The following is a 143,052-nucleotide window of genomic DNA, read 5'->3' as shown; positions in this document are numbered from 1 at the left end:
AAAATGAAAAAGAAAGAAGAGGAAAAAAATATAAGAGAGAAAATCCTACTTCAAAAATGATTCCTTATTCAAATGTCAAAACAGACCAACATCACTTGCGCCTGTTCATGTATAATAATAGCTTTTCACAGAAAAGATATAATAATATAATACTATTATGTGATCAAACATTTCGAGCATACGTGTACAAGTTTTCTACCATCAACTATTTCGTTATGCAATACCAGGCTAGTAATTAGTTGACAATTCAAAATAAAGAACACGATTCTTTGAAAAAGAAACAAAGATCCGCCATCCAGAGAAATCGACAACTCTAAATATACATAGAAAGATCTGTCATTAACCCAAATGAAAATAGTTGGCAATTTACTGTATTCAACAAGATTCGCAGAGGTCGCTTTTAACGTTTCGTTAAAGTACTCTTCATGTTATGCGGGATGTCATTTTTAATACTGCATTAATTCTTAATAAAAACGCTATCGTTTCGTTTTGTTCTAAAAATAAGTACATATTCTCTTCAATGCTCCTCCTGCATGAAGAGGTGGAAGTACAAATTTACTCTTAAAGGACTAGATTGACTAATTCCTACTAATTTAAGTGGTTAAACAACATTTTATTCTTGTTTAATAAAAGGGTAGTATTAACGAGACCAAATTTATAAATCAAATTTTATAAACTAAATGATATAGATATTGATAATTAATGATTCGTTCGGATGTGCTTTTAAAATAATTGAAAACGCTTTTAGAGAAAATGATTTTGGATCCAAAATCACTTTTAAGTGTTTTTTTTTACAAGAAGCACCAGTTATGTACTTCTTCTAGGAAACACTTTAAGTGTTTTTCTACCGTTTACTAGCATTTTTACTAAGGATTGTTTCCAAAAATATTTTCAGTTATTTTAAAAGTATATCCAAATGAGATTGTTACTTACATGTTGATTAGTGTGCTTATTTCTTGTCGATGAAATATCATTTGAATTTGTACATTTAGTACAAAAATTTAATCTCCTTACATTATCATTAATAAAAAGAGAGGACGCTTAGCCAAAAAAAAAACAAAAAACAAAAAAAAAAACTCCTCTTCTAAGCAAAAATAAATAAATAAATGAAATCCACTCGTTTTCCATTTCAAACATGTTTTTCATTTTAAGTATACTATTATTTTCCACCACTCTTTTTCCTTTCAAGCATGGTGAATTGAATTCAACATTCTTTTTCCTTTCTAAATAGGCTTCTAGCCACCGGCATTTTCCTATTCTTGTGGTAACGTGTACAAGCTTGAATCGTCGGTCGGTTGTGAGTCCGAAAGATAGTACGCTTTTTAAACATAAGTAATGATAGAAAAATTAAATTTGTAAATAATGACATTGAAGTTGATGATTGAATTATTATTTAAGCGTTAACAAACGTATTCATTTATATTGGTGACATATCATTGAGTTTACAAATTTTATCTATAAATTTAATCTCTCTAAAATTATCCTTTAAACATTACTCTAACATCTTAACTAAATTTGCGAAAAAAATAATTTCTACGATTTTGTAGTCACTTAACTAAACCAAAATCTACCCACAAAAATAAATGTTCAACAAATTGATGTGTATTTAATTAAATGAAATCATTAATATCGCGACCTGCCTGTAAAATAAGTACGAGTCACGGAAATTAACAACTTGCATGTGGTGAGCAAGTTCTGGGTACTGTCCATCCACGTCATCCCTCTCGCAAGCGTTACCGCGGGCTCAACCAAACGCTCCTCGACCCAGAGAACACGTTCAAATAAGACCGCACAGACATAATCTTAATAACGTTATTCTTATCATATTTTTATATTATAATTGTATATCATCTTATGTGATATATGATGTAGACAGCCACATCATCTAAATTAATTAACATTTAATTTCAAAATATTAATCAATAATGAATAAAAATATTATTAATTAAATGATGATTGTGGTATACGAAATGTTTTCTTCTGCCACGTAAGATTATACAAGTGTTTTAATTAATAAAAATATTGAAATTAAATGATGTAGTATGTACAACTTATCTGCTATCTAAGATGGTAAAAAAATATGATATAAAATTGTAGTAAATATATCATTACCAGTATGTTATCAGCTATATAATACGCGCTCATTGCATGAAGCTAACAGCATAATAATCTCTGGCCTTCACCAATTTACTAAAACATGGCGGTAAACGTTAGCGTGAGGGAGTCAACAATCGTCAAGCCGACGGAGGAGACGCCGAAGCAGGTTCTGTGGATGTCCAACTTGGACTTGGTAATTCTGGGCAAGCACACCCCCAGTGTATATTTCTACCGGCGAAGCCAAACCGGCAGCCATCATGGCAACTCGTTCTTCGACCCGGCGGTGCTCAAGCGCGCCCTCGCCAAGGCCCTCGTGCCCTTCTACCCATTGGCGGGGCGCCTCCAGCAGAACGAAACCGGCCGTTCCGAAATCAACTGCAATGGGGAGGGGGTGCTGTTTGTTGTGGCGGAGACCGCTTCCGTCCTTGAGGATTTTGGCGATTTTGCGCCGACTCCTGAGTTCCGGAAGCTCATCCCCGTCGTTGATTATTCTGCTGGGATTTCCACATATCCCCTCTTGGTGGTGCAGGTATGTATATGTTGATCTAGTGCATCTTTGCTTCCGCGTCAGGTGGTGATAATACTAACCTGTATTTATTATAATTGGATTACTTTAAATTTTGAGATTTGTGTTTATTTATTGTACAGATCTTAAAATTTAAATTCATCCAACAATAAAAAATAAGATGATGAACATCATCGTTACTTGAGGTAGTGAACAATCCCATAACTTAAGAGTTAATTGTAGCAATAATTATTGAACTTTACTCATAGTTTTACTTTAGTTAATAAACTCTCATATATATTAATTATTGAACTTTACTTGTAGTTTTACTTTAGTTAATAAACTCTCATGTGTGTCTGTGTGTTAGTTTCTTGAGTTTTCAGACTTAACAATATGTTGTATCTTGATCATTTTCACTAACGGTGTCTAATTTTTCATTAAAATTAAGGTATATTAGGAATTTCATTACACATCAATCAAAATAAATTTAAAAATGAGAGTAGCTAATATTTACAAGTTTCTAAAGTTCAATCATTTTTATTTAGTATTTTTATACTTCAGATTTCTTTTGTTTTAAGTTATAGATTTTATTAATATTTTTTTTTTTTAAGTTTTTTTTTTTTTTTTTTTTGAAGTTTTAAGTTGAAAGTTCTAATATACCTCTGTATTTTTATGCCTTTAATTTTTTTTTTTTTTTTGAACTCGTTCAACCCGTTGGTGTTCATCCACATAACAACACATCAATCGAATTACAAATTACGCACTAATTTAATGAAGATGTGAATAATCTGTTGGACAAAATGTACGAATTAAAAATAATTTTCTAGAACTTAAAAGTCCAGTGCGAAAAGTTTAAAACCTCGTAATCCAATTTGAGAATCGCTCTAAATGTTCAACTGTGCACCAGAGCATGTGATGTACAATGTTTAAAGTAGTCTAATTAGACGGACCAGTCGTTAACCAGAGTAAAATTAAAAGTAAAAAAAGAACAGAAAAAATCTTGGCCTTGCATTAACTTGTTTTTAAGAAGTTTAATTTGATAGACTCGTTAACCAAAATTAAAAACAAAAGTAAAAAAAACAGAAAAGTCTTTTGGTCGCCAACATAGAATGTCGGTAGGAAAATTGCCTACCTACTTGTCCACTTGTCATTGATGAGAATATAGTTGGTCATCAATTGAGGCGGCAGCATGTGTGGGTCTGCATTCTTTTCAGGTTTTCAATGTAAAAATGCAGGTGGCCGTGAGAGCACGTCATTAGATACCACGAGCGCTTTTTAAGATTAAAACCACACGAGAAACGCTACAGAGACTCTGCCTCTCTCTCACTTTTATCTAATCGTGTTTTTAGTATAATGTTTCAATATTAATACGGAAATGAATTTTAAATTATAAGATGATAGAGAGTTTTATTTTAAACTAGTCTTCTTAGCATTTCTTAAATGGGGTTCTTTTATGCACAATACTATTGTTTATATTGAAAGTATATTTCTCTATGATATATTTATTGAGTACAATTTTTGTATGAAAATTATCTTTGTAATATAATATCATCTAATAATAGATATAGAAGAATTTAAAGGAAGATATGTGTCAAAGAAATAACAATTTTACCCAAGAAAAATGTAAGCATATAAAAAATACTGTACTATACAAAGCGAAAAATATCTTGGATATTTTTTTAATTTGTACTTAATCAGTTATGCATATATTAGAAATATTTTTTTTTTGGAAATATATGTAACGGAAAGTTGTGGGCTCCTTGAAGATTGGCCATTTCACATGCTATTCTGGAAGGACGCTCTTGTTTTTTACTCGAAGTCAAAATAATAATGTTCCGTACTATGATGAGCTGGAGCGTGAATGTCGGTGATCAGTTAGACAGTCTCAGACTTTCACGCTCAAATGTAATTTCTGCAAGAGTCTGAGGGCCTTCAACTAAGTTTCCTAAAGTAAAAGTAAATCGACTGATAACTTCATACCATTAATGCGTACATAATTGTGCGAGATTAGTTTGAAACAAATTCATCACTAAATTTTACATGTAAAACCAACTTTTGCCTAACTTTCTTTTGAACATGGGTTACTCTTACAATATATTTCTCTCCATTTACACTGTTTGCAGGTCACATACTTCAAATGCGGTGGAGTGTCACTTGGCGTCGGCCTGGAACATCGGGTGGCAGATGGGTGCTCAGGTCTCCATTTTGTAAATACATGGTCTGATATCGCTCGCGGACTTGACCTTACAATCCCACCTTTCATCGACCGGACATTACTTCGTGCCCGAGACCCACCTCAGACAACATTCGACCACGTTGAATACCAACCTGATCCGCCCTTAAATACTCCTCCGCCGAGCACAAAAGATGGTGATGCTGAGAGCACAACAGTCTCCATTTTCAGATTGACGCGGAAGCAACTAAGCGTCTTGAAAGCCAAGTCTAAGGAAGAAGGGAACTCAATCAACTACAGCACATATGAGATGTTGGCAGGCCATGTTTGGAGATGTGCAACCAAGGCACGTAATCTCCCCGATGATCAAGTGACCAAACTGCATGTTGCGGTTGATGGACGGTCCAGACTGCAACCCCCACTCCCACCTGGTTTCTTTGGCAATGTGGTTTTCGCAGGCGCACCATTTGCTACAGCGGGGGATCTCAAATCGAAACCAACATGGTATGCTGCAGGCCGTATACATGATGTTGTGGTGCGCATGAACCACGATTACCTTAGATCAGCTCTTGATTATCTTGAGGTTCAACCTGATCTGTCGGCCCTTGTTCGCGGAGCTCATACTTTTCGGTGCCCGAGACTTGGGATAACTAGTTGGGCTAGGCTGCCGATCTACGATGCAGATTTTGGTTGGGGTCGACCTATTTTCATGGGTCCTGGTGGAATTGGATACGAGGGGTTGGCTTTTGTGTTACCAAGTCCAACAAATGATGGGAGTTTATCAGTGGCCATCTCCCTGCAGTCTGACCATATGAAATCATTTGCCAAGTTGTTGTATGACTTATGAGGAAATCAAATGCGTGAAGAATTCGTTCATCAGCCTGAAAAAATGACGTGTTTGTGTCTTCATTGGTAATGTACTCTTGTGGTGAACTTCTTGTCTGAGTTGCCTCCATGTTTTCTTGAAATAAAAGATAAAAGAGTTTTTTTAATCGGTTTGAATCCCATGAGCGACGGGCTAGAGCAAAATTATTTTATTTTTTGTGGCTTAGCTTAAATCAGCTCACCCTTATAGGTAATTTGGTTTTAAAACATGTGTGAGTGAGAAATGTAAAAAAAAAAAAAAAAAAACCACGGTTGGAAAAAGAAAAAAACCAACATCGGCAACAATAACTGAAAAAGAAGGGAAATCAGAGAGCAATAACAAGGGAAAAAGAGAAATAATTCTGAGTAAAGGAGGGATTCGCGTCTTCGTCTTCGGGTACATGAGCAAAAGGGGGAATTACACAACTTAACCGAAAAAAAAAAAAAAAAAAACTTAGTCACTAGAACTAAAGAAATCCTATTACTATAAATAAAGGCACCTCTCTTTCTTCTCTTTTTTGCCGCCTGCCCTCTCCCTCTCTAATCCTAAATGTTAACTACATTGTAAAATATTAAGAATTGGTACAGAGGAAGAGGAAGAGGAAGATGATAGAGAGAAACAAAAGAGATTATAAAGAGAGAAATATGATTTGTATTAACTGACTAAATGAAGATTACACACACTGTTTTTATAAAAAAATCCTAACAACCTTACTAACTATATTACTAATTGTATTACTCTTTTACCCTTAATACTCCCCCTCAATCTCAACTGGGGAAACCCAGTTGAGATTGGACGAACATCTACAATCACTATTATGAAACCCAGAAAAACAGAACAGCTTGAACCAACTGCAACCTTGATTCTGCAAATACGGAAATTCTCTCGAACCTTTTCTGAATAAAGAGTTTGTTATAGCTGCAGAGCAAAGGCACGAGTGTTATTTCAACAAGAACCTTTTATGACAGATACAAGCTGCAAAGCAGCAGTGAACATCAATCTACCCCAAATATATTCACTGACTCACTACAACAAACTCATTCTACCCCAAACTCAATCTGCAAGCTCAATAGGAAGCACATCCAAAAGTCTAATATTCCTTTGCCTTGTGCAGGAGCTTCAATTAAATGACAGCCTCTTGTAAAGTTGTAACACACCCTCATGCCGGTTATAACAATTTCTTGCGGGTTTACCCTTCGCGGGATTTACCATCAACAACCTCATTCAACTTGACTTCGGCCTTTAATATTTACAAAAACAAAAAATCAACAAACTATAATGTGGCATTGGCCTTAATTATAGCACCACAGGATCACCCATTGTGGATTTTACAAAAAAAAACACCTTCTTTGAACAATGGCATCGGCCTTCACAATTTCAACAACTGAAAATCAACATCTATGTAGGATTACCCTTCGTGGGATTTACCTACTCAAAACACGAGATTACCCTTCGTGGGATTTACAGTTAACAACTTCTTCTACCCTTCGTGGGATTTACCTATTCACATCACAAAATTATCCTTCGTGGGATTTACCGTTTACAACTTATTCAAACTTCATTGTATAACCGGACTTACTGTAGATTCATGCTAACAACTGAGTTGGTTAGACTCTGAAATTATAGGCTGAGATAAGAAAAGATACAGCACAAGGAATGCATGAACAACAACAAGAAGAACTTGGTCTAGGTTGGTCTTATGGAAATTATGTACCTCTTGATCACCTGTCACCAGTCCTGAGCCTCCGAGACTCCACTCAGTTTCAAGAACCTGCTGCTGCCCTATATGCCCAAGAAGCCACTGCAGCACGACAAGGCATGCCCCAACAGACACGAGAACGAGGCATAGGTTCATACTATGGAATTCATAACTCTGTCACTTGTAATATCCCAAATATCACAAACACTGATCTTGAAATGAAGAATCTTGAAAGCAAATATCACAACCAACTGGAAGAACCCAGAAAATGAATGACTCCATATCAACTGAATAACTCCACATATCAACAATTTTCATAGGCAAGAAACATATATGGCTTTGTGCCTCAACAATTTTCCAAACAATTCAACACTTTTCAACAACTACAAAGACTGGAAGTGGCTTTGTGCCCAAATTTTAACCTCAAGAACTGATCAATTTTACTGAGAATCGAAAAGAAATGACCTGATTTCACGATTGTCTGCAGTTTCCAAACGCATAGCCATTGCTTCAAGAAATAACATCTTAAGGGAAAGAAAGGAGACCTCTGAACCAGATTTTTTTCAAATACCCACCTTGAAAGAAAAAAATTGCAGAGCCCCAAGAAACCAGCAAAGAAGAAAGAATCTCCAGCATCGACAAACACCACCATTTTGAACAACTCCGATTTGAAACAAACTTTGCACCGATCTTCACATGAAAATTATGAGCTGGACATTTCCTCAAACACTTGGGCTGCACATAGGTCTAAACGTTTTTCCATACCAGAGAACAGAGCACGGATCAAAATTGCAGAAATAGAATTTAGAAATCCAAGATCTCAATCAATAGTGCAAAGAATTAGTCTTGCATCGACCTATTTCCCAGAAATCCAAACAACCCATTTCTCCAAGAAATAACTGAAAGGAGCTTACTTCCCGCCATACATTCACCATCTCCGCTAGCACGGCTCGCTCACCAAGCTCAAGTTCTGGTCCTTCGTCTTCTTCGGCATGATCTTAAACTTCTTCATCCGCTTGTCGTCCTTCAATTCTTTGCCGTTCTGTATTCATTATGCTTAGACACCGATAGCAACTGCCTAGTACTCGTTGGACTCCGCTGTATACGAACCATGGCCAACGCTGGTCCGGGAACCAACATATCTCAATTTTTTTATGGCAAGTCTGTCATCAACAAGGCTGCTACCTGGTTTCCCCAATAATGATCAACCCAACGAGAACAATCAACCAGAAAACATCGAAAAATCAACCCACAAACAATCGCAGAAGCACCAAAAATCTATTGGAAATTGAAAAGAAACTACACTAAGAAAAAAAAAAATGTAAACTACTACAAAGAGAGACCACCAGAACCCATAGCATGAGTCTGGTTCTGATACCATGTTAACTACATTGTAAAAGATAAAGAATTGGTACAGAGGAATAGGAAGATGATAGAGAGAAACAAAAGAGATTATAGAGAAAGAGTTTATAGAGAGAAATAGGATTTGTATTAACTCACTAAATGAAGATTGCACACACTATTTTTATAAGAGAAATCCTAACAACCTTACTAATACAGTTCAATAAATTAGGTCTACAACATATATATATATATATATATTATTGGAAGATACAAGTCAACTTGGTTGGGCTACTTCTTGTAGGTTGGCTGTTTACATCAGCTAAGAAGTGTAATCTCCATTAGCTGTCTTGTGTCCCTAATTCAAGGAACATCTAACTTGTGTCCTTAATTCAAGGGATTTGTCTTAGCTGTAAAGTAGTTTTAGGTGTGTGTTATGGGAGGTCAGAAGGTTGTGTCTTCTACCTTGCCTATATAGTGTAACCAAGTCTCTTATGCAATATATAATGTATAACATACAAAAACCTTCAAATTACAACATGGTATCATAGTAGTGACCCTAACAGGCCTGTCTCTATATATCCTCGTGTGTTAAACTCTTTCTCAACCTTCTACATTGGCTGAAGAGAGCTCAGTTAATCTGGAAGCAGAAAGCTCCCATGCTTCTCATTATTCCATCTTGTCTGATGCTGATGTAAACCCAAACCAACGTTTGAGTTCAGTGTTATTAAATGAATTTAATTATCTTCCATGGGAAAGAGCTGTGACATTTGCTCTGGGAGGACAATCGAAACTCGGCTATATCAATGGAGCCATTCCTATTCCTGAAATTAAGTCACCAACATATGAGGTATAGCTCTGCAAAGATCAACTTGTCATGTCATGGTTGCTCAACTCTATGGAATGAAAGATTGCTGAGATCTTCAGCTACGTCGAATCTTCCATGCATCTTTGGAAAAGTCTTAAAGAGATGTATGGAAATGAGAATAATGATGCTCGAGTTTTTCAACTCAAGAAAGACATTGCTGGGTTGCAACAGGAAGGGAAATAATTTGTACAGCACCTTGGAATGCTGACAACGATGTAGAATGAACTCAATGTCTATCGCCCTTACACCTTCGACACTAAAGTGCTGCTGAAACGAGCTGAAGAAGACAAAATATTCCAACTATTGGCAACCTTAAGTTCAGACTTTAAAGACCTTCGAAGTCACATTCTCATGAACGCTGACCGTCCTTCTTTTTCAAACATCTGTGCTACTATTCAAAGGGAGGAAGATTGTAGAAAAGTGATGAACATGGAGGTGAAAGCCAACCTACCTGAAACTAGGGCTTATGCTTCCAATTATAAGTCTATTAAGGAAAGAAGTTACAAAGGAAAGCGAGGGGATCTAAAGTGCAGCTACTGTAATAATGGTGGCCACTCAAAGGATAGGTGGTGGATTCTTCATCCAGAATTAAAGCCTAAATTCTTGAGAGATCACAAGGCTCCCTCAAAGGCTACTTATGGCTCACCTCACAAAGAAAATCTCACAGCTTCTGCCACCTCAGATGAGCTGTCCAAATTCATTGCCAATCCTGTAACTTTGATCAATGACTTTGTAGCCTTCATTCACAAGAAACAAAGGGTCAGAGATGGTGAAGAAGGTTCCTCAAATCAGACAGCTCTACTTGGGCATTTTGCAGGTTTTCTAGCTGAGAATAAGAACATTGCTTCCAAAGATATCCCAAGTATTCTGAAATCCTTTTCAACTGCTCTTTCAGTTAGTAGTGCACATGATTATTAGATTGTAGATTCAGGTGCTTCTGATCACATGACGAATAAGGTTACAAACCTACATAATTTTGAAACAATATCCGCACCTTTTCATGTGTCAGTTTCCAATGGCAAAGGGGCTTCAGTTCTAGGGAAAGGGAAAATAAACTTGATATCCAACAATGTTGAGTCAAATGTTCTCTATTTTCCGTCATTTCCTTTCTAGCTTTTATCTGTTGGACAACTCACAAACTCACTCAAATGTCTTGCTATTTTTCCTCCCTGCAATGTCCCGTTTCAGGATTTAGTGACCAAGAAGAAGATTGGTGAAGGTTTTCATTTAAATGGTCTCTATTATGTGTCCAGGGATATCCAAGTACCCAAAGCTCTTCAAGTTAGTACAAGCCAAGCTCAAGAACATTTTTTGTGGCACCAACGATTAGCACACCCCTCTAAGAAGGTCTTGACCTCATTGTTTCCTAACCTATGCAAAAATGTAAACCAATGTGATGTTTGTCACTTGTCTAAGTTTGCTAGGTTACCCTTTACTTCTTCTATGTCTAGGGGTAGTAATCCTTTTGAAATCGTGCATTCTGATATTTAGGGACCAGTTTTAAAGTCCTTTGATGGATACATATATTTTGTAACCTTTGTGGATGATTTCACAAGGATCACTTGGTTGTACCTTATGAAATTTAAGAGCAAAGTTATGGATGTTTCCCAAGATTTTCACAAACTTGTCACTACTCAATTTTCGTCAAAAATTCATATCTTAAGATCAGATAACGGCACTGAATATATGTCCAATAAGATGTCGCACTATTTGAGCACACAAGGTATACTACATCAAACAAGTTGTGTTGGAACACCCCAACAAAATGGGATTGCCAAAAGAAAAAATAGGGACCTTCTTGAGAAAACTAGGGCTCTTATGTTTCACATGAATTTGCCAAAGAAGTTTTGGTCCCAATGAGTGCTTACTGCTGCCTATCTCATTAATAAGTTACCAAGTAGAGTTTTGAATTTCAAATCACCTCAAGAAATTTTGAAGGGAAAATCTCTAAATCTATCACACTTGAGAGTATTTGGTTGCACATGTTTTGTTCATGTCCAAACACCTCATCGAGACAAGTTGGATCCGAAGGCTACAAAGTATGTGTTTATGGGTTATTCATCCACTCAAAAGGGTTATAAATGTTACAATCCAACAACAAAAAAATTGGTGATCTAAAGAGATGTAAAGTTTGATGAAAACATGCCCTATTTTGCTTGTCCAATTAACTATTCTAGACAGGGGGAACACTTGATGGATCTTTTTCCCATGCCTCTTTTTCCCATGCCTCACTTGGGTACCATTAAGCATGACGTCTTAGAGCCCCTTCCAAGCCAAGTAGCTCCCATTGTTCAGGAGGAATTTGATGAGCAGGAAACATCTTTGGCACTTGAATAGATCTCCAGTCAAAATGATATCATCCCCTCAATGTTGGTTTTCAACGGAGCAATGCAGATTCATCTCTCTTTATTCGTATTGGTTCCACTGGAAAACTTGTTGTACTAATCTACATTGACAATCTTATCCTGATCGATGACAACCTATCTGAGATTCACTTCCTCAAGTATCTTCGCAACAAATTTGCTCTCAAAGATTTTGGTATTCTCAAGTATTTTCTGGGTATTGAAATGGCTCGTTCTAGCAAAGGTTTATTCCTAAACCAACGAAAGTATGTTCTTGATCTCCTTCAAGAAGCTGAAATGTCAACATGCAAACCAGCTCACACCCTACTGGACAACAACCTTAAACTAGACATTCAAGGAAAGCCACTCACAAATTTGACCTACTATCAACGAATGGTTGGCAAGCTCATTTATCTTACCATTACAAGACCTGACATCTCATATGTCATAAGCCTTATCAATCAATTCACGCATTCCCCAAATACAGCTCACTTGAAGATTGTACATTGCATTCTTCGTTATCTCAAAGGCTCAGTTGGTAGGGGCATCTTGATGAAGAAGAACAACCATACACAAATCATAGGCTACACTGATGCTGATTGGGCATGCAACTTTATTGATCTCAAATCAACCACAGGTTTTTGCACGTTTGTTGGTGCAATCTTGTCACTTAGAAAAGAAAGAAACAAAGTGTTGTGGCCCGATCTAGCGCAAAGGCTGAGTATCGTGCCATGGCATCCACTGCCTGTGAACTAATTTGGCTTAAAGGTCTTCTTGGTGATTTGGGTTTCTCTCATACTCAACCCATGTCTATGTTTTGTGATAATCAAGCTGCAATGCACATTGCATCTAACCCTGTGTTTCACAAACGTTTAAAGCATATCAAAGTTGATTGTCACTATGTTCGCACCTAGGTTCAGTCCAATATCATTGATACCCACTACACAAGAAGCCATGATCAGTTAGCAGATATTTTCACAAAAAGTCTTGCTTCTATTGGTTTTCAGCATATTTTGTTCAAGCTTGGATCACTCAACCCATTTGATCCAGCTTAAGGGGGAGTATTGGAAGATACAAGTCAACTAGGTTGGGCTACTTCTTGTAGGTTGGTTGTTTACATCAGCTAAGAAGTGTAATCTCCATCAGCTGTCTTGTGTCCTTAATTCAAGGGATATTTGTCTTGTGTCCTTAATTCAAGGGATTTGTCTTAGCTGTAAAGTAGTTTTAAGCGTGTGTTATGGGAGGTCAAAAGGTTGTGTCTTCTACCTTGCCTATAGAGTGTAACCAAGTCTCTTGTGCAATATATAATGTATAACATACAAAAACCTTCAAATTACAACATATATATATATATACACACACAAAAATGTTATTCTTACCATTTAGTTGTACCATCTTTGTAATAGAGATGCTCATGCATTGACTGACCTTACTTTAATGGAGTAGGATTATCTCTCCCTCTTTTTTCTCCCCCCCTTTCCTCCCCTCCTATTTGAACCGTCACAGTTAAGTCGCGTCAACATCCTGTATTAATTTTATATAGAAAGAGAAAGACAAAATAGAGAATGTAAGAGGAGGGGAGAGAAGGGGAGAGAATCCTAGTCAAAATTGGGTCTCCTCAGGTTTTCTTCTGGTTGCAGTAAAAGAGAAAAGTAGTTAGGCATCTCTATGATAAGCAAAAACTGAAAAAAGATGGCCGAGAAGGTGAAGGTGAGGGTGACGGAGTCGATAATGGTGAAGCCAGCCGAGGAGTCGACGCCTCGGAGCACACTATAACTCTCGAACTTGGACCTGGAATTGCCGTCTTTTCACACGTCAGTGTCTACTTCTACAGACCCAGTGATGCAGATAACTTCTTTGACCTGGGTTTGCTTAAGAAAGCACTCGGGAAGACCCTCGTGCCCTGCTACCCATTGGCAGGTCGCTTCAAGTTCAACGGCGAGAATGGTCGTATCGAGGTTGATTGCAACGCGGAGGGAGTGCTCTTTGTTGTGGCAGAGAGCAGGCTTCAAGCTCAATGGCGGGAATGGTCGTATCGAGGTTGATTGCAACGCGGAGGGAGTGCTCTTTGTTGTGGCAGAAAGCAGCTCCGTCCTGGATGATTTTGGCGATTTTACGCCCACTCCCGACTTCCTAAAGCTCATTCCTGCCGATGATTACTCTGCTGGGATACTCTGCTGGGATATCCTCGTATTCTATTTTGGTATTACAGGTATATATTAAAAAAGAAAACTGTTATTAACACTTTCAAAATTTATGCACTTTATATCAATTGTTTCAAGGAGAATTTGGATGCACTTCTTAGCTATCAATGTTATTTGACTGGAACCTTGTTGATTTTTAGTTTTTTATCGAATTCCCTAATATTAATGAAATAATGCATTTCTATGTAGTTATTATATTTTAAATTAAAAATTGAAATTTGTAGTTGATTATATTAATGAGATTTTAAATAAAAACCCGTAATTCATGAGATTAAAAATATTATTAATAAATTATACTCTCTAATATATTGTGGTTATATTCATCAAAATTGACTGAAAAATTATTGTACCAAAAAAATTGATATAGATATATTCTCAAATCAACGAAACAGAATGTACCCATATAAGTTTAAAAATGGATTAGAAAAAATTTGAATGGATTATATATATAAAAGGGTGCATTTTATATCACAAAAATGGTACATTTTACATATAACAAATTGGTATATTTAAGAATGAGTACATTTAAGATTAAAAAAAAATTGAAAAAGTATATGAACGGGTACATTTACACTATGTTTAGATGAAAAGATTTAAGATTACTAAAGAATTTTAAAATGACGGAAACTGAAATGATAGGATTTTATTTTCTATAATTTGTGAATTTTTTTGTCACATCCCGGCCCGGGGCGGATCACTTCCCGGGCCCGCTCCACCACCGTAACACGATATTGTCCGCTTTGGGCTTACCACTCCCTCACGGTTTTGTTTTTGGGAACTCACGAGCAACTTCCCAGTGGGTCACCCATCATGAGATTGCTCTTGCCCCTTTCTCGCGTAACTTCAGAGTTCCTACGAAACCCGAAGTCAGTGAGCTCCCAAAAGGCCTCGTACTAGGTAGAGATGAGAATATACATTTAAGGATCACTTCCCTGGGCGATGTGGGATGTCACATTTTTTGTTTGGCTAACTTAAAAGAACAAAGGAATTGAATACGGAATTTGTTATTTTTAAACTCTCAATTATAGAAATTAGGAAATGACACATATTCATATGGAATTTAAACTTGGGAATTGGAGGTCCTAAATTCCAAGTTCTTTTTCCATGTAGAAATTCTAAATTTCTATGTTTATGAATCCAAACAAGGGAATTGATGCATATCAATTTATAAATTCTGACTTTTATCTAAATTCCAAGTTTATTTTCCACATCCAAACATAGTGTTAAGATTAAAAAATTGAAAATCTTTTCTTTTCTTTTTTTAAATTAATGGTTACATATTATTCTTTTTTTTTTTTTAATTTTGGATGTTTTAAATTGAAAATTAATTAGGATAGTTGATGATTTATTACACTTTGATGATTATTGTGTACCTAACACTAAAGGATTTGTATTTGATCTGATTTTCCTCCATAAGAATATTTTGTGAAGGTAGTTGCTGGTGTACTGAACTCAAATATTATAATACTCATAAAAGTTTCATAATCAAAATTGTTTAATTTTGTTTTCACACTGAAGAATTAAGGGACTTGAATGCGATTATAAGGAATTAGACTACTTTTCTTATTGCTAAATGATTTTAGAGTGGAATTTCAGTTTCCTACATGATTCACGTGTTTGGTTTGAGTGTTGCCAAACATGATAGGGCTTCTGAAGATATGGAGTGTCGTCCCACATCAAATGTTATTCATGTTTTTGACTAGACTGTCTCCAAACAGAGGGGCATTTGAGAATGTGGAATGTTGTCCCACATCCAAACTTTTTGGAAACTTACATGTGCTTCTAAGAATTGAGATACTCTCTTAATGCCAATTGGTTTTTGAAGAAAGTAGCTATATCTTCACAATACCAAGTATTGACAGATTGTGGGGGTTGAAGAAAGGAAATCTGAATTGAGAAATAGATTTATCTTCATAAAAGAAAATCCATCAAAGCATGGGATGTGATATCCTCACAACAAGAAAGTAGCGATGGTTATTATGGTAAGGGAAGACAGAAAATCTGAAAAAGAAAATAGTGATCAAGGATGGATTACATAAAACAAAATTAATGGGTGCGCTATTCATATCAAGAGACTCAATTTTAGATTTCATGCATCGTAGAAATATGACTCTTTGAATTAATTAGATACAATGTTTATAATAATGTGTGTGTATATATATACACACACACACACATGCATACATATACTCTTGCCGATCGTTCGCGAGTTGAACTCGCTCTCTTGCCAGGCCTTTCACTCACTCGCTTGAGTTGGACTCAAATCATTTTTTTGTTTGGAGGATCATTTGTTCTTCACTCTCTTTATATTACCTACGGAGAGCACAGCAACCAAGGTGCATACTATCATATAGAAACAAGCGAAGCGTAGTGATTCGTACTACCGGAAAAGTTTCACTAACCGGCAGGCAATAGAGTCCATCGATATGTGCAAGCAAGCGTAGCGAATCACATAGATAAGCCCCTACCTACCAGCGTGCGGATAGATAGGGCGAGCAAAGCGCAAAGAGGATGGATGTTTGAGCGGTTGAAAGAGTCGGTCTTGAAAACCGAAGTATTGATAGGAATACCAGGGGTTCGAATCCCTCTCCATCCACGAAGTCATAAGTTAATATATATGTAGAGTTTGTTTGCACCTAAAATGTGCCATTCGGGGCTAAATGTGGCAAATATGGCTTATGGAGGATGATGGGACAAAAACATTGAACTTGAAAAGATATTTGGCTGCAAGTGGGATAGTTTGATATTATAATAATGTTTTTCCTTATTGTTTGGGTGGTGGAGGTTTGCCAAGAGTTTTGTTTAAACAACAATTGCATGTTTTCCTAATGCAAGTGGATGGGAAGACACATACATTCTGATAGATGTCATGTGAAAGAAGCCAGCTTGCTTCTTTTAATTATTAGTTTATTGCAAGTGGTGGAGACATGTGGTGGAAGTGCAAGTTCTCCTTTTAATATTATTTCACAATGCAAGCTGGCCAAGCTTCTTTAGGGCAAGATCATTGTTCTCAGCTTCCTTATAGACATTTAGCTTTAGCCAAGCGTCTATTGTTTCCTTGTTTATTAGCTCTACTGCTCACTAGTAGTATCGATCTCATTTATAGTTCATGTACAACCCCTTTTCAGTCATTTAAATTACAAGCAATTTACAATACCAATCATTTACTTTCCTCTGTCAGTTACATTTCCAGCAACCTTGCCATTTACATATTGTTCCATCACTCCATATAAGTAAAGTCCTTATCTTTAAGGCAAACAAAGAACCTTGATTTGAGCCACTCCCACTCAATGGCACAATCTCTTGGTTTGAAGTCAAATTCAGGCGCAACCTCAATCATTTAGATCTCGTCTACTAGCGGCATCTAGTAATGGCATGCTTGCACCCACCAATTTCATGTTTGAGTAAATTCCCGGCATGCCCGCGAGGCCCGTGGCGAATTTAGGGAGAAAACATTTTGGCACGCTTGATGGGACACTTATATGGAGTTAGATCATGAACAATCCATATGTTCATGATTTTTCTCAACAAGTTTTCGACCACTACATTCCGGAGTGGGAAGAGGATGATGGTGTTGAAGCATGCCCAAGCTATGGCTATGATGAAAATCACTTGGAGCCAACCTATGAATTGCCAACTTATGGGTACATGGATGAGGAGTACTCAAGTCCCATGGGATATGATTGTCGGCCAACTAATGGCTATCAACTAAAGAATAATAATCTTGAAGTAAAGAATAATAATCTTGAGGAATATTATTCTTTTGATAACAATCACATTCATGAATACTATGATAGGCCAACATATGGCTTTGAGTATCAAAATGCTTCCAATGAGTACATAGAGCCAATATATGAGATGCTAACTAATGATCATCTGGATGAAAAGCTCTGCAATGAGGATGTGGGCAAATTAGAGAAGGTGTCCAAAACTCATGTGGCAATCATCGAATATGGTGAAGAGGTGACCAAGTGTTTTAAAAGGATAGAGGAAAGCTATACAACTTTCGGAGAAACCATGAGAAAGTTGATAGATCAGACGTGTCAAAACCCCTCTACAAAACAAACTCACCCACTACAACCAAGGAAGAACAAATCATACACATTGATGAAGGCCAAACAATGGCCCCACCCAATGAAAAATCCATGAAAATGGATATGGTTGTAGGAGACCAAACCGACATATCAAAAGCGATAACGGCTCAGATGGAGCTTATGGCTATTGTAGGCCAAACACTAACGCTTGGGGGGCTCAAACCCATACCTCATGTGGAGCCCGAAGAAGAAGAAAATAGCTCCCACACTCTTCTCTGCCAACACAAGCATGTTGTCCATACCGAGATCTCAAGAAGGACAAAGCTTGGGATCAAACATGAATGGCCACCTCCTATGGTTCCCAAGCTACATAATATGGCCAATTTAAATAGTGAATCTGATTTCTCTACACTCAATTTTAAGAAACGAAAAACATTTGAGTGTTAAGAGAAAAATAATGCTTGAGCAGCCAAGGGGCTTCACCCAACTTGCCTGAATGGCTTTCTCTTGTGTTACCCTTTTGTGCATTTTCTCCCGGTACCTTTCTTCTCCTTTTCTCTCTCTTTCTTTTTCCCTTTTTATTATTCCTTTCTCTTTTTCCGTATATTTTTCTTTCACCTTGCCCGAATGGGCATTATATTATATTATAGTATATAAAAAAATTAAAAAAAAAGACAACAAAGAAAAAAAAAAAAAAAAAAAAACAATAAAAAGCAGAAAAGAAAGATATAAAAATCTGGATAACCTTTTTCAATTTGCCCGAGTGGGCATTTCTGTTGCCCGACAAAGGGCTTTCTTTTGTTGTTTTGGTTTTGCCCGAAAGGGCTTTGTTTTTTTGTGTTTCTTATTGCTGTTACAAAGAAAAAGATATAAAATTTAAAATTTCCAAAAACCACAAAAACACTTTTCTTTCTTGCTTTTGTTTCTTTTTCTTGCTTTCTTTGCCTTTTTGCTTTCTTGCTGGGGGGCTTTACAGAAAATATAAAGATCTGGGCAGTTTGCAAGTGGCATTTTCACTCTTCTTTTCACTTTTCTCTTATTCAATGAATGTATTTAGCCCGAACCCAAAAGTTATAAAAAGCCAAAACCAATGGCTAATCTTTCATAAATTTCACCGAGATTCATGGAATTGAAGGCTTTATAAAAGCCAAAAACATGGCTTTCCTGTGCAAAATTATATCAAAGAGCTTCTTAATGTCTATTGCAAGAAGAGCATGGGTTATCTTGCTCGATTGGTGATGCCTGATAGAACCATAACTAGGTCACCAACAAACTCTACATGCCTCCCCAACTCTCACCAGCACCTACGAACAAAGCTCGGGCTACTTCAGCAACTACCATCCGCGAAGTCATAAGTTAATATATATGTAGAGTTTGTTTGCACCTAAAATGTGTCATTCGGGCTAAATGTGGCAAATATGGCTTTTGGAGGATGATGGAACAAAAACATTGAACTTGGAAAGATATTTGGCTGCAAGTGGGATAGTTTAATATTATAATAATGTTTTTCCTTATTGTTTGGGTGGTGGAGGTTTGCCAAGAGTTTTGTTTAAACAACAATTGCATGTTTTCCTAATGCAAGTGGATGGGAAGACACAGACATTCTAACAGATGTCATGTGAAAGAAGCTAGCTTGCTTCTTTTAATTATTAGTTTATTGCAAGTGGTAGAGACATTTGGTGAAAACATGTGGTGGAAGTGCAAGTTCCCCTTTTTATATTATTTCACAATGCAAGCTGGCCAAGCTTGTTTAGGGCAAGATCATTGTTCTCAGCAATGGGTCTCTTTCAGATCTCTATATAAAGAAGCAGAGCAGAAGGATTATGGACACTCAAACAACCAATCAATCAACTCTGCTCAAATCAGCTCATCAGCTTCCTTGTAGACATTTACCTTTAGCCAAGCATCCATTGTTTCCTTGTTTATTAGCTCTACTGCTCACTAGTAGTATCGATCTCATTTATAGTTCATGTACAACCCCTTTTCAGTCATTTAAATTACAAGCAATCTACAATACCAATCATTTACTTTCCTCTGTCAGTTACAGTTCCAGCAACCTTGCCATTTACATATTGTTCCATCACTCTATATAAGTAAAGTCCTTATCTTTAAGGCAAACAAAGAACCTTGATTTGAGCCACTCTCACTCAATGGCACAATCTCTTGATTTGAAGTCAAATTCAAGCGCAACCTCAATCATTCAGATCCCGTCTAGTAGTGGCACGCTTGCACCCACCAATTTCATGTTTAAGTAAATTCCTGGCATGCCCGCGAGGCCCATGACGAATTTAGGGAGCAAACAGAGTTTGATAAAAATCATGTGAAAGGAATTCTAAATAATTATAATAGATAATTACATTCCTATACGGACTATATGGAGAAGATTCCGAATTAACCAAATCTATTCTAAAAAAAATAATACTAAACGTGTTACTAAATTTTGTCCCCAATTGGATTGCAAATTTACTCGAGGATCTACACACCTAATTAACACTATGAATTTGTGTTTGACCTAATATCTTCTACCACAATAATTTGAGAGCAACTCGTTGTGTACTGAGCGAGACCTTGTGTTTACAAAGTATGGTTCTGAAATTGAGTCTTTTGACATGCATGCAGGTCAAACATTTCAAATGCGGCGGAGTGTCGCTTGGTGTTGGCATGGAACAACTCATAAGAAATGGAGTTTCAGGTCTCTTCTTTATAAATACATGGCCTGATATGGCTCGTGGTCTGGATCTTACAGTTCAACCATTCATGGACAGGACATTACTTCGTTCCCGAGACCCACCTTAGCCTGCATTCCCTCATGTCGAATGCCAACCTTCTACCCAAATGAAAACCCCTCATCCACAGAGCATAAGTATTACTGATAATACAACCTCCATTTTCAGATTTACGCGGGAGCAGCTCAACATCTTGAAGGCCAAGTCTACAGAAGATGGCGGGAATACAATAAGGTATTGCTCATTTGAGATGTTGGGAGGTCATATTTGGAGATGTGAATGCAAGGCACGTCAACTTCCCGATGATCAAGACACCAAACTTCATATTACAACTGATGGAAGGGCTAGATTGCAACCCCCGCTCCCACCTGCTTACTTTGGCAATGCTGTTTTCAGAACCACACCAATTGCTGCAGCAGGGGATCTGCTATCAAAACCGACATGGTATGCTGCAAGCCGTATGCACGATGCTTTGGTGCACGTGGACAACGATTATCTTAGATCAATTATTAACTACCTTGAGCTTAATCGTCCTCGTCTTTGTGAACTTGTCACTGGGCCTTCGTCTATATGGTGCCCGAATCTTGATATAAACAGTTGGATTAGGCTGCCGATTCACGATGCTGATTTTTGGTTGGGGACGACCTATTTACATGGGACCTGAAACAATGCCATTTGAGGGAATTTCTTTCATACTACGAAGTGCAACAAATTATCAGAGTTTATCGCCGGTTATGACTCTGCAACCTGAGCACATGAAATCATTCTCCAAGATGTTGTATGACATATGAAGCAAATGAAACGCTGGAGATTGAATTCCTGCCATGCACTGTTGGCAGCCGAGGTCATCCTCAACAGCTGTTCAAATGTTTTGTGTTTTCACGGTACATGTGGACTTCTGTCCAACACGGACCACACCACTGGTTGTATCTTCTTGTCATTCTCAATGGATTCCCTATCTTTGAGCCTAAATTTGTCTAAAATTTACTCGTTATTGGTTGTTATCATCAAGATAATTTTTTGCTACTCAAGATATTAGTTAATATTATCTCATTCATAAACCCTAGAGTATGGCCGGTGGAACTGCATGGTTCAACATGTTCATTTCCTTAGGGTTTGATCCCTATATAAGAAAGGCAAAGGCTAAACGATAAGGATCTCTCAATCAAACAAATTGCTTAAAACCCCAGCCGAGTAAACATTTCCTTCATCAAACAAATTTGCATTCGTAGCTTAAATCGGGTTCCCTTTTTTTTCTCCTAAGTGGCATGCTTGCAATTTCTAAATTCATGTTCATGTAAATTCCCAGCCTTCCATGGAGAATTTTGTGGGGCAAACTCCCTTTCATGTGAAATAAAAGACATTGAGTTTACAACAAGTCTAATCTTTTGAAATCAAATTACTCTATACCATATATGCTTCCGGATTATTGACATTGTGATTACTATTCCCACATTTTCATGTGAGGGAAATCAAGAGCGCATAGAGATCCAACGATTTAGGGCTCATTTTGATGTGCTTTTAAAATAACTGAAAACGCTTTTTGAGAAAATCTTTTTGGGTTTCAAAAGCACTTGAAGTGCTTTCTACAAGAAACACTAGTTATGTGCTTCTTCTAGGAAGCATTTAAGTACTTTTCCAGGATTTACTTGCATTTTTACTAAGGATTGATTTTAAAAACATTTCCACCAAAAACCGTTCAATCATTTTAAAAGCATATTCAAACAAGCTCTTAATCATCTTCATCTTGCTCAACACCAACATAAAATTGAAACCTAAACATTGTGGGCTCAAATTTTTCATCGTTATGGAAGAGAGAACATCAACAGAAGAGACCAGAAAAAGGTTACTTCCTACATTGTTGGACCTCGTTTTGGGCCTACATGTTAAGCCCTTCGGCTTCTTGGGTTTTCTATGAATATTAATAAAAAGGTTATTGTGGAAATCATGAATTGTATAAAAATATAGAGTAGTGCTATCTACAAATTCATTTTTACTTTTCACACACACCTCTCAATTTTTGGTTGTCAGATCAAATAAATTAAAAATGATCAACAACCAAAAATTAACAAGGGTATGTGGGAGATATAAATAGGTGTGTGAATAGTACTATCCAAAATTTAATTAATAGTTGGATCCTAAAATGAATTGACTTAAAATACGTTTTATACGTTTTTTATTTATTTATAAAGATATTCTAAATATGAGTAAAGTTCTCCAATGCATCAAAAATTTAAAACTTATATATAAGTCTTCGGGAAGGTTGAGAACCAAATTTGAGTTTCAATATGAGACTTCAGCCCAAGGTGGAGCCCATATTATCTGGGAAAAATGTTATTCAACCAAGAAAGATGAGATTTGAGTTTTGAGTCTAATTAACTCCAGTATACATAACCAAATTGTTTAAACTCAATTATGGGTTTTTGAGTCCAATGTTTCTCCACCAATGCATTGACTCAAATCTTAAAACTCAAATGAGTCTTAGATTCCGTATTTGCATTGGAGAAGAAAATCAAAATACATAAATCCACCATCTTTTTTGGACCCAACTATAAGAATATAAGTCTAGAATTTGACTTTGCATTGAAGATGCTTTAAGATCATTTCAACCAATGTGGACTTCATTAGGAATATGTCATGCTCCAGTCTCAGGGTCTATAGAAAACCTGAATTCAAATGTGAGCTAAATTGAGTAAATAAAAAGGTTTTTATGACAAATGATCCTTAAAATTGAATATCAATCAATGTAATCCCTAGAAATAGGTGTTTCAAATCAATGTGGTATTTCTATCACAATTCTATAAAAAAAATTATGTTATATACTAATGCGACACATAAATGGACCCTGTAAGTCCTTTTTTTTTTTAATCACAAATGATCCCTGAAAATTGACCCAAACTATCAAGATTGTCCTTGAAATTGAAAATCGATCAATGCAGTCCTAGAAATAGGTGCCTCAAATCAATGTGATCTTTTTGTCACAATTCTGTCAAAAATTATGTTATATGTGATGTGACACATAAATGGGTCCTACAAGTCTAATCAAATAAAAAATAGAAACAAATTTAATAATTAATTTAAAAAGTTGTCAATCCAGAAACCCAGTCCCCCCAAATACCTTTAATGTCAACCCACACTCATCTACCTCTATCTGAGGTATCCTTTTCCGTCTCTTATTTGGAAACAAAAATTATCAAGATACCTATCTTTACACCCTTCACTGAATTAGACCAGAATTTAGACCACCTTTGATAACAGCTTGGATTGGTGATGACTTATGTGACATCAGCGTTAACATTTGGGTGATCGACATCCTCACAACCTTAATCATGGAAAGCTTGTTGGGTTCTCCCCTGATGATCTTGGTGATGCGAAAAGCGGGCAAGCTTTGCCTTGAGATAATCTCATTATGCAAAAAGGTAATTTGACAACTTTTTAAAGTAATTATTAAACCCATAGGAGCACATAACAAAATTTTTGACTGAATTGTGATGGAATGACCATATTAATGTGCTACACCTATTTTTAGAGATTATATTGATTGTTTTTCAATTTCAAGGATCATCTTGATAGTGTGTGTCAATTTTTGATACCATTTGTGATAAAAACATGTAAACCTTGTAGAACCCATTCATTCAAAGTATATTCTACCTAGTTTGCTTCATCACTCGCTCAAAAAATTTTAGTTTCGTCACAATGTGCATATGATCTTACTGAGCACTTATGGAATCGACAAGGATAATATGAAGAACACCAATGGTGATTCTTATGTCATGGGATAAAATGTATATTGATTTATGACTCGAAATAAAATAAAAGAAAACAAAAATTTTAAGTTTTGCGTTCAAACCATTTTCGGCACAAGAGTTTAAAGTTTAAAGTTTAAAGTCAAAATATACATTGAAGACCGATATAACTTTTGAAATCAAATGTGAGGTCAAATATAACTTTATAACTTAGACAAGTGCAAGGGAAAAAGGCCAAATAGGGGGCATGAAACCCAAATCTGAGATAAACTCAGAGAATAGTTGTTGAGACCCGACTAAAAGTAAATTGAGATAAACTCAGGGGAGAACCATGAATAAAAATGTAGGAAGAAGACTGGAAAGGGATCCAGGTTTGAGGAAGAAGAGGAGGATGCAGGGACGGGGATAGACGGAGGAGATGAGAGAGGACGAAAAAGATGGAAAAGGCAAAGGAGAGAGGAGGAAGGAGGGGGGAAGCAGGCTGCCGCCTACCTCGAACAATAAGAAAGGGCGATGGCTGAAGCTTGAAACTGAGGATAGAGCTCGTGGATCTGGAGAGAAAAACAGAGAGAGAGAGAGAGAGAGAGGGAGGGAACGCGTTGGTGGAATCCACATTGAATTACCAAAAAAAAAAAAAAAAAAAAAAACCTATTATTTAAGAGTTGCACTCCACACGTGTTCAATGACCATCATTTACATCTTGCTGAAAATTAGCAACGCTTTCAAAAATGTCCTATAAATACACACATTTCTTTTCATTCAAATTATATTCTACCTAGTTAGCACCACTCGCTCAGATTTTTTTAGTTTCGTCACAATATGAATATGATCTTATTGAGCACTTGTGGAATCGACAAGGATAACACAAAGAACACCAATGGTGATTTTTATGTCATTGAATAAAATAGATGTGTTATGGTGATTTATGATTCAAAATAAATTAAAAATAAAACAAAATTTTTGAGTTCAAACATCTTCAGCACAAATGTTTAAAGTCAAAATATACATTGAAGATCATATAACTTTTGAAATCAAATTTGAAGTCAAATATAATTTTATAAGTTTTAATTTTAAGTCGAAATTAACCACCAAGCACAAGAATGAAAGAACCTGAATTCTATTTCCCAACCCACCAACAAGAGGAGAGGCCTCACCAACTCCAGAAGCAGAAGCAGGGCAGCATCCACTTTCTGACTTTCCCAAACGTACATTATCAATAAAATAAATCGTAATTATTTAATAAATAAGTAATTAATCCCAATGCAAATCCAAAGCCCCTCATTACATTTTGTGATCCTTATCCAGAAATATTCAGTCACGCTGACGCTACCCCCAACTAACAGACCCACCTACCACCGTTATAACGTCGAAACCCCAACTGTTCCGTTTTCCTCATTTCTTCTACTCCCATCATACCACGTGTCCAAATGTGTCCTCTCCGTCCGCAATCCAACCCCCAACCTCCAATGGAAACCGGGGATATGCAAGTTCAAACATAGTGGGAGCCAATACTCTTAGCTTTGGGTCCCACCCACCAACACCCTCTTTCCTCTCTTTTCATCTTTTTCTTTCTATTGTCCTATGTCTAATACCCTCTTTCTTTTTCTTTTAGATTCGGCAAGGGTTTCAATGCTTGGTATGTCACGACTTATTTATGAAACATATTAATTTTGGAATTTTCAGTTGTGTGATTTGTGATTTTGGTTCTCACCCACCAACACCCTATTTCTTCTTTTCTTCTTTTTTCTATTGTCCTAAGTTCAACCCTTGAAGATTGTCTTATATGTCGAGGTACAAAACGAGTTGAAAAAATAGTAGCATAATAATAACGTAAAAGAAAAATTACAAACCAAGTGCAAAATTGACTGTAATTATCTGTCGAAGTGCAAACCAATATTTGGGAATTTGGTTTGAGAAATACCAAATATTAACTTGAATCTTCTTCTTAGTCGAAATACAAAATTGCTTGTGTTAAGATTTAGAGTTTTCTTTGATATCAACTTTACAGAGATGTTAAGAAGACTATTTCGAATATCACATGTTGTATAACATCATGTGAAGGAAATTATTATTATAGATTTGGATTAGTGGATCCTCTTGATCAGTATTAGTGGATCGTTGGATTTTTATCCAACGACTATAAATAGAAGGTCCTCTAAAAGTTATAATAATTGTTGATTAGGAGGATCCTGACCAGTTGCCTCGAAGAGAATCCAAATCCACTTGACATTTGTCAAATTTTCTATTAATTTGTTTATTAAATACAAATTAGACTTAAATGAGATCCACTCTCTAGCTTAACTGGATTAAAAAATTAATTAACTATTAAATTTTATTTTCATAAAAAAAAAAGAAAAAAAAAGGGGACCCATCCTACAAATCCATACCTTCACTCTTCTTCCCCAACCTCACCACCTGTTGCTCCCTCCACCTTAACTGCCTCCGCCACTCATTCGAATCCCCTTCCCTCCGTTGCTCTCCTCCCCTTCCTTCTACCTCCACCCAAGTCCTTTCTCTTCAGGAAGAAGCATGGCTCCATGAAGCTCTCCCCCAACATTCTCCTCTTCTGGGACCTCTTCGAAGCCCAGTTCGATTCCAGACCCGAACTCCAATCCGGTTTCTACATCCTTGTCGTCGTCGACAGCAAGATGGAGACGGGTCAGACCCGTTTTCCGTCGACAAGAAGGGAATACGGCATCGCTCGTGGATCGTAATCGGGTCGGGAAATAGACAGACGGCGGCGTGTATTTAATGAAGGGTTTGTTTTTGTTTACATAATGAAAATAGTTGAAAATTTTAAGTTTTAGCGATATGTGTAAAATAAATAGTAATAAAATTAATTTTTTAATATAAAAATAAATTTTTTTTGTTAAAATAAACAGTATTAGAATAACACTTTTTGTTTTTTTCTAGTTTGTTTAATGAAATGAAATCTGTATTGGAGGTATTAATTGGGAAGCTATACCAATATTTTATTTGAATTGGTCAAATAAGTAATGATCATATTTCTTGGTAGGTAATAGGTTCCACCTAAATCAGCCTATGTCATGTTGTGATAAATTTAGCAGTTAAAATGGTTTTCTTTTAGAGTACAATTTCTAAGTTTCGAGTACGTACAACTACAGGTGTGAGTGAGTGACTGTCAATTTTAAATTTTAGGTATCAATTTTACATGCGCTTTGGCAATTGGAATTAGCTTTATTTGATACTTGTTTGCATCACTTATATGAGGCTCGTTTTTTTTCTTTTAAACTTACATGAAAAGATCTACCTGAACAAGCGGGGTGCAAAAGTTTGGCTTTTGTAAAAATCGATATTTGAGTCAAAATCATTCTTGACATTAGCATAACTCTTTTGTTTAGATCCTGACAATGAAAATCTACATAGAGATGTTAAGAGGACTGTTTCGAATATCACATGTTGTACAACACCATGGGAAGGAAATTATTATTATTATTATTATTATTAGGATACTGCTTGTGTTCTTCTCATGGGAAAACTATTTGTTTCTCTACTTATAATTAACGTATGTTCACTTTGGGAACATTATAATAAGAACCGTTCATTCTCTTTATCTGCATCTAAATATCATATTTGCAAAAAAATAATTCAATTTCGAAATTGTTTAGTCATTCATACGTGTTAGACCATTGATGGTTTTGGCAACAAATAAATTCCTTTTGATGAACCGTCCATTTGTTTGATCAATAAGAATGATTAAAAGATATCCAAATTGATTTTTTGCAGATATGATCTTTAGATGATGGTAAAGATAATTAATTGCTCTGATTATAATGTTCTTAAAGTGAACATACATTAATGGTAAGTGGGGGAATAAGTGGGTTCTCCGTAGATGGAACACAAGCATTATCTTTATTATTAATATTTTGAAATGAAAGAAACTTGTCATGTTGTATTATTAACATGTCATATAATCTCAAAAAGAAAATTGTCCAAGTGCAGATTAGGAATTTCGTCATGTATAAGGAGATACGTGTGAATGCAGAAATGTCATATATCATAAGGTTGCAAAAAGAACCTTACAATCAAGGGCTTCAGGTCAGAATTGAACTTGTAAGCAGGAGTATAGATTAATTGAACGTTGTTTAAAGTCCTTTAATGCTTACCAGGTATTAGAAAGTTGGTGGACGGTAGGAGTTCAAGGAAAGCTAGAAGGAAGACCTCTCTCAGGTTTATTTATTTATTTTGTTTTGTTTTGTTTTGTTTTTCTTTCTTTTGCCTCTTGAAGTATTTTCAAAATATAAAGAAAAAAAAAAGAATATTATAGGTCACCATCTTACCAACTCTACTCTTGCATTACTTTCAACCTAGACAAACCGAAGGGTACAGTGTCACCCACCAACTCCAAGCATCACTTACGTTCGTCTTAAAGCAAATTTTTTTTTTTGTTTTTAAATAAAAAAAAACCATATTATTTATACGGGAGGATAAATGTAGTCTCATAATAAGCTAACAATAATATGGTTTAAATTCATCTTTAGCGAGAATTGAATTTAAAACTTTTTACTTACAAGTGGAGATAAATATCATTATACCAGAATGTGTTCTAAAGCAAATTAAACCCACATTTTTTTTTTTTCCTTTTGCAACAAAAATAGAGAAATGGGGAAAGGGCTGTGCCGGGGTGGGCAAGGATTGCAATTTGACGTGGCATGTTGTGAGTGGCCAAAGTTGGGTCACACGGTAGGTGAGTGACAGATGCTTCGCTCCTGCGCGCTCGCTCGAGATTATATCCACTTAGTTGGAAAGCGTCACCTACCCCCTCCCCTCTCTCTTCCTTACTTAATAACCACTCTTCCTCGCTATCCTTTCATTTTCTCTCCCAACTCCCAAATCTCAAATCACCCTTTCTTTGCGCCTCTTATTACATCTCTCTCTCTCTCTCTCTCTCTCTCTCTCTCTCTCAACTCTCTCTGCCTTCCCTCTGCTAAAGTACGTCGGTATCACAAACCCTACATTACAAGGTAATTACATCGTTCCTTGTTTTCTTTCATCTTTTAACGTTAGACGACGGCGCATGTTGGCCACGACGCCACTTTTTTGAAAACTACGGCGGACGTTAACGGAAAACGTGAGAAAGGTAAAAAATGGGCAAGCACGTTAGCCCTGACGGCTAGGTTCGTGTATCCCTGTATTATTTATAAAGAAAAATATATTCGAAAAAGGAATGCCTGAGAATGTTTTTTTTTTTTACTTTCAAAAAATTAAATTAAATACAACCAAGGACGGCGCACGTTAGCCGAGGAGGGAATATATTATTATAACAGTGTTTTGTTGGGGTGCAATGCAGGTGTGCCAGGCGGGGCCCAACGAAGCGCGAAGATGGTGGTCAACGTTACTGTGAGGGAGTCAACGTTGGTTAAGCCGGCGGAGGAGACGCCAAAGAAGGCGCTGTGGAACTCGAACGTGGACCTGGTGATTCCGAGCATCCACACGCCCAGCGTATATTTCTACAGGCCGAATCCAAACGGTGCGTCCAACTTCTTCGACCCGGCTGTGCTCAAGCACGCTCTGTCCAAGGCTCTTGTGCCGTTCTACCCTATGGCGGGGCGGCTTAAGCGCGACGACGACGGTCGTATTGAGATTGACTGCGGCGGCCAGGGTGTTCTGTTTGTTGAGGCGGAGACGGGCTCCGTCATCGATGATTTCGGGGATTTCGCTCCCACGCTGGAGCTCCGGAAGCTCATCCCCTCCGTTGATTACGCCGCCGGGATTTCGACTTATCCTCTCTTACTGTTACAGGTAATTTACTTATCGGTATTTTGATCCAGTTGCAAAAATTTGAGGAGTTGCTGAAATAGTCTAGTTTTTTAATTTAATTATTTTTATTCAATTTTTAATTTGAATATAAGAAAATTTATATGTCATCATATGATATCGATACTAAATGTGATAAATTGCGTTTAATATTTGATAGAGGTATCTATGAAAATAAATAAAAGTTAATATACCTATCATTCATGAAAATACAAAGAAATTGCCTGTTCCATGCATTTCTAAATTCATGCTATTATATATGCTGATATATATAGTACTACAACATAGATTAGTTAACACAATTAATCTGTAAAGGAAAAAAAAAATTTGAGATACAGAATAGGACTAAAAAAAAGTGCTTTAATATTTAATTTTAAAATTGAGTAAAAATAAATTTGTAAATAAGAGATGACACTTATCATAATTTAATAAAAAAATAATAAAAAGAAGGTGACGTATATAACCAATAAGACCATCTTTGATGTCAAATTTTAAACATAAAATTTAAATTTAAAAGCTTACGTGGCATTTTGGCATATTTTAAACTTTTAATCTCCAACCGATATGTCAAATTTTAAACATAAAATAATAATTCATATGTATTTTTTTTGCATTGGAAATGAAAAGAAACAAAGGATAATGGTTTAGACCAATAAAAAATTAATAAAAAGTATTTAATAATTAATTAAAAAAATATGAAGGTGCTGTCAAATTTGGCAGCAAGGGTGAGATATGTCACTTCATGTCATGCCACATCAAATTTGGCTTTTCAGTTGGAAAATATTAATGCAGTCTTTTGTTACCATTATTGTTAATTTGGACATTTTAACATCTCATTTGGAGATGCTCTAAATGTTCAACCCAACTAAATAAGTTAAACCCAATACTAACTTACAAAAGTAAAGATTACTCTTTACTCTTTACTTTTTAAGTGTGTTATTTTTTTATAGTGTTTCGGGTGGTCGTTTTCAGTGTTGTCGTGGACGTTAGAGCACTTTCTGGTTTGTTTAATGAAATGAAAACTGTATTGGAGGTATTAGTTGGTAAGCTATACCAACATTTATTTGAATTGGTCAAATAAGTAATGATCATATTTCTTGGTAGGTAATAGGTCCCACCTAAATCAGCATAACGAGTAAATTACAAAAAACGTACTTGAGATGGATTTGGATTCTCCCCCAACATGAAGCTCTACATCAATATTCTCCTCTTGAATACCGCATCGCTCGTGGATCGTAATCGGGTCACGAAAAGAGACAGACGGGGGCGTGTATTTATTGAAGTGTTTTTTTTTTTTTTGACGAAAACTAATGAAAATAATATGAAAGTTTTGAATTTTAATGATAATAATAAAATAAAAGATAAAATTAATACTATTAAAATTAATTTTTTAATATAAAAATATGATTTTTGATTAAAATAAATAGTATCAGACTACCACCTTTTCTTTTTGGTTTGTTTAATGAAATGAAATCTGTATTGGAGGTATTAATTGGGAAGCTACACCAACATTTTATTTGAATTGGTCAAATTAGTAATGATCATATTTCTTGGTAGGTAATAGGTCCCACCTAAATCAGCCTATGTCATGTTGCGATAAATTTAGCAGTTAAAATGGTTTTCTTTTAGAGTAAAATTTCTGAGTTTCGAATACGTGAGTGAGTGATGTCAATTTTAAATTTTAGGTAGCAACTTTACCTGCGCTTTGGCAATTGGAATTAGCTTTATTTGATACTTGTTTGCATCACATATATATATGAGTCCCGTTTTTATTGTTTTAAACTTACGTGAAAAGATCTACCTGGACAAGCGGGGTGCAAAAGTTTGGCTTTTGTGAAAAGAGATATTTGAGTCAAAATCATTCTTGACATTAGCATAACTCTTTAGTTTAGATCCTGATAATAAAAATCTATAGAAGTGGTTTTTAAATTTTTCCACTGTAAATCATTTTGATCGTTCCATAATAATCCGTTGTCCTCGTTAACTTGTCACGTGAACGACCACCGTGATCACCTTTTAAGGGTATTTTTGAAAAACCAACTCCTTCACTTAATGAGGATGTCTACAAATATTTTTAAAGAATGACTAAAATGATTTACAACGAACAAACTCAATGACCACTTCTATTAATTTCATTGTCAAAAAATAAAATGAGAAGTTATACTAATTTCAGATACCATTTTAACTGAAAAAGACGTAAAAAGATATTATCATTTCATTAAGTTTCATACGTTTAATGTGGTCAACTGGTGGATGTATAGTTTAGAGAATGTGGGTATAGTTGAGATCATTTGGTGAGATTTGGATTAGTGATGTTGTAGGAGACTTTTTGGCTTGAGGAAAAGTCAATCTAGCGATGGCTTGTGAACCATCTCTGTGTTGACATTTGGAGCAAACTGTGTTTAGATTATAATATGGTGTTGAAAAAACATACTAGTTGTGTTGCACGGATTAGGATTATTTTCCCTTCTCTTTTCATTTCTTTTCCTCTTTTTCTCTCATATTCTCTCTTTTGTATTTTTCTTTCTATATAAAATTAATATAATATGTTAACGTGGTTTAATCGTGACCGTTCAAATAAGAGAGGAGAGAATCCTATTCCGTTGTACACGTTGCTCCATTTTCCTTTGTTATAATTTCTTAAGGCTAAATTAAGGTTTCTTAATTATATTATTGATTTGAATTTGAATTTTTCCACATTTACGTAGAGGTCCTAATCTTTAATCAGACGTGTGCCATGTTGATGAAGGTTGATAGAAGAAGATACTTAATTATGAAAATAAGGGTATGTTATCAGTGCCGGATTCAAGATTCGAACTCTGGGTTCCAAGGTTTTTTTGTTTTTTTTTGTTTGAATACAACAATATATTTTACACTAAGGAGAGCGAGAGTTCGGTTTAGCCACACAATGGATAACCTAATTTGGTATCGAATTCCCCATCCATGAGATTCGAACCTAAGACCTCTCACTTATAAGTGAAAATGAATAGATTAAATATTATTCGTGTTGATTGTGACAAATATTATTGAATTTAATTATTTGTGGGAATTGTTATTAGCACTTCAAAAATCTCATTTGCTCCAAACTTTCTGTAATTACAAAGAAAAATACATTTGTGAGGATTGTAAAATGAGATTTTTTGGGTGCTAATAATAGTTCCGAACATATCAATAGTTTGAAGATGTCATCCACTTGACTTGGTTAAGGGTTAAAACTAATAGATTAAATTTAGAAGATTGTTTTGAAGATATCATCCATTTGACTTGGTTCATTGGTTCCTTGGGGATATTAGTATATGTTTAATACTATTTAATGTTTCAATCGTTTGACCAATTGGAGGCAGGCTATCTCTAATCTTGCTTAGAATCCTCAGCCTCGTCTTACATTTTACCTCAACTTACTGAAGTCGTGGAATTGTTCAACAGTTAAACTTACAAGGAATGGTTTGGGTTTTACTCTTTGCAGGTCACGTACTTCAAATGTGGAGGAGTGTCACTTGGTGTTGGAATGCAGCATCATGCAGCAGATGGATTTTCTGGTCTGCACTTTATTAACACATGGTCGGATATGGCTCGTGGTCTTGACCTTACACTTCCACCATTCATCGACAGGACATTGCTTCGTGCCCGAGACCCACCTCAGCCTGCATTCCACCACATTGAATACCAACCTGCTCCACAGATGAAGACCCCTCTGCAAAGCGCAAAACCTGGTGCTGCGGATAGCACCACAGTCTCCATTTTTAGATTAACACGGGATCAGCTCAACATCTTGAAATCCAAGTCTAAGGAAGCTGGGAATACAGTCAGCTATAGCTCATATGAGATGTTGTCAGGTCATGTTTGGAGATGTGCATGCAAGGCGCGTGAACTTCCCCATGATCAAGACACCAAACTATATATTGCCACTGACGGAAGGTCCAGACTGCAACCACCACTCCCACCTGGTTACTTTGGCAATGTGATTTTCACAACAACACCAATTGCTGTCGCGGGGGATATCCAATCAAAACCAACTTGGTATGCTGCCAGCCGTATCCATGATGGTTTGGTGCGTATGGATGATAGTTATCTTAGATCTGCCCTCGACTATCTTGAGCTTCAGCCTGATCTGTCTGCCCTTGTTCGTGGAGCTCATAGTTTTAGGTGTCCAAACCTGGGGATAACTAGTTGGGTTAGGCTGCCAATCCACGATGCCGACTTTGGATGGGGTCGGCCCATTTTCATGGGACCTGGTGGAATTGCATTCGAGGGGTTGTCGTTTATAATACCAAGTGCAACCAATGATGGGAGTTTGTCGGTGGCCATTTGTCTGCAAACCGAACACATGAAATCCTTTTCGAAGTTGTTGTATGACATGTAAGGAAACGATATGCGTGAGAAGTTTATCCTGGTTTGAGTTACTGCCAGCTCGGTCATCATCTGGTTTGCATAAATTTTCGAAAGTGGTCGTGTTTCTTTCCTAGTGCTTTTTTGCTCATACATGGTTAATGCCATTGGGTATACTTTTGTCGGTTGACTATTTGCTCGACCTGATATAGAACATAAGTTGTACGCATCTAAGGACTTTGACAACAATTGTATTACGCATTGATACTAAATTTACATAATGTTTAATTTTGTTATATCTCTTTGGTTGCGCGAAGGATAATTGTCTGTGTTGAAGCTATATAAGTTCTCGAAAATTCAGAATCATATATGCAGAACCTAATGATCTGTTTTTGTTTTACTTTTTACTGGTGTGATCTTGCTCTAGTCATATACATTTACCATGTTTCGTGCTATTGATCGTTGCATATCTTTTCGGTTCTTTGGTTCAGGATTAAGGAGCTCAATTTTTTTCCGAATTTGCGGAAGATGCAAAAATGTTGTTTGAAGTCCTGTTTCAGAGAGAGATTAAATGAATATATAGCACAACAATCCTGGTACAAGCTTACAAACAATTTCTGAGAACTTACCAATAAAAAATAACAGATATCAGCACACATCTACTTACAAGCTTAATTACAACAGATAGGATTAACAGGAAAACACCTAAGAAAATGTGAGAAAATTTCCCAATTAACAAAGCAAAGCTTATTGACCATACAAAAACACACCAAACCTGCATATTCAGTATATGTCTCCGACGGATCGGAACATGTCAAAGTAATTGAAGGGGAAGAACAAGAATCAAAGCAGAGGTTACTTGCAGTATGGTTTTAGTGAGGAGAAAGGGCTGCTGGGACCTTGCTAGCACCGGTGTTGCGCTACAATTGTCAGTTGGGTGCCGATGAACAAAATCCACACGGCCATTTCCCCTTTTACATCTTTGGTTCTTCCTCGAATCATCCGTTTCATGTTTTTCTCCATACAGATTGACTGAGCCACCCGCACCAGCACGCCTCACTACCACTGAACATTCAGTGCAACATTAGTTGGGGGTTCGAAATATCAATCAATTGAAATAATAAAGAAAGTTAAATTCTTATGAAATTCTAGTACTTGTACACCATGTTCGTGTTCTAACTTGAAGACGCTTGTGCAAGGCAAGGTTGAAAGGGCATAAGTGCATAAGATGAAGAAGAAGCATGTAAGTAATTTCATTCCCATTCCCTTCATTTTGTTTGACTGCCAAAAGCTAAAGGCTTAGGCCCTAGCCTTAGGGATGCTACATTATATATTCTCTACTTTGTAGCTAGATATTTAGAGAATCTAAAAAGGAACTCAGCAAATGGTAGCGTCAAAGAGGAGCAATACATATCTTGGATAGGAAGGCACATTCCGAAAACCCTACCATTTTTGCATTGGAGGAATATTTTTACACTACTGTTGTGTTTGTTAAGCTTAGCATAGGACCAACACCATGTAATTCATGTTGTCCCATCATCAAGTCTTCACTATATTCTATATATGCAATAACAACAAACTAAACTGATCAACGAGGAAAGGGGGTTCGAACTTGAGGCCTCTTCCAAGTTCCAACATTGGGATGAGAATTACTACTCATACAATAACACATTCATTTACTAGTTTATGTGACTGCTAGGAATATGATCGTCTGATCATCTGATTCTGAAGGGAAATGAACACGTACGTAATACACTGGTTTTGGATACCGCCTGGACTGTTACAATTTCTGTTTGATGTGAACACGTACAATATTTTTCCATTGATGGTGTCTTATTTTGCTGTTTATTGCAACCCCACTCTGCCTCATTGGTTCTTCTATTCCCTTATTTGATTAACTGACCATGCACGTTAATTCAGTCTTTTCTTTCATTTTGCAGAAGCATATGGATGCAAATGCAATTGTTGCAGAAACATGAGAAGACAGAAAGAACAAAAACAAGGAAAACGGATAAAAGATGATGAAAGAAAATCAACAATCCTGGCAAGCTTACAAACAAACTTGCCAATAAAAATAAAGATATCAACAAAAACTTGCCCTAAACCCTTAATAATAGTAACAAATAGAATGGGAGAAAAATTCTCAATAAACAAAGCAAATTGACCAAAAACAAAAACAATCCAACGCTTCATATCTGTTTCCGACAAACCAAAACATGTTTAGAGTAATTGAAAGGGAAGAATGAAAATCAAAGCAAAGGTTACTTGCAACATGGTTTTGGTCAACAGGAAGAAGGGCTGCTGGGACCTTCCAATCATCGGTGTTGCACTACTTTTTGGGCACTGATGAGCAATATTTGAACCAACCCCTTTCCCTCTTTGGATCTTCCTTGAATCATCCGTTTCATGTTTTTCGCAATATGGCTCGATTGAGCTACCAACACCAGCATGCCTCACTACTTCAGAATATTCACTGCAACATTATTCAGTGGTTCGAAAGATCAATCAGTTAAAATAATAAGTCGGTCAAATCTCTTACCACGAATTTCCCGTCCTTGTACATCTTCAAATTCTAACTCGAAGAAGCTCCGGAGAGCCGAGCTTGAAAGGGCATGAGTGCATAAGCTGAATAAAAAGCATGTTTGTAATTTCATTCCCTTCATTTTTTGTAACTTGGTTGGAGGGGGTAGGGAAATACCTAGGGAATTAGGGGTAGACTCTGCCAAAAGCTAAAGACTTGGGCCTTAAGCCTTTAGGGATGCCACGTTATATATTCTCTAGTTTGTAGCTAAATATCTAGAGAATCTAAATCTAGAGAATCTACATATCTAGGGATGCTAACCCATATATTGGATGGGCAGGCACATTCCAAAACCCTACCATTTTTGCTTTGGCGGAATATTTTTACACTACTGTTCTGTGCAGACCTGAGGTCAGTACATATACGTGTTAAGAATGAGTCCCCCATTGTTGGAAGGAAGGACTTTGCATAGACTTATAAGAGGTTAGGCTACTCCCCATATTACCAAATGGTTTTATGGTAGAACCCCAACTTTCTTCATGGTATTAGAGCAAGTTGTCCCACATGTGAAGCCAAGCGGCCACATGTGCTCTGACACTCTCAACCCTTATATCCTCCGATCACCAGGGTAGGCACGTGTTGGCCGACACCCGAAGGTGACGAAGCCATACTAATATGCATAAGAACCAATGAATATAAATAAAACTTATAAATTTAAATACAATGATTATGCAATTGAGGAACGTGTTCGGAGCATACAACTAATCTAGAACACCAGAAAGAAATCATATATAATTTAATGAACAAGGAATGGGTCCTGCACCGAGAGGACTTGAAGGTGCCGATGCGGGAGTGCCTTGACGCCGAGATTGTACATCTCTATTCTAAGTCCTGAGGGGGCGCAAAACAAAACATGAGTGGACCAAGTTGATATATAAGTAGTACAAACATAGTTATTCCATAACGTACTAACCCCCAAAGTTTATGAAAACTAATAACATAATATGTGATAGGTTTTCCGAAAGCCCTAGCATGCCATAAAACCTTTCATAAAACATATATCATATATAATGTGCTAAATAGTGGTATCATAATCGCCCGAAGGTAGAACATACGCCCGCAGGCTAAACATACGCCCCCTGTAGGCGGTTAATACGCCCGCCTGTAGGCAGAACAGTGACTACTAGATAAGCACAAAAACATTGAATATAATCTTTCCAACATAAGTACATATATCTCAACGGAGCTCTGTAGCTCAAACATCATATCTCAAAACATGTTCATAGTATATAGTCATCCATCATATATACTACCAAGAACATGAAATTGATAAAGCATGGTATTCCAAAATATTCTCAGTAAAGCATGATATCTCATAAAAAGTAAAATCTAATTTACTCATAAAATGATTCATAAAACGTAACCATTAAATCATGTTTTTCATTTATGCATTTCTAATAGTAAAATTATGCATTTTGGAAGGGGTCCACTTATTGATATTTCACTGTCGAAGAGCCATACAAATTAGCGAAGACGGAAATGCCACAATAAATGCACCTAGCACATAAAGGGTCCAATTGATAAAACTCTACTTAAACAGTTGAATTTCAAAAAACGGATGTCATAAACGGATTCAGGACATCGAAAAACATAAGGACCTCAGGTACTCCACACTCCGCCGTAAGGTGGCGGCCCCGATGGCCACACTCCAAGATGGGTCGTCGAAAAGTTCGCCAGAAAAGTTGTCATGGACGGCGGAGCATAGTGCCTTTGGTGGAGGTGTTGTGCTTTATGCGTTGACACAGGTGGGCACCCACGCGCAGGTTCATGTGTGGACCCACGCTCCGACTGGGTTTAGGCCTAGGCTTTTGGTTCCCAGTTGGGCTTGGGTTTAGTTTTGGGCAAGCCCAAGGGTTTTTGGGTTGGGTTAACAAATGGGTTTGGACCTGGGTTCCTTGGGCCGAAGGCTTGGGTTTGCACGACCCAAAGGCTTGAGTTATATTGGCTTTGGGCTTAACAACTGGGCTGGGTTCATTTGGGTTTGCCCTGGTAGCTTGGCCCAAGGATTTGGGCTGGGTAATAACTAGGTTTCCGGGTGTGGGTCATTTTGACCTGGTTTCGAAGAGGGAGAAGGCCGAAGCTTTTCGAGCTCCAATCGACTCCGATTCTCAACCATACTTGGCGATTAAACCAAGGAAATGAAACTACGAGTGATGGGAAGTGAAACATACCATTTTTAGGCCCAACCGTGGCATGGAAGTGGTTGGGAAATCCAAATGAACCGCGGTCTATTGCCAAAGAAAATTATTGGGTTCTCTGTGCTTCATAGAGGAGAGGGAGGGGGAGAGAGAGAGAGAGAGAGAGAGAGAGAGAGAGAGAAAGGGAGAGAGACCCATCACGGTGGAGGTGGTGTCGTCGTTTATTGTGGTTCCTTGGGTGTGTGGTGTTCGGGGGAAAGGGATGCAGCGAGGGAGAGAGATGGAGAAAGTAAGTTGTGAGAGAGAGCTCGGGGAAAACATAGAGAGAAAGAAAGAAAAGGGAGAGAAAGAGAGAGAGAGAGAGGGGGAAGTGTTTTGGACCGGGGGACAAAATCAAGGATGGATCCCTTGGGCACACCAAACAAGACCCAAAAGCAAACTCAAAATATCTCTTGGGCATGAAATGTCCAAAATACCCTCGTTCTAAAATTCATAAATAAAAATCAGGACGGGTTGTTACATACTCCACGTCATCCCGTTGTGCTGTCCATGTGTTAGGCTCGAAAATTAGTCACGCGTGAGAGGGCGTGTTGAGAATGGGTCCCACATTGATGGGAGGAGGGACTTTGCATGAACTTATAAGAGGTTGGGCTACTCTCCATATTGCCAATTGGTTTTATGGTGGAACCCCAACTTTCTTCACACGTTATGTTCCTTTATATTTGATAATGGCATACTAAACTAATAAGTTTTCTTTTATTAACAGGGAAAAGGGGTTCGAGCTTGAGACCTCGTCCAACATCAGGAAAGAAATATCACCTGGTAGGATATGGCTATTTGTGCAGGATAACATATTTGTTATTAAATTAAGTGGCTGTTAGTAAGAAGATCATTTCATTCCGAACAAAATGAATACACACAAAACTACACCTGTTTACCAGTACCACCTGGACGATTACAAGTTGTGCTTGATGTGAGAAATTGAGTAAAAAAATATGTCCTTTATGGTTTGATTTTGAAACTATAACGTCCATTACCTCGAATTTCTGGCTCATTTTTCAGAAACATTGCTTGAAATCAATCTCTAGAAGAAGTAACCATTATTTTTCAATTGATGGTGTCTTCTATTGCTCTTAGATGATTTAATCACCATTTATTTCGTTTTGCAGAAGAACATACCTGCAAATGCGATTATTGCAGAAACATGAAAGGAAAGAAAGAACATAAACAAGCTTTGGTTTAAATAAAAAACGATGAAAACAAATCATGTACTATGCTTTCAACTAATTCAACATTTATTTGAGTAATATGATCATAATTTTGGGTACAATGATCATTAAATGGACACTTCTACGGTTGTACTATTGATGTAATACAACATGAAAAGCTGGAATTTAAAGAATGAAAAATATGCTTATCATGAAACTATACATTGTAAAGGTCATCTTCACCAGCCCCAGAAGCAGCACCTCCACTAGAAGCATCGTCTGCAAACTTGAAATCTGTTCCAAACCCTTTTAACTGTTGCAGTGTCTGCGCAAATGCCTGGTACTTGTAGATATCAGCATCACTAACATTCCTACGAGATACTTCATCGATTCCTCAAAATGAGTTACCTTGATCTCTGCTACTTCATCAATAATGTCCTCCTCCATTGCCTCAGGATTCTGATTTCTCTTCATCTCCCTCTCAATATCATTCTCAATGTTCTCTCAGCACGCTAGCATATTTCCATTATATCCGCACCATTAAAACCAACAATGTACTTGGTAAAGGCTCTGCTGTCCACATCTTTAAAAAATTGGAGACTTCCTTAAGCAAGACTGGAATACTTGATAGCGAGATTCCTCATTAGGGAGAGGAATGTAAATATACTGATCCAAACGGCCTAGACGCCGAAGTGCAGGGTCTTTAACGTCCAGTCTTTTGGTGGCCCCGATAATGAAAACATATTTCCTTGCAAACATTCCATCCATTGAGCATAGATTGAGGCAAGAGACATGAGTTTTGGACAACCAATTCAGGTCCATGCCATGACGCTCAACCATGGAGGCAATCTATCTCTAACGAAGATTGATGGAAAGATATAGAGATAGGAAAAATGATTTACACATGGTCTTTATAGATTTGGAAAAAGCATATGATAAGGTCCCAAGAGACATTCTTTGGAGGATTTTAGAGAAGAAATGAGTACCAAGCTATAAAGTATCGTATGATGGAGCAAAGACTACCATAAAAACTCATGAAGGACAAACTGAAAGCTTCCCCATAACTGTAGGGTTACATCAAGGCTCATCCTTAAGTCCTTACCTTTTTGCATTGTTAATGGATGAGTTAACGGGACATATTCAAGATGATATTCTTTGGTGTATGCTTTTCACAGACGATATAGTGTTGATAGATGAAACTCAAGAAGGGGTAAATACGAAGCTTAACCTTTGGAAAGAAGTGTTGGAATTTAAAGGTATTCGCCTAAGCCGATCAAAGATAGAATATATGGAGTGCAAGTTCAGTGCAAATGGAGGCCAAAATGAGTTAAGGGTGAGGATCGGAGATCAGGAAGTACCAAAGAGCGACCGCTTTCGCTACCTAGGATCTATCTTGCAAAAGAACGGAGAATTAGATGCAGACCTCAACCATAAAATATAAGCTGGATAGATGAGATGGAAGAGTGCATCCAACATGTTGTGTGACTGCCGTATGCCACTGAAGCTCCAGGGAAAATTTTATAGGACGACAATAAGGCTGGCGATGCTGTATGGCACGTAATGCTGGGCAGTGAAGCATCAACACATACATAAAATGGGTGTAGCGGAGATGAGGATGCTTTATTGGATGTGTGGGCACACGAGAAATGATAAGATTAGGAATGAGAATATCCGAGGTAATGTAGGAGTAGCCGAAATTGAAGGAAATATGAAAGAAAATCGATTACGGTGGTTTGGACATGTGCAAAGAAGGTCTACTAATGCTCTGGTTAGAAGATGTGATTACGGGACAGAGGTCCAGGGCCAAAAGGGTAAAAGAAGACCCCAGAAAACATTGGAAAAGACTTTTAAAGACTTAGAGTACTTAGATCTAACAGAGGATATGACATATAACTGAGCACAATAGCGTTCTAGAATTCAAATAGCCGACCTCACTTAGTAGGAAAATACTTTGTTGTTGTTGTTTGTTTTGTCCATTTTCGTTCCGTGAAACCCTTTTGTTTTTTGGTTTGGGTTAACCTTTGTTTGTTGTTTAAAAAAAAAAAAAATGTTGAAGTTTGGAGCCGGAGTTGCACCAAGCCACCAGCTCGCCGCTGCCCCTGCTGTTATCCACTGTTATGCTTGTTCCGATTCCCTTCCCAACGATCTGATCACTGGCACTGTGATCAGGTGAATTCATCACCATCCACCCATGTTGTTGCTGCAATCAGGAACCCTGAACCTAACCCACTAATCTGTATTCATACCATTACCCAGATTCGATTGACCCAGGATTGCATGCCCGCTGCTCATCACGTCCTTGTTGCATTGCTGCACGGATGACCACTGCACAACCGCTATACCACAGACATTACTGCACGCATGGTCAGATGATCGCCTGATCAGAACCTCCTCCGCACCTGACTCGCTTGTGGCGTCTGCCTAACGGAACTTGCCTTGTCGTGTTTGCCTAACGGAGCTTGCATCCACATCTGCTTGTTGGCAAACTCATGACGTGTATCGCCATGAGTTTGACGGGGGTGTTGGGAAATTAGTTATTATTTTATTATTGTTTGTGGCTTTCTTGTGGGCCAAGGTTATTAGAGTTTCTTGCCCGTTAAAGATTAAGGTTTTGCTTTCACTATATATAGTAGTGATTGTATTAGTTTATTTTAATTAAGTCATTCGCAATGTGGTCTCTTGGGTTATCTAGCCGTCATGGCAATCGTTCGTTCAGTTAATAAAATTATATTAGTTTATAGTTAGTTTGTTCGTTTGTTAATCGTGCACTCTTATATTCAACTATAACTAGTTGGGTTAGGCTGCCAATCCATGATGCCGACTTTGGATGGGGTCGGCCCATTTTCATGGGACCTGGTGGAATTGCATTCGAGGGGTTGGCGTTTATAATACCAAGTGAAACCAATGATGGGAGTTCATCGCTGGCCATTTCTCTGCAAACCGAACACATGAAATCCTTTTCGAAGTTGTTGTATGACATATAAGGAAACGATATGCGTGAGAAGTTTAACCTGGTTTGAGTTACTGCCAGCTCGGTCATCTTCTGGTTTGCCTAAATTTTCGAAAGTGGTCGTGTTTCTTTCCTAGTGCTTTTTTGCTCATACATGGTTAATGCCATTGGGAATACTTATGTCGGTTGACTATTTGCTCGACCTAATATAGAACATAAGTTGTACGCATCTAAGGACTTTGACAACAATTGTATTACTCATTGATACTAAATTTACATAATGTTTAATTTTGTTTTATCTTTTTGGTTGTGCGAAGGATAATTGTCTCTGCTAAAGCTACAATCTGGTATAAGTTCTCGAAATTTCAGAATCATATGTGCAGAACCTAAAGATCTGTTTTTGTTTTATCGCTTACGGGTGTGATCTTGCTCTAGTCATATACATTTACCATGTTTCGTGGTATTGATCGTTGCATATCTTTTCGGTTCTTTGGTTTAGGATTAAGGAGCTCAATTGTTTTTCCTAATTTGCAGAAGATACAAAAATGTTGAAGTCCTGTTTCAGAGAGAGATTAAATGAATACATAGCATAACAATGCTGGTACAAGCTGACAAACAATTTCTGAAAACTTACCAACAAAAAAACAGATATCAGCACACATCCACTTACAAGCATAATTACAACAAATTGAGTTAACAGGTAAACACCAAGGAAAATGTGAAAAAAATTCCCAAATAACAAAGCAAAGCTTATTGGCCAAACAAAAACACACCAAACCTGCATATTCATGGATCGGAACATGTCAAAGTGATTGAAAGGTAAGAACAAGAAAGGGCTGCTGGGACCTTGCTAGCACCGGTGTTGCGCTACTATTGTCAGTTGGGCACCGATTAGCAACATCTACACCGCCATTTCCCCTTTTCCATCTTTGGTTCTTCCTCGAATCATCCCACACCAGCTCGCCTCACTACCACAGAAAGTTCAGTGCAACACTAGTCCGGGGTTCAAAAGATCAATATAGCTCGTCCTTGTACGCCATGTTCGTGTTCTAACTCGAAGACGCTCGTGTGAGCCAAGGTTGAAAGGGCATAAGTGCATAAAATGAATAAGAAGCAAGGAAGTAATTTCATTCCCATTCCCTTCATTTTGTTTTAGACTGCCAAAAGCTAAAGGCTTATTGCAACCTCTCTCTGCCTCATTGGTTATTCTATTCCCTTGCTAGATTTACGATTTGTGTTTGATGTGAACACGTACAATATTTTTCCATTGATGGTGTCTTGCTTTGCAGTTTATTGCAACCTCTCTGCCTCATTGGTTATTCTATTCCCTTGCTAGATTTACTGACCATGCACGTTAAATCGGTCTTTTCCTTCATTTTGCAGAAGCATATGGATGCAAATGCAATTGTTGCAGAAACATGAGAAGACAGAAAGAACAAAAACAAGGAAAACGGATAAAAGACGATGAAAGAAAATCAACAATTCTGGTACAAGCTTACAAACAAACTTGCCAACAAAAATAAAGATATCAACAAAAACTTGCCCTAAACCCTTTACCCTTATCAATTGAAACAAATAGAATGGGAGAAACATTCTCAATAAACAAAGCAAATTGACCAAAAACAAAAACAATCCAATGCTTCATATCTGTTTCCGACAAATTGAAACATGTTTAGAGTAATTGAAGGGGAAGAATGAAAATCAAAGCAAAGGTTACTTGCAACATGGTTTTGGTCAAGAGGAAGGGCTGCTGGGACCTTCTAATCATCGGTTTTGCACTACTTTTTAGGCGCTGATGAGCAATATTTGAACCAACTCCCCCTTTCCCTCTTCGGGCCTTCCTTGAATCGTCCGTTTCATGTTTTTCTCCATACGGCTCGACTGCGCCACCAACACCAGCATGCCTCACTACTACAGAATATTCATTGCACCATTATTCAGTGATTCTAAGATCATTCAGTTGAAATAATAAGTGGGTTAAATCTCTTACCATGAATTTCCCGTCCTCGTACATCTTCATGTTCTAACTCGAAGAAGCTCCGGAGAGCCGAGCTTGAAAGGGCATGAGTGCATAAGATGAATAAAAAGCATGTGTGTAATTTCATTCCCTTCATTTTTTGTAACTTGGTTGGAGGGGCCAGGGAGATAGCTAGGGAATTAGGGATAGACTCTGCCAAAAGCTAAAGGCTTAGGCCTTAAGCCTTTAGGGATGCCATATTATATATTCTCTAGTTTGTAGCTACATATTTAAAGAATTTAAAAAGGAATTCAGAAAATGGTAGCGTCAAAGAGGAGCAACCCATATATTTGATGGGCAGGCACATTCCGAAACCCCACCATTTTCACTTTGGAGGAATATTTTTACACTACTCTTCTGTGGAGACCTGAGGTCAGTACATATACACGTCATGTTCCTTTATATATTCGATAATGGCGTACTAAACTCACAAGCTTTCTTTTATCAACAGGGAAAGGGGGTTCGAGCTTGAGACCTCTTCCAACATCGGGAGAGAAATACCACCTCGTAGGATATGGCTATTTGTGCAAGATAACATATTCGTTATTAATCTGCGGCTGCAAGGAATAAGATCATTTCATTCTGAACAAAATGAATACACACATAAATACACTTTAAGGTTTTCAAAGGAATGTGAGTTAGAATAAAACCATGATATCAAATATGTTATGAGGACTAATTGGACTTGTATTAATAATGGACTTACAAGTATTTTAATCATGATAAAATACATAAGAGGGAAATTATTAGAATTAAAGATAATGGAATAAGAGTTGGTTACAAACTCTTAAAATTGCGGACACAACTGCTACCACTATAGGAGGAGCAGTTGTGATCTCACGAACAATATAACTGTAGTATGGTCTCTCTTCTCGGACATGAGATTTTATATGCACTAGCCCTATTGAGAGTGAAACCATTCTGAGTCCTAGAGAAGAGAAGATCACTACAAAGGTTTTATACAGCAACTTCACAATCCGTTCAAAAGAGTTTGCGTTGGTTGTCTGACCTCATGGCTAATCCTGCAAGTAAGTCTTACTTCCTTTAGTTGTATACTAATACTACATGTTGACAACGACATAATATATAAATGTAGTCTAGTGATCTGGTTGATCAAATTCTTTAAGTATCAAAATGCCTACATGTGGTATTAGAGCCAATCAATCTAGACATTAGACTCATTCAGTTGTCTACATGACTATCTATGTTTTGGTTTTCCGCTGCTGTGATGATATAATTCATTCTGATTCACCAACAATAAGGGTTAACGGATTGGTTGCTAAGTATGCATGATCAATTTTCTGCAAACTCTTGGTATTTATTTTATTCTACTTTTCCCAACCACTGAAATTATAACTTGTCATTCTATAAAAATCTTTTCTCATAGGGTACATTCTAAGTTTGTATCAGATGAGGGAGAAATGGAATGGTTCATTATGGTCATAAGAATATAATTTAGCGTCTTATATTGCAGACATATTTCATTGTTAAGTGGATCATCAGAATAACTTGTAAGGACCACCAAAGTGATTTAATTGCTCTCACAAATCTGTAAGATTCAATAATGTACAACAATGTGTGACTTATATGCTCTAACAAGTAGAAAACTTTCCAAAGAAACTATTTACTGGGATTGGCTATAAGTTATTGTATAGTAAGTTATGAAACTGGAAATACACACACACACACACACACACATTCATTCTTGCCCAAAGGCATTGAACTTATAGATATTCTAGTGTTTATAATTGGCTATGCAAGATTTGAGATTCGTACTCATGATTATATGGACAGTTTCTTGCTCAAAAGTGTCACTGGTTCCACAGTTTTGGGTAACAAAGGATAATAAGTTCCTTTTCTTTGTCACAAAATCGTGAATCTCAGAATCAAATGATGTTTTGGTTGTAGGTTTCAACATGCTCAATCTCATGAACATTGAAGTTGAATGGGACTAATTTTAAGACATGAAACAGCAAATTGAAATGCATCTTGGTATGTTGGAATTTAGCATTGCATTCACGCAACCTCAACCAACTGCTTTAACTGAGACAAGCACTGCTGCAGAGAAAGAAACATTTGCCAAATGGGAGGGCTAATCAGATGTCTTTGCTGGTCATGCAAAATTTGATGGAGGAACATATAAGATGTGGCATTCAAAATTGTGACTTGGAAAAGCAATATATTGCCAAGATTGAAGAAAAGTATAAGAGATCTAATAAGGCTGAAACTGGGGTATATCTTCAGATTTGATCAATGCCAAATTTGATGGTAATGGGAGTGTCCGAGAGCATTTGCTTAAACTTGTCAATCTGTCTAACAAGCTTAATGCAATGGATGTAGCTATTGCAGATCAATTCCTTGTTCATTTGGCTTTGTATTCTCTGCCAAATGAATATGAACAACTCAAAGTGAGCTATAACACTCAGAAACAAACATGGGATATCAATGAGTTGATCTCCATTTGTTGCCAAGAAGAGGAGAGAATGAAGAAGAGTAAGCATGACACTGTGAATCTGGTGCAATATGGGAAAGGAAAGGGGAAAGTTTTTGGACCAAGCAAACCTGCAGCACTCAAAATTGGCAAAGCTGCAACTAAGTCAGGTTCTCCTTACCTTGGTTCCAAGAAACATGCTTCCAATTCTGTTATACCTATTAAGTCTGATCTTGCCTCCACTAGCACTGGTCTTAGATTTAATAAAATCAATCTTAAAAAGTGTCATTTATGTGGTTCCACTGAGCATTTGAGAAACGATTGCGCTGGATTTAAAGCTTGGCTTATTAAGAAAGGTATTGCAGTCATAAATCTCTTTGTTACAACATAGTCAAATATGGTTTTTATACCTCAACACTCATGGTGGTTTGACACTGGTTGTTGTGTGCATATAACTAATTCAATGCAGGGATTTAAAAACCAAAAGGGCCAAAGTAAGGAGCATTACAATATCTATGTTGGAAATGGAAACAAAGTCCTTGTTAAGTCAGTTGGTCAAGTCATGTTAAAGCTTTCTTCTGGTTATGTTTTAGTATTGAACAATGTGCTTTATGTACCTTCTATGAGAAGGAATTTACTTTCTGCAACAAAGTTTGTACAAGATGGTTTTTCATTCATTGGTGATGACAATTATATTCGTTTTTATTTGAAGAATCAATATGATAATTTGCTTGGTTTTGCATCACTTAATTGAGATATTTGGTAAGTGCAATGCACCTATTTTTATGAGTGTCTCAATGTTGATACTTAAGCTCCTAAGAAATTGATAACTAATGATGGTTCTTATGCTATGGCATAGAAGATTAGGACACATCTCCAAAGAGAGGATGATGAGACTAATGAAAATATGTGTGTTGACAACCTTAAACTTCAATGCTTTTGAGACTCGTATTGATTGTTTCAAGGGCAAAACTACCATTTCAAATAAAAAGACCAGTTCAACTAGAAGTAATAACCTGTTAAAGATAATTCACACTGATGTTTGAGGTCCATTTCCAACAAGGACAACTTGTGGCAACTCTTACTTTGTATTCTTCATTGATGACTTTTCTAGGTACACTTATCTTTATTTGATTTCTGAAAAATCTCAAGTGCTCAATTGTTTTAAAGTTTATAAACTAGAAGTTAGGGAAACAAATTAAAGTGGTAAGATCAGATAGGGGAGGTGAGTATTTTGGAAGGTATACAGAAATGGGACAACAAAAGGGACCCCTTGCTTTATGATGCAGGGCGCAGCAGATAGAAATGAATTAAAATGATAGATAGAATGGATATATAGGGTCCACTATCTCCTAGTGCGAGAAGAGGCCTAAAAACCCTATAAGCTTTCGTTCTAGTACCAGCTTACAACGTAGACACTAGAAAGAACAAAGCAACAGATTCTTACAAAGAGAAAGGCATATAAAAACGAGTTTACAACTCAAATATCAATATGATAATTCAAACAACTTATCCCCTTTTCTTTAAAAATACATGAATTTATAGATGCTTAAGCCCCTTCTTAATAATTACTGATACATGTATCATAGTTCATGCATCATTACTAGAGTTAATGAACTCATTAATATTAACCCCACTTAATCTACCCCACTAACATATATTTAGGGATGTGCTATCCACACACCCCAAATTACTTCTCACACACCCCTTGTTAATTTTTGTCTGTTGATCTTCTTTAATTCATCCGATCCGACGGCCGAAAATTCGAAGGGTGTGTGAGAAGTAAAATAGGGTGTGTGGATATCACACCCCTATATTTATTACGTTAAATAAAGATTGAATTATTACATAAAATTCATTACTTCAGAACTCTTGTATTCTATGTATATCGGCTGAATTTCAAAAGCCAAATGTATTGAATCTTCCGATGATCTTATTTCATGTCCTGCATCATTCTCACCGGGTTGGAGAGAATTCGTCCTCAAATTTGAATCACCATCCGCTTTGGAGACAAAATATTGACATCTTCCACTCCAAACAAATAGATACTTTGAATGAATGGGAAACTTTGAATTGCATAAAATATGCTCCACTGCCAAGGTCTTGATCTGGACGTCTTCCCAATAAATCTTCATTTGATTAGTTGTATTTTCAAAGTTCCTTGTAGTACTTGAATTAAAATTGCCAACTCCAATCAAATCAATAAATTCATAACTATGCAACAAGTGAAACAAGCCATGGGACTCGACTTCCATATCCTCAAAGAAAAACTTGAAGTTGTAGCCTTCAACATTTCCAAGGTCCCATCCACTTGGAATTGCATCACAAATTTCACAACCCTCACAACAACGATCAAATATTGGAGGAAGATCTAGATTGAGACCTCCATCTATTAGTAGTCAAAGTTTTCTCTCCCAAGCCGGCAGGGAAGTTTTAATCAAAGCGGTCACTCAAGCCATTCCTTCCTACCCAATGAATATATTTTGTTTTCCTGACAATATCTACAATGATATTGACACTGCTGTTGCTAATTTCTGGTGGGGGCAAAAGGTGGGAGAAAGGAAGATCCACTGGGTAAGCCGTGAATCTCTGGGATTACCTAACCAAGAGGGGGCATGGCTTCAGGAACCTAAAAGAATTTAATCTAGCATTATTGGCTAAGCAATGTTGGCATCTTATTCACAATCCCGATTCACTTTGGGCCTAAGTTATCCAAGAGCGATATTTTCCCAATTGCTCTTTCTTTGAGGCTCGAAAAGGGGGTAGGTCCTCTTGGGCTTCGCAGGCAGGGATATTATCGCTAATGGAGCTCACTGGAAAAATATGAGTGGTGAGCATACTCAGCTTTGGGTTGATCGATGGATCTCATCCTTGGCTTCCGGGCACCCTGCCTTGATTCCGGGGGTCGACGTGGATCTCTCACACCGAGTCTCCTCTATTATTGATCATTCCTCTCAGGATTGGTAGTTGGATTCTATAGAAATGGAAATGGCGGAAGGAGATAAAAATGTGGTCTTAAATACGCCTGATCGGTGTGGTTAGGCATAATGATAGACTGGTTTGGCTGATTGATAGAAGGAGACAATACACAGTCACACCTGGGTATCATTGGGTCCATAGAATTAATCGCCGGTCTCAGAGTCTCCGTTTTTCCTTCTCAGCAGAAGTTGATTTGATTGTGTGGAAGTGTATATGGAATATTCCAATCCCTCCAAAAATTAAGAACTTCTTGTGGAGGACTCTTCGGGGGACTACTGCTACGAAGATGAATTTATTTCGACAAAGGTATGCCACTTCCCCTATTTGTCCTTTTTGTTATGAGCGGGAGAAATCTATTAAACATGTTTTACTTATATGCCCTTGTGTAGGCCTGGTTTGGTTTGGGGGTGCTTTGGGGCTTCAAATTGATAAAGATTCGGTGCCTACATTCCACTTATGGCTCCAATGTATTTGGAATGATCACACAAGACTAGCAGAGGATAGGAGGAGAACCATGTCATACGTTACGTTTACTTGTTGGTCTATTTGGAAGGTAAGGTGTGATGCGGTTTTTAACTCACGGCAACTCTCCCCATTGCGAACTGTGCTCACCATTTCCCTCGCTGTTTCATCCTTCCTGGAAGCTTGCTCGAGGGTTAGTAATGGGCGGGTTTCATTGAATCCACGCGTTCGTATCAATACCCTTTTGTCTCCTTCTGGGCAAGGTGTAATTAAGGTTAATGTGGATGCTAGTTGGAAACGGATGGATAGGTACTACCTTATTGGTGTCGTGATGCGGGATTCGACCTTTTGCTGCTTGGTGGTGCGTAGGAAAAGGATATGTGCATCAAGTGCTTTGGCTGTGGAGGTAAGAGGTGTTCTAGAGGGATGTGTGATGGCGAGACAGTGGGGCTTCCATAGTATTGTGGTGGAATCTGACTTCAAGGAGACATTATCATGGCCAAATGGATGCATTGACCATGAATCTTGGGAAGTCTTTTTGGTGTTATGTGATATTCGTGGGGTTGGCGAGGCCTTCAGTTCGTGTGTCTGGTCTTGGGTGCCAAGATCAGCCAATGAAGCGGTAGATTATGTAGCGTCACATGCTGGTGCGGAGAGGAAGGACTTAGTCTGGGTTCAACGACCCTCATCTTTGTTTGTCTGTATTCTGAACAAGGATAGGCTGCCATACTTTCCAAGCTAGTTTTTGTTTAAGTAGGTCTAAGGGTGACACGTGTGCTCCTCCGTGACGTGGATTATTTCATTTATTCTCTACTTTCATGTCTAATGCTGTTAGCCTTATGTAGCTTTATGTACTCTCTTTGGCTTTGGCCTTGGTTAATGATATTTCCAGTTTCCAAAAAAAAAAAAAAAAAAAAAAAAAAAAGATAAAACGACATAAAGAGTATAACGCACGACGTCGTCCTCTCCAGCAGCACAGCACGCGTTGGTTTTTCTTGAGGTCAGCTCGCCAACGCTTTTCTTCTTCTTCTTCCCCATATTGGCTGAAGGCTGAAGCTCTGGTTAGTTCTTCTCTCTTCGCTCATGTCAATTTAATTTGGATGTTTATTTGTTCGTGTTTGAAATTTATGCCATCGGATCTGACCGAGTTTTCCATTTCAATTGATTTGTGGATCCTCTCAACTTTGTAATTCCTAAATTTGAATAATTGGATTCACTGCGAGTAATTTTGCAATACCAAATATCATCAATCGAATCTTCAAACAAATCCCCCATAAATTTTTATTTTTATTTTATTTTAAAAATTATGGAAAACCCTAATTATATATGATAAGCAGAGACATAAAAAACCCCTAATCCCAGATGAAATTATCCATAACTAGTACAGAATACAGACTGAGCTTTGCAATTAGTCCTTTTTGTTCTACAAAATTCAACCCTTTTACTTGATTTTATTTTATTTTCTTATTAATTAGATTAATTTTAGTTTTATAGCTCTGTTTTAGCAGCTACGGATGAATCTTTTCACTTTAGGAAAGGTTGGTGCTTGGTTGTGCAGGATGAATCGTACAGGGACTCTAATTTCAAGTCTACCTATGATTTGAGCCTGTACTTGTCCTCAATTGTATTTTGATAGCCACGGCTTGGTATTGACGTCGAAACAGTAACTGCAGGGAATACCATCTCCAGGGGAAGACAACAAACCACTCCCTTCCCACCACTGAAATCAAATCTCGTATCTGTTTACGCCTTACGAGTTCAAAATATGGATGCGGAAACACCTGATCCCCAAACTGTAACTACCAACGTGGAAACCCCAAACCTCTTCACTGATCCATTGACGGACCAGTTTGGCTCCCTCAACGATGTGGCCCATGAGCTCGCTTCGCTCCAGGACCTTGCCACCCGTGGCTCATGGCGTTCCATCCTTGACAAGGTGGCCCGGGCCCGAGCCCAATCCCTCCTTAACAAACCCCATGACCACCTTGTTTATTTCACCTATAATGTCCTTGCCTTGACTAAACTACGTAGTTTCCCTGAAGCCTCTGCCGAGATCGATTCCTTAGAAGACCTCGACAGCTCTCGCTACCACTATGAAACCTATCCGAAAGTGTACCCAAACCGGGTTGGCTCCATGGTACCTTTCTCCCTGAGGTGGCTTTATGCCCTGTTGCCCATCAAGTTGGGCCAGCGACAAGAGGGACTGGATCGGCTGTACTGCTTGTTAGATTTCGTACGGAGCAAGATCAAAGGAAAAGAAAAAAATGTGAGTGTCTCTGTGTGGAAGAGAAGGGAGGTGTTTGTAATGAATGGTATTATAGGGGTCCATTTGATTCAGAAGGAGGTATCTGTGTGCTTGAGCTTGATCAACGACTTGCTTAACCGTGATTACACAGACCCTATTTTGGTGTCAAAGCTGGGTTACATTCAGATGCAAATGGGGGACTTGGAGGGAGCTAAGTGCTCCTTCAACGTGGTCCAAGGGTTGGTGGAGAAGCAGGGTGAAGCGAGCAACGAGTTTAAGAACCTGGTAAGCAGGAACAAGGCCTTGGTGTACGTGGTGGGGAAAGACTACGTCTCTGCAGTGAGGGAGTATGAGGAGTGCATTGAGAGGGAGCAAAACGACGTCGTGGCCATCAACAACAAGGCGCTTTGCTTGATGTACTTGCGTGACTTGTCCGATTCAATCAAGGTGTTGGAGAATGCCCTCGAAAGGGTGCCTACGGTGGCATTGAACGAGACCGTTGTGGTGAATTTGTGCAGTATGTACGAGTTGGCTTATGTTAATCATGCTGATATTAAGAGGACTCTCAATAGCTGGATTGCCAGGGTTGCTCCCGATGATTTTGATTCGTCATCTACGAGGATTTGATTCAATTTACCTTCTTTGTTACAGATTCCCGTATTATCTGATTGCTAATAGGTTCTGTTAAACAATCACTACTTGTTTACTTGTTTCAGTTTATAATGAACGATTCACATTTATGTAACTATTGGAGTGTAATTTTATTCGTTCATCGTTCTGTTCATTGTTCAAGTACATTCTTTGAAATTTGAGGAAACAAACTGGCTGCAAAAGTCGTCTGCTCGATTTGGAACATAAAATATGAAAGAGAATACGAAAACTTACAGAAAACGAAAGAGAATGCGAAAACTTGCAGAAAACGAAACAAGTTCTTATTTGATTTCAAAAGAAGCTGAAAGATACATTGGATATAATATTATGCAAACCCTCCCTAATTCCTACAGCTATGGCTATGCATTATTCCACACACACCAACTCAAGATAACTCATCATACAAAGAGTAGAGTTCAAGCTTAATCAACCTCTTCAATCGTAGGTCCGGCTCCTGATCCACCACCGGAGCTAGCGTTTCCAAATCCACCTCCAGGCATCTGAGCACCACCGCCCATCGGCACATCCCCACCAGCACCTTGATACATTTTGGCAATAATCGGGTTGCACAATCCCTCCAACTCCTTTTGCTTGTCCTCAAACTCCTCCACCTCGGCCAACTGGTTCCGGTCTAGCCACTCAATTGCCTCGTCAATGGCCTTCTCAACCTTCTGCTTGTCTGTAGGGTCTAATTTTCCTGCAACCTTCTCATCCTTGACAGTGTTCCGCATATTGTAGGCGTAGTTCTCGAGCGAGTTCTTGGCATCCACCTTCTTCTTCACCTCCTCATCTTCAGCCTTGTACTTCTCTGCCTCCTGCACCATTCTCTCAATCTCTTCCTTGCTCAATCTTCCCTTGTCGTTCGTAATAGTTATCTTGTTCTTCACTCCAGCTGTCTTGTCTTCCGCAGACACATTCAAGATACCATTTGCATCAATGTCAAAACAGACATTGATTTGAGGGACACCTCTTGGTGCCGGAGGAATGCCCGTGAGTTCAAATTTACCGAGGAGGTTGTTGTCCTTGGTTCTAGCCCTCTCTCCTTCGTACACCTGAATTAGCACTCCTGGCTGGTTGTCGGAGTAGGTAGAGAAGATCTGCTCCTTCTTGGTAGGAATGGTTGTGTTTCTCGGAATCAAAACCGTCATGACACCACCTGCAGTCTCAAGACCGAGGCTGAGAGGAGTGACATCAAGAAGCAACAGATCTTGGACCTTCTCATTTCCTTCGCCAGTTAAAATTGCAGCTTGAACAGCAGCACCATAAGCCACGGCTTCGTCAGGGTTTATGCTCTTGCACAATTCCTTGCCATTGAAGAAATCTTGCAAAAGCTGCTGAACTTTGGGAATTCTCGTCGACCCACCAACCAAAACAACCTCATCAACCCGACTCTTGTCGATTTTGGAATCCCTCAAACACTTCTCAACAGGTTCCATACACTTTCTAAACAAATCCATATTCATCTCTTCAAATCTCGCCCTAGTAATTGTGGAATAGAAATCAATACCTTCGTAGAGTGAATCGATCTCAATGGTGGTCTGAGCGGTGGAAGACAGAGTCCTTTTCGCCCTCTCGCATGCAGTCCTCAACCTCCTCAAGGCTCTGGCATTGCTACTAATATCCTTCTTGTGCTTTCTCTTAAACTCTTGCACAAAGTGATTAACAAGCCTGTTGTCAAAATCCTCACCACCAAGATGAGTATCGCCAGCAGTAGCCTTCACTTCGAAGATGCCTTCCTCAATTGTGAGCAAAGAAACATCGAAAGTCCCTCCACCAAGATCGAAAATAAGAACATTCTTTTCGCCACTCCGGGATCCCTTCTTGTCAAGACCGTAAGCAATGGCAGCAGCAGTAGGCTCGTTGATAATCCTCATCACATTGAGCCCGGCAATGGAGCCAGCATCCTTTGTGGCCTGCCGCTGCGAGTCATTGAAGTAAGCAGGTACAGTGACCACAGCGTTGTTGCAAGGGTGACCCAAATAAGCCTCGGCAATCTCCCTCATCTTAGTCAGCACCATTGAAGATATCTCTTCCGGCGCAAACTGCTTCTCTTCGCCTTTGTAATTTACCACAATCATGGGCTTGTCGCCAGGACCAGCAACGACCTTGAAAGGCCAGTGCTTCATGTCGCTCTGGACAGAAGGGTCGGAGAACCGCCTGCCGATGAGTCTCTTGGCGTCGAAAACGGTGTTTTGGGGGTTCATAGCGACCTGGTTCTTGGCTGCGTCGCCAATCAAACGCTCCGTGTCGGTGAAGGCGACATAGGAAGGGGTGGTTCTGTTGCCCTGGTCATTGGCTATGATCTCAACGCGGTCGTTCTGCCACACCCCGACGCAGCTGTAGGTGGTACCGAGGTCGATGCCGATGGCCTTACCTTGGGTCTTTGAAGCCATGAACAATAAATCAGTAAGAAACTATAGAATAATTGGTTTGAGAAAACAATGAAAAAGGAAGCAAAATCTGGATGCTCTGGAAATTTGAATATGTGGTTGGCTGAAATGCTTTTGGTTTGATGGTGAGGTGGGGTTTGGGGGTTCGGATATATATGGGTGAGTAGGGTTCGAGGAGGGCTTCATTGGAGGGGAAGAGAAGGTGGTGGAAGGGACTAGGAGGTTGTGAGAAAAAATCAGTCGGAGAATTCGAACGTCGAAGGTCACACCAGAGACTTCTGGAGAGTGGTTGAATTTTCATGGAGTAGCTGAGTTGGCTTGTTTGCTTTTTCTCTCGGTGGGTGATGGGCTTGGGCTCGTACGTATTCTTATTTACTCTTGGGGCAGTTGGGTTTCTAATTTTTCCCTCTCTTTTTCTTTTTGAAGGAAGAAAAGGAAGGGAATTTCCGGTGGTTTTTTTTTTTTTTATGAGAGATTCAATAATTTCAACGTTCCGAACATAAAAAGATATACTAGGTGTCATGATATAAGTGGTGGGATATTTGAAAAATATATCCTCAGGTGGTACGCATCAACTATTTTGTTAATTACTTACTTTGGGTGAAGTTAGTGAATACTCTTAATTGAAAGAGTTACAACTACTTAGAGCACTTCCAGTGTTGCTAGGCTCCCCTGGCATACAGACAACCAATCCCTTTAAATGAACCGTAATTGTCTAAGTGCAACCAATTCCTTTATTGTGGTAATTATATTTTTATATTTTTTTAATTAATTCTTTATTAATATTTTATAATTTTTTTATTAGTTGCTAACGTCAGCCTTGTGTCACATCCCTCAAGTGCTGTGCTCGTGGATTTCTACCTGGTGGAGAGCCCAAGCTTACCTGGAGCCCAAGCTATTGGAATGGGCTGGAGCCAATTGCTGGGGGCATTAGGTCATTTAATAGCCAATTCCCAAGGGAATTGCCGGGAATTGCTCTTACAACTCTCTTACAACGATGTTTTTTGTTTTTGGCAAGTACCGTGGTCTCTGTGTTCGAAAATATTAGTATTTTAGCTCTATTTAATTATTTGAGTTTTTTTTTAGTTTAGGATTTGGACCTAGTCTGCTGGAATTTGTGATTTGTTATGGAAATCTCATCCGTATAGAGACGGGAAGTATTCAAATGATATTTTTTATAAACCCTAACATCAATATATATGTTTTGTCTGTTCTGAATTTGTTTGCCTCTAAAATCTACATGGTTTTAGTATCCAAAATCTACAATCTTCAACGGCAATCTGCATCTGGATTCCTGTTGGCAAACTTGTGTATTTGTTCGATTATAAGGGTTAGTCTCTTACGAGGATAACAAATAATACAATGAGTTCTTTGTGGTCATACGGTACATGTTGTCTTACTGAAGAGACACCAGATTTGCTTGAAATCTTCCAAGCATACTTATTGCAAGGGCCAAATCTAGTCTTGGGCATCCATTAGACTCCTAACAATTGAAGCATAGGGTATGTTTGACATTCCTTGCATTTCTATCTCATTATCAGGACATTAAGACTTGTTTAACTTTTCTCCCTTGCTCATTGGAACCTCTCCTTTTCGAACAGCTATGCATGTTAAACCTTTTTGACACTTTCAATGTGAGTCTACTGAGAAGGACCCAAAAGACATCTCTTTCTAGAACAAAAATAGCCTCACCCATGCCCTTCATTTCGAAGGTTTTTTACAACAACTTCTTTGTCTTTAGTGACAGATTGAGATCATTACTTGCCAACAAAATGTCATTAACGTACAGTATTAAAAAAAATAAACCTTAAGCCCCATACCTTGAGGTACAAGTAATTGTCAATTTTGCTTTCCAAGAAACCAAAACTTGTCACTTTCTCATCAAATTTTAAAAATCATTGTCTTGAGGCTTGCTTCGACCCATAGATCAACTTTCTTAGTTTGCAAACCATTTGTTCTTCTAACAACCCATTTCGAATTTTACGGAGCGAAATGAGTATTTTCGTATTTTCACATTGGTTGGGTTTTATTTGTTTTAAACTTTGCTTTATGCCTTAAAATGGTGTGCCCAAGATGGGGCCCACCCCTGATTTTTGTCCCCCATCCCACTCTCATCTCTTTCTCCTCATTTTTGTGAGCTTTCACGCTCCCTCTCACAACTCTCTCTTCCTCTCAGCTCTCTCTGAAAATAGCCCTTCCAAGGGCCTTCCATAACAAACAACAACAACCCTCCACCACCATCCGCTCTCCTTTAGATGAACCCACGAACCTAGAATTGATGGAGGAACCCCTCCCTCAAGCTTCTCTTTCTCTTTAGTCATTGTGCAACCTTCCCCGACGTGTTCCGCCGTATACAGCCAAGGGTAAGACTCTAAAACCTTGTGGGGTGTTTTCTAAGGTTAGTTATGGTAGGTTTGATGTTTGTGTACATTGGTTGGACGTAGAACAACTCGGGGAGGTGTTTTCCCAGTTTTACCGGCAAATCTGATGGCTTTCGAGCCAATTTACGGTCAAACCACGGTGATTTTGCCAGCATGCAGGTATCAATCTCTTCGTCTCACTGAGTACTATAAATTTATTTTTTGTTTCACCCAATTTCGTTGAGTATTGAAGAAGTTATATGCATTTGAATCTTACCTAGTTTCTGGCGACCTCCGCGGCTTTCGAGACGTTTTTCGGCAAAAAATGATGATTTAGACGTCATGCAATGCACCACTCTCTTCTTCTCGTCAAGAACTATGATTTTCATTTTTGGATCACTCGATTTCGTTGAGTATTGACAAAGTTATGAACGTTTAAAGATTGTTCAATCTCTCGGCCGGAATCCGGCCTTCTCCTTCAATTGGTTCCGGCGACCCACATAACAAACGGGCCAAAGAACCGGCTCGAGGTAGCCCAGCCCAAACCAAAGCCGAGCCCAACCTAAACCCAATTCCCTAAACCCAAGCAAATGAAACCCAAACCCATTAGCCTAAAGCCTAAACCTATTAACCCTAAAACTTAGACCCAACCCAGCTGGCCAGGCCCAAGCCTAGCTACCCTCCAACCCAACCCATCAAAAAAACCCTTGGAACCCAGCCATTTTGGGTAGCCCAACCCCATAACCTCTTAAACCTAAAACCCTTTCTAGGCCTTGAGCCGTATACCCCCATGACCCAAATCCTTGTAACCCAAGTCCAAAATCCTAAACCTTAGCCGGCCCAACCCCTTTATGCGGAATATTCCGTTGGGGAATATTCCATGAGAGAATATTCCATCAAGGAATATTCTCTAAAATATTCTTATATTGACTTTACGAAATTTACCCGGTACACTTCTTAGGGTAATTCAACATCCTGAATCCGTTTTGATGTTCATTTTCCCAAATTCAATCGTCTTAATATAGTTTTATTAATTGGACCCTTTATGTGCTTAGGTACATATATTGTGACGATTCCGTCATCGCTAGTTTGCATGGCTCTTCGGCGGTGAATTATCTATGAGTGGACTCCTTCTAAAAATGCATGTTTTAATAGTAGAAATGCATACATGAAAAGCATGATTTAATGATTATATTTTATGAAACGTTTTATGAGATAACATGCTTATTGAGGCTAGTTTGATTTATTACTATTTTTCTTATAACATGTGTTCTTTATATTCTGATGGATGACGATATAATATTTAGAACATGTTTTGAACATCTCTTTATAGTATAAATGATGGATGACTTTATACTATGAAGTTGCTTTTCAAATATATGTATGTTTAATGGTTTTGTACTTACTTAGTGGTCCTTATTCCACTATGGGGCGAAGGATAGATTTCGTCACGGGCGAGGTTACGGTGTTGGCATAGGGTCTGAAGAAATAATCTCTAGCTACGGGCTGAGAGACACGGGAAACTGGCACGAGGCCTAAAGGCGATTTTCCTCTGGCAATTGGCACGGGGCCTGGAGTTAGATTGGACATTCACTAGCGATTACTATATATATGAGATATTTTTTGAGACATTGCACAGCATGCTAGGTTTCTAATAAAAACCCGATCCGAACTACAATAATAAATTTAAAGCTACTTAATAAATATAGATACTATTCAATTTCTTAAGTGTTATACGTACAAAATAAATAAATTTAAAGCTACTTAATATATATATACACACACACACATAGTGGCGAATGCAGGATTTCAACCTCGGGTAGTTTTAGTATAAAAGATTCAAAGATTTTGTAAACGGAAATAGTGTGTAGCGGGTAAAATTTTTTCTCTATTTTTTAAATGAACACTTTGTATGTACATTGGCATCCCTGTTTTGTCTTTTAGCGATTAAAAGCCCTATCACAATATTTAGTGTCAATTTTCTTGAGAACTAGTAAATTGAAAAGTTTTTTACTTTTTATTTTTCAAGAATACTAGTAAATTAAAAGGTTTTCTTTCATATGAGATATTAATAATTATGAGGTGAAGGCTATTAATTATGAGGTGAAGGTTTTCTCGCATAAAGCCTTCGACAAGCCTTCCCCAGAAAACCCCAGAAAACTTCTTAGTTAGGCAGAGCATGCAGAGGCAGATTTAAAACTTTTCTGTCTAACTAACTATTAACCCCTCTATAGCAAAACCTTCCCCAGAAAACTAAATCCCTAATTTCAGAAACCCTAACTTTTGGGATTTTGCTGACGGCGGGGCTTGGTTGATGGTGCTGAGGTGACGGTGGCGGGGTGATGGCGGCGTGGCAGCGTGGCGACCGAACCGGTGTTCTAAGCCTCTGGGCTTCTGGCATGCGGGAGAAGAAGAAACAACTAGGCAAAAGGCAAAAGGCAGAGGCAGAAAAATGGGATCGAATTCGAAGGTATGGTATGAAGACTGAAAATCCTTACTCAAAAGACGTCGTTTTGGGTTTGGATGGTTTAAAAAAAAAAAAAAAAAAAAAAAAAAAAGTCTAACAAGGCGTCCAGACGCCTTAGGCGCGCCTCCGCCGCCTTGGCGTCTCCGGCGAAGCATTTCGCCTACTCCAGCAAAACTGAGGCGTTTGCCTCTCCGCCCAGCCTCAAGGGCACCCTAGGCGCACCCCGAGGCGAGTTGTTTAAAACATTGTTCAACTGAAATACATGTACCTGAAGATACCATTGGAGTTGGGATGAATGCACAGGGAAACAGACGAGAGAGGCTTTCTACTCGCGCAGTGCCTTATACTCAATAATAGTGATAGGTGTAGGGATCAAGTGAATGCATAAGGTTGTGTGGGAGGCCTAGTGATCAAGTGACCGTATAAGCTTGTGAACAGGAACGTCCCTTTAGCATATTCCTAACTGAATTCCAGCTATCAGTTAGTGCCTTATTAATCTACACGACTAACAGGAAATCCGTTCTTCCACACGGTTCTTATCATGATCTAAGAGAGTCCGAATAGAAACCTAAAAAATCAGTACATTCTTTGAAATTTGAGGAAACGTGGTTTTAATTTGATTCCAGAAGACGCTGAAACATAAATCAGTAATAATATTATACAAACCCTCTCATAATTCCTATAGCTACAGCTCTGCATTATTCCGCATCTGCTAACTCAAGATAACTCAGCATAAAAAGAGCAGAGTTCACAAGCTGAACGTCGCTTAGAAACCTCTTCAAGCTTAATCAACCTCTTCAATCTTAGGTCCGGCTCCTGATCCACCACCAGAGCTAGCGTTTCCACCTCCAGGCATCTGAGCACCACCGCCCATCGGCACATCCCCACCAGCACCTTGATACATTTTGGCAATAATCGGGTTGCACAATCCCTCCAACTCCTTTTGCTTATCCTCAAATTCCTCCACCTCGGCCAACTGGTTCCGGTCTAGCCACTCGATTGCCTCGTCAATGGCCTTCTCAATCTTCTGCTTGTCTGCAGGATCTAATTTTCCAGCGATCTTCTCATCCTTGATGGTGTTCCGTATGTTGTATGCGAAATTCTCGAGGGAGTTCTTGGCATCTACCTTCTTCTTCACCTCCTCATCCTCAGCCTTGTACCTCTCTGCCTCCTGCACCATTCTCTCAATCTCTTCCTTGCTCAATCTTCCCTTATCGTTGGTAATGGTGATCTTGTTCTTCACTCCAGCAGTCTTGTCTTCCGCCGACACATTCAAGATACCATTTGCATCAATGTCAAAGCAGACATTGATCTGAGGGACACCTCTTGGCGCCGGAGGAATGCCCGTGAGTTCAAATTTACCGAGGAGGTTGTTGTCCTTGGTTCTAGCCCTCTCTCCTTCATACACCTGAATTAACACTCCTGGCTGGTTGTCGGAGTAGGTAGAGAAGATCTGCTCCTTCTTGGTAGGAATGGTGGTGTTTCTCGGAATCAAGACCGTCATGACACCACCTGCAGTCTCAAGACCGAGGCTGAGAGGAGTGACGTCAAGAAGCAACAAATCTTGGACCTTCTCATTCCCTTCGCCGGTTAGAATTGCAGCTTGAACAGCAGCACCATAAGCAACGGCCTCGTCAGGGTTTATGCTCTTGCACAATTCCTTGCCATTGAAGAAATCTTGCAAAAGCTGCTGAACTTTAGGAATTCTCGTTGACCCACCAACCAAAACAACCTCATCAACCCGACTCTTGTCGATTTTGGAATCCCTCAAACACTTTTCAACAGGTTCCATACACTTCCTAAACAAATCCATATTCATCTCTTCAAATCTCGCCCTAGTAATTGTAGAATAGAAATCAATACCTTCGTAGAGCGAATCGATCTCAATGGTGGTCTGAGCGGTGGAAGACAGAGTCCTTTTCGCCCTCTCGCATGCAGTCCTCAACCTCCTCAAGGCTCTGGCATTGCTACTAATATCCTTCTTGTGCTTTCTCTTAAACTCTGCCACAAAGTGATTGACAAGCCTGTTGTCAAAATCCTCACCACCAAGATGAGTATCACCAGCAGTAGCCTTCACTTCGAAGATTCCCTCCTCAATTGAAAGCAAAGAAACATCGAAAGTCCCGCCACCGAGATCGAAAATAAGAACATTCTTCTCGCCACTCCGAGATCCCTTCTTGTCAAGACCGTAAGCAATGGCAGCAGCAGTAGGCTCGTTGATAATCCTCATCACATTGAGCCCGGCAATGGAGCCCGCGTCCTTTGTGGCCTGCCTCTGCGAGTCATTGAAGTAAGCAGGTACAGTGACCACAGCATTGTTGCAAGGGTGACCCAAATAAGCCTCGGCAATCTCCCTCATCTTAGTCAGCACCATTGACGATATCTCTTCCGCCGCAAACTGCTTCTCTTCGCCTTTGTAATTTACCACAATCATGGGCTTGTCGCCAGGACCAGCAACGACCTTGAAAGGCCAGTGCTTCATGTCGCTCTGGACAGAAGGGTCGGAGAACCGCCTGCCGATGAGTCTCTTGGCGTCGAAAACGGTGTTTTGGGGGTTCATAGCGACTTGGTTCTTGGCTGCATCGCCGATCAAACGCTCCGTGTCGGTGAAGGCAACATAGGAAGGGGTGGTCCTGTTTCCCTGGTCATTGGCTATGATCTCAACGCGGTCGTTCTGCCACACCCCGACGCAGCTGTAGGTGGTGCCGAGGTCGATGCCGATGGCCTTGCCTTGCGTCTTTGCAGCCATGGACAACAAATCAGTGAGAAACTATTGAATAACTGGTTTATGAAAACAACGAAAAAGGAAGCAAAATCTGGTTGCTCTGGAAATTTGAATTTTGTGGTTGTCTGGTATGCTTTTGGTTTGACGGTGAGGCAGGGTTTGGGGGTTCAAATTTATATGGGTGAGTAGGGTTCGTGGAGGGCTTCATGGGAAAGGAAGAGAAGGTGGTGGAAGGGACTGGGAGGTTGTCGGAAAAATCAGTGGGAGATGTCGAACCGTCGAAGGTCACACCAGAGACTTCTGGAGAGCGGTTCGACTCTGAGTTGGCTTGTTTGCTTTTTCCACATATGTATGATCCAATTAAAATAAAACACGCAGCCGTTCTGTTTTGAATGGTAACTTTGGATTTTGTCTTCTTCTATATCTATATGATTTATTTGACAAAGAGTACCGTTATTTATATTATATTTTTATACTATTTAGGCGATGTAGACAGTTACATCATTTGAATTACTTAAATTTTTTTAATTTAATTTATTATTTAATAATTTAATAATTAAGAAAAAACTAGTTAATTAAATGATGATTATAGTATACGAAGAGTCTTTCTCTTTCATTTTCTTGACTTTCGTAAATTTTTCAAATGATATACTTAAAGAGTTGATTGTATATAGGTATATTTACATCCTCAAATAATGACCTCAAAAAATGCTCTCTGTCAGATGTCAATGTGCTCAGCTTCAAAACGAAAAAAAAAAAATTAAATTAATCACAAAATTAAATTGCTTTAAGGGACATAAACTTAAGAACATAAAAAATAAAAACATTTCGAAATCATATATTCTTAATCATATATCAGAATTAAATTCAACCATTTTTATCATTTTCGCCAAAGATCAAACCTTTTTTTTATCAACATTTCTTTCCCTTTTGATTATTATGGGACAATGAATCCTTTCTTTTGAATAAATAGAATCAAATGGATTCATATTGGTACGACATGACCTGTTAACAAAGGTTAATTTCAATCCACCCGAACATTCCTTTTCAGGATATAAGAAGTATGAGATTTCAGTAAGTTGATTATTTTGAAATCTTTAATCCGTTTTGATCCACGCCCACTTGTACTTTCTTTATTTCTTTACCTTTTGCAGAGATGTTTGTTTCGAATATTGGTGCAGCCCGAACATGACTCTCTGAATCCAATTCCTAGAATTAGTTTTGTCCAAACCAGTTTTTTTGTAGAAAATGCAGCCTAGTAGAATGAGGGGGTACTTTAAGTTAATTTTTTAACACAAGTATGTCACCATTTGTATAAGGATACTAATCTCTCCTCCGAATGAAGTGTCTTCCTGCATTAATCTCCACTGCTACTAACTCAACAAAAAAAAAAAAATCTATGTCCTCAAATCCATAATTTGACTTTGAAAAAGCATAATTACATTTAAACTTCTTAAAATATTACTGGTGTCTCACATAATTCCTTAAAAGTCAAATTATCACTTAACCTCTTGAATCTGAACTCATCAATGTTGATGCTGAGAAACAAGTGGCGATCTTAAAATGTACAAGAAATTGGTGGTACAAAAACAGAGGTATTTTGAAATACCTCATTTGGTGCAGAAAGGTCCTTGTCGTTGTTACACATTCATCGCCACCAAGCTTCGAACCCTATCCTTGTAGGTACCACCCATGCGCAAAAGCACTTAACCACAAGGCTAGGAAGAAGCATGGTGCCCATTCTTTAAAAACAAACAATTTATTATCATCAAACATACTTGAACAGTTTGGATTTGGTATAGGGTGGTGCTATTAACACAATCATTCTTACATCTCACATAGGCTTTGTTAATTTTGTTATTTGATTATCTTCAATTTATTTGATGATATGAACTGCCGACAATGGCAGGCGACTAAGGGACTAGAATGGTCCCTACGCCATCTTGCCTTTTTTTGTCACATCCTAGTTTCGGTTCCGCCGTAGTATGATATTGTCCGTTCTGGGCTTACCATTCCCTCACAATTTTGTTTCTGGGAACTCAGACGAGAACTTCCAGTGGGGTCACCCATCTTGTGAATGCTCTCACCCGAACTCTCTTAACTTCGGAGTTCCGATGGAATCTAAAGCCAGTGAGTCCCCAAAAGACCTCGTGTTATAGGGAGGGAAGCATGTATGTATAAAGCACATTACGCCCTCTTTGTTGGTCGATGTGGGATGCTGCATTTTTTTCTTCTTGCTACTATAAGAGATGTTGATGTTGCATATCAGTCTCATACCCTTAAAATTTAAGTGTTTTCTCAATCCAAACCCTTTCTGTTCCAAGCAATGCCTCATTTTTCTCTCCATCTCTTTTACTACGGTGCAATCTTCACTTGCCTTCCTCTTATTCTATCAACTTTTCTTTGGCTTTAACTTATGTATTTATTCTTTAATTTTGATTACTCTTTACCTCATATTAGGGTTTATGGGATTGTGTAATGTTTTTAGTTCTCTTCTCTCCATTGAATTTAGGGTTTTTCAATTTTTATACAAATTACTCCAATCTTGCATATTATGAGTTCACATTACCTATGTATATGAGAGGTTCTTCCACACATAAAATTTTCTTGAACTCCGCCACTAACATTCGATAGATCGTTAACTTTCTACTATGCAATGTTGTCGACTGTCTAGTGATTGGGTCTCCCGCTCCACAACAATGGAGCAAAAGCTAATGGTCAATGGATGGAGTTAACACACTAAAACAGCATACAAGCTATAAATGAACTATGTACAGAAACAATAAACAAGGTATAAAGTATAATTTATACTATTCGTAAGAATTTAAAGTTTGTCAATCTCTTTTGAAATCACTAAGATGATGGTCAACCCAATTCTAATATATTCTTTTATAATTTGGGTTTAGGTTGGGTTTCATCCGGGTTTAGTAGGGTTTGGATTTTAATTGAGTTCGGATATTCTAGATGTGTTCGGATTCGTCAACCTTATCAAGTCCAATCGTATAACTCCTTGTTTTGCATGATTTTTCAAGTTTTGAACCAAACAACGTCAATATTAGTTAAAATTTCATTTGCACATCATCATCCGCACAAAAGTTAAAACAAACAACTTGGATTCTTTCTAATGTTTCAACCATGCAAATTTGAAATTAAATACAAGGCGTACACCAAAGAGTCAATCAAAGAAATGTATAAGCAACACTACAATTCATTATCCATATGAAGACGGACTATAAAGAAGTACAGTTATTCCAAAACTTATACATAACTCATACTATGCAGTGGGATGGTAATATGTGCATGGGTAAATTCGAGCTCAAAATCGGGTTGTGTTTGGGTTGACATGGATAGGCAAGACATCAACTCAACTCAACCTAATAAATGATCAGGTTGAGGGAGGGGTTTTTCTTTATTCTAACCTACCTGATCGGTTTTAAAATCGAGTTGAGGTTCGGGCTGACCCAACCCAGATTGCACCCCAAAGAATCACCCATATTTTCCCTTTTGCTGCCATTACTTGCACTAAACAACATTTACATTAAAAAAAAAAAAAGGATAAACTAGTAATTTTCATTGATAGTGGGTATTAAAATTAAATAAAATTAATCCAAATCGAAACCAGAGTGTATTTCATTGGTTATTTTAGCACGTCAGGATTGAGTTTGGATCTTTCAACCCATTAGCTTAATGATATGACATAACACATGTTAACACGAGTATGATAAACACGACCTATTTACCAAATAAACTATCAACCCTCGGGTGGTCCAAAGGAAGTTCGGGTTCGGTATAGGTTTTCTAGAATTTTGAATTGTTTAAAAAAAATGTTTTATATTCACAAATCACACGGTAAAATAAAAATTAGAACTAAAAAAAATTGATGCTACAAACACTAAATTTGTGCATACATTCTTAAAAAATAAAAAAAAAAAAAAAAAAAAAAAAAAAAAAAAAGCCAGACCAGTTGATGACTTCAACATGCAGTTCATTTTTTTAGAAGCCGAGAAGACTCATAGAGACATCGAACTCAGAACGTGCCTTGTGGAATACTTCGTCCTCAATCATTTGGTCACCCCATGATGCATTAAATTCTAATATGAATTAATTATAAAATTAAAGGAAAACTAATGAAAAATGTTTGAAAACTTTGAGTTTTAACGATAAAGACAAAATAAAAGGTAAAACAAATAGTACCAAGATTAACTTTTTAGTGTAAAATGTGTTTTTTCGTTAAAGAAAACAGTATCGAGAACTTTTCGTTAATGTTCCCTAAAATTAATTAGTAACACATTATATGAATATATTACGTATGCATAATAATAATAATAATAATAATAATAATAAACGATAATGCACAATTAGCTAATTAGCCCAAACGTGTCGATTAGCCCAATTCAAAATCCCTCCCAAACCCAAATCCAAATGTGGAAAGTTGCGCATTGGTTCGATGTTTCCAGATCTCTCTGGTTCCTTCCTTCTTCCCTCTTTTCTTCTTCTATACTTCTACATACCTCTCGAAATTTCTTGCCCTCCTCCTTCGTACCGGACACCCAATGCCTGTATATATGCATTGCCATGGTCTCCCAGACAGACCATCAGGCAAACAACAACAGAAAAGCTCACTGCACCCATTCAACAACCCTAATCCTTCTTTTAAATTTTTTCCTGATTTCTTCTTTTCTTATTCATGGCTTCAAAGACGCAAGACAAGGCCATCGGCATCGACCTCGGCACCACCTACAGCTGCGTCGGGGTGTGGCAGAACGACCGCGTTGAGATCATAGCCAATGACCAGGGAAACAGGACCACCCCTTCCTATGTCGCCTTCACCGACACGGAGCGTTTGATCGGCGATGCAGCGAAGAACCAAGTCGCTATGAACCCCCAAAACACCGTTTTCGACGCCAAGAGACTCATCGGCAGGCGGTTCTCCGACCCTTCTGTCCAGAGCGACATGAAGCACTGGCCTTTCAAGGTCGTTGCTGGTCCCGGCGACAAGCCCATGATTGTGGTAAATTACAAAGGCGAAGAGAAGCAGTTTGCGGCGGAAGAGATTTCGTCAATGGTGCTGACTAAGATGAGGGAGATTGCCGAGGCTTATTTGGGTCACCCTTGCAACAACGCTGTGGTCACTGTACCTGCGTACTTCAATGACTCGCAGCGGCAGGCCACAAAGGATGCTGGCTCCATTGCCGGGCTCAATGTGATGAGGATTATCAACGAGCCTACTGCTGCTGCCATTGCTTACGGTCTTGACAAGAAGGGATCCAGTACTGGCGAGAAGAATGTTCTTATTTTCGATCTTGGTGGCGGGACTTTTGATGTTTCTTTGCTCACAATTGAGGAGGGGATCTTCGAAGTGAAGGCTACTGCTGGTGATACTCATCTTGGTGGTGAGGATTTTGACAACAGGCTTGTTAATCACTTTGTGCAGGAGTTTAAGAGAAAGCACAAGAAGGATATTAGTAGCAACGCCAGAGCTTTGAGGAGGTTGAGGACTGCGTGCGAGAGGGCGAAAAGGACTTTGTCTTCCACCGCCCAGACCACCATTGAGATCGATTCGCTCTACGAAGGTATTGATTTCTATTCTACAATTACTAGGGCGAGATTTGAAGAGATGAATATGGATTTGTTTAGGAAGTGTATGGAACCTGTTGAAAAGTGTTTGAGGGATTCCAAAATCGACAAGAGTCGAGTTGATGAGGTTGTTTTGGTTGGTGGGTCGACGAGAATTCCCAAAGTTCAGCAGCTTTTGCAAGATTTCTTCAATGGCAAGGAATTGTGCAAGAGCATAAACCCTGACGAAGCCGTGGCTTATGGTGCTGCTGTTCAAGCTGCAATTTTAAGCGGCGAAGGAAATGAGAAGGTCCAAGATCTGTTGCTTCTTGATGTCACTCCTCTCAGCCTCGGTCTTGAGACTGCAGGTGGTGTGATGACCGTCTTGATTCCGAGAAACACAACCATTCCTACCAAGAAGGAGCAGATCTTCTCTACCTACTCCGACAACCAGCCAGGAGTGTTAATTCAGGTGTATGAAGGGGAGAGGGCTAGAACCAAGGACAACAACCTCCTTGGCAAGTTTGAACTCACGGGCATTCCCCCGGCGCCAAGAGGCGTCCCTCAGATCAATGTCTGCTTTGACATTGATGCAAATGGTATCTTGAATGTGTCGGCGGAAGACAAGACTGCTGGAGTGAAGAACAAGATCACTATTACCAACGACAAGGGAAGACTGAGCAAGGAAGAGATTGAGAGAATGGTGCAGGAGGCAGAGAGGTACAAGGCTGAAGATGAGGAGGTTAAGAAGAAGGTGGATGCCAAGAACTCGCTTGAGAACTACGCATACAACATGCGGAACACCGTCAAAGATGAGCAGATTGCTGGAAAATTAGACCCTGCAGACAAGCAGAAGATTGAGAAGGCCATTGACGAGGCAATCGAGTGGCTAGACCGGAACCAGTTGGCGGAGGTGGAGGAATTTGAGGACAAGCAGAAGGAGTTGGAGGGATTGTGCAACCCGATCATTGCCAAAATGTATCAGGGTCCTGGAGGAAATGTGCCGATGGGCGGTGGTGCTCAGATGCCTGGTAGCGGATTTGGAAACACTACGTCCGGTGGCGGATCAGGAGCCGGGCCTACGATTGAGGAAGTTGACTAAAATTGAGGGTTTTGGTTTAGTTGGTTTTCTTCTCTATTTGTGATTCTGCTTGAATAATTGTTTACAAATATGCAGTGTTTTTGTTAATGTCCTAGATTTACAATGATGTAAACTTTCTTTTCCTGGCATAATATGTTTATTGCTCGATTAGTTGTGTGGTGCAATGGTTGCTTGGTCTCATCTAACACTTTCATTTGCTTGCTACATGTTCATTAGGATTTAGGGTTTTTGGTGGTCTGTTAAAGCCACTCATTTGTGGTGGTTCCACTGTTGGATAATGGCCAAATGTTTCCTTGTTTTGTGGCTTAAATTGCTCCATGTTTTGTGGCTTTTTCAAAGCCATGTTTTGTGGTTTTTTCAAAACCATGTTTTGTGGGAGAAGGCTTGGATTAAGAAAAACATAAAAAGAGAGCATTTGGCAAAACAAGGATACGGATGAGAGAAGGAAAGCATCCAAAAGAGATGGTGTGAGCATTTGGCTCTACCATGGGCATGGGTGAGAGAAATCAAGAGAGCTAGAGTGAAAGATCTCTTGTGAAAGAACTCTTGGGGTAGAGTGAGGCTCTTGAGAAAATTCTGTGAGTGGGTGTACAAGGGTTATGGGATTGGGTAATGTCGATTTAACTCATGTGTAACATATACTGTTTTTCTCATAGTGAAGAACAATATCTCTCCGAGGACGTAGGCAGTTTTTTGTCGAACCTCGTAAATTTCTCGGTATCTTTATTTCTTGTATTTTATTTTGTTCAACTGGATGTGTTTTTGGTGAGGTTGTAATCTGAATCTCGGTTCCGCACTAACGAACGGGCCAAGACACAACAATTGGTATCAGAGCATCGTTAGGGCTTTGGTTCGTTGGAGGTCCAGATTTGTTGTTCACCATGGAATTTTCAGTTGAGCAGTTTAAAGGGAGAGGCGGTTTTGCTCTTGATAAAGGAGAGTAATGGAAGCCTGAAGAAATGGAAGCCGTGTTTAGGGATGCTTGGATCAACTGCGAAAGTTGATGTTGAGGAAGAAGACAAAGGCCTCTTTCTTCTTACCTCACTTTCAGATTTGTACGAGAACCTTGTGAAACTTTACTGCAAGGAAAGAAACAGTAAGTTTGGAGCAGGTGCAAGCTTCTTTGGTGTGGAATGATACACACAAGAGACCATGGATGACGGTGGGCACAAGACTGCTTAAGCTATTCAAGGTTGAAATCGTGGAAGAAAATTGGAAAGAGGATCTGAGAGAGACAGCAGGTTCGGATCCGGTTCCGGAGGCAAGGGTCCACAGTGCTACGGGTGCAAGGCCGGGTTAGCAAGTTTGTGGTGGAAGACTTTGAGTATGCCCTCTAGGTACTCGAAGCAACACTTCTCCTGGTGATGTTTAGTCTCAAGTGTTGCAAGGGTTTTGCAGCAGGTGGAGCTATGGGATTCACAGGTGATGAGAAGGTCCTGAGGTAGGAAGAAGTGTGAGAATTTTGTCTGGCTCGATGGGTTGTTGCTGGAAATAGGCGCGCTGACGAGTTTCCAGGTTGCAGACAATGAAGAGGAGGAAAACCTGCTGAAGGAGACGAGGATGTGTTGAGATCCTGTCTGAAGCTAAATGGTGATTTTTAGCTTGCAGCAGCTGCACATGCATTGGCAGTAACTGAATCGGAACAGGACCAACGAGATGGATTCAGAGTGTGCATGCTGGTACGTAAGGCCAATGGACTTTGGTACAATTTGGCCAAGGTGGAGATTGTTGGATAATGGCCAAATGTTTCCTTGTTTTGTGGCTTAAATTGCTCCATGTTTTGTGGCTTTTTCAAAGCCATGTTTTGTGATTTTTTCAAAGCCATGTTTTGTGGGAGAAGGCTTGGATTAAGAAAAGCATAAAAAGAGAGCATTTGGCAAAATAAGGATACGGATGAGAGAAGGAAATCATCCAAAAGAGATGGTGTGAGCATTTGGCTCTACCATGGGCATGGGTGAGAGAAATCAAGAGAGTTAGAGTGAAAGATCTCTTGTGAAAGAACTCTTGGGGTAGAGTGAGGCTCTTGGGAAAATTCTGTGAGTGAGTGTACAAAGGTTATGGGATTGGGTTATGTCGATTTAACTCATGTGTAACATATACTGTTTTTCTCATAGTGAAGAGCAATATCTCTCCGAGGACGTAGACAGTTTTTTGCCGAACCTCGTAAATTTCTCGGTATCTTTATTTCTTGTATTTTATTTTGTTCAACTGGGTGTGTTTTTGGTGAGGTTGTAATCTGAATCTCGGTTCCGCACTAACGAACGGGCCAAGGCACAACATCCACTGCCAAATGTTTTAAGAGGTACCCACGTAATTTGCTCCATCATAAAATGCACTAAGATGTGGGATTTGGGTCCCATCCAAAGAGAATCTTAGGGATCTTATCCGTTCATCTTACGTCATGCGATTAGAAATCATTTGGACATTTTTATTTAAATTTATACACAACAGCATCTAACAAAAGCTGACCGAATGATGTACAATGAACTAATAGGATGTGAGGATCTCTAACATCCTCGTAAAAGAGAAACCGGAGAGGATCCTCATCCCTAAGATGTGTACCTACTTAAATCGAACGAGAATGTAGTGCCATTGGTGCATTGTCTGTTCGATCATTTCACAAGCGAGATGCCGGAAGCCACTCTAAACAGTATATTTTCGGGGAGATGATATGATTGTGGAAATGGCCGCACTCACACACTTTTTAGTTGACATTTGACAATGAGTGAACATAAACCTTCAGGACTTAAAGCCTTCGCATCTTATCATTTATGTTGACAAATGTGTAAGTTGTGTGATGACGAGGAGTGGGCGTAGGAGACTCGGTTGGAGGCCGCGTGACTGAGCACATCATGTATTCCTTCCTTATCATTGTGTTTTTAATTGCTTCCTTTTCCCACGGTTTTCACACACTGTTCATCATGTTTTGCATTGTCTCCCTAATATTACAACATTTGTATGCATTAGAGCTGCAATTTGCTTCTTGATCATCACGTCTTCAAGACGAGATGTTTTTAAGTTTATTGCCCTTTTAAATTCTGAATGTATGTTACAAATTTGATATAAAACCAATTTCTTGCTGGAAGGTGGGGAGGTGGGACGTTGTTTGTTGATGAATGAAATATTCAGAGAGAGTTCTATCTCATATGTGTGCCTTTCTCTTGTTTAAGAGTCTGCAGCTTTGTTCTTTCTAGTGTCTATGTCATAAGTTGGTACTAGAACCAAAGTTTATAGGGTTTTCAAGTCTCTCCTTGCACTTGGAGATAGTGGACTCTGCCTTTTGTTTTCTTATTAATCTTATTTATCAGTCCATATCATTTTATTTTGTTTCTAACCGCTGCGCCCTGCATCAATTATTAGCATCTGTCTATTTGTTTTTATTTTTCTGCTCTATGTAAAACATATTTAGGAAATAATTGTAATCCAGCTGTGATCATTGTTCTTACCGTTGATCGACAAGAATGTAAGAGATTCTATGCTGATTGCAAGACAAGTTTGACATAGAGCTAGAAACAGAAAGAAAGCATTTCGTTAAAAAAAGATACGGGATCCGGGATGCTAGTCGTCGTCTAGGGTAGGAGAAGAAATTCCGAGGGTAGAGGCAAATGTTGCAGTAGTATCACCACAGAGATATCTCTTCAGTCGATCCAAGTCATCCGCAGCATCGAGCATTGTCGGCCTAGTGGAGGGGGACTCCTGTGTGCAGAGGATTCCCAACTCTATCAACTCTCCAATTGCGACATCCCACATCTTTCTCACCTCGGCGGATTGATCTCTAGAAGCTCTCATTAGGGAGAAATCAACCACTTTTTCTACCCTTCCATGATAATGGTTCTTGACCCACCTGTGCAGGTTTAGCCCTCCAACAAACATGTCATCTGTTGGCGTTTTTCTTGTCACCATCTCTAGAACAAGAACGCCGAAGCTGTAAACATCGCCTTTTGTAGATGCATTAGAACCATACCCGTATTCTGCATGCAAAGAAGCGAGCGTGCTTTAGGCCTTATTCTAAGTTACTGAACAAATAATCGAGTTCTACCATCGCCAGTCTTTAAAAATGGCTTCGAAATGAAAATAAACAAATAGAGAAATTGGTGAATTGTATTCATTATTTCTGAGTAATGAATGATCTTTGTTACCATGCTTAGATTTATGTGTTCAGAAATGCTTGAAGTTCCAATTGCTGAGAATGTAGTTATGAACAAAACTCATATTCTATCTGTTTGGTTTTACGAATGGCTAGCTTAAGCAGAGGATAGATAGTTACCTGGTGCTATGTATCCAATGGATCCGAATAACATATTTGCAGTAGAGTTTCCCATGTTCTCAAGAGCTGAATTTCCACCTCCAGCTATCAGCAATCTTGCGATCCCAAAATCGGAAACTAAAGCTGTCATGTCATCGTTGAGAAGAACATTGCTCGGTTTTAGATCGCAGTGTATAACTTTGACTGGAGAGTGGTGATGTAGATATGCCATCCCTTCAGCTATGTCACTGCAAATGTTCACCCTTTGGATCAGGCTCAAATCAGACGAACCTGAACGCAGACCTGTCTTTGAATGTTGATAGAGACAGCTTTCTAAGCTACCATTTGCCATATAAGGAAGAACAATGGCCTTAAAGTCCGGTAGACTGCATGCTGTTACAATCCTTATAAGGTTTCTGTGCCGAATTCTCCTCAAGACTTGACATTCTCTGGTAAAACTCTTTGTTGAATTTCCAGATTGCAACTGTAAGACCTTGACTGCTATTGTTGTCCCATCTGGAAGAACTCCCCTGTACACGCGTCCATAGCTGCCCGTTCCGATCAGTCTCTGATCATCAAATCCGTTAGTGGCATCCGACAGATCTCGATATGTGACTCTTGGGAAACTGTGAACCAATTCTGGTTGTGTTGGTTTTCTTGCTCTCGCAGTCCTGTGAGCTGAGATTAGTGCCTGGATGCGCCGGATTGCAATCACACAGCATAGTATTGATAGGGATGTTGATATGAATATGACTAAGCTGAATAGGATTAAGAAAATGTGCGATTGAAACGGAAGCTTTTTGTGGGGGCAAGCAGGTCTGAAGGAAACAGTACCACAAAGGTGCTGATTGCCCAAGAAAGATGTATATGAGATACCTTCAAAGATGCCACCAGAGGGAATCATTCCTTCAAAGTTATTGAAAGAAAGATTTAGATATGTGAGCGTTCGGCTGTTGTTGAGGCTTAGTGGAATCTTTCCAGAGAAGCGGTTTCCTGAAATATCAAGGGACTCAAGATTCTTCAGCTCACCTATGGAATCTGGAAGTTTCCCCTCCAAAGAATTGTGTGAAAAGTTAATCAGGGTCAATGCAATACAACTCGATATCTGTGGGAAGATAGTTCCACTTAGGTTGTTCGATGAAAGATCCATCTCTTGAACATCTTCCAGTTTGCTGAGTTCAATCGGTATAAGCCCTTCGAGTTGATTATGTGAGAGGTTTATAAAAATTCTGATCTCACTCAAACCCGATAATTGTGGGGGGATGCTGCCTGTCAATCTGTTGTATGATAAATCAAGCTTGTACAGCTGTATGCAGTATCCTAATGTTGGGGGTATTGATCCGGAAAGGAGGTTGTTGTTGAGGAACAGATAATTCAGGCTAACCAAATTTCCTATACTGCTTGGAATATCACCGGAGAATGAGTTATGAGAGAGATCAAGCAGACCGAGGTGAGTCATCTGGCCCAATGCAGCTGGAATTGTGCCGGTGAACAGGTTGTGCGATAAGAAAAGCTGTTCCAAATGTGACAGCTGACTGATGTTTGCTGAGATTGTTCCATTCAGAAGATTGGATGTCAAATTCAGGACCACAAGCTTAGAAAGATTACCTATATTCGGAGGAATTGATCCAAATATCTGGTTTTCTTGCAGCAAAAGATTCGTAAAATTGATACCAAGTCCACCGACGGAACTGGGCAATATTCCTCCGAGGCCCATACCAGCCAGCTCAAGCTCCTCTAGAGAAGTGCAATTTGTGATGGCAGAGAAAAATGGGTCAAGATTAGTGTTGCCATCGTGGCTTACCATATCATTGTTAGATAAATGAAGATAGAGAATATTTTGCAACTTCTGTACAAACTTGATGGGCAACTCTCCAGAAAGATGGTTATATTCGACATCTAAGTTGACCAGTGAGCTATTGGTCAGAAAGAGAGGAAGTTCTCCAGTGAACTGATTGTTGTATAAATTGAGGCTCCATAGTTTTGGACAATTTCCAATCTCTGTCGGAATTTTTCCGGAAAGAAGGTTGTTGGAAAGGTCTAAAACCGCTAACATACTGCAGTTGGAGAAGAGTGTAGGTGGAATGGCGCCGGTTAAATTATTTTGCAATAGACTAACTGTAGTGAGTTCTGAAGGAAGGGCTAAGGAATCCGGTATTGAACCATGAAAGTTGTTCCCCTCTAGCAGTAGACGATGGAGGCGCCTGAGTGAGCCAATTTCAGCAGGGATAGTTCCATAGAAGTGATTTCCAACTAGCACGAGGTTACGGAGGCCTGTAAGATTTGAAATGACGGGTGAAAGCCGCCCTGCAAGCGCATAATCCTTCAGAATGAGATCTGATACGCGATAATGCTGTGTGTTGCAGCTGACACCAGTGAAGTTGCAGCTGACATCCGTGAAGTTGCAGCTGACACCCGTGAACTTGCAGACATCAGTAGCTTCCTTCCAATTAGCCAGCTTGGAATACGGATCATATACAATGGCCTTCTTGAACTCCAGCAGAGCAGCCTTGTCTGCAATCAAAGAGTGATGAGGACTCTGGGGATGACCAGCAACTGCATTACTAGATGCCGAGACCAAATGCTGGATTAGAAGAAAAAACATGGTTTCGACGAAAGCCATACTTGATAAACTGAAAGAGCCTAAGAACAGTATTTGTTTGTGAGATTCCATTCGCTTCAACTTTCATCGTGCTTCGTTCTCATATCATATAACAGTGGTGAATGATTTGTGGTAGTAAAAGAGAGACTGGAGAGAAGGTGGAAAGGGATATTTTCGGAATAAGAAGTCAATCAAGGCTATGATTTTGTTGAAGAACCGAGGAAACTCTAGTACCTTAGGATCTGTTTGATACTCTACTTGAATCTAATTTTTTAAACTCAAAATTTTTTTTTCAAGTTTTAGGCCTTAAAAACTTATTTGGCAGAACTATTTTAAAATACTGAACTCAAGATTAACTTAAAAATATAGTTTCTCTAAAAACATAAAAATTGAGTTTCTGAAGTTTTTAAACTTAAACTCACTCGTTCTTTTTTCTCTCCCTCCTCCCATCTTACTCCAAATCTATCTCTCTCTTTTCTTCTTTCTCTTTCCTGTTTTTTTTCACATTTTTCGTCTCTCCTGCAATTCGTTATTTTCATTCTCTCGGTTCTTTCTCTGATCCTCCTCCTCTTTATCTCTTCTGATCATCTCTCTTCTTTCTCTTTTCTTCAATCATCTCTTACTTTCTTTCCTCCTCTCTCCTCTTTCTCCCTTTCCTGTGACCTTCTCTTTTTAGATCTCTTTGTCTAGTTTAAGTCGTAAAATTTAAAAATTTTAAATCGCAAACTAATCAAAATTTTTGAGTCTTAAAGAAAATTATTTTCAAAAAATATTCCGAAAAAATATTTTGAGAAATAATAAAAATTTTCAAATAGGATACCAAACATATCCGTACGTTTTGGATGCAAACGCTGAAAGCATAATCGTGAGGTGAGGAGGAGAGTGGGAAGGGAGTTGACATTTTATAAGTTGTCTATCTCTACTGCACTGTCAAGTTTAGTTGCAAGCAGCTTGTGTGTGAGGGCTTCTTTTCAGGACCGAGTGGAGGCCTCCGGAAACTTGAATGTGACAGCATTCCACTCAAGTCTGTACTCTCTCTCTCTCTCTCTCTCTCTCTCTCTCTCTCTCCAGATGGATGTTCATTTTACTAAGGCATGCATGCTTATTAGGGATCCACCATTAATATCAGCACAGTGAGCTAAGAGGCCCCAGTTTTGTTCTATGAATTTAGACTAAGCGCACTCAAGTTTATTTCTTACTCCAAAACAAACAAAAAAAAAAAAAAAGACATGCTGAGTTTTTATTTATTTATTTATTTTTTAGATTTTGGTACTCAATGCAGAAAAGCTATGCTTCCATTGCTTAGTTTTTTTTAATTTTGGATTATATTAGATATTATTTTATTTTCCTTTCAGTTGGTGCAGGCCAAACAATGAGACTATTATAACGACAAGCTGTATTTTTATCTTTAGCATTTCTCCCACTTGAAACTTTTCACCTTTCAAAATTTAGGACGAGCAATTGTATAATATTTTGGTGTGTAAGGTTTAACGAGACAACCAATATTGATATATGAGGCACCTAAGGAGGAGTGTCGTGAAATGAGTGGGAATACCTCTATAAAACAAGCATGTAGAAGGAATAATGAAAGTCAAAATTGTATACTTAAATATTAGAAGTTCGGTTTTTAGTATTTTGGCGTGTAAGTTTTCTTCGTACATTAAAAGATGGGTCGGGTAAAAACCTCTCTATGTAGAGGTATGCTTGTATCATGCTAGTACAACACACAAAATCAAAAGCAGAAAGTGATATCCCAGATTGTAGGGGGGTAATCGATAGCATGACAGAAAATACATGATCAAAATTATAGTGACGTACCTTCAATCGCCATAATCACAAAACTTGAAATCCTAAACTACAGAAAATGATTTAATTAAACATCAAAATCGAATCATCAATCATGATTTATATTTTGCATCCACCAAATCTTGTCTTAAACAAGTGGATGTGTTACGTGTAATTAGAATCAAGCCAACCAAAAGCTAGGCGTCCCTCGCTGCGATGTGATCCTGCAAATCCAAACAAAAGGTAGCAACTGAGAACTAAATGGGCAGAAGGAGATATTAATCATTCCTTAATCAATATTTCTTGTATAATCCAACTCGTCCAACTAAAGCACCTTTTGCATCCACGAAATATGTGTTATATCTTTGCAATACCACAATGATTAATGCCATCTAATTATTGACCAAAAGAATTAAAAAGTAGTTAAACATATTAACTAATGTTACTTTTTGTCATCAAATCTCAGTGATTAATTTCAAAATGATGGTCAAGGATGCAACTATATTTGCGTTTATTCTGAAGTCCAAGAACTTGCCTGATCTACAAAATGTTATCATTTTCATGATCTAGTTTTCTGCAAAGTGTGTAGAATTAACTTGGATTGTTGAACAAAAGGTTTAGCACCTAACCAAACCGGTGTAATTAAGTCAAAAATTCAGTAAAAAAAATACTAGATAGTAGAAGGAATTAAGGTGGTCAAAAAGGCATGTTAGATTAGAAATGACAAGGTGAAGGCCGCTATCACGTTCTGATCCTGAGATATGTTTCGAATTGACACGTGCCATATCGAAACAGCCACATAAAATCACGTTGGATTCATTACTTCAATAAAATACATACACAAAGCACATCAACAAGGCTAGTTGTCCCAAAGAGCGAACTTCCGAAAACACCAATAATTCAGCAATGGAACATTCTTTCATTTATTTTATGGCTACATCTAACCCTTGAGACTACCTACGTACCCTAAGACGAAATCAAACCATTCGTAGATCATCATTCTGTTAAGCTCTGAAATTTCTCATGGCATCAATTGGCTAAAAACATAGGGTTCCAGACAACTCCCAATATGAGTGATGCACTAACATGTCATTACATCATTCACATATATCACAATTCTTTCCAGACCAAGATGCACAATTAACTTTAACCACATTGATCAACTAATCATATCAAATATTATTTCACGAAATTTACTAAAGCAAATCTTCGTATTTCCCTCTTATATTCCAAGTAATAACATGGTAATTCCAATAACAAACACAAGAGTATACACCTTAAGCAACTACCATTCACAACAATCTAGGGTTCTAAATAAACTCAATGGAACCGAATAGGAAGTGAGATTCTGAACCAAATCAACAAAATTCAGACGAATGGGGGTTTCAGACCAACTCAATGGAATCGAATAAGAAATGGGATTTCGAACAACCTTAATAAAATCAAGACGGTGGAATGTTCGGACCAATCAACAAAAACGAATAAGAAATGAGATTTCGGACCAACTCAACATAATTCATACACGGAGGAAGGGTTTGGACGACTGAACGGAGCCGAATAGGAAATGGGATTCCAAACCAACTCAAAAGAATCCAGACGGATGATGGTTTTAGACCAACTCAATGAAACTGAATAGGAAATGGAATCAGGACCAACTTAACAGAATCAAGAAGAAAAGGGTTCCAGACAAACTCAACAATATTAAGTAGGAAATGAGATTCCAAACCAACTCAATGTAATTCAAACGGAGCACGGTTCCTTACTGACTCACTAGAACTGAGTACGAAATGGAATTTCTGACCAACTTAACGAAATCCAAACGGAGGAGGGTTATGGACTAACTCAACAAAACTGAGTAGGAAATGAAATTCTGGACAACCTCAACGAAATCCAAACGAAGGAGGGTTCCAGACTAACTCAAGGGAACCAAATAGAAAATGAGATTCCAAACCAACTCAACAAAGTCCAAATAGAGCACGGTTCCAGACCAACTCAACGAAAATGAGTAAGAAAAAGGATTCTAGACTAACTCAACGGGACCCAAATGGTATACGGGGTTCGGACCAACTCAACGAAATCGAATAAAACTATAGGAACGTAAGGATAACTCAATGGAACTAGACAGGACAAAAGTTTGATGTCACGACTTCCTAATAACCATGGTTTAATAATTCTCTACTAGCCCTTTCGTTTTACAAACATTTCAAATATGCATTGCAAAATAAATTTCATTACTCTCTCTTAAAATCACAATAACCACATAAATCTAGTAAAGTGCCACTTGCACGCAAGCTGAAGTGCACATCCCCCAAGATGTTACATTGACCAAGGTAGGGCCACTAGACTATATCAAGTATTTACTAACGTTAATTTCTATACTTATGAACGATTTAGAACATGTTGATCAAAAGTCAACCCTCGGTCAATGTGGTCAATAGTAGGGTCAACAACTCTATATGAAACAATCTGGAAGATCTGCACATCTAATTTTCGATCTCCTAAGGGTCTCACATTAATCACACAACAACATATTATAATTTCATGACGATCCAATAATGGGATCTTCGCCTACCACAAAGGTCAAGTGGTGGTCATTTACGAAACTAGGTTCAAGCAATGAAATCACATCAAACGGATATTGAAAACGATTTTAGAGCATTGAAATTAGCCTAGAAGAACATGGTCGAGTCACTGGCCACGCCTCACCACACGCAGCATCTGACGGCTAAGCTTTGCTTGATTTTCCGACCATCACCGATTTGGCTCAAAATTTACTCGAAGGTGGGTTACAATAAGGAGAATAATGTTCATGCTTTCCCTGAAGTCCAGAACAGGTCAGTGGACAGCGAAAATCGTCGTCAAGGTCGCGGATTGCCAAAAAAGATGGCCTCGCCGCGTACCTGTCACTGCACCAACGGGAGATCGGGACCTAGAAATCTCCTCATGGAGTCGAGATCTATCAACTAATGATGGTGGTTGGCGTTTGTGGTCTGTGAAAATTCAACATGTTTCCGTATGTTCAAAAAAATTCAACATGTTACCTTATCTAGGAACTCAATTAATTTTTTTATTTTAAGATAGGGGTAGATTGACCTAAATCATGTTCAAAAAAATAAATTTTTAAGAGCTACGTTTAACCTCTTATGTTTCTTTTTTGTTTTTTTTGTTTTTTTATTTTTTTTGTTTTTTTGCCAAGATTTAACCTTTTCTGTTGGAAATGGTATATGAATATGGTCTACTATTGTTCAATAAAAAATAATTTCTTGCTCTAAATGAGGCTATGTTTAACGTATTCGATTGGAGATGACCTTAAAGATTGTGTGATCCTCCTTATGCTAGTGCTTTTATTTATAATAAATCATGAAAAAAAGTAACTTGTTTTCTAAGTAAATACAAAATCTAATAAGAAAGAATCAGTAAAATAATGAATAATTTGAAATCCATCTTCTGTTCACAACAAAGAGTAAGTTTTCATGATCGACTAGAGAGAGGATCTGGCTTTGTGAGGATCACGGGAATCCTCTAATCACATCCGTTCATCGTGCATCGTGCAGCCAATATTAGTCAAGTACTGTTTATATTTAATTTTAAATAAAAAAATTTACAATGATTTCTAACTGCACGACGTACGATGAATGGATGTGATTTGAGGATTTCTGAGATTCTCACTCGATTGACTAGGTCTATATCAAAAAATCCAAAAAAATATGGCTTATTATATTAACACCCCACAAATTGTTAAATAAACTCCACATACTTAATATATCCCCACATTTTCTTTTTTCAATTAAAAATTATCTTAATACATCCCATATACTTCCTCATAATACCCTTACATCCCACATTCTTAATATACACCTTACATTTTCTACATGCACCCCATATTTTCTATACACCCCACATTTCTTAAATCTTATAAAGCTTTTAATTTGGACAAAAAATGGTGACTAAAATTTTGACAAAAGATGCCATATGAGATTTAAAGCATATGTGAGTTGTTTTCAATTCCACCACTAAAACCCATGTCGTCTGTTTTTAATATTTTGTGGTAATTTTAGGTGTTTAATTCTTTATGTAATCCCTGTGATCCCTAAAAAATGAATACAAACATAAAAGCTTGAATAACGCATAAAAAACAAGATTAAATAATTATTGATGTGGTCAAAATCACTAAAATAATAAATAATACGAAGTCCTACCTTATGTGGAGCTTCCGAAACATCAATTTTGTGTTTCATTCGTCAAAATTAATTTTTCTCAATCAACAAGTTTGTAGTTTCATTGGTTAAGGTTTTGTTCAACAATAGAGGGTCGGAGGGGTTTTGATAGTTAAAGAAGATAAATAATACGTTAAAAGTGATTTGGGGTGTATATATACTTTTTTTTAACCTAATAAGGTCAAAATTGTCATTGCATAGTAGGATAAATACGTTATTTAATATTAAATTTTAATGTAGAGTGCATTCAACATTTTGTGGGATGCTAATATAAAAAACCAAAAGGGTAAATTACACTTTATCACCTCAGATTTGGAGTTGATTTCAATTTCTTACAACATCTTTAAAATATTTCACTTTCATACCTCAAGTACTATTTTATTTCAATATAATACATCCATTACATTTTCCATCCATTGATCAATTAAGAGGTGACGTGGCTGCCACATTTGTGCCATGTGGCTGCCAAATGTGTGCCACGTGGCAATTTTTTTTTGTTTTTTAATTTTATTTTAAAACCTGAATCTTCTCTAAATAAATGAATAAATAAAATTAAAACCCCTGCCAGCAAACAAACCTAGAAACCTTATCCCCCCGACCCAAGCGAGGAGAGAGAAGAGAAGCAAGGAGAGGGAGAAAGGGAGGAAGTTGTTTGTGAGAAAAAACACAGCCCAAATACAGACCCTAAATTGGAGTAATTTTTGAAAAATCAAGTAAGCCTAAGAGTTAAATGAGAAGCTGGACTTTGGGACGGGAGGGTTTCTGGTGTGAAGGCATTTAAATCCTACTGGTGGATCGGAATCTCACTCTCGCAAGCCATCTGTAAAGACTCCATCTTCGTCCGCACGAACTCATCTGGTCAGCCGCCAGCGGAGTACCCGAACCCGAACCCGAACCACTTTCATTCTTCCGTTGATTTTGCCGCCGCCAATTGGGTCTCTCTTGTTTTCGATTCCCCGCAGCTTTGCTATGCTGAACCGTGATTCTCAATCCTCTCGATTCAATCGTCAACGTTGACACTGATGAACTTGGTCCCGAGATCCGCGGGCGGAAGGCAATTGGGTAGCCATGGATTCATGGAGCTTGCTTGTGCATGGGTCGGGGGGATAAGGTTTTTGGGTGAGGTGGGTCGTGTGGGGGTAGGGGGAGGGAAATAAGGTTTTTGGGTTTGTTTTGCGAGGGTGGGGGTTTCGAGGAGGTGGGTTTCAATTTCAGTTTTAGGTTTTTTTTTCTTTTTCTTTTTCTTTTTTTTTTGAGAAGATTCAGGTTTTTTTTTTTAATTAAAAAATTATTATTTTTTACCACGTGGCACACATTTGGCAACCACGTGGCACAAATGTGGCAGCCACATCAACTTTTAACAGATCAACGGATAAAAAATGTAACGGATGTATTATATTAAAATAAAATAATAATTGAGGTATGAAAGTGAAATGTTTTAAAGATGTTATAAATAATTAAAATCGATTCCAAACCTGAGATGATAAAATGTAATTTAACCAAACAAAAAATAACACCCATCGCGTTTCAAACACGCCATATCACAACCCGCAGGGGCGTCTTATGTCAGTTAATCATAAAACGCCCTCAAAAGGTTCACTTAATAACGAATGTGCCACTCACATTTTAGTGACGTGCCTTCCTTCTATTGGCTCTTCAGAGAGTTCACATCATCAGTACTGTTGCAGTGAACACTGCCACCAAAGCAAATCCGTTACCTCTCCGTCCGCCACGTGGCGTGTTGTCAGTGCCATGTGGACCCCGCACCGAATCCTTTAAAATCTCCCAAACAGCGCCAAACCCAAAACCCTTTCCTTCTGTCACTTGGGGGAAAAGAAAAGAGAGAAAAAAGACAGAGACCGGAAAGAAGAACGCTCCCCTCCTAATCTCTCTCTCCCTCTCTCTGGGCACGGATCAGTGAACCGTGGTAAGCATCGCTTCCAGTTCTTTACCCTAAAGATTGAATGTATGAATCAAGATTTTTGGTTTCGATTTTCGATTTTTGTTTTTCAGTTTGATAAAGATTTAATTATCGGTGAATTTAATTGATTTTAACCCTGTTGATGTTGTGCTGCAATCTGGATGTTATTGCTGTCCTACAAAGTAGCGTGGCTATTAATGTGGGTTGAATCTAGCTCCTCCCCTCCTCCATGGATACTGGCGACTAATTTTGATATGTTGGTTTGTCCAATTTTTCAAACTAATTAGATTGTTGTTTGTTCGGATCTTTTGGAATTTGTTGTGGTGTGAGTTCTCCTGTGTTTGGTTTTCGGGGTTGGTCGAGATTTCGCTCTAAAATTCCAGGTTCTGTTGAGGTATTGAAACTCTGCATTGGGTTTTGTTATGATTTATGATATGGTGTTTTTATCGATTTATGTTCATTGTCCACATGCTACTTGTAAAAGCTCTTGTCCACTATTCTTCTTGATTTTTTTTTTGGTTGCTAATATATGTCAGAAATTTGGAGCCGTAAATTATGTTTTAAGGATACAAAACCAACATTAAGTACAAATTGTAGTTGAAGAATTAGGAAAACCCCAACACTACTAAGGATAGACAACTCCTAAACTCTCCCTTTCTTCGGTTTTCGTTGATTTTGTTTTGTGAATCGTATGTGTTTATGAGTTTTGGGGTTTTTGAGTTTTGAAGTTGAGTGTGGTTTGCTAATATCTGTATAATGTACTAGTTGAAGGGAGGTTATCAGATATTTAGTTTATACTTTTGGTGGGTAGATATAATGTTGGTTGTTTGTGATTTAAGAGCTTCTGTTGGGTTAATGAGCTTCATACTATCACTTGTTTGGGACTCTGTAATTTAGCCTTTCTAATAAAAAATTGTATATATTTAATTTGTTGTTTTGCAGTGTTTCATTTTTTCTTCATGAAATGCTTAATCTTTTCTAAATTCTCTGTTAATTGCTTATTTTGGCATTCCTTGATCATTTCTACCTGAGTAGACCCTCTGTTGTGTGAGCTTTATAGGTTTATGGCTTATCAATGTCTATAATTTTTGAAAAATTGCAAGCTCCTCAATTTTTTTTTCTTCAAGGTTGGGAAGCCAAGTTTAAAAATCACTAAAAGTATATAAATTAATTCTACTATGTTAACAAAGGCTTGTTTTGGAGTTTCTTCTGACTTTATTTTATTCAGATGTCAAATGATAAGTTGAAACATGAACGAGTGCCCCCTGGCTCTACTTCACCATTACAACGGATCAAAGAAAGTGAAATCTCGGTTCAAAGTAATGAACCTAAGGATGTGTCTAACTTCGTGGGGAACCTTAATAATAGTAGTGCTGCTGGAGCTGATGATATAACCATTCCAAGTATGATGATGCCGTTTTCACTTTTTCCTTTTGAAGACATTCATGGAACGAATAACCCTTATGCCATGGAAATGCCGCTGACTGATATTAATTGGATGACTGATCTCACTCTACCATTCAGCAACCCTCAGGATCCAATGTTTGACTATGATTCTGTATATGGGAAAGGTAGTAAACTGGTCCAACATAAGCCAGATTCAAATTTTATCGGTTTGGATGTGAAGCAAACTGATCGTCATCTTGATTATTCAATGCCTCCTTCTAAAGTGGTCAGTGCTATGTCTGATGTGGACGTTATTCAGAAACCTCCTGTTGACAGGAAATTAGTAACTGCTAATGGAAACTCAGCTGTAGCCTTATATGGTATACAGCAGAATGAAGAACTAAATAGAAATATAGGCAGGCCTCAGCTGTTTAGAAATTTCATAAGCGATGGAGTTAGCACCCCTGTGCCAGGCCATACCATAGATGGCTTAGGCATGGCAACAAATAACAATTTCATGACAACCGAAGTTCAAGAGGATTGTCCAGAAAACCTTGATGTCAGTTTCCTAACCCTGGGGATGGAGCGGAAGACAGAGGATTTATCTAAATCTAATAGATCAGAAACAAATGTTGCTATTAATTTTGGAAGGGATGCCCTTCCTCAACCAAATATTTTCTATAGTCAAAAAGAAGAAAGAAATTTCTTCGATCCCTCTGATGTAGCTGGTGGTTTGCCTTGTCATCAGAACACCGCGGGTGGATTCAATGGGCTGACAAACAACGTTGGTAGCTGAACTTTTTCTAATAAAAATATAACAGTATGTATGATGCTAGTTCTAGTCCTAGGTGCATTCTGAATCCACCTTATTTTGCGCAGATGCCACAAGATGACAGCCAACATCATTTTGTTATGCCGGGAAACAGGAATGTTGCTCTTGGAGTTGAAGGGAACTGGGATACAAAATCTGCATATAATGATCCTAGTAACTGTTTTCAGGGTTACCCAGATGTATCTTTAATTCCTTTTGGTAGCAGCTTATCCGGGCTCCCTGATTCTGGAGAGAGCAGAGCATATGGTTTGCCATCATTCTCTTTTTCGAGTACAAGTACTTGTCCACCTGCATTTGAAACTTCTAGAAACCTCGTTGCTGATCCTGGCATGGTTTTTCCTCCTTTTGGTGCCTCAAGAAGCACTTCCCTGCACGATCAGTTTGGTGAGTCTGGAATGCTTCCACCATGCTCTCCTTTTTATTGGTGTATTAGTATTACATAATGGAAATTTTTGGTTGCATGTTTTAGTTTCACTTCTGGACTGTTATATTCTGTACATAGATACTTATGATGTTTGATAATGGCCAAGGCAAATGGTTGTGAGATCTTGGACCACTACTGTGGTGTACCATGGAAGCTTTGAATTAAGTTAGTGATAGTAATCAAAATAGGGTTAATATTTTGGGGGGTCTAACAGGTTTTCTTATTTTACTTCCTTCATGAACTTGAATATGGTTTTTTATTTTGCAAGGATGACCCCTCTTGGATGCTTAGTGTCACGAGGGGTCTTTTGGCCGTTAGAGTAGGGCCTTGGAGGACTTTCTTGATTATTTTCCTGCCACCAAATCTAGAATCTGGCTTTATGTAGTGGAGTTTCATCTAATGGTCATGTTTGGTCAGCTGGAGGGTTAATTGTTTAGGTGTCCTAACCCCCCGTGAAGGGAGAGAATCTCTCTTCTTGATTGGAGCTGTAGTTTCAGGGGTTAGTAGGATGGATGCCATACAAGTATAAGTAAGGTCAGCGAACAAGTGTACCATCTGCTTGGGTCCCTATCCATTGAGGTCATATACACTTGGTCAGTACGGACTTCAGGGTTTTTTTTATATTTTTTTTTATGTTTTTACTTAGTTAAACTCTTTCAACCTTTTTCTTTCCGATGCTGTAACCTCATTGAAGCTGGACTTCTACTTAAAAGTACGTTATATTCTCTCAACTATTTTCATTGTGATTCTGTAATCTTATTGACGATTTGAGCTTTTTATATTTAATAAAATTTAGTACACCCGAGTGTGCAGGTAACTAATTTATGGTCGCTTATGCGACATTGAAACCACTAGGTATTACACATGATACTTGTGAGGTGTGACTCATCAATAGTCATTGTCCCTGAGGAACACATTATAGGAATTATTGGCTTATGAGATAACAGTTTGGTTATAAAATTTTCTCTCATCCAAATATCACTAAAAATTTGAGTAGAATCAAGTATGTAACAAGCTACCTTGATTCGCCATTACTGTTTTGATTGATTTGAAGAACTGAGTTGTAGTTACTCTTTGTACTGTTGTCACATATTGGGTAACCACAGAGCAACTTCGTTGGTTTTCGAATATTGCAGAAGGAACCCCATGGTGAGAACAACAAAATAGTCGAATATATAAAGACTTCTGAGTACCACTACTGGGATTAACATAAGTGCTCAATATGCTTGACATATCATGTCTTTTTGGGTAGCCTTGACCAAAGTTCTTTTGCATGGTTGGTTCAGCTTCAGGTTTGCTTTGCACACTAATAAGTCACTCAGACCCATGTTTATAGTTTTAAGCAGGCAAACTATGGTGATAAGTGGTATTAAGAAATTGTATGCAACAAACCGATCTTCTGTTGCTACCTTAACTTTTATTTGTTTATGTAAAGTAGTGACTTGCTAAAAGTTCCATTGTATGTAGCTTTCCTGGTGACTGACACTGCAACTCTCTTTAGGGAAGCCTTTCGCAACTAATGAGGTTATTGCTGCAGAACTTGCTGAAAGAGGCGATGTTCCTGGGAAATTCAGGTTTAGCCAGCTACCTAGTAAGTCCATCTTACTTATATAACTCGCAATGTTGTATTTATGCAACCATTTCATCCTTAACATAGTAACTTTTGTGGTCTTTTTGTGCTTTTTTTTAACAAATACTATCCTGTGGTTTTTGTATTTGTATGAAAAAATAAACCAGAAATAGGTTGACAGTAGAATTAGCTCAGCAAATGTTGTAATCAAGTGTGGAACACTGTCAGTGCACGTATTCTTACATGATTTGATTTATAGCTGATTGATAGAAAGGAACCAAAGATTGAGGAAGATGGGTAAAATGATAATTGTGCTAGAGTGAAGTTATATAGCATTGACTGATAGGTATCATGAATAGGACTTGTTTTTTGAATTCCAATATTGATGCAGAACTCGTATTAGCCCATGACACACCAGTGGCTGGCACTTGTTTGCAAAGAAAGCAATCTTATAGAGTGATAAAAAAAACTTGGTAATGCATTGGATGGATACTTTTCAGGTAATTATTGTCAACCTCAAGTCATCGGTGCTGTTCATCCATCTACAAACCTTTCTAGATCCATGAGGACTGGTATGTTACGATTGAAACTCTTAAGTCTTGATCATGCTCTAATATACCTCTGCATATGCTGTTATTTTGATAACTTGCACAATTTTAGGTGAAGAGTTTTTAGTTACCAAATGTAATAGAACTGCGCAAGGTTCTAGTGCTTTTGTTGGAACACATCTTAAGAGGGTTGCTGAACAACCGCGAGCAGTGACTGCCAGAGCTCAACTGTTAAAGAGAAGAAGAACTCAATCTTCTGTCGATTCATCTGCTCCAATGTTGTCCCTGAATGTTTCAACCGTCCCAAATTCATCCAAGGCCTCTTCTTTCACAGTCCCAGATCCTACAGCTCCATCCCTCCCGTGGGAAGCGAGAAGTACTACATCACTCTCACCCCTATTGCAGATTTCTCACACTCTCCCAGCCCAAGGAAGAAGTACTCCATTATTGCCACCCCTGTCACAGACTACTTTTGCCCTCCCAACCCCAGTCAGACGTACTGCAGTACTCCCGGCCTTATCCCAGATTGCTCCATCTCTGCCATCCCGAGTGAAAACTACTAAATCACACCCACCTCTATCCTTGACTGCTCCATGTCTCAGACCCAAATCCAAAACTACTACATCGCACCCAGCCCTATCCCAGAATGCTCCCTCTTTCCTACCTGTACCCCAAATTGCTCCTCGACTCGCATCACACCCGACCCTGTCCTGGAATGCTCCCTCTTTCCGACCCCAGGTCCGAATTGTCCCCCCACTCCCATCACAACCTTGGGCTGCTCCACCAGTCCCACAGATATCTCAGAATGCTTCAGCACTCCCACCAAAATCTCAGTCTGCTTCATCACTCTCTCCCCGGACTGCTCAACCTCCCCTTCCACAACCCCAGATTGTTCCCCCTCTCCTACCCAAACGCCAGACTGGTCTACCTCCCCCACTTCAACCCCAGACTGCTGCACCCCCTCTCCCACCACAATCCCGGACTGCTTCAGCGGTACATATAAAATGGAAAGGTTAGCTTCATTCTTGTTTCACATTAACAATTTTTTCTTCATTACGTCTTTATTTCTAACCGTACATTGATATTTTAAAATTTTCAGCAAAGTTGTTTTAAATGATACAAGTGTTGATTATGCGAGTACAAACAATTTGACATGTCATGCTATTTCTAGTCAGGGTTTTCTCTCAACCCATTAGAGCACATTTAATGCAACATGAGTAAAAGACCTGCTATGCCACATGGCCTAAATGCGTACACTTCTCAAGTTAAGTTTAAATTGTAGGATCATTCTCTGGCAACATGAGTAAAAGACCTGCTAGTCATGGTTTTTCCGGGTTGTGTTCGGATGAGCATACTTGAGGCCTTCTTTTGCAGTTTATACAACTGCTTCCGATAGGTTCTGAAATAATCGAATACTGCAACACACACTTAAAGTTTGGAAGTCTAGGCATACCTGAGACATATATACTACTAAATCTGTTATTTTTTAAAATGATCTGATACATACTACATATAGTACTGTAATGATTTTGATGGTTAGTAACATGTATAGTACCGAAATATATGTGATGATAGTAGGAATTTTTTCTTCTTTTGCAGGTTTTGGTCAAACTCAACCAAGTGGGCACAAGTGTTTGATATGCAAGAGGGATCTTTCCTTCACACCTGAAGGCCCTGTTTCCATACCAACTATTCAACCAGTTGTTGCTGTTCTGCCGTGTGGCCACACATTTCATGACCACTGCTTGCAGCTTATCACCCCTGCAGACCAAGCTAAAAATCCTCCGTGCATTCCTTGTGCCATCGGTGACAATTGATTCCTTGTGCCGTTGGTGAGAGTTGACTTGTGCCCTGGGAGAGTGTTGATTGGAGTCTTGGTTCATAACATGTTGAATCCTCCATGCCTTGTGGCACTAGTCATGAGAAATTCCTCTTCTAAATTTTGTTCGAATCAGTCGGAAGCAGGGGAAAGATTTGTAGTGACAATTTCAGACCTGCTTTACCTTTTCATTAAGGCTCATAAGGTGATTTGGTGCATAAGTATATATAGCTCATTAAGAATTGTATAGGCGAGTAACCCTTTCGTTAGAATGATGTGTACTTTTGAATTATATGAGCTCAATTTCCGGCCCTTGAGTTCTACCTCTTATCATCTTCATGTCACATGATGTGTACTTTTGAATTATATCACCGCAAGGATACGAGCAATTCGGTTCAGGCTCAACTTCTCGCTTTACGTTAGCGGACATACAGGTTGGGTCAAGGCTCTGTCCTCTTTCTTTCTGCGTGGGACGATGCCGGGGCAGCAATGATGGCGTTGAGAATTAACAGGCGCATGATGAATGTCTTCAAAACTTGTAAAGATGAGATCAATTAAATTAGTTAATTGAGTAGGTTAAGTTAATTAAATTAGTTAATTAATTATACGCACATAAGACGACGTATTAGGCCTTAAAGTGAGTTTTGGATTCTTAGGTCCATTTAGGCCAGTAACTCAAGTTGTCCATGACAACCAAAGTAAGAAAGCCCAAGAGGCCCACCTGCACTGGTCGGTTTTGGGGGTATATTGGTGAGGGTTTCACGCTTTTGACTGGCCATTGTAAGACACTCCACCAAACTACGGGGTTTTGAAGAACAAGGAGAATGACGGAGAGCCACCATTCGCCTTCTTCTCTCTATAAAATTTGGTCACTACGGTAAGGAAGTGCTAGCATTTTCTCTCTGCTAAATGGACTCTAAATTAATTGACATTTGTTAAAGATGATCTTTGAATGACAATAAAGAGGTAAACTAATATCACGTCGTTGTACAAGGAGTAATGATTTCTTATACGTAAGAGGCATAAGAGAGTCTCTCATATTGCAAATATATATACTTGAAGCAAAATTGCTCATGTGCAAATATTCTTTACTGTAGTGACGAAAAACAATAATATCTATCCTCCTCCCCTAACATTTAACAATATATAAAAACAGATGATGATGCACCGCAAGGATATGCTCTTCCAATAGTGAACAAGCTATGAAAAAAACAATACTATTATTTGTCATTTAAACAGACAAGGCAAATAAAAAAAGAAAACAGGAAAACCAGATTAACACCCCTCCCCTAATATAATATAGTATTGGGTTTATATATAGAGATAATAATAATAATAATAATAATAATAATAATAATAATAATAATAATAATAATAATAATAAAGTGAGAAATATTGGACAGTGTTTCATTTCGATTAAGTATTATCTAAAGTATCTATTAATACAATTATCTTCGTCAATCAAAGAATGATGAAAAAACTATTTAGTTTTCTATCACATTAAAAAAATGATGGGCTTCAATGTAATTTTACATATCTAAATTTTATTTTATTATTTTATTGAAACTTCACCTACAAATGATGTTAAACCACGCACACATTATCTAAAGTACCTATTAATACAATCATCTTCGTTAATTAAAAGATGATGAAAAAACTATTTAATCTTCTATCACACAAAAAAAGATGATGGATTTCAATGTAATTTTACATATCCAAATTTTACTTTTTTATTTTATTGAAACTTCACCTACAAATAATGTTAAGCCATACACACATTCTCTCTCTCCGTCCCTACTTTTTATTTTAAATATAAAAATAAAAAATTCGTACAGAATATTAAATTTAGACTAGCGTAAAAGCCATAATTCATATCAATCTACATCGTCTAAACGTGTTTAATACGATTAGAAAGCATGCAAGAAAATGGGAAGGGGGGGACCCGGACACCGAGTGGCAATGGCAGATAGAAGGGTCAACTGTTAGCCTCAGGTCGCCTACCAAATGCCAAATCTGAACCGTCAAAAATACGACATGAACATGGGATGGAAGTGGTCCCGGTCCATCGTGTTCATCGACCCAACAAAACAATTATCTCCTCGTTTTTCTAGGTGAGGAATCAAACAAGAAAAACGCTCAAATAAAATACCAAACCAACAAGAACAAGAACAACTCTCTCTCTCTCTCTCCTGAATAGTTTGTGTTTCGATGGAGAGGGAGAATATTAATATCAGTAGAGATGTTGATGGGGGGAAGAAGGGCGGTGATGGGGGTTTGGAAGGATTTGCAGTCGTCTCTTCCACAAGGATTGACTGGAAACCCAGAAGGAGATCACTAATATCATCAGGTACTTACCCTATTTCTTCTTTCCTTTGTTTCATCTACTAGGGTTGCCATATTTACATCTTTCTCTGTTTCTCCAATTGGGCTTTTTTTTTAATTAATTACTAATACATGAAGAATTTTTAAGATATGCATACATATATGCACCTCCCATCACAAATTCCTCCACAATTAGATGCATGTTTTTGCATCATCTTTCTTAAATTTGGCATGTAATTTATACACTTTATTCAACAGTTTGAAGCTGAATTTGTTTACGAAGAAATAAGGATATTCGTTAAATGAATCCATAACCCTAAATCATAATTATCACCACGAATTGAAGCCGCACCGTCACAGAAGCTGAATTAATTCTTGCATCTATCACTCATTTCATTTTATCGTGTTTTTAATTTATTGCTTGATTAATTGTAAAATTCTAACATGATTACTAAGATTAAAAATAAAACAGTCCTTAATTTGGGCTGGAGAGAGAGAGAGATAAAATTGTTGTTGAAGAGTTGCTGACTTTGCTCATTCGCTACTTCAAAATGGAGCAAAATCAGCAACTCTTCAACAACAGTTTAATCTCTCTCTCTCATTATTATTAGGTGCATTTAATTGCAATTTACATTTCAATTTCTTTTCATTTCTGGCCTGTAATCTTTGACGTCTTCAAAGGATAATCATGTGCTACTATGCTCGCGAAAAAATAAAATAAAAAAAGTAAATGCTAGGAGACAATCAATTTAATTCGTACTCTATACATTATATAACATGGTTATTTCTTGTATTATTCAAATGACCATGACGCTTTCTTTTCGTCCTTTGATTTTTCCTTGTACTACATATTTCATTCTTCAATAAGAGTGAGTTCATTTTAAATGTGTTTAGAGGTGATTTTGTTTAATTTTAATAAAAGTATTCCACGTTATGTCATTTGTTAATGAATTGCATATCGTAATTCAAAGATAAAAAAAAACAATAAAAACCAGAGTGTTTAGCCTTTTAGGCATAGCCATAGCCACGTTCGCTAAAAGTAGCTTGCTCCCCACTCTGCCCCCAAATACAAATCTCCCAAAAATCTACTATAGATTAGGAGCTCGTATAAAAGTGCTTTAAAATAACTGAAAACGCTTTTGGTGAAAATATTTTTGAAACCAATCCTTAGTAAAAACTTAAGTGGATCCTGAAAAAACACTTAAATGTTTTTTGCAAGAAGTACATATCTAGTGGTTCTTTCAAAAATCGCTTGAAGTGCTTTTAGAACCCAAAATCAGTTTCACCAAAAGCGTTTTCAGTCATTTTAAAAACACTTCCAAACAAGCCCGAGTTCAATGTTAGAACATAAAAGTAGTTCAATTTTCTTATCTTACCGTTTGGACAGATTTGAATACTATAATAATTCTATTACACACAAGTTAGATATTACCTAAATAATTACAAATCTCTTATCTAAACCTTAGTGCTAGTTACCCTATTTGGTGATCATATTATACTGTTTGATCCTTTCCATAGATGTTCATCTGGAAGTTGAGTCTACAGCTCCAAATACCTTGATACATACCACCCTAAGTTTCGGATTTCATCCGTCTATTGACTGGTTTTGGTAGTTCTTCATTAAGAATATCCCCAAGTGTCGGATTTCATCCATGTATCTAATCTGAGGAACATGGTATTTACAAGGATCGCCACAATGTCTCGATCCTCTTTTCTATGCACCTGATCATGCACTTGTACAGGGTGTTCTTGGTACTATATTCTTCCTCAAGTTCGTGTGGTGAAATTACTGCCCTTGTTGTTTTCCACATATCACTTAGTGCATACTATCATCCTGCATGTTCACTACATGGTACACAAATATATAGCAAATAGGGCCAACCATCCATTCTGGTTTGAGCTTTTGATCTGCATCTCTAAATTCAATAGCACTAGAAAGTGAACTTGTTTCCCACAGCTAGCGGGAGGAATATAGACAAGGTAACAGGAGACACTGCTAATAATAGTCCCGACAAACAGGAAGTGCCCATCACTGAAGAGGAGATGCAGGACGTAACTGCTGCTCCTGAGCTCTCTGAACGCCGAAAGGCCCTTTTTGAACCCTTGGAACCTATAACAAATATCAATGGGAAGCGACCCTCAGCTGAATCCTTACTTCCTCCGCCGGACTTTGATGCCGCAACCTATCCTAAAGGGTGGTTGATTGGGAAAAAGAGGAAGCTAGTCAATGTCGATGTTGTTGAAAAGATGCGGAGGATTGCCGTTCAAGAAATGAACAGAAAGGTGTCATTTCCAAACAGGTCACATCATCTCCAACCAAAGGAATTGCTTTGCAATATATTGAACTGCTATTATTTGTTATCTTTTCAGGATAGGGAGATTGACGGGCTAAATGAGCAGTTGGAAGAGGACGCCAGATGCCTAGAGCACCTGCAACTCCAACTCCTCCAAGAGCGAAGCAAGCGTTCGGACGTGGAGAGAGAGAACGCGATGCTGCAAGACCAGGTTACCATGCTCATGAACATGTTGCAAGACGACACCGTGGGCGATGAAGGCCCCGACGAGCCATAGATATTGTTTGTTATTTGTCATTTGTTTGTTTATTCTTTTTGTACATTTGGTTGGAGAAAGTAGACACATACAAAGATACATTAGTGCAGGTGTTAATGCCCTCTGCACATGCTTGTTACTAAATTGTGAAGAGTCTTGCAGAAGTCATATATCAAAGTATATGTCCAAGCTGTATTTATCTTGGATAGTTTGTCTGTCAAATGAATGCCTCACCCGCAGTCCAAGTTCGTTCTCCGCCACTGTCGCCAAAGGCCGATGCCGATCCGGCGCTAAAAACTCAGCGCCTTCATCTTTGTTAAACCAAAGCGATCATCAACAAGAAACAAAATTAACATAAAGTAGAGGAGGATAAGCATCCTTCAGGATACAATTTGTATTTGTTGAAATATCCCACATGGATCGTATCTTAAAAAAAATAAGAGTTTTTTAATCTCAATCCTACTATAACTAATACTGAGATCTTTTGGGATAAAACTCTACACCTAACAGATTGTGCAAGTGGTAATTATCAAGTTGGGAACAACATAGTGTTGTTAGAAACGAGCATTTGGCCCGTCTTTCTGATCGCTTTCATTTGCGCTCAGAAATAAACGCATTGAAAGTTGCAGTCCCGAAGGCAGCCAGGTAAACGAGATCAGTTTATCAAGAAAGAAGGCATGCCGCAAGAAATCACAGAAGGGCAGACTTAAAGAGTGTATTACAGAACTCACATGGCTGCGGAAGAAAAGTTCATTGCATACAAAGGTAAGACAGGGCAGGACACACGAAAGACGGTAAGATTCTAGCAAGAACGAGGTCGGCGTTATAAACACGTCGGGATTCTTCACCGACGTACATTTCTGAATCCCTAAGTTGTACACGTTTTATTAACAGACTCGAGAACCGCCATTTAGATTTCTATACTTTTGTACAAAGACTAATCCGGGATGGTAAATGGCTACTCCCTAGCCTAATTACATCACAAACTTATGACAAGTTAAACAGGAAATGAGGAAGGCTTGCTATCCTAGGAAGATTAAGAAGAAGCTCGCCGAATGAATCCCTTCTCGGCATGGTCACTTCCTGCTTGTCACCAGAATCATCCTTGGGCTCGCCCTTCGGTGCAGGACAACCTTCTACAGGTTTGCTCTCATAAGCTGATGCAGAAGCAGAGTTAGTTTCCGCTGCTTTTCGACCATTGCTTCCATTCGACCAGTCATTACTTCTGGCCTGCAAGTTTAGATCTGTAGAAGGATCCTTCTGCAAGAGGCAGTAAAGGGAATTGACTCTTGACATAAGGGACTGCTCATCAGACGGTAATGGGAGTTGGGAATCACTGAACAAGTACTGAGTAATTTCCTCCAGCATGTCTGAGCTAGGTTGTTCCTTGCCAGAAATGCAATTTCCAATGTGGCTTACGAAGTCGCTCACTGACATTGACGAGGGAAGTCCAGGAACTTTGATTTGATTGAACTTACTGAGCATCTTTGAGGTTCCGGCAGTGTCCATCACTGTATATGAAATGACGGTTAGACACAGAACTTGTGCAATGTAGTTTCCATAACAAAATTGCACCACGAACGTGAATATCGTATGAAGTGCATACTTAAACTACTAGAGATTAACCAATAATGTGGAGGGAAAGATGGATGAACCAAGAATGTGATGTAGTGTGGTAGGAGGGATGAGGGAGAAATGCACATGAAATGTCATACAAAATGAATACGAAAAGCTAGAAAAGAAAACCTACTTAAAATTGTTTTCACACAAAATGAATACGAGAACCTATTAGAGAAAACCTACTTAAAACTGTTTTCAGCTTTTGATTTTGGTTTTCATGCTGTGTACGTTCCATGTTAGTGTATTTCTGTACAAATTACATTGATTAACCAAATCGATTGCAAATGAACGTATGGAACATCATGTTTCAAATTCTCTCTTTTCTACACGTTACTTGTTTCTTTTCAGATCTTCTTATCCCTTATTCAGGAAAGTAACTCCTCTTATCCTTTGAATGGATAGTACCAGAAAAATAACCGACCCCAACCCTTTTATGAGCCAAAATCAAAGGGATGCTGATGAAGGGACTTCCAAACATAATTCTCAGTCTCTGTCTAATTGACTCATACTTTGCCAACATATTTCTATTGCAAGGGATCAGTAAGTGATTTTGTTGCTATTTATTTCATATATACAGAGAGACAGAAGTGACCAGATGTATATGCTTCTAAGTTACTCGACGATACGATGAAAAATGAAAAATAGTCAACTGCAAGAAATAAATAGGACAGCAAATGAATGGGAATAAAATCTTTAACCCAGAAACACACAAATTTTATTCTTAAGTCATGAAAGATGAGTGTGAGAATTGAAATTTTAGCAAACATAGTGATTGAGCAACTTTGTAATACTAATGGTTAATTATTTAATTATCACCACAACAATTAACTCTCTTTTTAAGGTTTGCAGATTTACCTGAGGCAGACGAAGAAATATCCTGGGAATAACTTTCAGGAGCTCTACCATTAAAATCTTGTTCATTCTTAAGTGGTGACGAATGAGCTCCAGAAGGTGATGCTGATTCCTGCAAACCAGATATAGCAGACCCCTCTTCAATCGTTGAACCAAACCGATGTCTATATTCATCATCAAGGTCACCTGTTACAGTAACTCTAGCATCGAAAAACGGAGATTCTAGCACAATTTCTGGCTGCTGGCTCAAAAAGTTGAGACGAGGATCACATTGAATAAGCTTTTCGAAATGCTTGCCCAAAAGCAACCCTTGTGGGCACTGCAAAAAATGTCGCCTTAAGACAAAAAAAGGGAAAAATCAAATTACAAATTTGGAACACAATCAATGAGACTTCTCCACACTCAATGGTATGCATGATCAGTTGCTAGCTACTAGATCATCCTAATTGAGGAGATTATCTGGGACATAATTGTGATTTTACATGGACGGTGGTTGTAAAAATTACGTTACAAGCTTTTCAATGTTTTAAAAAGTTCTCATAACTATGGTAACTACCACTGACGTTTCAAATAACGTGTAATCAAACTTGGGAACATTCCAACAAAGATTCTTGCTTAAAGCCATCTATATAGTTCAGTAGCTTCTTTCTTAAAGCTTCTCAATGTTGTACTAATGACTATACTGACTACAAGGTTAGATATACCTGTTCAAAGTGGCTTGTCCAGCAGTAAAATCAGACGTTGCCTGCCACAAGGTATGTTTCCTCGGCTGCGGATTGGTCTCCCTAAAGAAAAGAGGCGGTCTAGCAAGCTGCACCAAGAAAGAATATTAACAGATTATGAACCGGTAGGGCGTAATTTCTAAGGGGAAAAGACAATTAGGTTAGAGTGAACAATTACCACTACATCCAAACTCCCCGGTCCATCATCCGGGTAGTTCGCCTTGATAGCCACCACATCTGACCACTGAATTTCCATCTTGTTCTTAAGACTACCATCTAGCACTTCCCACACAAGTTTATGCTTGGCAAAATAACATTTCGCCACCAAATCTCCTTCGTACCTCGACTTATACTGCAGCAGAAAATCGATAATACTTGAATCCAACATCAACCATCAATACATCAAACAAAATCGAATACAGAAAACGTGTTCGTCTTGGAAACTATGATTTCACAATCAAATGGTAGTTATATACCTCCCAAGTCCCAATCCTTAGAAGGGAAGCCGGAAAGTTCATGGCCTTGAGCTTATCCGGCGCACCAGAAGCAGCTGCTCCCTTGTGACTTCTCTTGCCTAGTGTTGCCAATTTATCAGATTTTTGTTGGGACAGCTTCATCTGGATCAAATCCAAAAACGATGGACTTTTTTTGAGCTGCAAACCGAGTGGGCTCGGCTCATCCAGCGGATGGTACACCGACGCATCAACATCTCCCGGCATCTTAGACACAAACATCATAAAAAGATCAGCATAAACTCAATACATCACATCAAATTTGAAAAATTAAATTCTTCTTCTGAAAACGACTGCTTCATCTGTTTGGTTGTAAAGAAAGTACAAGAAAATTTAAATAATTCAATTAAGCTAATTGAAAATCAAACACCACGGGAAAAAAATAATATCTACTCTTCCTGAAAATCAATCCCTAATGAAGAATCTGTTTGGTTGCCAGGAAAACGCAGGGAAATCAAATCAAACCAATTCAATTCAATTCAATTTGTGCAAATTGAAAATCAGATAATACGTAAACAAATTTGAAAAGAGATGAACTTATACCTGCGGAGACGAGTCGAGTTTGAGCCGTTTGTGACTCGGACCGAGTCGGCTGCCGGACGACTCATCGACGTCCAACTTCACGGTCACCTTTCGCGGACTCATTAACTGAACCATCGGTTCTAGAATTCAAAACACCAACCTGACGCAGTTGCACAGCGAGTTAACTCAGCGACTTTCCCGTTCCAGAAACGTTTCTAAAATTCGCGTCAACGAAACAAAAACCGCGTGGCGATGTCTCCCTTTCCTTTTAAAGCAGAGGAGAGGAAGAGGGATGTGCACAATACGATCCCATGGACGGCCGTCACGTGCGTGGCAATTGTCCCAGGGATACGCCACGTGGGCGGACATAAATGGACCCGACTGGATTTACGTAAGCGCCATTGGGTCTGGGCGGTGACTGTGCTCTTGGAGGCGGCCGGCGGCGTCAGAGGACGTCATCTAGTTTGGCGTTTTCTGCGGTGGTCGCGAAGCCAGGTGCGCCCACGTGCGTGTTTGGATAAAATTGTGGGGGCCCGTATCCCGAAGGTTCTGAGCTGTGCGGGGTGATTTGCCTGGTAATTGGGCCGGTGGCGATGATTGCGTGGAAGGTCCTGGACACGTAAGAATTTCAACCGAGGAAAGTCTGCCGACGTGTTCTTGTGGATAAGGCTCAACACTTACTTATCATACTTTCCTTTTTCCTTCTCTTTCTTTTCGTTTCTTACTTTTGAAAGTAGGACATGCATCCTCTTCGGATCCAATTATCTTAATACTAGAGATCAATAAATTCGAACGATTAAAATTTAATCCAACGATTATAAATAGAAAATTACTTTAAAAGTTATAATATCTTTAATCGTTGAATCAAATTTTAATGATCTAGATTCATTGATTCCTAAGACTAAGACAATTGGATCCGGAGAGGATCCAAGTCCTCGAAAGTGGATAATTTATATGATTAAAATGGGTTATTTGCCTTCATTAAACGACAAGGAGATTTATTTATTTATTTATTTTAACCATGTCTCTGTGCTAAACGCTTTCCAATAAGGTTTCATAATTTTTAGTGGGGATAAATTATTGGTACGAATATAAAGTCCCAAGTGTTATTTCTTTTCAAGGTCTCGGATAGCGGCTATTATAAATAATGTTTTAAAATAACTGAAAGTGTTTCGAACAATTCTTCATCCTCTCTCTCATTCACGGTGAATGAATGGAGATTTGCAGGGTCGCATTCTATGCATTGCACTCTCTCTCTCTCTCTCTCTTTCTAAATTTCTCTGATTCAGTTTTGTTCTTATCTGGATATACAACATACAATCACTTACAAGTATTCCTGTCTGCGCGCTGCGTGAGTTGAGAAATTTGTCATGTAAATAAGGAAATATACTAAAGGTTTTAATACCATATACTTGTACAGGAAAAATAATAAGAAAAGAAACCTTATTTATTCTCTCCTCAAAATGAAATTAAAGCAATATTAGAAAGAAAAAAAAAATACATTTGTTTTCACTAATAATACAACTAAGTGTGCTTACATATTTAGGGCATTCAATCCCCCTATCTATTTGATGAAAGTGAACTTGCCAATGAAACCGTGGAGAGTGTATTATTTTCCTGTATGATATGCTTGGATGCAACAAGTTACGTACGAGTGCACGAAAGAATAGTTGAAAGCGTTTTTGACAATGTTAAAGAACTATATAAAATTTCATACACATCAAAACATTGACCTATGTTGAAGAACTGCATAAGGTTTACTTCAGTTGACACAACGACATTTGCAAAGGACCAACCATTTGTAGGAATATTATAAGAAGTTACAAAAACGAGCGAGGTTGAAGCCACTGTTCTTCGGCAGTGAGAAGAGAGTAAGAAAAATCGTCAGGCTGTCCATCCTTGCACTCCCACTTTATCTGATTACAGTGCTACTGGTTCTGAATCTCAGACCAGACAACTACTTCAGCTAGATGCATGCAACACCTGTACAATGACTTACCTCGAATCACCAAGCTCGCCCCATGTGCATTCTCATAACACTAGAGCGGTAATAGAACCTGTTGCGGAAAAAGATTGCTGTATGTGAATCCAAGTTCTTCACCATGGTAAAAGTATAATCAATAGTCTTTTGTAATTAGAGAACGTGAAAAATGCCTTCTCTCAAGGAAGTGGTTATGACATTTCCAAAAAGGGTTTCTCCGGTACCTCCCAACAGTCATTAGAAGCGATTCTTCCTCGACACTGCAGTTAACAAATCCATAGTTCTGATCAAGTGCCAGTGACAAGGGAGGCCATTTCAAGCGTCTCATACTCATGTACATCGTCGGCTTTTTTGGTCCTCAACATATCAGATGGAAGAATGGATAAGTTGGGATCGCTTCTGGGTATTAGGAAAAGTAGCGCAATAGGAACAATTCTCAACAAACTCCGGATCAAAATGGCCATCCAAAGATTTTCAAACTGTGTCCGCGTAATATTCAAGATGTGGAGTAAGAGGCCTCCAGCCCAAGTAGATGAGAGCATCCCTACATGGTCAATCGACATCAGTAACGCAAAGAAAGTGCCTTCTATACCCGCAGGGCAGAGTTTGGAACTAAGTACAAGGAGAGGCATCCACTTCATACGCCCAATCAACATAGTAACGGCTTCGTCAATGACAGCAAAAAAATAATCTGGCAAACCAAATTTCAAATTTATGCGCAACACCAATACCAAATCTAGCAATCCTGAAACACCATAGAGCAACTGAGTCCAGAAAAGAACATCCCTGAAAGGGTAATTTTTTGAAAAAGTTCTGGTAGAGAAGGACCCCCAAAAGGGAGCCAACAGCACCTATAGAGAATATGGATCCAACAATCTCCTGTAGGAAGCATATAAACAATGAGTTTGGATTTAGGTGCACCAGACCAAACAACTTCCGGCCACAAGAAATGCACTAAAATTATGAAGCATTTCCGGTTACCTTAGAGAAAGATGGACCCTCCTTTGCATCAGTGTACCAATAAAACATTCCTTCACGAACATTCAAGGCCAAAGCAAGTGACAAGTACATATATAAACAAGGCCTCCATACGCTACCGCATTTTAATGTTGTCCACATAGCCTTACCAGCATCCAGTAACTTTACACTGACCTAAATTAAGAGATTGGCATGAGCATCAGAGAAAGCAGGTGCTAAAATGGGTAAATAAAAAAGTAAAGTAATCTCACCTGTTTATAAGCAAAGTTGTGCACATGAGATTCTCTATGCATTATCCCAACCAAAACGACCAGCCCTGGAGGGATGCTGAGCAACCCAAACACACCCTGTCATAGAAGTGCCAACTTCTACCGGTCAGAAAGCAATTTAAGCTGATAAATTATCTGAGTGGATAATGAAACTATACCAACATGATATGGTTCAATCGAAAGGTTGCCAAAATCCGATATCAAATCAAAGTTCTGTCTAATTTAACAGTATAAGCATATACCAAAAGATTGACAATGCCAAAGGTTTATGTCACAACACTATATGCGAAAGCATACCTTAGGGCCCACAAGGTGAACAAGAAACCCACTAAGTGAAAATCCGACCAGTGCCCCAACTGAAGAGCTCAGTCCACACAAGCTTTGCATGTCACCAGCAAGGGATGGATGTCTTATACTGTTCTGTGTAACACAGGCATCAATTGTTACATCGGCAATTGCTACTCCAGCACTCCCCGCCATCAGAGCCAGCAAGGACATTGTGAGATTTAAATTCTTGTCTAGTGATAACACAAGCATGGAGGTCACCCCAAGCAAACCTGGAAAGACCAACAGGAAAGGAAAAATAAGGGAACAGCGTTCAGGTAATGTAGTATTTTCTTCTTTGTAATAAGGTCGTACTACTAAAAGATATATAGTAATCAGCTTATACAGATTAAATTCGAAATTAGATTAGAAAAGCAAGAACCCAAGTTACATGGCAACTCTTGGAGACAAACTAATGCAGCATCTGATTACAAATACCTATGCAAATGGAAGTCAGGGCACTAAAGGGATATGGGACTTCAACACTTAGCCAAAGATTACAATTGCCAGATTTTACAAACCAGTAGTTTCTCAATTTTACGAAAATTGATGTCGAATAATAAATTCGTGTATGTATTTATACAACAACAACAACAAAGCCTTATCCCACTAAATGGGGTCTGCTATATGAATCCTCGAACGACACTGCCCTCGGTTTTGTGTCATGTCTTCCGTCAGAAGTGCTTTCTACTTGTCATAAATAAACTATTGTAAGCCCACATTTAAATGAACATGCAATGCAGTTTCTGCAAAATCATATGATATAGCTGAAAAAGAAAATTATATGTGACAACATACAACACAACGTCCTTATTAAATTGCTCAAATTATCCCCGAATAAATTTGAATACGATGCCAATCCAAATTAGGTTGTTTACGTATCAAGTAAGCTAGAACATAAAATGATCTTTAAGTAACATAAAAATATGACCCTAAATTCAATAGAAAATAAAAGCAGCAGCTAAAATTATATAAAATCAAAACACACATTTATATAGAAAAATGAGTTGGTATCATAATTTACCAGCAAAAACGAAGTAGGGTTTTCGGCGGTAGCCAAGAACAGGAAGTGTGTCAGTGAGGAGACCCCAAAGAGGCTTCACAATCCATGGAATTTGGATGATCCCAAAGTAGATTTGTGCCTCAGAAGGCTGCACTTTCTCTTCGTCTTTCAAGTAATACTGTATGCTAATTCTACTCAACCCCATGCTCAGACCCTGACTGATTCCGTACACGATCACCACACCTACCACAAGGCTCCAATGCAACTCGCTGCTCAGCATTCTGAACCAATTTATGGGTGTCCATAGCAAATCTTCGACACCCTTTACTGGGATCTTCTGCTTTTGGTTCCCAGACTCAGGGTAAAGACTTTCTTTTTCATGATCATGTTCTTCTGCTTCCATTTCCATGGCTGATAACTCTGCTTTTCCTGCAAAATTTGAGAAAAATAACACCCAGTTGATAAGTCTTGGTTTTCTGAGGTGGGTTTGTCAAATTGGTTCTCAGAAGCTGCATCTGCTGGACTTTGACTTTAACTGCAACAGTTCACTCTGTCAGGGAGACAGAGATCCAATATCCCAATAGACTTTCCCAAGGCAAAAATGGGAAACAATATTGCTGGGCTTTTTAGTATTTTCTATTTTTATTTTTTTGGTTAAAGGCTTCGGTCCAAGGTGAGAGCAACTACGAATTTTAAGCTTGATAAAAAGCCCACTGGGTAAATAGACATTTGCTTAATTTGGCGAAATTTTACTAGTTTACTCGGATTTTCACTCTTTATTTCGAGGCATTTTTCATCTTTGTAGTTTCTTTTTGGTTTCACGTTAGGCAAATCTGTCAAAGAAGTTGATTTTCCATCCATTTTTGCACAAGTCTTTTCATTTAGCAAGTGATCACTCCATTCTCGGTTCAAAACCTCATTCCTTTGTTTTTTTCTTTTCCTTTTTTTTTTTTAAAAAAAAAAAAAAATACCATTATTAAGAGAGGAAGAGGGTTCAAAACTACATCATTGTCTGCTGGATTTTTTTGTCAAAAAAATTTTACAAAACTTTTGAAATCCTAGAACAAAATTCCTGAATCCAGCAGTGTTACCTAATACCTTAACTTTTAGTACCTCTAATTAAGTATAAGAACCGATCGTGCTTGGTTAATTTACAATGGAATGATTACTGCCTCCCTTTGGTTTTAGCACAACCATGCATCAAACGTTTGGCCAATTCCTTGTAGAGATAGATTTTTGGTGGTTAACCATGAAGAGTTCATTTGGCACAATTACACTTGATTGGGAAAAGAAAACCGCAAAGTGAAGAAGCATGACACACCAAGAAGTTTGCACCAATTGAAAGCTTTTTAATTGGTTTTGCATATGTATTAATTGATGAACATGCAGATGTACAGAATGGCTGGATCAGAATATGGACCATCTAATCGACACCACTGTAAGTTAATGAGACGATCCATTGGGTAGGAGTCTGACCATTCGTCAAAAATCGATTTGCCCTGAATTCTTAGCCACCTACAAGTGCGGAGCCATATAATTAGGCGCCCCTACAATGTGGTCACAATCTTAAGTGGTTGTTAACTTATAGACAAACTCGAGTAGTCAATTATAGGGCTATCAAAATTTTAGCTTCATCACGGTATTTCACTTTTTTGGAGACGGAAAAGACTTATAAAGACATTTCAGCCTCTTCCTGACAATCATTGTATAACTTTAAATGTGGTGGTGCAAATTATACTATCTTCAATGCACATAGAGTCCAATTTGACATTTCATTTCAATTCATGTGCATTAGAGATGGATTAAGCCAAAATTTAGAGATATAGATACAGTCGTTGTATCTTCTAATTAGTGCGGGGGTCACACTTTTAACTCTAAGGTCAAACTCAAAGTCAAATAAGACATGTCATATAACTCTAAAGTCATGTACGCCGACTTTTTTGGTACATTAAAGAGGAATTAAGTTTCAACCCCTACTCTCGCACACACACCCGACCGAATACTAGAGAACAACAAATCCTATGTTTAGAATCAAGAAATTTAAATGTCCAAGTTTGTGGTTGAATAATATGACAATTGAGAGTCGGAAATGAAGAAGAGTCTCTCGTTGTGATAAGTACGAAATACATGTGAAAGGGTTGAGAGATCAAGAAAGTTTGATAACTAATATGAGAAATGCTAAGGGGACTCTTTCAAGGTTAGACTCTCGATGGATTGTCTGCCACCTCATAGTTTAACATCAATTTGTATGTCAATATTATAAAATATTGTGTAAAAAAAAAATAAGATGGCAGAGTCCATGAAAAGTTCCACTTTTGAGATAGTCTCTTAACATTCTCAATTTTTTTTTTACCAAACGATATTATCTACACTAAGGGGTGGGATAGTGGGCTAAGCCTTACAATGGGCTAACAATAATGTGTTTCAAATTCGCCTTTGCCGAGAATCGAACCTAAGATATCTCACTTACAAGTGAAGATGAATACCATTAGACTATAGTACTAAGTGGCAACATTTCTTAATTAACATTGTGAATACTGAATAGGTCTCCGAACAACGAGCTAGCTGCTAATATTAAGGTTTTGCTATAAACTGAAAAGTTAATGTAAGCTTGCTAATTAATGTCACATTAATGACTTGTATTCCAAATTTGACTACTGATTTGCATCTCTTAAACAAACATTCACTAAACTGATAGTGAAAACCAACTTTAGTATTTGTCCAACTCATCATTAAACGCTAGTAACATCATCACCTAATGTTGGTAAAGGATCGACCATATGTTAATTTTCAAAACGTTAGGTAGTTATTTAGAATGTCACATCCCGACCCGGCAGGAACCACTTTCCGGGCCTGCTCTACCACCGTAGCACGATATTGTCCTTTTTGAGCCCCGATCACGCCCTCACGGTTTTGTTTTTGGGAACTCACATGAGAACTTCCCCGATGGGTCACCCATCCTAAAAATGCTCTCACGCGCTACTCGCTTAACTTCGGAGTTCCTACGAAACCCGACGCCAGTGAACTCCCAAAAGGCCTCGTGCTAGGTAGGGATGAAAATATACATATAAGGATCACTCTCCTGGGCGATGTGGGATGACACAATCCACCCCCCTTAGGGGCCCGACGTCCTCGTTGGCACACACGGCCAGAGTTAGGCTCTTATACCAAATTGTCACATCCCAACCTGGGGTGGATCACTCCCCGAGCCCACTCCACCACCATATCACGATATTGTCCGCTTTGGGCTTACCATTCCCTCACGGTTTTGTTTTTGGGAACTCACGAGCAACTTCCTAGTGGGTCACCCATCATGGGATTGCTCTAGCCCCTTTCTCGCTTAACGTCGGAGTTCCTACGGAACCCGAAGCCAGTGAGCTCCCAAAAAGCCTCGTGCTAGGTAAGGATGAGAATATACATTTAAGGATCACTCCCTTAGGCGATGGAATGTCACATAGAATGTTTTAATATGTTGAGACAAATTTGAAATCATCCTAAAAGGTTTGGTAGTTTTTTGTACTCAACCCGTTAAAATTAAACATACTTTTATTTTTTAATTTTTTTGCCCTTGCGAGATAATCTTATAGACGATAAGTACCGACTAACTTGTTTGGCATTTGAAGAAAATTCTCGCACGGAGAATGCATTTTAGGATAATAATTTAAAAAATGGTAATAATTATTAGTAGAATGAATGAACGATAGTGAAAATAAATAAAAATGTGATGACGATATAGAATGATGGAGGAAGAAACAAAATAATCACACAAACAAGAAGAGAGGCTAAAAAGGGAGTTAATTTATAAGTTAATTAAGGGTGAATAAGCTCATGAGCCTTCAAGTTTATAAGTTAATTAAGGGTGAATAAGCTCATGAGCTTTCAAGTATATATTTTATATATGTAGTTGCATGCATGATACAATTGAATAAGTAAATGAATCGATAACTAGCATAATATGGGCTCGTTAATTGAAAGTGTTTATGGTGAAATTGATTTTAGGTTTCAAAAACATTTGAAGTGTTTAAGTGTTTGTTTATGATCCACTTAAATTTTTACCAAAATTAATTTTAAAATTATTTTCACAAAAAGTATTTTCATTATTTTAAAAGTATATACAAATGAGCCATAAAATTAAAAAAAAAAAAAAAAAAGTGCTATCAATTCAGTTTTGACAAATAGCCCCAGAAAGGAGGAAGTGAGGACAAGAAGTAGGAGACTAGATAAGCGCTTGGAGACGGTCACAAAAAGACTCTTGTGATTCAGCCGGCTCAACACTTCTATTCTCCTGTCCGTTTAACCCCCTCCCCTCTTCCAATCCAATTTCCAATAAAAACAAATATCCATTAATGTTTTTTATTTTCCTTTCAATAATACTATTCTTACCATAATTTTATACAATATTTCTTTACCATCTTAGATGGCAGATAAGTTGGACAACCACATCATCTAAATTAATTAGCATTTAATCAAAATGTTAATCAATAATTAATAAAAAGATTGTTAATTAAATGATAATTATGGTATACGAGGAGTCTCCTTCTTCCACCTAAGATTATTTAAGTGTTTTAATACATAAAAAGATTGAAATTAAATGATGTAACTTGTCCAACTCATCTGCCACCTAAAATAATAAAGAAATATAGTATAAAATTATGGTAAGAATAACATTACTCTTTTCCTTTTCACTTATGCATTTTTGTGCCAAAAAAAATCAAACCCTTTAATTAATTTTGTGCTCTCTCCCTCCAATATATTAGCAGTTTAGCACCTTCCTTCTCTCTCATATTTATATTATGATGACCTAGTCACATCCATCATCTCCCTCCTTCTCTTCTCTCGCTCTTTGTCTATTTTTCTCTCTTACTTAATTTCCTCAATTGCTTTCTTTGGGTAAGAGAGAGAGAGAGAGAGAGAGAGAGAGAGAGAGAGCCAGTTTAATGGCGAAAACCTCACAGCAAAACCAGAAGAATACTGCTGGAAGCACTAACAGGAGCAGCAGCACCACTAGCACTGTTACAACAACAAAAGTCAAGCGGACGCGGAAAAGCGTCCGCCGTGACTCTCCGCCCCAGCGGAGCTCCATATACCGTGGCGTCACGAGGTTCTTTCATATTCCTGATGCACATTATAGTTAAATTTTATAGTTTCCATCATCTTCTTTTGCCTTTTCTTGTTGGGAGTTGGCCGGTTCTTGCTTCATTTCTGCTTTTAACTTAGGGCGATATATCACTGTTCAATATTATTGATTAATGTTGTTGAATTTAGGCATCGATGGACGGGTCGATACGAAGCTCATCTGTGGGATAAGAATTGCTGGAATGAGTCGCAGAACAAGAAAGGAAGACAAGGTAATTAATTTGGTTGTTCGTTTTCCTTAATTCTTTTTTGTTTTGCGGTTAACAATTTTCATTTTCTTGTGTTTTTGGTTTCCTGGTGGTGATGATGATATTGATGGAATTAATCCCAACTCAAATGCAGTTTATCTAGGTATGTCCCCATTTGAAAACAGCTTAATTTTCATTTTTTACTACCTTTTAATTCACAATTTTTTTTTTCTTTGTTGAGCAAGAAAATGGATCATCATTTAACTATATGAGGTAATATTTCAATATTTTTAGGGGCATATGATGATGAAGAAGCTGCTGCACGTGCTTATGACTTGGCAGCATTAAAGTACTGGGGACGAGATACAATCCTCAATTTCCCAGTATATTTTCTAACCCTACCCGACTGAAATTGGAGTTGGTGGATCCATCTCTGATCGAAAACATTTTTTTTTTAATTGATTATGTGGTGTTATTTGCATATGAAATGGCATGAATCTACCTTAATTTTTATTTGTTTGTTTAATTGTAGGTATCCACATATGAAGAAGAGCTCAAAGAAATGGAGAGCCAGTCGAAAGAAGAATACATTGGATCATTGAGAAGGTGATAATTTTAAACTTGTATCTAGTATTTACTTTGATGATATATTATATACTAGGAGTTTTTAAATTTAAATTTTACTAAATTTTTATTAATTAACAGGAAAAGTAGTGGATTTTCTCGCGGGGTTTCGAAGTATAGAGGCGTCGCAAGGTACTTTATTTTTTTTATTTTCAATATTATTTTTTTTTCCTTTAACAAGCGATAAGATAATTGCACATTAAATTTATCTAAATTATTGGGTGTAATATTTAAACTTAGGTGCAAGAGTAGAACAAACTATTCTTGCTAAGGGTAAACCTATATCTCTTCATTCCAAATTAATTTTTATACTAAAACAATATAGTTACTTTTTTTTTTTATACATTTTCACAAAATTTTGATTGTTTTGACAAGTTGCTAATCTCATCCATATACTCATATTTGGTTAGAAGGGACATGTGCATATAATTCAAAGTTGCTAAGTTTCCAAAAAGTCGAGAGATGGCTGTCACAATCTATGCATATATAGGTAAGTTTGGTTTTTACTTTCTTTGATTTAATTCATCTGTGCAGACACCATCATAATGGAAGATGGGAAGCTCGAATAGGCAGAGTATTTGGAAACAAATACCTTTACCTTGGAACCTTCGGTAATTCTCACTTTTTACTATTTAGTATTTCTTTTATTATAAGCAATATTACTACTTTAAGTTATATTAAACGGAAAAAAAATTAGGTGGAGTTTCAAATCAATGGTTTTTTGAATGTTCAATTAGAAATGTAGAGGATTTTTGGTAATGAAAAGACCAAGAAAAGCAAGAAATTTGGTTTGCCAAAAGAACTTGACAAAGAATCTTTTTCTTTCACTTGTGGGTTAACTTTGGTGCATGTCCTTTACCTAAATCCAGTTACAAGTTTAATGCCACGTGGAAAGATGTGACTTGTCACACGTCATTGGTGTACCTCAACTACTAACACAAAAAAAAGAAAGTTTTGCAATACATAATTAAAAAACAAGGCATATGGTCCAAGATAATAGGATAAAGAAAACAATGAAAATTACGCAATCAAATCAACTTAGTTGGGATGTAGATCACCTAACCTCAACTGCCTAATGCAGCTATTTACAGTTTTTTATTCTTATTTTTTGCCAAGAAATGCAGAGATAATTCTTTCAAATGTGAGACTCTCACTTTATGTTTTTGGTAAATGTTCTATAAAGTTAACATGAAAACTAATTGTTAAATTGTGAAGTGACGAGTCTATGAGAAGTCATATTTTTTAGAGAAACTCTTTAACATTTCTCTTCTTGCGAACTAAAATTTCCAGATCCTTCCACCAAAATTTGCCAGCAAATTAAATTCTAGTATTTATTGTTTCTTTGTTTGGATCCCACACAAACAATTACGTTTGTACAACCTTTGAATTTTATTATTTTACTTTCTTTCTTGGCAGCTACACAAGAAGAAGCAGCCACAGCATATGACATGGCAGCAATAAAGTACCGTGGACTTAATGCCGTTACAAACTTTGATCTTAGCCGTTACATCAAGTCTCTGTGCCCAAATACTACAAACGAGCCTAACGACGATCAACAAAACCCTAACGGTGACCTCTATGAAATGCAAAACCCTGATGGTGTCCTCAACCAAATGCACAACCCTAATGGTAAACCAGAACTGGAGATCATGCCTGACCACACTAGTTCGAGTAGCGCTAGCGATTCTTCAGTTGTCTTGCCACGGACAGGAAATGGTTCTTCAGCGTCATCTGCACTAGGGCTCTTGCTACAATCTCCCAAGTTTAAAGAAATGCTTGAGAGATCCTCTGTTAAGGAATGCTCACCAACACTTTCGGAGCCAGAGATACGTCGACGCATTTTTCCTGATGACATTCAAACGTATTTTGATTGCCAAGACTTGAACAGCATTGCGGAAGGAGATGACATTATTTTTGGTGAGTTACAGCCGTTTGCTTCGCCTGTTTTTCACTGTGAACTTGATGCATGAAGATGATCCGCAAAGGAAGTTGAAGACGTATACTGGTATAGAATGAGACCAGTTTTATTTCGATGTTCTTGTGAATATGGAGGTAAAAGGACATCGTGATCATTGACAAAGAAGGAGATGGTAAAGAAGAAAGTATGCTAATTCTTGTTTATTGGTTGATTTTCATATAGATGGGATATACATTCATTTATCCAATATTTTCATAAGAAGATAAGTTCAAAAGTTGGCATTTAAGGGCCACACCTATTTACTTCATTTCATATATATGTAGTGGTTGCGCTTACGTCCTATTTTTGGTACATAATTGAGGAAAATTTTTGTTTTTTTATTTACTGTTTTCGGTGTTTGACATGTACCAGATAACTAAAACATTACTCATGCATTTGAATAGGTTATGGATGTCGGCAAATAAATTAGGGAATTTTAATAAAAAATCACATTTTTATACTAAAAAGTCAATCATGGTAGTCTTCACTTTACCTTTTATTTTGTCCTTATTGTTAAAACTCAAAGTTTTCAAGCCATTTTCATTAGTTTTCCTATCCTGATTGTAGTGGTTGCACTTACGTCCTATTTGTTACATTAACGAGTTGAACTTTTGTCTTTTGAATTTACTGTCTTTGGTGTTTGACATGCACCGAATAATAAAACATTTGGTGTGCGGACAAATAGGTTATTGATGCCGGCGTTTAGATTAAGCTTGATAGTAGTGGTTGCACTTACATCCTATTTGGTACACTAATGAGCTGAACTTTTGTTTATGGAATTTATTGTTTTCAGTGTTTGACATGCACTAGATAACTAAAATATTAAATGTGCAGTCGAATAGGTTATTGATGTTGGCGTATAGATTATGCTTGTGCATGGTACAAGACTAATGAATTCTTAACATACGGTTTGTTGAATGGCAGAATAGGTCACTGCCTTCTCAATGAGGTTAGTCTTGCTCGTTAAACTTCCAACTTGTTTAACAAGCAAGCGCACAAGTTGGAGGTTTTGTTATACAATAGTTTTGGTATTAAAGAGCAACCATAACAAATGAAATAGCTTAGCTTGCAACGTATACCTCGTACCCTTAGACAACGATCGAAGCAAATGCTCTGTATATTGTCTCTCAATTGGGCCCAATGTAGGGCCGAATAGGACTATGGGGGGTATTTCAGGTCGTTAGTGGTTGGCAGCTGCTGGTGAAATTTCTAATTTTTCTTAAAAAGTTGAAGTTGATGGCAAACCCTTGACACAATAAAAAGTTGATGGCGAACCCATAATTAATGGCAAACTCTCTCAAATAGAGACTCTTTATCACCTCTTGTTTTTTACATAATATTTAGTATGTGTCATGAAAATTAACGAGGTTTGACTTTTATGTCACATACAGAGAATGAGAAATGCTAAGAAGACTTTTAAAAAGGTAATGCTAAGGATACTAAATTTGTATGCAAAGTTTTGTAAACTAAATGACATGAAAGTGGATGATTGGATTATTACTTATGATAAACATGTTCATTCATATTAGTGACAAATTATTTAGTTTGCAAGTTTTGTCTACAAATTTAATCGTATACTCATCTCAAAAGTGAAACTTTCCATGAACTCTCTGTCATCTCATATTTTTCCATGCCAACATCAAACATTGTGCCAAATACACATAAGGTAACAAAAAGTTTAGAGAATGTCTCATTTTTTGAAAGTCTAGAGTATATGTATATTGAACTTGGCTATATTTAATACATTGACTTTTTATACATTCTTAACGGTATTAGAAAGAGAAAACATCAAATCTAACCGTATCTGATCAACAATGTAGACCTTGGTTGAAGATAGACCGTACACAATTTCTATGATTAATTTAAATAATGTAGAAGTAATAGGGGGTAGGCACCGAATTCATATTTCCTTGCGTATGAAGATAATTGAGATCAACTAGCAATATTAGTGGTAGTCAGTTTACAGCTGGGTGTATGGTTGAGCAGAATCCTATATTAATGCGAGTCGGTTTATAGTTGGGTAATATAGTTGAGCAGATTCTAATTTGACCCAATTAATGATTTTTCTTTTGACAAATGCCCAATTAATAATTTAATTTGCAGTTGGATGCATATGGTTGAGAAGTGATCTCAAGGTCCAAGTCCAAGGATCGTGTTCTTTTGTTTGACTTAGCATATGGTTGACTTTTGATTAAGTTTGAATTCACACACTCACAATATATTTGTGGCAATGTGACTTTTACTGTTAAACCCAAAACACTACCACATCACCTTTACCGCTTTACCTATGTAAAAGATTACTGGATAATATCAAAACAAACAAATTTGAGTTTAGCTAATTTGACTTGAGTAGTGTGTTTCTCTTTTTATACATAAGTTCAAATCTTCATCTCGATAATTTATGAATTCAATGTAGAATATCGTATATATACACCATAGTAACCATAAAAAGAGGTAGATAAAAGAAGAAGAAAAAAATATTTTCATAAACCATCAATTAAGTTGAGTTATTATGCCCTTAGTTTTTTTTTTTTTTTTTTTTTTTTTTTTTTTTTTTTTTTTTTTTTTTTAAATTTGTACAATTACTTGACCTAGCTAATTATACAATCTATACCCAAAAACAATACTTCTAAGTCCCGTTTGGTGAGCTGGATGAGATAACTTGTGATAAACTAAAATGAACTTGAGTCTAGTTCAGTTCGTTGTTTGTTGTGTCAAAATGTGATATGAACATGACTGGACATGATAAGTTATGAATCCACAATAAAGTGAATTATCTAACCTATCTTTATACGTAGGTTACAAGTCTATCTTACAAGTTCTTGTTAATTCAATCTCATTCCTAAGACCCAATTTCATCCACCCACCAAACAAAAGTTTAAGATTGAGGAAATTGCCTCCAAGAGGATTGCATATACATACCGTCTGAAATCGGCGGGTGTGATTGTTGTAATGTGTACTGTGTAGGCAATAGCTAGTCATGGATGGTGGACCAACTCCACCACCCTCACCTTCTTTAGTACCTTAATTTTGACTTTATGCATGTACCGATGAAAGTTGTCGAATTCTGCTTATTTTTCCTCTTTTATTGTTCTATTGGGAAATGGGTCCTTTCTAGATTCCTTCGTTTCTATCAAATTAAGAGATTCGTACTATTAAAAATTCATTCAACGCTAAAGTTATTATAACTTTTAAAACAGATTTCTGTTTGTATCCGTTCGATCAAATTTCAACAACACAAATTCCTTGATTTGATGAAGCAAGAAGAAAGAATCTGAAGATGATTACTTTGCGTTCTATGGTACTAAAGTAGGTTTGCCGACTGAACGAGTAGATCTGCCGACTGAACGAGTTGTACTTGATATTCAAGATTTCAACTTCGAGTTCCACCAAGTGATGAAAAAATGTAATTGGTACGCAAAAAGAGAACTTCTTTAAAGTATGTGTTTGGTCGTGCTAATGTTACGTTGGTTAAGTCGTCTAGAACAAGCAAAGGGATAGAAAATATACAAAACTTCATTTTAATCTTTTAACAAAGATGATTTTTAGATTAAAACTATGAGTAAGATCAAAATTTAATTTTAATTTTTTGATACATTAATAACCTCATTTATTAATTATATTTTGATTTTTTAATTATTTCTCTTTTTCTTCCTAATTTTTAACGTATTAATTTTATTTTATTATAATTATAATTTTCATTTCATTTATCGTAATATATTTTGTTGTAAACATTTAGATAAACTAATTTTTGTTATACAATATATTTCAATGTACTTTATCTTCTTCATTTAGGTACGGTAAATTTATTATAATAGATTTCAGTGCATACATTTAGGTACACATATTTCGGTACATACATTTCGATACAAACATTTAGGTATATTAATTTAATATAATACATTTTGGTACTAATGTCACATCCTGGTCCTGGGTGGATCACTTCCCGAGCCCGCTCCACCACCGTAGCACGATATTGTCCGCTTTGGGCTTACCATTCCCTCACGGTTTTGTCTTTGGGAACTCACGAGCAACTTCCCAGTGGGTCACCCATCATGGGATTGCTCTAGCCCCCTTCTCGCTTAACTTCGAAGTTCCGATGGAACCCGAAGCCAGTGAGCTCCCAAAAGGTCTCGTGCTAGGTAGGGATGGGAATATACATTTAAAGATCACTCCCCTGGGCGATGTGGGATGTTACAATCCACCCCCCTTAGGGGCCCGACGTCTTCGTCGGCACACACGCTACCAGGGTTAGGCTCTGATACCAATTGTCACATCCCGGCCCAGGGCGGACCACTTCCCGGGCTCGACTCCACCACCGTAGCACGATATTGTCCGCTTTGGGCTTACCATTCCCTCACGGTTTTGTTTTTGGGAACTCACGAGCAACTTACCAGTGGGTCACCCATCATGGGATTGCTCTAGCCCCTTTCTTGCTTAACTTCGGAGTTCCAATGGAACCCGAAGCCAGTGAGCTTCCAAAAGGCCTCGTGCTTGGTAGGGATGGGAATATACATTTAAGGATCACTCCCCTAGGCGATGTGGGATGTTACAATCCACCCCCCTTAGGGGCCCGACGTCCTCGTCGGCACACACGCGGCCAGGGTTAGGCTCTGATACTAATTGTCACATCCCGACCAAGGGTGGATCACTTCCCGGGCCCGCTCCACCACCGTAGCACGATATTGTCCGCTTTGGGCTTACCATTCCCTCACGGTCTTGTCTTTGGGAACTCACGAGCAACTTCTCAGTGGGTCACCCATCATGGGATTGCTCTAGCCCCATTCTTGCTTAACTTCGAAGTTCCGATGGAACCCGAAGCCAGTGAGCTCCCAAAAGGCCTTGTGCTAGGTAGGGATGAGAATATGCATTTAAGGATCACTCCCCTGGGCGATGTGGGATGTTACAACTAAGATTTCGATGCATGCATTTTGGTACTAAGATTTCGATGCATACATTTCAATACACATATTTAGGTACATTAATTTAATATAATATATTTTGGTGCGTATATTCGGTACATATATTTCGGTACTAACATTTAAATACATTAGTTCAATATAATACATCTCGGTATTAACATTTAGATACATTAATTGAGTCTTTCAAGTTTAAAGAATGTTAAATAAAATTAATAAATTAAAAAACTCTTTTTTGGTCAAAAAATAAATTAAAATTTTTATATATATTAATAAATTTAAATATTTAATGGGAGACATTAAATAAAATACACATTAATTATTTTGAATTAGGGACACATCAAGGTATTATAATCAATGTGTAATCTAACACCAGATTTATTTTAAATTTCAATATTCTTAAAAGATTAAAGTTAAAAAAACCCTAAAAAATATAAGGTCTTACAAGATACATGGAGCGATATAGATATTGAATAGATAACTGAAAGTGGAGATAATTTATTGTTTATTCAAGAAAGAGTTGATGAGCCAAATTATGAGACTTCAGATTGTGAAGAACCATACATGAAATTGGTCATGAAGCATTTCAATGATTTTTTTATAACTTTGAAGAATAAGAAGGAATTTTTTTTAATCAAGGTAACTTTTTCGCATGGTGAAATATCCAGGATTCTCAATTTCAATCTCAGCTGGAGACGGGTGAAAATTTGAGATTCTCTCTTTATTGGGGTTTCACTTTTGTTTCTTTTTAATGAATTTTTTAAGTATCTTTAATTCTTTTAATTTTTAATTAGTAAATGAACAATTTACTTATTGGCTAATTTTAAAAAAAATAGTAAATGAATAATTTACTTACTTATTAATAGAAACTTAACAGAAATGATTGACATTGCAGACTTTATAAACACAGTGACCAAATCGACTAAATTAAAAACATAGTAATCTAAATAGATTTTAAGTATAAACACAGTAACTAAAAAACATTTAGATTGTAGAACCTTGGGACACATCAAACCTAGATACAACAAGCTCAGAAAAAGAGGATTGAAGCATCACTGCAAAGGTTAGTAGAATTTCAAAACGTATCCAATTTCATGTGTGTTCGTGTCGCATAAGAACATGTTATTTTTATTTACTTTCAACAAAAACAAAAACTTTAAATAAAAAAAAATTGCTATTTCACGAGCTTCATCTTTGATTTTGGGGTGCACTATCTATAAATCCATTTTTACTTCTCACACATTTTTTTAATTTTCGGCCGTCGGATCGAATGAATTGAAAAAGATTAAATGACAAAAATCAACAAAGAGTGAGAAGTAAAAAGGAGTGTGTGAATATTACACCTGTTGATTTTCTGTTCTGTGCATAATTACTTAAGCTCTGCACTCATATGACTGCACATTTCTACCATTCCCTCAGTCATTAGTTTAAGTAGCTTGAGCTTAGAACCCACCACACACTCTACAAAAAACAGTATTCAGTACCGGACAACAATGCAAGTCCAGCTATAAATACTCACCACTATGGCCTGTTTTTGGCTTCCAAATAACGTCAATGCAACCCTTTTTAGGGTTTTCAGTCTTCTTCGTTCTTACTTTAGGCCCGTAAACCGCATCATGAACCTTCGTATCTCCTATAAAAACCAACAACACAAACCTAAAAATAAACATCCACCTAAACAAATTGGAGGTACTCTGAACCTTTGTTCATCCACTTGAACAACTTGGAGGTACTTGGACCTAAAAATAAAAATACTCATGATTTAGATAAATTCGCAAACCTGACTCCTAAAGTTCACATCGTGCAAATCGTCGCTAATGCGAATTGCCATTTCCGCAGAAAGCCCTCAACGCGATCAGGGCTTCGAACAATGATGGGATGAAACATAAAACACCACGAAATCGAAAGAGAGAACGTACATACCTTGAGCAATAACCAAATCATTGTATTTTTTTGTTGATTTTATTTAGTTTCTAATTAGTTTTAATTTTTTAATTCCAAATAATTGAATTTCCTTGGATTCCACAATGTGGCACCGAACCATTGGTTGTGCGGGCCTCCCATGTGCCATGTTAACAAATTAATAGAAAATTTGACAAATTTGGACAGCAAGAACCAAATTGACGCGCGGCACCAAATTTCAAGAACGACATTGCTCGATTTTCAAATTGAGAGACCAAACTGATAAGTTAGATCAATTTCAAGGAGTATGTGTGATAAAAACGGCACTTAATTTGCACTGCACCCTAACATCTTATCAAGATTGCACAACAAATTCAGTCCTTTTGATCAACTGCCTTCAGTTACTCATGCGTACCTATTAAAACTCAAAAGCTTGTGTTCTTTTCAGAGATTGAACTACAAAACGCAGTGGCAGATAATTTTGCTCTACACAGTGCAACAAAGCTTTGAATCAATAGAAGCCAAGCATATGCAAAACGCTTGGTAGCCTGTCAAAGGATATCTGCCAAAAAACAAAATCACAAGAATATGTGATCAATTCAGAAGAATATACATATATTTCATACATGTTACTTCAATATATATATATGGATCACCTTACTTCCTTTGATATATAGAACACACATAATTACTGAGTTGCTGCTTATAATACCTGTAATCCATCACATACTTTGATTTTCCAACCCTTCCGAGCTGCAGAATTGTCTGCTTTCCGTTCTCCTAAAAACGCATATATAAAAGTTAGCATCCCTTAGTAATTAACACATTAATTAAACACTGGTACTCCGATTATCATAAACAAAGGAAAAATTCGAGAGCCTTAATCGATGATCATATTGTTACTACAGACATAACAGAACATAAACACATGCGTGTTTCAGATGAGCCGAGTAAGATTTCTGAGTCATGATTATCCATGGTAATTAGTAATTACCTCCAGTGTCAGTTGGAAATTCTTGACTGAACTTTGGATTCTAAGACCCGCTCTTCCCCTGTCCCTGAAATCTAGCTCATACTGCTTTGAAATCTGAATGATAACAGAAATCAGTTAATGGAGATCGAAACAACAAAAACAAGAAAAATTCCTACAGTGAGGTAATAGGCCTACTTTATTGTAATGGGGAACCCTTGAGGATAGCTGATGAACTTTGTCAAGCTTCCCTTCCCAGTCCTTTGGGAGTCCCTTACTGTGTTGTACCTGCAAGAGAGAACATGTACCGCGGAAGTTAAGAAGTTGACCGAAAAACTGGATTTCAGAATGCAATTCACGCATACCAGACACTCAGAAAAATAAGATAGTCACTAGAAGAACCTGGTCTATACACATTATCAATGTAAGTACAAATTAACCTAAGATATCATAGAAACTGTTAAGATCACCTGTGTTGTGTTCTTTAACTGCATGAATTGGTGCTTGGGTATATATGCCCTTATACGTCTGTAACTTCCTGTCCAGCACGGGATTGTTGGCGTGAACCTGTAAAGACAAACAGCAACCATTACAAATTGAGGAAAGATTGCGTGCACATGTGTGTGTGTGTGTGAGAGAGAGAGAGAGAGAGGCTTACGCTACAACGGCAAGTGATTTAGCCTCTTTGCTCAAGGAATTGGGATGACCACCCTGTAATAAAATTATCAACCAGATGACATAAAATGTCCAAGGAAATCTGATTACGATTTCTACAAGTAATATATTTCTAACCTGATCCCATATGTGGTATTTTGAACCCATGAGGTTAGCATTTACAATACCAATAAAACTATCATCCGAATGAGACAGTATTCCCTTCACATTCTGAGCGATTGTCAACTCAGATTTCCCATTCCGCCGCTTATGGTGAGCAATAGCTAGTTTCCGGTCCTGCCTTCCCTTGCCTTCCTGCAACATATCAATACCAAACCAAAGGGAGGTTAACACATTTTACCTCTAAAATATTAATGTCGATCAGTACTTAAACTTATAACAAAAAACATGGAGCTTCAAACCACTGCTACAGAAACAGCAAAAGAGCAGGGCTCGCAGGCCATGGATGACGCCGTGAAGATTATATTAGAACTTGGAATCAAACTAGCAACTCAAATTTGATTCATATGTCAAAAAGAAACTCAGGTAAATTTGTTTCGCAATGTTGGGAATCTCGGGATATGACAGCATTGTAACATATCTTCTACCTTATAAATACAGGAATGACTGACCGGCATTACGCCAGCAAAAGAGTTGTACCACACAAGTATGGTGTCGGCTAAATCGAACATGACATAAGCTATTCAAACGTCAAAGTAGAGACATCTTTCTTACATTGGTATAAAGAGAATAGAGAGTGCCCCCATCTATTGCTTCTGGGATTGCTTCCTTCACTATCACACATGTGCATCTTCCCACATCCATTGGCAATGGCCTGCAAAGCAATGACCTAAAAATACCCACCAAATAAATTGCAAGTTTAGTAAATATCCTTTTAAAGAAACAAAAATCTCATATTTTGAGCAAAAGCAATTTCTTTTTTATACAAGCGAGACTGGGGGAGGGGTGTTTCGAACCAGGACCTCGGATGCAAGGCAGAATGCTCTTATTAAATTGATCTACAAGTCCCTTGGTTAGCATAAGCACATTGGGCAGAGAACTCACTTGTTAGGCAGTGTAGACCAAGAGGAGGCAGGGGCAGCCTCAGAGTCGGAGTAGTCCCAGATGTTCAAAGAGCTCGAGTTGTCAGACCCATTGCTGGGCGGGTCCCACATTGTGGACCCACCGAAGAGTGCCTTCTCCGGCTCGCTCGCCTGCATACAGAACTGAAGCGAGGAGGGCTTCAGGGCCCTGCAGCCAGTGGACAGAGACTTCAAGTTCCTCTGCTTCAATGGCTGCATCGCAAAAGAGGAAGACCCATGTTCATGTGCGACCAAATTCTCCTTGTCGCTGTCGGGCACGGCCTTCTGTGGCTTCTTGGGCATTGCGTTCTCTTTGTTGACGTTTAAGGCTGATGGGTTCGGCTCCGAATTGTCGTTCTTGGAGATGAAGGCGATGCCTTGGCTGTGGCTGCGGCTGTGTTTCTGGTATGCGAGGGGATCGACATAGAGAGAGTTGTATGAGGATTGCCGTAGAACTAATGTGGTTTTCTTGCAACCAGCCATCATTGTTCAGAGAGAGAGAGAGAGAGAGAGAGAGAGAGAGAGAGAGACTGATGTTTATGGAGAGAATTTGAATCTTCACTTGAATGAACAAGCACAAAAAGCTGGGTTTTTTTTTTTTTACTGGATAGTAAGTAGGAAAGTTACCATGTTAGTGTGTACGGTAATAGATGTCTCAAAATTTATTCAGACAAGATCCACCTCTGTTCTGCTACATCAGCACAATGGTGGGGTCATATGTGGTTTTGGTCCCACACATTGTAGGGGTGGGGCTCTCTCTGGTGGGGTCAAAGATGTTTGAATTTGAATAAGCATGGGAAAGCGCGGGATTTTGTGTTTTGCTTCTAGAGAAAGGGGGTAGAGAACAATGGTGTTGGAAATTAAGTAGGCAAATCTATTGTGATGCGTTGTATGGACAAAAACTAGTTTTAATGGTATAGGTTTGTAAAATTTGTCTACTCTCTCAAAGCAATTTCATCATATTAAGATAATAATTTTCTAACTATTCACATTCAGTTAAATTACATATTACAAGTGAATCAAGCCTATATAACTTGCTCCTCTCCTTATTTTCAAGTTTTGTTGCTTGCCAAAATTGGCGAAAATGGGGAAAATATCAGAATACATTTTTTCGTGAATGGCTTTAACTGGACTTTTTACTTTTCATTTGAAAAATTTAATTTGGACTTTTTACTTTTCATTTGAAAAATTTAATTTGGATTTTTGCTTCTTGGTTTGCTTGACCCAATGGACTTGACAATCTGGCAGATTTGGTTTTTTTACAGAATGGAATGCTGGAACCATGGTTTGGAAGTAAAGTTCTTGGTGATGCTGACCAAGTACTAGCATATTTTGCTGTCTCCAAGCTTGGAGAACCTCCTGTTGATGGAAAGACTGATACCAATCCTGAAGGACTGACTGCATCATATGGGAAGTGGGCATCGATAGTAGCTGAAAGATTACATGCTGGAGGCCTCACTTGCAAAGTAAAAGAATAATATCTCCATAGCATTCTGCACTAATTTGGAATTGTTTTTTCTGTTGCGTTACTCTTTTACTAATGAATGAAAACATAAAGCAGGTTCTCAACTAGGAAAAATTTCAGAAGCAGATGTTAGAGAAGTTGATTTGGATTTCAGCACTCATGCTTGTTGGAGCTCGTCGTCCAGGAACAACTGTAGGTGGTGTAGAGAAAGAATACCGCTCTGAGGTAATCTTTCTTTACGTTTAACTTTTCTTTTAGAGTTGAAAGAAGAGAAAATAAATGTAATTCTGCCCTTGGCATGTTGATGGTGGAGTAGGATCTTTATCCAAAACAATTTCTACTTCATGATTAGGTTGGGTTTAGGGTTTAGGAATTCTAAGGTTACTTACTTTTGCACGTATTTTTCCTTCATCATTATCCATGACTTCGTAGTTTTTATTTATTTTTCTTTTTTCTGGGAAGCATATGACTTTCTAGTAAAAACAACACAGAGGTTTTAACAATGGAAACCGACATGCTAATATCTCATTTATGTCATTATTGTCGTGACTTGTTAAACAAACCTCAGAGGTTTTGTTCCATTAACATGGTTTTGTTACAGAATGCTGAAGGTTACTAGTTATGGGCGAGACCTAGTAGTATTATTGGGAAATATAAAGTTAGGTTGGTGTTGAAGTGCATTTATTTTAAAGAGGATGAACCAACTTGGGTGGTTAAAAGTAAATTCTATCTGGAGTGTGTGGTGCTAGCCGGTTTTTCTTGGCGTACATCCAGCTCTCTGGGTTGGGTTCGCCATGCTAAGTATCATGGCCAAATGCTTGCATAAGAATGGACATCTCTCATTTCATTGACAAATAAATTTCTTGACATGAAACCACTTTTAGGTTAGCGCGGGTATGGAGTCCATACAAATTTTTTGGAGTTAGGGAGGAAAGGTTGGCTCATCATATTGGTTATATGTTGAGAAAGGGAACCGATAAAAACTTGACCGATATTCATGTTTTCAGGTGTCTAGTCTCATTGCAGAGCTTGCCTCTGCAGAGTAGGGGTTGGTATTTGAAGAAGCCATGGAGGACAGATTATGTGCATACGCACGCGCGGTTGCACACTTTCCTACTGCAGTTAAAGAGGTTAGATATGCATGCAAGCCAAAGAGATGAGTTTTGCAAGCATATGTACCATATATGCGTATGACTTGACGAGTTTAATAATAATTTGTTTTCACTGTGACGGTTGCCTTCTGCTTGCAGTTTAAATGGAGAAACGGTCGGTTTTATTCTCTATCTGAGAAGGCAATTGCCGAAGGAAAGCCTGATCCCTGTCCGCTACATACGGCATGGCTCAAAGATTTGAAAGTTGTCTAGGAAATCTTGCTTCTCTTTCAATATTGAACTACCTGCAGAAATAAAAATTGAATTTTTTGTCTCTTTTTTTTTACTTTTTCACTAGGTAATATTGTGAAACTATGTTGAGGAAGATTCGAATTAGAGTTCGGGCGCTGGCACATTCTGTTTTTCTTATAGGAGTGGGATTCAAATTTTGCAAACGTCAACCAGTAGTAAAGAAATGCTTCACCATCCCAGTAATTTCCAATATCCCCGTACTTACGTAGGAAACATACTGTGAACGCCCATGATTGAGCTATGGAAATTTGTACTCTGCAAGAACTTCCTCGTTCAACCGTGTAGCCTTCTTGGACGATATATTCTTCTCGTTCTGTCCGGAAACCAGACTAGGGAAATGAGAAAGAGGGTGGGACCAGAATAGGGTAAGAGTGGAGTAAGCCTTGACCTTACAGTACACGTGATCTGGGCGTCGGATCTTAAAATTTCTCCTCTTCGATGAGTTCCAACATTCCATCTTCTCCAACTTAAATTTTTTTATCCCAAACCCTTTTCACCTTCTCACATAGTTGGAACCTGCTTCTTGACCCATAGAATTGTTCCTTCCAACGTTTCTCCACCACTTCACGACACCGCCGATCATTCTCCCGATTAGAATAAAAAATGAGTCTCCTTTTCATCCTTGGTGCAACCTAGCATTGCCTAAGTTGCCTGGACATAGATACCCATCATCTCTTCACTTCTCCATGACTATTTTTCATTTGACATAGCACAATCACGTTGAAGATGTTGAGCATATTTTAATTGTTAGGAGAAAGTTAGCAATTATTTATTGGAAATCTAAAAGTTTCCTAAACCCCTATTTGTAATTAATATTCCCACGTTAAAACCCACCGATGGATTTTTTTTTGAAAGTCGAATACAAAACAAAAAGAGCAGAACAATAAAAATAAAAAAATAAAAAAAAATTGAGGAATGTCTATAATAATAACTCCAAAAAATCAAAATCAAAATCTCACAAATATTATTGGTAAAAAATCTAGCAAAATACAAGAAAGCAACTATATTCTAGGCCCCAATTAAAAGAATTACCGCGTGTATTTAGGCAAAATCTGGTAATATCAAGAGTATAGTGAAATACAAAGATCTCCATATAAACTTTTTGAATGAAGTGTCAATATAATTAACGAATTTTTAGTAAGTTAGTATAGAATAAGAATATTCTACTAATTTCATTTACTTCTCTTTCTTCAAGCTTACTCCTCTGTTGTGTTATAAATAGGACTCCAAAAGCCACAAAACACAACCTCTCTCAAACCTAAACGCACCTGATATCGCATAATGGCCTACCGCAACCAGCCTGAAACTGCCTTTATTGGCTACGTCAAAGTCCACGAGCCGGAAACTCATCGTGCTGGCTACGCCGTGGTGACCCCCTCGACCAACAGCGCACCTAAGAACGTGTTTTCTAATGGCTACACTGTGGCGGAGCCTTTGACCGACAGCATACGGATGAACGCCCATGGTGGCTATGCCGTGAGGCGCCCCTCGACCAACAACAGACAGATGAGCGTGTCCAATGAAGTTCAGACCCGAGTGAAATCCTCGTACAACAACCGATACGATGGATCTTCGAGCAGTTATATGGAGATGTTGAAGGAACAAGACTATGTGGACAGGCGCACGGGGCAGATGGGTCACAAGCAAGAGGCCAAGAAAACCTACACCCACAAGAATGTTGACAAGGATCTAGGGTTTACTACGGAAGTTAAGATCGAACAGAAGGTCACCAAAACTGTTTACCCTAACAAGAGTTCAAGCAACGCCAACAACAACCGCATCAACTATTATTAGATCTTTTTTGTTTTGGTTGAGAGAAGGATTTGAACCCAAAACTATTACTAGTTCTTTATGTGTTTATTTTGGATTTCCTTAGGGTTTATTTATTTATTTCTGTGGTTGTTGCTTTAATTATAAATCTATTTCATTACTTTTATTTGAGTAATGAATTTTGTTATCTGCTTATATTTTTTAGGGTTTAGGGCACTAAACCCTATGGTATTTGGTTTGTTATGCTACCTAGTTTATAATATGGGCCTTTCATTAAGTATAATTATATGCATGTGACAGGAAAAATTAGGATCGAGTTGAGGTGGGAGAAATTGTGGAAGAATTTTGTTTTATTTTGATATTCTTTAATAGTGTAAAAATTATTAAGTACAACAAGAGATAGGATGAATTTATTTCTCTCAATAAAATCTTCTTGGAAATTTCGATCAAGAGGAAGGAGCGTTTCACACCGTAGTGTAATTATTAATTTATTGAAAGTTATAACGAAATTTCCAAAAATAAGTTGACAAGCTATCTCAATTAAACTTCTCACTACTAAAATTTGGGTCAAAGACCACAGATGCTTGTAGCTAATCATCTCCATGCCTACAGTGAGCCACAGAGAACTGTGGCCACAAAGCATGATGCTATTGGTGTAAACCGCAGCTAAGTGTAGACTGGCAAAAAATGGTATGTTTATTTATTTTCCTACAAACATATGCACAGTTACTGTGGCTATGTCAACACCTGGCCCATTGACGGTACCTGGTCCCAACCCCACAGATGGACGGTAACTGTGACTTCTACCATGGAAACCAATGGCTATTGACCCTCATTTGTAGTAGTGTCATGAAAGAAAATGCCAACTGTTTGTATCTTTGCTTATGATTCCAAATTTTCTCATCCCAAGAATGTGTCACGAACCATAATTTTAGAATTGTTTGCCGAAAAATATCATTAAAAAAATTGAAAAACTAATGTAGATATTAAATAAGATAGGGCTGGGCAATTAAATAAAAAACTGACTAAACCGCAACGACGACGGTTTAGTTAGGTTTGTTTTTTTTTTTTTCGTTTTTTTTTTTCCGGTTAGTATACCGAACCGTACCGATTAAAGTCAGTTTGACGAGCAGTTCTTATAATTTTTGGACATCAATTAACCGAATCCACCCGTGTGTTTACTTTTATTTGTTTTAGTAAGAATAAAGACCTTAGTGGTGATGGTGGTGTTTTGTCTATATCTATAGGATGACTTTTCTGTTGCCTAGTTTGCATCGACATCACATTTTCTTTACTTTCTTGCCCTTTCGGCTGTTTGTTCTTATGGACCCGTTTTGGGTGTTTAATGGATAGCACTTTTTGGCTGTTTGTTATTGTGGCCTCTTTTATCTCACTTTCAAACTTAGTTCTCAAACTTAGCACAGCAGCCTCCAAGCCGCGTTCTCCATTCTTCCTTCCTCCACCACCACCATCGTGAATCTCTCCAGATGACAGCTCTTCTCTCCCACTCCGACATCATCCACAAACCAAAAATCAACCCAAACCTACCCCGCATTGTCAGTTAACTGACATCATCTATCTTAGACCCAGCCTGATCGATTTCGGTTTGCAATTTTGGCTCAACTGACTAGGTCAATTTTATTTCAATTTTGGCGCAAAACCAACCCAACCCAACCCGCGCCCACTTAAAAGTACTTTTTTTAAACAACCATATACTTTGAGAGTTAAGGGAATAAATTGATATCAAACTTGTTATCAACTAAATTCGAACTTAAACCTCTTATACGAGCCCCTATTTATTAGAACAAAAAGTATATACCTATTGACTTAAGTTTATTAAGAACAAAAGAATATACCTATTGACTTCAGTTTATTGGGACCATCCAAGAAGATATTATTAATTTTATTTTGCCGCTAGAATTGGAAAGCAAAATGGAGTTATTTGCAGCAGAGAACAAAATCAATTAAGCTACGTATTAGGACAAAATACGTGTAAGTATTATAGTTAATTTTTAATTTGCACTTTTCAGAATATTATTTTTGGTTGGAGTCATATGTACATAAAAGTTTCACTGTCACATGACATCCCCTATCCAATAGTATGCATTGCTACAAATTTTTTTACACATAACAATGTGACATCCCACATCGTCCAGAGGAGTGGATCATGTAAGTCTTATATGTATATTCTCATATCTACCTAGCACGAGGCTTTTTGGGGACTCACTGACTTCGAAGTTCATCGGAACTCCGAAGTTAAGCGAGTAGCGCGCAAGAGCAATCTCAATATGGATGACCCACTAGGAAGTTCTCGTGTGAGTTCCCAAAAACAACATGAGGGTCTAGTAGGGGCCTAAAGCGGACAATATCGTGCTACGGTAGAGTCGAGCCCGGAATGTGGTGGAGATCCGGACCTGGATGTGACAACAATGTACTATTGAACTGAGATGCCACATGCGACGGTAAACGCACACGTCAAAGGCATAACCAGCCACGTGTGGCAGTACCCGACATGTATAGAAAAATGAACAAGGACCAACACCCTCTCATTTTTCCCCATTCCTTCATACATTATTTTCCTTCATTTCCAATCGTCTGAATTCATTAAAATCAAACAAAATAAACAAGAGTCCAAGACTGAATATCTCAATTAGTCACCCATAACTAGACGAGACTCAAAGGATAATATGGAAAAGCAAGATTAATCCTACGACCAATCAATCATGCTTACATAGTTTTATGTCAGCTTAGGACACTATTTTTCAGACGAGGAAAATGACTTGAGTCGCTCGACTTTATTGCATACCAGACTCGACTCAATCTTCCATTTGGAGCGACATGCGACCTGTCATCTATTTAACCATCTTACATCCATAATGTACCACAAGTAACCAACCAAATCAAAAAGTAACCATGTACCCGTTTGTACTCACCCTCATGTTGTGTGGTCAAGTCCGTATATTATCCATGCGTCCCCAAACTCAGAGGAGTTCATAGACAGAGCAGAGCAATGAGAATTATCTCACCACTCAACCAGATTACTGCGAGATAAAAAAGTCATCGAAGCCACGTCTGTCTCATGATCTGCAAGCACACAGTGCAAGAATTAAGAGATTGGTTGAGACTCGATATATTCAATAGGTAGAGGAAGAATTTATAAGATGGGATCAAGATCAAATGTTGCGTTCGGTCATTAGCTTAGGAATTATGTTGTCATCTACTAGAATCCTTGAAGAATGGCAATGAGACTCACCAATTTATTGTCTTTGCTCCAATATTTTATCAATTACCGGGAATGTGGGAACTATATCCACGGGGACCTATGCAAATAAGAAAACGTTAGTAATTGCATGACGTTGCCATATGATTCACAGAAACTTAAAGCATCTTTTTGGATTACAGATTTCAGTTTTAGATTTTCCTTTATATGGGATTTCCAAACATTAAAAAGAACAGAAGGGAGCCAAAAACAAACTACATAATGCAAATTACCGAACATTTCTCAATGCGAAAATGCAGCTTAATAAATACAATCACAGAATGTCAACTTGATCAAATGAAAACTGAGAAAATGTCTTATAGATAATGCCAGTGATTTGCAAATATCAGCTTAATAATATGCATACATGTGCCATAATTCTTCATATTTGGATCAAGCTTATCGAAGTAGCCTTTCGTACCTGAATTTTCTCTAATTTCTGCAGAGCAACTTTTATTGGGTTCGTCATTACACCGTATTTCTGAAGCAGTACATTTGCAGCCTCCTTGTCACCTTTTGCTTGTATGGTGAGTATCGCCCTACTCAGGTTCTCAACTGCACCTTCAACCTTTTACCAAAACAAAGGAGTAGTTATATATATGGCCTTGATGTGTCATCTCAGGGGGCATAAGGAGGAAATTTGGAACTTGGGAAGTAATACCTTGGTAAAGTCAACAGAAAATGTTTCATCAGGATTCAAAATAAAGGCTCCTTCCTCATACAACCAGTTAAATTGCAACGCTTGTCCTTTTCTGCAAATATAAAATATAAGATACTTTGGTGGCCAAACATGCTAGATGCTTACTATAGTATAATTTGCTTGCTGACAAGTGACAAAAGTGGACTAGAGGAGGGTGAGTTACTAGCTTACCCATGAGCTTCTTCAAGACCAAACCGTACGGAACGGAAGCATCCAGCAAGAAAAGAAACATACATAGACTTCAATAAACTCTTTGGGAGCATGTCCTGGAACCAGAAAGACAGAGAAATTTGGAACTTCAACTAGCATAAGCACTAGAACACAGCTTGTGTGCCACCACACCATGAAATTAAGACTACCAGTGACAATAACACAACTTCTTATGAGAAAGAAAATTTTCATTAATAATTATCAAAATGAAAGGTAAAAAAACTCAATCAACAAGAGGTCCAGCATCATCTTGATGATAACATAATTTTTTTTTGACAAATGATAGATTTGTTAGATTAGAGAGCTGACGGGGTTCAAACCCACGCCGTCATGCAAGGGCAACACTCCTCTCCACCACTGTAGTAGAGGGCCACCTGCCTTGATGATAACATAATTAAAACCAATCAAAGATGCAAATGTGTCAACAAGAAGGAATTGTAAACCAAACTATCCCACTAATGAGAAAGTGAAGCGAAGCAATCTCAACCAAATTAATCGCCACTCACCTTGTGGATTAGGAACTTCAACGCCCAAAGGCCAACTATATCAGCTTTTGCTTCTTCCAGAGCTGAGTGGAGTTCTTGCAGTTCCTTTATCAAGAGATGAAAGGGACACAGGGCAAATCAGATTTGGCATTAAGAAAACAGTGCACACTTGATGTACTTAACCTTTTTGAAATTTCCTTCTTTTTTTTTTTTATTAATTTTTCTTAAACTGTTTAATATGACATTAGAAACATAGTAAGAAGCACAAGAACTTTGAATATAATCGTCAAAAATTGGTAAAAATTATGAGAAATCTTTTTTTTTACATAAATAATACAACTGATCTTAAAAATGCTTCACAACTAACAAACTCCTCCATAAGTTAAAGAAATTCATTGATGTCTAAAACCCCAAATAAAAAAATAAAAATAAAAATGCAACTGGGCTCTTGGGGGAGTAAATTGTAGCAATGATCCCTTAACTAAAAATCCATTACCATTGGTCCCTTAACTCCTCAATTCATTGATGTCTAAAACCCCAAATCAGAAAAATAAAATAAAAATGCAACTGGGTTCCTGGGGAGTAAATTGTAGCAATGATCCCTTAACTAAAATCCATTACCATTGGTCCCTCAACTTATCAAAATGTGTAGCTATAGTCCTTTTTCTCAACTTCGTTAGAATTTTGTCAAAATAAGTTATGTTGGAAAGACCATTGCTACAGTTGGGGTACCTCAACTCATCAAAAGGTGTAGATATGGTTCTTTTCGTCAACTTTGTCAGAATTTTGTCAAAATGAGCTATGTTGGAAGGACCATTGCTACAATTGGGTTAAAGTTGAGGGACCATTGCTCCAATTGGGTTAAAGTTGAGGGACCATTGCTCCAATTGGGTTAAAGTTGAGAAACCATTTCTTCAGTTAGATTAAAGTTAAGGGACCAATGGTAATGAATTTTTAGTTGAGGGACCATAGCTGCACGTTTTGAGGATTTGAGGGACCAATGGTAATGGAGTTTTAGTTGAGGGACCATTGCTCCAATTGAGTTAAAGTTAAGGGACCATTGCTACAATTTACTCTTCTTGGGGTCATAAAAAAATTGACCAATAATCATCTAGAGAGACTTTCTATACTGACAATGTCAAGAATCACTGATTGGGATCCATTTTCACAAAAACTCGAAACAAAACTTCAAATTTTGATGCAAGATGTTCCATTTCAAGAAGGCTAGAAATATTATTGCCCACTTTAACAACTAGGCATCACACACGTACATACATGATGACATAAAGTGCCTTAACACCTCAACAACATAGTCATCACATGCCTCGACAATATGAAGACACCACATGTTTTTATGAAAAGTCAACTAAGGTGGGCATCACCTGCACCGCCACCACGATTGACTGTAAAAAGCAAACAAAACTTAAGCAACCGAATAGGGTTTTGCAAGGAAACAAGATTTCAAGGGTTTTGCAAGGAAACTGGACTTTAACAAAGTGTTCTTGCTGCAACACTTTAATTCTCAAATATGTTTCGATGTCTCTCTGTAGTAAGATAGGTAGAGCTGGGAAATCAACCTCAAGTTTTAACGCGCATTGACCAGCAACAATTACTATAAAATTGACAATAAAAGTTTATTAAACTATCCGTTCTGCTAGACGTACTAAACCTTATTTTGAAGAATTGTTTGGTTTACTATTAGCAGCGATGCAATTCACAAAGGTTGTCAAACCAAACTATAGTGAACAAGTAAATTAGATAATTTATAGTGATGTCACTCACCAATCTCACTGTTGACTTTCTACCATCTGGAAGTGTTATGCTATGAGGTCCAATCCCATGGCAGCACTCATGGCAAATTGTGTGAGTGAAGAAAGATTCAAAATCTACAAGTTCCTGTTGTTCCTTTGTCATACAAACATCGGCTATAGGTAGAAGAATGTGCTTGAACCTGATTTAGCATAGGTAGTTCTGACATTACCATTCCAACACAACAGATCAAAATTTGGAAAAGCAATAATGGATACTGATATGAGGGAAGGAAATTTTTACTTGGCCTCTGAGATATTCTTAAGCATGACCATTGATGTTCCTCGATCTTTTACAATATGCTCATCATTTGGTAGATTAAAAGCAGCAGTTTGAGGACCCTTGACATCCTGGGGTAAATTTTGAAGTCGTCAATGTCACTTCACCAACCAGATCAATTTGCATATGTATAATATATTATTAAACACAGGTCAAGAAGACTCTGACCTCCATGGACTGACTTTACAACTAAGAAGAAAACTATTTTATTAAAACCCGAGCCACTACTAACTTTACTTGTGATTGGTAGATATATGTGAAACTCAAACCTAATATGAGACGTATATATTTTCATTTTCTACCCTCCAAACACTTTTTCATTGACTATTTGGCTCAACAGTATAGGGTTAGAAGCAGGGAAAACCATAATCCCAGTCATTGTGCCTCTGTTACGAAAACTTGCATGTTGCCATAGATTAGAACATCTTGAAAGATTTACTAGAGTTCCAAAACTTACTCCGGCATTGTAAATAAGATCGATGACTCGAATAGGAGCAGATATCACATCTTTGGACTTGTAGACACTGTCCAGTGGCAGATTTTGTTCCAAAACCTTATAAAAATAGTAATAATGGATGGTTAGAAGGAATAACAAAGTTGTCAAGATCTTTATTATTTTGGTAAGATATTGCATCTCTGGTAGAAAATGCTTGTACAACAGTACCTGCAAATTGTCACCGAAAAGCTTTACTTGAGCAGTTGCCTTGTCATCCCGAACTCCAATAAATGCTTCAAAAGTAGCCTGAAATAAAAGGCAGTTCAATAACATCTAAAGGCCGAAAATTACTACCATGCTATATCACTTAAATTCCCAAATATGTCCTTTCAGAAAATAAATGCCCAAATGCAAGAAAATGAATAGTATAAAAATCTTAATGAAAAAAAAAATAGAAATCTGAGATCAATATCATTGTATTTGCAGTAAGTCAGTTTGATCACATTTAAAAATACAAAGTGATAAATGCCGAAGCTCAAAACACAAGGGTGCTCCACATAAAAAATACCTTGTATCCAAAAAGAGCATCTTCATATGTTTCATATGGACCAATAGTAACATCCAGCTTAGAGTCCTACAACAGAACAGTAGACAAAAACAAAGGCTGGTTCAACAGTTTATGCTCTTAAGAATTTACAGACAATAAGCAAATAACAAGAGGAAAACAAGAAAGCTTCCATGCTTTCACTGTCTCATCTTCATGAGACTATGGTACAGGTTGTTCCGAGAAACAAGGTTCAGTTTGGTGACTTCACAGTTCACCCAGTCTTGTGTATAACTATTTAGTGAGAAACACTGTGCTTATCGTGGTGGGAAAAAGCTAAAGTTTTATAAAGTTGTAGTCTGTTGGCAATTTTTTGGGTCATTTAAGCAGGAAAGAATGGTCAAATATTTGAAGGCAAGTGCATGGTGAAAATGTATTTCTAGTGGATAGAGCCAAGATATGTTGTTAGCACCTCCACTGGGCCACTGGTTTCGAATTTATTTTATTGCTGTTTAAGTTATACATTAAGAAAGAAAATTGTGATCATTACTGAAAAAATGGTTGTCAGCAGGCAACATAATAGGGGATTCCTTATTACAAGATATAACCCCATTGTTCAGCACAGGAATAGGCACGGGTTGGGCCAGGCAATGCAACTGTAGAAAACTAGATATTCTTGTTAAATTAAATAGAAAATAATTAACAATAAGCAATCATATGACCGTCTTCATGTATGCTATAAAACCAATAATAAGACCATATAAACTGCGCGCTAGCAACTTCGACATATTAATAAAGTAGCTCATGGAAAAATTGTTTATAGGAAGGAACGAATAACCAACACCATATAACTGAATTATAATTCATGATTGTATATCGTATATTAAATACTCTACTAACCAACTCCATCCAGGCTATATCTGAGTCATAGTAGTCATTTGAAAGGAAAGCATCGGCCTTGCTATGAAAAAATCTCTTCAAACTTCATAGCGAACAAAAGATTAAGTTAATATTTGTACAAAGATAATATTTAGCACGACCACTGTCAAGTTTTGTAGTTGTAATTTTTTCTAACATCAGTATTTAGCACTCTCATTTCCCCTCCCATGTGGACCTCCTCCCATCACTGGAGAGGCCAACATGCAGAATTCACTATAAATTGGGAGATTGCAATTGCAAAGAGTCAAACGTAATCTCTCTCACTCTAACTCACTCTAATTTAACATTAAGAACTTATGGATGATGAGTTAATGTGTTTAAATACAGAGTTTCACTGATAAAAAAGAAAAAGAAAGAACTGTGCTTTATAAGGTACAACAACAGATACAAATGACAGATCCCTTTACATATAGAGGGCAAGTTTTTGTCCCATGATATTTCATTGTGATATACCACTGGATACCAGTCACAAAACAAGCCATACATACAGCCAAATATTAAGGGATAGCTGACATCAAGGGACATAAAAGCCATATATCACAGAAAAATATCAAGGGATTTTTGTTGGACTCTTGTCTGATTTACTTATACATTGTAAAGCTTGAAACCTCTGTAAATTAAACTCACACTGAACCAGTGAAAATTTCATATACAATTATTAACCTCATAATCAGTAATGAAACAACTTAAGAAATGAAAGTCTTCAGACTCATACCTAGGGGAACTGGCCAATTCACCAGCTTTATGCAAGAACTCAGCTGCTTGTGTGAGGAAAGCATTATACTCTTGGGAGAAAGGCACACTATATAGATCATGAGTGGATGTCACTGAATGACTTGTGCTTTCATCTGTACTGCCATACAAGGATGAATCCAGACTTAATTCGCTTTGTCTTTTAATAACTGTGAAAAAGCTTGTTGCAGCTTGTTTTTGGTCCTCTGTTAGACTTTTCTTCCACAATTCAAATTCCTACACCGAAAGAAACTTTTTTGTCTTCACAAACGTAAAAAAATCTTTCCTATAATACAATGAGCTCATTCAATATACCACTTTGTCCATGTCTGGCGGATAGAAGTTTGCACCAGGAGGCTTCAGCATAGGAAACGCAGCTTTGTATTCAAGTCCCTTCCACCCAGTAACCCTTTTTGTTGCTTCAGGAAGCAACTTTATAGCCGAATCTGCAGTTGTCAAAAATGCCTCATTTTCATCAAGGGACGACCTGTTCATAGAAAACGAACTTAATATTTTTATTTTCATTGTTAAAAGGTAACAGGGATTTTACAGAGGGAGAAGCAAAGTAAAAAGGGGGTGAACAAGAAGTCCATCCATTCAAAACAAAGAAACTAAACAAGCAAGCCACATTCAGTACACAACTTTGGTTCTGCCGAGATGAATCACATCACACTAAAGGAGAAATTTCAAAATTTAGTTTTAACAAGCAAGCCACATTCAGTACAAAATGAAAGTAAAGCAACCCAATTTTTCACATAACCAGAAAATTTAACAAACCCTGCAGAATTTTTCCATTGAATCAATTGTACCAAAGCCCAAAGCCGGACATTTACTCAAGTAGTAACTTCCCAAATTACACAAGCATACCCACACCAAAGACACACACAACATGGTATATATGTACGTAAAAATGGCATGTGCATACACCTGAAAGAGCACTGAGTTAAAATATACATACCATGGACTCTTATCAATAACATAGTACATCCATTTCAACTTGTCTAACTGTGATGCATCCGCATGCTTCTTCAACCAATCCCTTAGAACCGGATTACAGCACCAAACCTAAATGAAAATTTAGAAAAATGGAGTGGAAAAAATCAGAAATGGTCAGTTCAACATTGTTTAAGGATTAAAAAAAAAAAAAGGAAAACAAAAAAATGTGCGTGACAAACTAGCTGCAACACAAGAAAATTACAAGATATTTCATACAGCCTAGCTCATTCGTGCATTTTTACTTTCGTGTGAAAATAGCAAATTATAGTGCAAAATATGTTCCAACATATGAGTGTGCAGATGCACACGACTGGTGATAGTCAGATGTACCATGAAACAGCATCACACATCATGGTTTTCTTGCATATCAATGATCATTATGCATCAGAGATTCAGAATAGCCTAACAGCACAAATACACAGATCGGAGTGTCTGCTTAGTTATTTAACAATGCATGTATTTCTGTACGAGTCTATACAACCTGAAGGTAAAAGATTTGATCTATAATTGCTGCAGCCTTAATTAGTAACACCAGGGCCTCCCTGTCTGCCTCTGTAAGACCTGTTAACTGCAACAAAGAAACAAAATACGCTGAACTTAACTTCAAGGACCCAACCAACTAAAAGAAGACGGAAGGACACCAACAAATTACAAAATATGGGAAAGTGGGGGAAAGGAACTTCAACATCAAAAGTGTATACTATCCTATATTCTGGACACGAAGTTTAAATAGAAATACGACAAAACAAATTACACCATTTGCTTAAATATGTGTAATAATACTGTTCAGTGTTCACCTTTTAGACAAGAAAGCTTCTTGTACTTTTACTCAACTTTAAAATTGGTTTGCACAGTTTGCATGTACTGGTTGTACAAATTACAGAAAGTGGAAAGAACAGTATGCAGCCCATAAATACTCGCCAAGAAATCATTTGTATCCTCAGAATATTGGATGGAATGAACAAATTCAACAACAGTAAGGTTTACGAAAGGAGCTCAATGCATTTGAAAGTCCTTGCATACCTTTTCTGCAGTATGCACATGAAATAATACCTATAGAATTCATATTTCACATCACCTTGACACAGTGCAACCAAAAAAGTCAAATGCAGATTTTGGCATAAGCAAATTAATCCCAATCACTAAAACAAAAGATGAAGCTTCTTGGCAACTCAGGATGAAGCAAAAACTTATGATCATTTTGCCCTTCCAACTTCAGACAAAAACTTAAAATCATTGCACCATGACAGAATAGTCTAAATCAAATGAAGTAGAGAAGCAAAAGGAATAAACTAAAGAAATAATTTACAAAAAGAATAACAGATGCAAGAATTGACTACAGGGAACTAACCTCGGCACTGAGGGAAACAGGAGCATAACGTTGGAGCTGCTTTTGTAGTTCTAAACTTCGACCTATAGTGTTCTCCTTGTACCTTTATTAAATTTAATATGAAATAACAGACATAAGAAAGTAGTGAATATCCAAGAAATTTGAACTTGATAGGGAGATATGGCATGTCTTTCTGATTTCACATTTATGAACATACTGATCTACTATTAAGATTTTTCCTGCCAACCAAAGCATAGAATAAAATTGTATTGCCATGGCACAAGGTGAGGATCAATAAAAAGAAAAAAAATCAATATAAATTCTTTGCATCCTTTTTGTCCAAGGAAAAAGTTAGATCTTGACTTTCAAATTGTTAAAGTAAAAAAAAAAAAAAAAAAAAAAAAAAAAAAAAAAAATTTAAAAAAAAAAAAAAAAAAATAGTTCAAAAAAGAAAATTTATTGGAGATGCAACTAATCCAGCCTTACATGCATCAAGATTTGCTACACACAAGTAAATTTGTTCCTTGACCTGCTTAACTCTTAAAGAAAGAACCTTTATATAGGCTAGGCATTGGATGGATCATTCCATCTCACAGATAAGAAATCAATTAAAAAAAAAAAAAAAATTAACAGCATACCTCCGTGCAATTATGTCAAAAAACTGACCATATTGCCCATTTACGTCATAGGGGACGCAATCAGGGTCTTCTTTAGCAAGTAAGTTTCTATAGTCCTCATAAGAAATATATTTAACAGCAGAGACTTCTGTTTCCTGTCATTAAACAGAAATGCAAATATGTTCAGAAACTCATGAAAATTTCTATGGCTACATAGGCACATAGCAACAAATATCAAAACATCATCATCATAGTTTACTACTTTTCACCCCTAGTCTTTGAACTATTTCTAAGAATGATCAATAATTCTTACGGCCATACTTCCTGCCTTATAGAGAATGCAACTGACAGATCTTCTTCTCACCTGAAGAGTAAATGCTTCGAGAGGGATTGGATTCACAGTTGTTACTAAATATACATCATCGAATTCATTGTTAATGAATTTTCCATCATTTGTCACACTGCATTCAAAATGTAACACAACGTAAGTTAACATATTGATATACAATGTCTTCTATCAATTTGATTTCCATATATACTTTTGTGACACTTCTACATCCTGTCAATTTTGTCCGGCTTCTCTTATTTATACCTTTATTTTAATATGTTTTTTTTAGATATAAATTTATATATGCATCTAGTGGCGTATGTTGTGTATGCCCATACCACCTAAGCCAGCTTCATTGATCAAATCACTCAGTCCACATTTTGTTGTCAACACTCAACAGTCAAAACAGTTGGCCTATGAGATACATTAAACTGCTTAAGACCTCCACAACTCCAACAACTTCACAAGTATAACATCTCACCCTCCAGAACTAGTTCTTGATTATAATAACAATGAAGATGTCTAGCTACGCACATCAGATTCCAACTTAACACAAAATGGAAAAATTAAACGTGCAGACCTAGTAACAAGTAATAGCAATATTTTAAAGAAAAACTAGTTTATGATAAAATATGTAAGATAAAGAAATATATATATATATATATATATATATATATATATATCCAACAACAGAATAAAGGAATTGACCTACTAACCACTCTTCAAGATAAACGAATAGCATTTCAAATGCATCCCTTGGAAGTACTATGCCCAGCTCTTCCTGAAGCTCCCTCCTGAAACATACATTATTGTGTTTGTGTTTTAGTGACCACCGTTCAGAAAGCTCCAAGTTTTAACCCAAAAAAAAACAACTAAAAAAAAACTATTCGGTTGTATTTGCACCTTTAATAATGCAAATATATTATCAAGCAAAAGTTCATATATAGCAACGGGTGTAAGTACAAGCTATAAGTATGTTACAAGTAGGGGCAATGAAACTTTGTACCGAGCTGTTATAAGTGACGAATCACCCGCGGATATGTGTCCAGCACTTGAGATATCCCACCGTCCCGCCCACGAATCCTTGCAGTCGGAACGCTTTTGGATAAGCAGCTCTTGTGTACTCTCAGCAAAAATCCACACATGAACAGCTCGATGGTAATCCCCGTCTCGATGAACATCTCCCCTACATGAGCATCAATAACATTCATTATACCACAAAACATATACAGTTGAATCTAAAGATTCAGAACTAATGGGTTATCAGCACAAATTTCTTAAAAATCAGAAACACAACATTTACATACATACACATTAAGAAAACAGAAAACTATTGGTTGGAGTTTATCGAAATTAGTCAATTGAGTTGCTCAATTTACTTGATAATTGTAATTGATTCACTTACTTTGCTTAATCCATATCATTTCCTTCCACAATATATTCCGTTTGTTTTTCCGGAAATTACAAGAAAATAATTAAATCAATTAAAAAAATACTTGCCTGGGCTTGGAAATGCCGGTCTTCTGGCCCGTTTTGGTGAGGACGTCAAAGTACTCTTCTTGTGTATGAACATCACCTTCTGTTACCGCCATTGCGCTAATCGCAACTGTCAGTCAGTCGAATCGCCGCCGCCCCCAGAGACTATTCGGTTCTGATTTCTCAATTGATTGGTCTCGACTGTCTTACTCTGTTTCTCTGCAAAGTGTAGAGTATGCGTGCTTCCACCGCACTTAGACCAACTCCAGCGTTGGAGCCTCCTCTTGGCAATACACTATTTAATCCACCTAATAAACAGTAACTGCCCTTAATGAACAGTAAGTAGCCTTGGCAATAGAATTTGCATCTCCACCGTTACACTTCAATAGCCCTGGCAATAGGCAATAAAATATTAGTATTTTTTTTTATAAAATAATACAAAATAATTTTAATTGTAATATCGGATAAGATTTTTAATCGTTCTCGTTGCGCCACGTGTCATTATCCGAAGTATTATTAAATAATACAAAATAATACAATTATTGGTGATGGATTTCTGATAAGATTATTAACCAATCACGTCGCGCCACGTGTCATAATCGGTTCACAATCTTTGAGGATAGATTTCCATCAGATTTTTAACGAATGACGGCATGCCACGTGGCATTATGAAGAACCTAATCATTTCTGAATCCTCTATATAATCCACCATCCATCCTCACAAATCTCACACCAAAATTCTCAAGATCTCTATCGTTATTCATAGTTTCTGCTTCCTTATTCACAAAAATTTGTATCATTATTCATAGTTTCTGTTTCTTTCTTTCAATGTCGTCTTCTTCTTCCTCAAGGATGATGTGGGAATACA

At 37.8% G+C, this 143,052-nt stretch overlaps 14 protein-coding genes and 3 pseudogenes across 18 annotated transcripts; 10 read left to right on the top strand and 7 right to left on the bottom strand.

Annotated features, from left to right (window-relative positions):
• The first annotated feature begins 2,147 nt into the window (after window positions 1-2,147).
• On the top strand, window positions 2,148-5,691 carry LOC137749539 (shikimate O-hydroxycinnamoyltransferase-like). The gene is made up of 2 exons (XM_068489646.1): window positions 2,148-2,626; window positions 4,726-5,691. The coding sequence occupies exons 1-2, from the start codon at window positions 2,198-2,200 to the stop codon at window positions 5,620-5,622; spliced, it is 1,326 nt and encodes a 441-aa protein (XP_068345747.1). The 5' UTR covers window positions 2,148-2,197; the 3' UTR covers window positions 5,623-5,691.
• Window positions 5,692-13,582: 7,891 nt separating this feature from the next.
• Window positions 13,583-21,671, top strand: LOC137749226 (shikimate O-hydroxycinnamoyltransferase-like; annotated as a pseudogene).
• Window positions 21,672-29,431: 7,760 nt separating this feature from the next.
• Window positions 29,432-35,005, top strand: LOC137709566 (shikimate O-hydroxycinnamoyltransferase-like). The gene is made up of 3 exons (XM_068448645.1): window positions 29,432-29,585; window positions 29,912-30,363; window positions 33,845-35,005. The coding sequence occupies exons 2-3, from the start codon at window positions 29,944-29,946 to the stop codon at window positions 34,739-34,741; spliced, it is 1,317 nt and encodes a 438-aa protein (XP_068304746.1). The 5' UTR covers window positions 29,432-29,585; window positions 29,912-29,943; the 3' UTR covers window positions 34,742-35,005.
• A 17,411-nt stretch (window positions 35,006-52,416) lies between these two features.
• Window positions 52,417-54,468, top strand: LOC137708446 (uncharacterized). Of its 5 annotated transcripts, none has more exons than XM_068447528.1 (2): window positions 52,417-52,534; window positions 53,147-54,468. In XM_068447528.1, exon 2 carries the CDS (start codon window positions 53,239-53,241, stop codon window positions 54,343-54,345), a length of 1,107 nt encoding a protein of 368 aa, XP_068303629.1. In that variant the 5' UTR covers window positions 52,417-52,534; window positions 53,147-53,238; the 3' UTR covers window positions 54,346-54,468. The 5 variants fall into 5 exon arrangements, with proteins under 5 accessions (XP_068303629.1, XP_068303628.1, XP_068303627.1 ...); XM_068447527.1 differs by having other exon boundaries at window positions 53,138-54,468; XM_068447526.1 differs by having other exon boundaries at window positions 53,032-54,468.
• A 129-nt stretch (window positions 54,469-54,597) lies between these two features.
• On the bottom strand, window positions 54,598-57,029 carry LOC137708445 (heat shock 70 kDa protein-like). The gene has a single exon (XM_068447525.1). It carries the CDS (start codon window positions 56,760-56,762, stop codon window positions 54,792-54,794), a length of 1,971 nt encoding a protein of 656 aa, XP_068303626.1. The 5' UTR covers window positions 56,763-57,029; the 3' UTR covers window positions 54,598-54,791.
• A 5,229-nt stretch (window positions 57,030-62,258) lies between these two features.
• LOC137709394 (heat shock 70 kDa protein-like) lies at window positions 62,259-64,533 on the bottom strand. The gene has a single exon (XM_068448486.1). The coding sequence runs from the start codon at window positions 64,333-64,335 to the stop codon at window positions 62,371-62,373; it is 1,965 nt and encodes a 654-aa protein (XP_068304587.1). The 5' UTR covers window positions 64,336-64,533; the 3' UTR covers window positions 62,259-62,370.
• A 4,223-nt stretch (window positions 64,534-68,756) lies between these two features.
• On the top strand, window positions 68,757-71,121 carry LOC137708378 (heat shock 70 kDa protein-like). Its single transcript, XM_068447435.1, has one exon. The coding sequence runs from the start codon at window positions 68,999-69,001 to the stop codon at window positions 70,967-70,969; it is 1,971 nt and encodes a 656-aa protein (XP_068303536.1). The 5' UTR covers window positions 68,757-68,998; the 3' UTR covers window positions 70,970-71,121.
• A 3,360-nt stretch (window positions 71,122-74,481) lies between these two features.
• On the bottom strand, window positions 74,482-77,838 carry LOC137749447 (putative leucine-rich repeat receptor-like serine/threonine-protein kinase At2g24130). Its single transcript, XM_068489538.1, has 2 exons — window positions 75,237-77,838; window positions 74,482-74,940 (listed from the first exon to the last, which is right to left on the bottom strand). Exons 1-2 carry the CDS (start codon window positions 77,836-77,838, stop codon window positions 74,528-74,530), a joined length of 3,015 nt encoding a protein of 1,004 aa, XP_068345639.1. The 3' UTR covers window positions 74,482-74,527.
• Window positions 77,839-85,642: 7,804 nt separating this feature from the next.
• Window positions 85,643-87,922, top strand: LOC137708925 (uncharacterized). The gene is made up of 2 exons (XM_068448085.1): window positions 85,643-85,746; window positions 86,969-87,922. The coding sequence occupies exon 2, from the start codon at window positions 86,969-86,971 to the stop codon at window positions 87,920-87,922; it is 954 nt and encodes a 317-aa protein (XP_068304186.1). The 5' UTR covers window positions 85,643-85,746.
• A 2,457-nt stretch (window positions 87,923-90,379) lies between these two features.
• On the top strand, window positions 90,380-92,658 carry LOC137709521 (SH3 domain-containing protein C23A1.17-like). The gene is made up of 3 exons (XM_068448607.1): window positions 90,380-90,524; window positions 90,613-91,512; window positions 92,100-92,658. Exons 1-3 carry the CDS (start codon window positions 90,515-90,517, stop codon window positions 92,315-92,317), a joined length of 1,128 nt encoding a protein of 375 aa, XP_068304708.1. The 5' UTR covers window positions 90,380-90,514; the 3' UTR covers window positions 92,318-92,658.
• Window positions 92,659-94,341: 1,683 nt separating this feature from the next.
• LOC137709371 (protein HEADING DATE REPRESSOR 1) lies at window positions 94,342-97,413 on the top strand. Its single transcript, XM_068448463.1, has 3 exons — window positions 94,342-94,666; window positions 96,599-96,924; window positions 97,012-97,413. Exons 1-3 carry the CDS (start codon window positions 94,528-94,530, stop codon window positions 97,210-97,212), a joined length of 666 nt encoding a protein of 221 aa, XP_068304564.1. The 5' UTR covers window positions 94,342-94,527; the 3' UTR covers window positions 97,213-97,413.
• Window positions 97,414-97,886: 473 nt separating this feature from the next.
• LOC137709370 (uncharacterized) lies at window positions 97,887-101,681 on the bottom strand. Its single transcript, XM_068448461.1, has 6 exons — window positions 101,441-101,681; window positions 100,862-101,104; window positions 100,564-100,737; window positions 100,368-100,474; window positions 99,667-99,998; window positions 97,887-98,702 (listed from the first exon to the last, which is right to left on the bottom strand). The coding sequence occupies exons 1-6, from the start codon at window positions 101,552-101,554 to the stop codon at window positions 98,179-98,181; spliced, it is 1,494 nt and encodes a 497-aa protein (XP_068304562.1). The 5' UTR covers window positions 101,555-101,681; the 3' UTR covers window positions 97,887-98,178.
• Window positions 101,682-102,618: 937 nt separating this feature from the next.
• Window positions 102,619-106,516, bottom strand: LOC137709369 (probable folate-biopterin transporter 3; annotated as a pseudogene).
• Window positions 106,517-110,850: 4,334 nt separating this feature from the next.
• On the top strand, window positions 110,851-114,175 carry LOC137709368 (AP2-like ethylene-responsive transcription factor At1g16060). Its single transcript, XM_068448460.1, has 8 exons — window positions 110,851-111,075; window positions 111,240-111,322; window positions 111,453-111,461; window positions 111,593-111,681; window positions 111,831-111,904; window positions 112,004-112,054; window positions 112,457-112,533; window positions 113,339-114,175. Exons 1-8 carry the CDS (start codon window positions 110,912-110,914, stop codon window positions 113,890-113,892), a joined length of 1,101 nt encoding a protein of 366 aa, XP_068304561.1. The 5' UTR covers window positions 110,851-110,911; the 3' UTR covers window positions 113,893-114,175.
• A 6,768-nt stretch (window positions 114,176-120,943) lies between these two features.
• Window positions 120,944-123,892, bottom strand: LOC137709366 (tubby-like protein 8). The gene is made up of 9 exons (XM_068448459.1): window positions 123,390-123,892; window positions 123,060-123,174; window positions 122,463-122,639; window positions 122,329-122,381; window positions 122,141-122,237; window positions 121,869-121,958; window positions 121,695-121,787; window positions 121,413-121,480; window positions 120,944-121,262 (listed from the first exon to the last, which is right to left on the bottom strand). The coding sequence occupies exons 1-9, from the start codon at window positions 123,890-123,892 to the stop codon at window positions 121,187-121,189; spliced, it is 1,272 nt and encodes a 423-aa protein (XP_068304560.1). The 3' UTR covers window positions 120,944-121,186.
• A 142-nt stretch (window positions 123,893-124,034) lies between these two features.
• On the top strand, window positions 124,035-126,235 carry LOC137708924 (uncharacterized; annotated as a pseudogene).
• Window positions 126,236-130,618: 4,383 nt separating this feature from the next.
• Window positions 130,619-142,440, bottom strand: LOC137709365 (nudix hydrolase 3-like). The gene is made up of 22 exons (XM_068448458.1): window positions 142,209-142,440; window positions 141,715-141,894; window positions 141,425-141,502; window positions 140,745-140,841; window positions 140,402-140,535; window positions 139,785-139,866; window positions 138,915-139,001; window positions 138,396-138,502; window positions 137,753-137,924; window positions 137,421-137,674; window positions 136,667-136,748; window positions 135,791-135,856; window positions 135,451-135,528; window positions 135,244-135,339; window positions 134,751-134,857; window positions 134,481-134,649; window positions 132,720-132,803; window positions 132,175-132,269; window positions 131,965-132,055; window positions 131,725-131,871; window positions 131,298-131,364; window positions 130,619-131,128 (listed from the first exon to the last, which is right to left on the bottom strand). Exons 1-21 carry the CDS (start codon window positions 142,298-142,300, stop codon window positions 131,302-131,304), a joined length of 2,361 nt encoding a protein of 786 aa, XP_068304559.1. The 5' UTR covers window positions 142,301-142,440; the 3' UTR covers window positions 130,619-131,128; window positions 131,298-131,301.
• Window positions 142,441-143,052: the final 612 nt, after the last annotated feature.

Source organism: Pyrus communis, chromosome 11 (assembly GCF_963583255.1).
Source record: "Pyrus communis chromosome 11, drPyrComm1.1, whole genome shotgun sequence".
NCBI classification, from domain to species: Eukaryota; Viridiplantae; Streptophyta; class Magnoliopsida; order Rosales; family Rosaceae; genus Pyrus; species Pyrus communis.
The sequence above is the reverse complement of the archived record's forward strand: the minus strand, read 5'-3'. Positions and strand labels throughout refer to the sequence as shown.

Coding starts and splice junctions, on each gene's coding strand:
- LOC137709370 (XM_068448461.1), bottom strand. CDS start 101,554: ATGGTTCAGTTAATGAGTCCGCGAAAGGTGACCGTGAAGTTGGACGTC. Junction 100,738..100,861: donor TAAGGATTGGGACTTGGGAG/GTATATAACTAC, acceptor TTTCTGCTGCAG/TATAAGTCGAGGTACGAAGG. Junction 99,999..100,367: donor GGACAAGCCACTTTGAACAG/GTATATCTAACC, acceptor TTTTGTCTTAAG/GCGACATTTTTTGCAGTGCC.
- LOC137749447 (XM_068489538.1), bottom strand. CDS start 77,838: ATGGCTTTCGTCGAAACCATGTTTTTTCTTCTAATCCAGCATTTGGTC. Junction 74,941..75,236: donor CATTGGATACATAGCACCAG/GTAACTATCTAT, acceptor CTTTGCATGCAG/AATACGGGTATGGTTCTAAT.
- LOC137709365 (XM_068448458.1), bottom strand. CDS start 142,300: ATGGCGGTAACAGAAGGTGATGTTCATACACAAGAAGAGTACTTTGAC. Junction 141,503..141,714: donor TCGTCACTTATAACAGCTCG/GTACAAAGTTTC, acceptor TGTATGTTTCAG/GAGGGAGCTTCAGGAAGAGC. Junction 134,858..135,243: donor ATCTTATTTACAATGCCGGA/GTAAGTTTTGGA, acceptor AATTTACCCCAG/GATGTCAAGGGTCCTCAAAC.
- LOC137749539 (XM_068489646.1), top strand. CDS start 2,198: ATGGCGGTAAACGTTAGCGTGAGGGAGTCAACAATCGTCAAGCCGACG. Junction 2,627..4,725: donor ATCCCCTCTTGGTGGTGCAG/GTATGTATATGT, acceptor CACTGTTTGCAG/GTCACATACTTCAAATGCGG.
- LOC137709394 (XM_068448486.1), bottom strand. CDS start 64,335: ATGGCTGCAAAGACGCAAGGCAAGGCCATCGGCATCGACCTCGGCACC.
- LOC137709366 (XM_068448459.1), bottom strand. CDS start 123,892: ATGATGGCTGGTTGCAAGAAAACCACATTAGTTCTACGGCAATCCTCA. Junction 122,382..122,462: donor AATACCACATATGGGATCAG/GTTAGAAATATA, acceptor ATTTTATTACAG/GGTGGTCATCCCAATTCCTT. Junction 121,263..121,412: donor AAGTATGTGATGGATTACAG/GTATTATAAGCA, acceptor GTTTTTTGGCAG/ATATCCTTTGACAGGCTACC.
- LOC137708925 (XM_068448085.1), top strand. CDS start 86,969: ATGTCAAATGATAAGTTGAAACATGAACGAGTGCCCCCTGGCTCTACT.
- LOC137709368 (XM_068448460.1), top strand. CDS start 110,912: ATGGCGAAAACCTCACAGCAAAACCAGAAGAATACTGCTGGAAGCACT. Junction 111,682..111,830: donor ATACAATCCTCAATTTCCCA/GTATATTTTCTA, acceptor GTTTAATTGTAG/GTATCCACATATGAAGAAGA. Junction 112,534..113,338: donor CCTTTACCTTGGAACCTTCG/GTAATTCTCACT, acceptor CTTTCTTGGCAG/CTACACAAGAAGAAGCAGCC.
- LOC137708445 (XM_068447525.1), bottom strand. CDS start 56,762: ATGGCTTCAAAGACCCAAGGTAAGGCCATCGGCATCGACCTCGGTACC.
- LOC137708378 (XM_068447435.1), top strand. CDS start 68,999: ATGGCTTCAAAGACGCAAGACAAGGCCATCGGCATCGACCTCGGCACC.
- LOC137709371 (XM_068448463.1), top strand. CDS start 94,528: ATGGAGAGGGAGAATATTAATATCAGTAGAGATGTTGATGGGGGGAAG. Junction 94,667..96,598: donor GAGATCACTAATATCATCAG/GTACTTACCCTA, acceptor TGTTTCCCACAG/CTAGCGGGAGGAATATAGAC. Junction 96,925..97,011: donor TTCAAGAAATGAACAGAAAG/GTGTCATTTCCA, acceptor TTATCTTTTCAG/GATAGGGAGATTGACGGGCT.
- LOC137709521 (XM_068448607.1), top strand. Junction 91,513..92,099: donor GGTACATATAAAATGGAAAG/GTTAGCTTCATT, acceptor CTTCTTTTGCAG/GTTTTGGTCAAACTCAACCA.
- LOC137709566 (XM_068448645.1), top strand. CDS start 29,944: ATGGTGGTCAACGTTACTGTGAGGGAGTCAACGTTGGTTAAGCCGGCG. Junction 30,364..33,844: donor ATCCTCTCTTACTGTTACAG/GTAATTTACTTA, acceptor TACTCTTTGCAG/GTCACGTACTTCAAATGTGG.
- LOC137708446 (XM_068447528.1), top strand. CDS start 53,239: ATGGATGCGGAAACACCTGATCCCCAAACTGTAACTACCAACGTGGAA.